General features: G+C 41.6%; 2 protein-coding genes and 5 non-coding genes across 17 annotated transcripts; 6 read left to right on the top strand and 1 right to left on the bottom strand.

Annotated features, from left to right (window-relative positions):
* The first annotated feature begins 1,118 nt into the window (after positions 1 to 1,118).
* Positions 1,119 to 90,447, top strand: Tex14 (testis expressed 14, intercellular bridge forming factor). Of its 11 annotated transcripts, XM_074046185.1 has the most exons (32): positions 1,122 to 1,257; positions 25,382 to 25,496; positions 31,211 to 31,376; positions 32,300 to 32,436; positions 37,045 to 37,126; positions 38,486 to 38,616; positions 39,837 to 39,950; positions 41,005 to 41,128; positions 42,602 to 42,780; positions 51,490 to 51,641; positions 52,484 to 52,674; positions 53,079 to 53,238; positions 54,395 to 55,290; positions 59,550 to 59,653; positions 64,106 to 64,231; positions 64,428 to 64,516; positions 65,442 to 65,708; positions 66,863 to 66,963; positions 68,215 to 68,334; positions 70,015 to 70,081; positions 72,553 to 72,634; positions 74,509 to 74,571; positions 75,873 to 76,000; positions 77,267 to 77,469; positions 78,384 to 78,477; positions 79,993 to 80,067; positions 82,658 to 82,735; positions 83,711 to 83,813; positions 85,644 to 85,736; positions 88,269 to 88,375; positions 89,604 to 89,655; positions 90,141 to 90,447. In XM_074046185.1, exons 1-32 carry the CDS (start codon positions 1,122 to 1,124, stop codon positions 90,175 to 90,177), a joined length of 4,572 nt encoding a protein of 1,523 aa, XP_073902286.1. In that variant the 3' UTR covers positions 90,178 to 90,447. The 11 variants fall into 11 exon arrangements, 10 of the variants coding, with proteins under 10 accessions (XP_073902296.1, XP_073902286.1, XP_073902291.1 ...); XM_074046195.1 differs by lacking the exon at positions 25,382 to 25,496 and having other exon boundaries at positions 1,119 to 1,257; XM_074046190.1 differs by lacking the exon at positions 64,106 to 64,231.
* LOC141414226 (small nucleolar RNA U3) lies at positions 6,509 to 6,725 on the top strand. Its single transcript, XR_012439294.1, has one exon. It is a non-coding gene; the product is annotated as a small nucleolar RNA U3 (small nucleolar RNA).
* LOC141414229 (small nucleolar RNA U3) lies at positions 19,335 to 19,550 on the top strand. The gene has a single exon (XR_012439297.1). It is a non-coding gene; the product is annotated as a small nucleolar RNA U3 (small nucleolar RNA).
* On the top strand, positions 23,693 to 23,799 carry LOC141414262 (U6 spliceosomal RNA). The gene has a single exon (XR_012439324.1). It is a non-coding gene; the product is annotated as a U6 spliceosomal RNA (small nuclear RNA).
* On the top strand, positions 24,633 to 24,847 carry LOC141414225 (small nucleolar RNA U3). Its single transcript, XR_012439293.1, has one exon. It is a non-coding gene; the product is annotated as a small nucleolar RNA U3 (small nucleolar RNA).
* A 754-nt stretch (positions 90,448 to 91,201) lies between the features above and the next one.
* On the bottom strand, positions 91,202 to 91,360 carry LOC141414178 (U1 spliceosomal RNA). The gene has a single exon (XR_012439257.1). It is a non-coding gene; the product is annotated as a U1 spliceosomal RNA (small nuclear RNA).
* Positions 91,361 to 98,925: 7,565 nt separating this feature from the next.
* On the top strand, positions 98,926 to 104,578 carry LOC109696556 (uncharacterized). Its single transcript, XM_074044749.1, has 5 exons — positions 98,926 to 100,411; positions 100,960 to 101,060; positions 101,365 to 101,421; positions 103,635 to 103,722; positions 104,394 to 104,578. Exons 1-5 carry the CDS (start codon positions 98,926 to 98,928, stop codon positions 104,576 to 104,578), a joined length of 1,917 nt encoding a protein of 638 aa, XP_073900850.1.
* The last annotated feature ends 503 nt before the right edge of the window (positions 104,579 to 105,081 follow it).

The raw sequence follows: 105,081 nt of genomic DNA, 5'->3' as shown, positions 1-105,081 counted from the left end.
CTAACAGCTACAGAGAACTTGTTTGGTGCCAGACACAGTTCTAAGCACTTAACACCCTTTATTAGCTCATTTAAACCTCAGCAACCCTCTGGTTATTGTTATCTCGTTTATGGATGAAGAAATTGAGATCATCAGTGATGAATCACACAAGGAGGTGACAGAGCCAGGATGAGAAATCAGAGTCTGAACTGTAAACCTGACCCACTACTAAACCTGTCCCTTTATATTTGCAAAGCAGGTGCTCTACTGCCTGAGCCACACCTCCAGTCTATTTTGCTCTGGTTATTTTGGAGATGGGATCTCACAGACTATTTGTCCAGGCTGGTCTCAAACTTCACTCCTCTCCATCTCAGCCTCCCAAGTAGCTGGGATTACAGATGTGAGCCACAAGTGCCCTGCTAATTATCACAATGATAAAATAATGTTATATATTCCTAATTTTATTTTTTTAGTCCTTGGAATCAATTATAAATATACTGTTTTTCAATTTTAACAATAACATTGAGGTTAATCTTATAGTTTTTATAATTGTTCCCCTAAAATCCTCTTCATTTAAGTTGGCCCTCTGGAGTTCAACCCCCAGTACCACAAAACATGCAATTACCTTGCTCTTTTTTACTGGGATTTGAACTCAGAGCCTCACACTTGCTAGGCAGGCACTCTACCACTTGAGCCACTTTGCCAGTCCCATTTTCCCTCTTTATTCATTGGTTTGACATACTCATATTCAACCAACCTTGTACAAAAATTTTTTTTTCAATTTCATTGGTACTGAACATGTATAGACTTTTTTCTTGTCCTTATTCCCTAAACAATAAGGTATAACAACCATTTACGTGGCATTTACATTGTATTAGATACTTATGTAACTAGATATGACTTAAAGTTTATAGGGAGGTTATGAATAGGTTGTATGCAAATTCTATTCCATGTTATATAAGGGATTTGAGCATCTGTGGATTTTGGTATCTAAAGGGGTCCTAGAGCCAGTCTCCATTCAGATACTTAGGGACAACTCTATTCATGAAGATGGATGGTTTTCCAAAAGTGAAAGAATCTAAATTTCTTGTTTGCATTTCTGGTTCAGTTAGAATAATTATGTTGCTCTCTTTTGAAACAGGATGTCCCGGGCTGTTCATCTTCCATTCCCTTGTCCTGTTCAGCTTGGTACCTTAAGAAATGACTCCTTGGAAGCTCAGCTTCATGAGTATGTCAAACAAGGGAACTACGTGAAAGTAAAGAAAATTCTTAAGAAAGGTAAGTACTATGTTGAGATGGCAGATGTAACACAGCTCACATTTCTGAATAGCATTCAGAAAAAAGCCAAGACCACCACAAAATTTTAAGTAAGTTCTTGGAAAAGTCTGAAAATGAAGGGGCTAGAGGCATGGCTCAGGTGGTAGAGCACCTGCCTAGCAAGAGTGAGGCTGAGTTTAAACCCCAGTGCTGCCAAAAAAAAGAAGTAAGATACTCTCTACCAGTGCAGTTATATTGTTAAATAGTGGTCTTAAATCCCTGTTTAGAGACTGTTTTGTTTTATGCTTAGGACCACAAGGTCTTCTAACTGCTAGGCTTCTAAAATTTCACCCATGATTCTGCTTGTTTTATCTTCTTCAAATCAACTCCATCAAGTCTCTTGAGTCCTGTGGTTGACTGAAGAGACCAACTTTCATAGTTTTCTCTGTCCTTGCTCTTCACCTCCACTTGGTGCTTTTTTTTTTTTTTTTTTTTTTTTTTTTTTTTTTTTTGGTGGTACTGAGGCTTGCACTTAGGGCCTTCATCTTAAGCCACTCCACCAGCCCTTTTTGTAATAGGTGTTTTTGAGATAGGGTCTCTCAAACTTTTTGCTGTCTGGCTTTGAGCATCAATCCTGATCTCTGCTCCTAACTATCTAGAATTACAGGCATGGGCCACAGCTGACCAGCTAATACCAGTCTTTCTAGAATCTACCTATTCCACAGAAGAGTGCCCTCAAGAAGTTTTCAAATTTTTCCACTTACCACCATTAGGGTGTGTAGATAAAGTAGGTCACAGTGAACTCAATAATTTACTCGCAATATCCTGGGGATTTTTCCCTCAAAATTTTGCATTATACTTCACAACATGGCCATGTATATATTAATATAAAATTGATTTTCAAGATAGTGTGTTAGGATTTCTAGTGTCTGTCTAGCAACATCGTCCAGCGTGAGAAGCAGAGTTTTATGGTATTTACTATATCTAAGGCATCTCCTAAACCTAAACATTCTGCATCTTTAAATTCTTTTTTTTTTTCTTCAGTTCTGGTCTTTGAACTCAGAGCCTCCACCTTGAGCCACTCTACCAGCCCTATTTTTGTGATGGGCTTTTTTTTTTTCTTTTTTTTTTCGAGATAGGGTCTCTCAAACTATTTGCTCAACTGGCTTCAAAGTTCTTGATCTCTGCCTCCTGAGTAGCTAGGATTACAGGCATGAGCCACCGATGCCCATCTTAAATCCTTCTTGTTTTTTTTCAATACTAAAGATTAAACTCAGGGCCTTAAGCTTGCTAGGCACAGGTCCACCACTTGAACCATATCCCCAGTCCTGCATCTTTAAATTCTTGATTTTCAGATATAGTATGAGATAGATTAACAGGTGTAACTGGTTATCAAAAAAGACTTTCCCCATGTCTGGGAATTTCATCTAAAGAACAGGGTGATACGTTTCTTCACAGTCTAATTGTAGATCTTCTTACTCAGAGGTGAAAATGTCTTTCAACAGCTTCACCCACCTCCAGCCTGTAAGAGAAAACAGTGGGGTAGGGATGTGAATAATACTGGATTCTTTCAAGGTTGGCATTCAGTAGATTTTCCCCTCCTTTCATCCTCAAGCCAAGTACAAGGCCCTTCAGGCAAACTTCCTAGAGAGGAATTATGGTGCTTGCAAATCAGGGACATAGGAGCTTGTTTTCCAGCCTGCTGAATAGCTGAAATATGACAGCCTTCCCCAGCTCCTCCATGGTGACATACAGAGAACCTGGAATGTTACTTGAAGTTTGGGGGTCAGGGAGACTGCTATCTACTTGGAGCAGTCCTTGATGGCTGGGTGAGCATGGGTGACAAACACTTCTACCACTTACTGGGGCAAGTAGACAACACTGTGAAGCTGAGCCTGTGAAGGAAGAATCTCAACAGAGAGGATGAAGGTGTAGCCCTGGAGAATAGGAGCTTGAGGGTAACAAGAAGTCCACAGGAAAGGAAACTGGCCTACATGAGCGCACTGTGAAGAGTAGTCGAAGTATCAGAAAGACCCACTAACCATTTGCACAGAAGAGTAGACATTGGAATGAAGGCAAAAGCTATAAAGAGTATCAGCTAAGTCGGAAGGCCATGGCCCTCCTCCCCCACCCCCACGTTTGCAGTTCTGGGGATCAAAGTCAAGGCTTTGCACAAGCTAGGGCCACTGAGCTCCATCCGCAATTGCACCTTTTTGTGTCATTGATTGGCCTCTACTTCAGCTCTGGAACTATCAAAAACAGCCTTGAGATCAGAGGAACAGTCAGGCAGCAAGAAAAAGGAAAGCTAGCCAAGCATTCCTGAATATGGCAATATGAAGGACAGGAGAAATTAAAATTTCATGAAAGAGCTGGGTATAGCCAGGCATGGTGTTTCACATGTGTAATCCCAGCATTTGGGAGCCTGAGGCAGTTGGATTTCAAATTCAAGGTCAGCCTGGCCTGAGGCCAGTGGTTCATGCCTGTAAATCCTAGCTACTCAGAAGGCAGAGATCAGGAGGATTGTAGTTCAAAGCCAGCCCAGGGAAATAGTTCAGAAGACCCTATCTCAAAAATACCTAACACAAAAAGGGCTGGTGGAGTGGCTCAAGGTGTAGGCCCTGAGTTAAAGCCCCAGTACTGAAAAAAAAAGGCCAGCCTGGGTTACATAGCAAGACCCTGTCTTAAATTAAAAAGGGTTTGGAAGGAAGTGTTAGGGTAGAACACTTGCCTAACAAGCCAGGAGGATTTTGAGTTCAAGGCTAGCCTGGGCCACCCTGTCTTAAAAAAAAGTAATTGAACAAAAGATTTAAGTGATTTGTTAGTTTGTTGTGGTGCTGGGGATTGAACATATGGCACAATGCATGTTAGGTAAATGCTCTACCAGTGAGCTACATCCTCAGTCCCCTCTCTGTGTCCTTTACTTGGGATTATTTCTGTTGACTATCAACTTTAGGAATCTCCTTCCAGTTTATGTTGTTGGAGGCTTCTAATGCTGGCATTGGAGAGGCTAAGGCAGAAAGACCTCAAGTTTGAGGCTAGCTTGGGCTATATGTGAGACCCTGTTTCAAAAAACCAAAGAGAAAAAAAATCTTCTGTAATTAATCTTCTGTTAAATTTATGCAGTGAAATTTTTATTTCTGATATAGCTTTCAATTCTAGAATGTTTCTTTTTTATAGTTTTATTCCTCTACTGAGATTTATCTTTTTTGAGGGGGGAGGCAGTATTGGTGTTTGAACTTAGGGCCTCAAACTTGCTAGGCAGGCTCTCCATCACTTGAGCTACTCTGCCAGACCTTTTTTATGTTGGGTATTTTTGAGATAGGATCTCATCAGAACTATTTGCCTGGGCTGGTCTCGAACCTTGATCTTCTTGATCTCTGCCTCCTGAGTAGCTAGGGTTATAGGCGTGAATCAGCAGGGCCCGACTCTAGTGAGATATCTTTTCATTGGAGCATATTTTCCTTTATATCCTTGAACATAGGATATAGTTGAAATACAGCTACTTTATTTCCAAGGTTTAGGTCATCTTGCAGTTGGTCTTCCTTGATTGTTTTCTTTTGAATATGGGTTACATATTTTTCCTGTTTATTCTAAAGTTGAGTAATTTTGGATTATATCCTGAACATTATCAGTGCTCAGGGGGCTCTAGATTCTATAGTCTTCTTCTGAAGAGGGTGAGTCTGTTTGTGTTTTAATTAATTACTGAGCAGGCAGCTAACAGGTGAATTCGTATTCCCCTGCAGGGACCGGCAGTTCAATTGCCAGTACAATTCTTTAGGTTTTGGTTGTGCTTCTTTGAACTAACCCTGTGCATATGTGAAGGGCTACTCAGAGATTTGTGTAGAATTTATATGCATCATTAGGAGCGTCTCCTTTGTGGTTCTCTCCTTTCTGTGATTTTCCTCCTTCACTTTTCAGTTGCTAAGTTTGCCTGAACTCTAACCTCTGGTTAGCTGATAGAACTTTCTGCCCTAGTTTTAGCCACACTCTAGAGCTAAAAGCCATAAAAAGTCCAAACTTAACCTCGGCTATTTCTTCCTTCCAAGTCTCCCATATGAACCTGTTTTTTTTGTTGCTCTCCAGATGAATCATAGTTTGTTTTTTTTTTTCAGTACTGGAGCTTGAACTCAGGGCCTACTCCACCAGTCCTTTTTTGTGAAGAGTTTTTTCACCATACGGTCTCAGGACTAGTGGAGTGGCTCAAGTATTAAAGTGACTGCTTAGCAAGCATGAGGCCTTTAGTTCAAACCCCAGTACTGCCAAAAAAAGAGAATTGGAAATAGGATCTCCTGAACTATTTGGCTTCGAACCAGTATCCTCCTGATCTCTGCCTCCTAATAGCTAGAATTACAACTGTGAGCTGGGCAGGGCTTCCTAGTTGGTAGGCAAGCACTCTTATCACTTGAGCCACACCTCTAGTCCTTAAAAAAACTTTTTTTTTCAAACTTTAAAAAAGGTGAGGAAAATTTCCAAAATGTAGTAGAATATACCTACCATTTGCTACCAAATTTTTATGCACCCCAAAACAAAATCTGATTGGAAAAAAAAAAAACAACTCACAATCCAGTTGCAATGATGCATGCCTATTGCCCCTAGTTACTTGGGAAGCTGAGGTGGGAGGATCGTTGGAGCTCAGGAGTTTGAGACTAGCCTGAACACACACACACACACAAAACCAAAGAACTCCCATAAATAAAGAGCTCATAGTTTAGTAGTGGAAAGTAAATGTGAGCACACAAAAATAATTAGGGCCACAAAACAAGTGATAGTCACTATTACCTGGAGAGGTGAGGAAAGGCTTCCAAAAGAGATGACATGAATTAAGTCTTGAAATACTTTAGATTGATGGTCAGATGATCTGTCTCTCTCCTTCCCTCCCACTTCTTTCTATGCAGAGGAAATCAGCTCGGTCTGAACTAAGCTCAAACTAAGCTCATTTGTGTGATATTGAAGAGGTTGCCACTCTGAGGCAAGAAAGAGAGAGGGAGGAAGGGAGGGAGGGAGGGAAAGACAGAACAGGCTACAGAGTGAAGTGTGTGATTGGTTGCTATGAGCTGTATGTTAATGAATTCATTGTGGAAGATTTACAAGGGAAATAGTGTTCTAAACTTTGCCATTTGGCCAGTCTTATGAAATATATTATATAGGAGAGATACCCATGATCAGATGATCGATCTCCTTCCCCCAAACAAACAAATAAAAAAACAAAACGGACCATCAGTTTAAAATGTAGGGCTGTGACAGACCAAGCAGAGGCCGGAGGCAGGAAGCTAAGACTATACTTTCAGGGATCATTTCTATAGTTCGTTACTAGAGAAGTTTCTCTGATCGTGTAGAGTACCGGAAACCACGAGGAGGAGACACAACGTTCTCACCTGAGCGTGAAGTTGGCTTTGGGTGCTGTTGTGTGGCAGCTGCCATTTGCCATTGATGATCGTTCTTCCTCCTCCTGTGAGAGAGGAAGAGGGTGGGGGCGTCGTCTGAGTGGTTTCCTTTGTAAGTTGTGTTCTTAATAAGAGATCTTTGGTGAAGGAAAATAAGTTTTCTTGTTTGCTCTTGAAGCACAGCGTTAAAGTCTATGTTGTGTGAGTTTCTTACCATGATCTTTGAGGTTGGGGTACAAGTTCTTACTACTTCTCTCATTAAGCATTTAAAAATACTTGGGGTTTTTAAAACCTGGATTTGGGTTTGTTTGTTTTCTTTTTTGCGGTACTGGGGCTCGAACTCAGGGCCTTCCTGTTGAGTCACTCCACCAGCTCTATTTTTGTGAAAGGTTTTTCGAGATAGGGTTTCTTTATGTGGATTTTTTCTTTTTCTTTTTTTTTTTTTGTTAGTCTGGTTCTGTATTTGCCATTGATGATTGTTCTCCTTCTCCTTTAGAGGAGCAAGAGGGTGAGCGGTCTTCTTTATAACCTGGGTTCTCAAGAAGAGGTTTTTTTTTCATTTTCAGGACCGAATTGCTGCTTCCTAAGCTCCTCAACTGCACATGAGCTCGGATGGAGTGATGCCACAAGTTCTTAGTACTTTCTTTTCTTCTCTTTCCCCTCCTACTTTTGGTACTTTCCTGATTAAGCGTTTTGGAAATATCTTTTTTTTCCCTTCATTATGTGGAGACTTTGTTGAGTGTGGTTCAAGTTGATCCCAAGAGCAGATTTGAAAGTGTGCACAAGCACGGTTTTTTGGTGGGACTGGGGTTTGAACTCAGGGCCTCAAGCTCGCAAAGCAGGCTTTTGATCCACAGCTCCAGTCCGTTTTGCTCTGGTCATTTGGAGATGGGAGGGGGTCTTGAACTGTTTGCCAGGGCTGGCTTGGAACCAGAATCCTCCCAAGCAGCTAGGCTTACAGGCTACAGGGGTAAGTCACCCCCGCCCCACCCTTTTTTAAAAAGCGTTTATTAATTGGTCAGAACAACGGTTTGGGACTTAGGTAATTGTCAAAATCGGAGGGTTTTGCCTGTGACAAAGAACAAGTTTGCTATTCCCTACATTACAGTATTAGTTTTACTCAGTTTTGCATTTAAGCCCCAGTTCCTAGTTGGGCAACTCAAGTTTAGGAGACCTGAATTATTGCTTTCTTTTTTTATCTTACACACATGCTAGGCCAGGTCCTCAGCTTCAGCCCCAGCCCCCACTCTCATTTGTTTTTTTTTTTTTAATTTTTGAGGCCCAGCCTAGCCAATCCTCTTGGTTTTTCATTATTTTTTTTTTTTCAGCAACTTATTGAACCTTTACTGTAGATAAGGTGTCAGGAAAGGGAGGGGGCTGAAGTAAGCCACTTCAGAATTTTTTTTTTTTTTTTTTTTTTGCAGTACTAGGGTTTGAACTCAGGCTCTACCACTCCAGCCATACCACCATCCTTCTTTTTGTGCTGGGTATTTTTGAGGTAGGGTCTCACTTTTTTTGCCTGGGCTGACTTCAAACTGTGACCCTCTTGATCTGTGCCTCCAAGTAGCTAGGATTCCAGGCTTGAGCCCCCTGCACCCAGCCCACTTCACATTTCCAAGTTTCATTTCCTCCACATTTTTATTTTTTAATTTTTTTGGCAGTACTGGGAATTGAACTCAGGATTTCCCACTTGCAAAGCAGGTACTCTATTACTTGAGCCACACCTCTAGTCCATCTTGCTCTGGTTAGTTTTTGAAGATGGAGGTCTCTAGAGCTATTTGCCTGGGCTGGCCTCCAACCATGATTCTCCCCAACTCATCCTCCCAGGTAGTTAGAATTACAGGTGTGCCACCAGCATCCAGTTCCTTGACCAAAATTAAATGAAATAAGCCATATAAAGGGGTCGTTAGTAAGGGCTGGAAGTGTATTAAAGTACTAAAATATGTTAGCTATGTTTCCTTCTCCTCCTTCTCTTACTGTTTAAGTGAACAAGAAAAATAGCATTTGAACTAGTTTTTGTTTGCAGGTGGGTGGGAGAGAGGAGGGACTGGGCAGTCTTTCAGATTCATGTGGCAAGTTGTTTTTAAATGATGTAACACTTAGGTTGGATTTTTTTTTTTTCTTTTAAATATTGAGAGACCTCTTTAGTCCCAGCACTCAGGAGACCAACCTGAGCAAATATGAGACCTAATGACACTGGATTGTTGATCTCCAGTTTGTGTCCTGGCATAGTTGATGATTGAAGATGCTGGACCAGGAGTTAAGAGTAAAGCAAGTGCAAAGTTTATTAAAAAGACATCAATGGACGGGAGGGGATTTGGAAAGCTGAAGCCATAGTATAGCTGAAGTCTAAGGTGCTACCTAGCTTAGGTCCAACTAGTCTACCTTGAAAGTATATTTGCAGTTGGCTGGTGCCAAGTCAGTTCTCGCTGAACTCGGCCATCTCTCCATCCTTTTCCTTATGCAACGGAACATTCTGAGAAAGTCTGGTCATTTCATCCTGGCCTTGAAAGTCTGCCCAACTCATCCTCGCCTTGGAGCCCACTACCCACATTGAGCAGCTGCATTTTGTTATTTTGATAAGGGGTTTCTTATCTTTCTGAGAAGCCTGTTGTTTCCCACACCTCTTTAAATGTCTGCTTTTAAAGTGCCTCTCTCAGCACACAAGGGAGGGGTGAGGATAGGTAAGACACCTAAAAAACTAGCCAGCATTTGTTGCCCTCAATGCAGAGAAACTAAAGCAGATACCTTAAAAGCAACTGAGGCCAATAGGAAAAGGGGAACAGGTACTAGAGAAAAGGTTAGTTCAAGAAGAATTAACCTAGAAGGTAACACCCACGCACAGGAAATCAATGTGAGTCAATGCCCTGTATAGCTATCCTTATCTCAACCAGCAAAAACCCTTGTTCCTTCCTATTATTGCTTATACTCTCTCTACAACAAAATTAGAAATAAGGGCAAAATAGTTTCTGCTGGGTATTGAGGGGGGGGGAGAGGGAGGGGGCGGAGTGGGTGGAAAGGGAGGGGGTGGGGGCAGGGGGGAGAAATGAACCAAGCCTTGTATGCACATATGAATAATAAAAGAAAAAGGAAAAAAAATAAAATAAAAAATAAAAAATTGAAAAAAAAAATAAAGTGCCTCTCTCATCCAAAATGGAGTCCCCTTTGTCATTGCTCCTAAGCAACGACACTAAGACCCCATTACAGAAAACAAACAAATGGACTGGGGAATAGCTCAGTGAGAGAGCATTTGCCTGGCATGTTCAAGGCCCTGGGTTTAATCCTCAGCAGTACAAAAATGGAACAAAAGGCAGGAGGATGACCAGTTCAAGGCCAGTCTGGGCTACATGGTTAAAAGTCTGTCTCAAAAACAACCAAAACATACTGAAGCACAAATAAGAAACAAAATGAGCTGTGCTCTCTGTTCATATAGAACAAATGTGATCTTGTCTAAGGTTAAAAATTTCAAACTCAGTCCTCATGTTTATTAGGGAGGCATTGTACCACTTCTGCCAGCCTAGAAACAGCAAGTCTTTACATACATTTTCTTCATGGGGAACAGGAAATGTTTTCCTTTTTCCCCCCATTTCTCCCCACTTTTATGTTGTTATACTAAATTCTTTTTCTAATAAACTTTATTATTACTTTTGAAACTAGAGTTCAGGACCCCAGGCCCAACCTCCTGGGCTTCCACATGCGTTCTAGCCACTTGCTTCTATATGCCAAATAAAGAGACACAGTGAAGGGCAGAGAAAGATTTACTACGTGGTCTGGGACATGCCATGGGGAGAGGCAAAGTAAGACTCAGCCCCCCATTTTCAGCCATCTTTGGGGTGCAGACATGAGCTTTGACTGAGATACACAAATAATAAAGAGCAGGACATAAAGGTATGCATAGGTAAACAGTCCCAGTCACAGGTGTTTCTGTGGTTGAGGGGGGCTTAGTTGACCATTATCTCAGTCCTTGTTCTCTAAGGATTCCGAACTGTCATCACTTGAGGGGGACAATCTGGTGTCCAAGAGATGATCACTCCTGCTCCAGGGTATAGCCTGATCATCATAGTTGTCCTCAACTATTAACTATTTGGGGGGTGGTCTGTCCTGCAAGGCTCTGCTATTCCTGGGGTAACTGTAAAGATGTTATCCATCATTCCTGTCCTTTCTTGATTCCAAGGTGACTGCAGGAGAGAATGGTTCAGAGCAAAGGACAACAGGAACAAAATGGAGACAGGATACCAAGCTTTTCTCCTGATTTTAGTTAATTCATGGACCCAAGTAAGGAGGTGCTTTTCAGCAAAGGCAGTTGAAGCACCTGGTTTTTTTTTTAGTAATGGGGTTTAAACTCAGGACCTCACACTTGCTAAGTTTGCAAGGTAGGCAGGCACTCGACCACTTTACCCACTCCACCAACTTTTTTTTTAACATATAACAGTTGTAAGAGGGGATTGGTGGTGGTGGTGGTGATACATTTTAAGCACCTCTTACACTTTCACAACAACAAAAAATTTAAACATCACAAAACAACCAATAAAAGCAGACCCTTCTGCCAAAGTAACCTTACCTTAAAGTTTTTATTTTGTAGTTGTTATTGTTTAATTTTTTTCAGTTCTTTATATATTCTACATGTTAATACCTTAGATGAATGTCTGACAAAGATTTTCTCGAATTCTATAGGCTTTCTCTTCACCCTTTTGATTGTTTCTTTTATTATGCAGAACTTTTTTTTTTAACATTAAAAAAAAGTATCCCTGCTGGGTACCAGTGGCTCAAGCCTAAAATCCTAGTTACTCAGGAGGCAGAGATCAGAAGGATCCTGGTTCCAAGTCAGCCAGGGCAAACAGTTCCTGAAACCCTATCTTGAAAACACCCAACACAAAAAGGTGATGGGTGGAGTGGCTCTGATGCACGGATGACACGCGCAGGAATTTCAGATGCTCAGGATTCTTGAGCATGCTCTGAGAATGAAAGCACAGGCAGACTCCAACAGCAGAGGTCGGAAAGATTTTATTTGCAGAGAATTTAGTTGGAGAAAAGAGAAGAGAAAGACTGCATATTGGAGAATGCAGGGGGACCTGGAAACCAGTGATCCCCTGGGTCAGGTTGGGGAGTGGGGTTTTATAGCCTATTTGTGACTATTGCCTGATGGCCGAGATGCCTTTCAGATGCAAACAGGCATTTCCTAGGGAGGAGAAGTGTGTCCTTGACCACTTTTCGCCTTTTGGGACCTCCAGCAGTCCGTCCTTCAGTCCTTCATTCCCCCTCAATGGTTGCCCTAACTGCTGTTAGGGATAGGGACGACGAAGTCTGTTCAGTAACTGCCTCCTGCTGACAGGGGGCAATGAAGGGGCCCGCAGCGTCAGGACTGACCACAAGAGGAGTTGTCGTTTTCATCACCACCAGAGGCATTTGTAGTTTGATGGATTCTAAGCGAGAGAAAGAGAAAACAAACTTGACAAGTTTAAAATGCAAGGCCCAAACACAAGCAAGAGAATAGGGCAACTATAGGCCCCAGAAAGGGTAGGAACCAAGTCCTGGAGGGGAGCCAGGATTTTATTTGTTCCCATACCTGAGTAGAAACCTGAGTTTCAAGAGATTGCTCCCGGAGCCACTTAGCCTGTTGGAGAATGTCATCTGCACGTTCCTCTACAATACCTGAAGTGTTTATATATGTGCAACAGGAAGTATTGGCAATGGCACATACCCCCCTCTTGCTTGGGCAAAAGAAAATCTAGGGCCAGGCGGTGGACTGTTACCATACAGGCAAGGAACGACAAAGACCTTTTCATGTCCTTAATGGCAAGGCCTACCTGGTCTGAGGTGGCTTCTACCACTTTGGTTAGGTTTTTTGCAGTTACATGATTGGCAATCACCCCATAGCTGATTCCAGCAAGGGCTGCAACTAATGCTGTTATCCCTAAAACTATTAAAGTAACCTCCCTTTTATCCCTATGGGAAGCTGTTCCTGTTGTAGTTAGCATTTCTCTTTCCTTCCAGATGGCTGCATGAGCATGCAGGATCAGGAAGGCATACTTAGAATCTGTATAGATGTTGACTTTCTGTTCTTTTGACAGTCTTAGGGCTTCTGCCAGTTGAGCACTTGAATTAGGAGGAAGAGGACCTAATGTGAGGGTGCCAAATTCTGTCACAACTGCAAACCCTGAATGTCTGACACCATTCTTGACAAAGGAACTGCCATCAGTGTATAATTTTAGATCTGGGTTTTTTAAGGGCTGATCAGTTAAGTCAGGTCGGGCAGCATAATTTTCCATAAGTACCTCCTCCTCACAGGAGTGCTCAGGATTTCTCTCTGCCTCTGGTAGAAGGGATGCAGAATTTAGACTCTGACAGGTCCTTAAAGTTATTTCTGTCCCTCCCAGAAGCTGGGCCTGATATTTAAGTAGACAGCTGTCAGATAGCCAAAGTTCTCCTTTTGAGTTTAAAATTCCCCCTAGGTCGTGTGGGGTATAAACCGTTAGGGGGCAGTTTAGGATAAGTTTCTGAGCTTCAAGCACTAGAAGGCTTACTGTAGCATTGCTCTGAGGCATCCTGGCCATCCCTTGGCTACCTGATCTAACTCTTTTTTAAGTAACCTACTGGCTGGGGAGTGATGCCCCAGAGCTGAGTCACCACGCCCAAGGCCAGTCCTCCCTTTTCATAGACATATAATTGAAACTTGTCTTGTATTGGGAGACCCAGGGCAGGAGCTGTCATAAGAGCCTTTTTTAACCTGTGGAATGGATTTTCTGACTTGTCATCACACTCAATAAAGGGCTGGGTAGTATAAAGGCCTGGCTAGGTCTGCATATCCCAGGATCCAAATTCTGCAGTATCCTGTGACCCCCAAAAAGGCCCTCAATTGTTTTAGAGTTTTAGGTAGAGGAAACGTCAGGATTGGATGGATTCTGTCTTCTCCTAGAGATCTCATTTCTTTCTTCAGGACAAGACCTAAATATGTAACCCTAGACTGACACAATTGGGCTTTTTCCTTAGAGATCTTATAACCTCTATCTGCTAAGAAGTTTAGTAAGGATTCAGTGGCTCATGAAATGACAAGCTCATTTGGTCCACAGAGCAGGAGGTCATCTACATATTGTAGCAGAGTAGCTTGTGGGTATTGCCATTCTGCCAAGTCTTGGGTTAGAGCTAACCCCAAGAGGTGGGGGCTGTCTCTGAATCCCTGGGGGAGGACAGTCCCCAAGTGACCTGCCCAGACTTTCTTGTGGGGTCCTCAAAGGCAAAGATAGGTTGACTTTTAGGGTGTAAGGGAATGCAAAAGAAGGCATCTTTTAAATCTAGGACAGAGTAGTAAGTAGTACCCTGAGGTATTTGGGCTAAAAGCATATAGGGATTTGGAACTACAGGAGAGGCACTACTGCTTTGTTGATCAGGCTGAGATCCTGGACTAGCCTCCATTTGTTAGGTCCCTTCCTGACACCAAGAATAGGAGTATTATATGGGCTGGAGCATTCTATTAGCAGTCCCTGTCTCTTTAAGTCTTTGATTATGGGAATTAGCCCCTCCTTAACTTCTGGCTTTAAAGGATATTGTTTTTGATGGGAAAACCAGGAGGGGTCCTCGAGATGAATTAGGACTGGGGCAGCTGTTTGTGCCCATCCCACAGTGTGTCCATCCGTCCACACCGTGGGGTCTACTTGTTCCTCTATTGGGGCACGCAAAAGTACTCTCCTAGGGGTAAAAGAAGCTGTACCTCCAATTTGGATAGAAAGTCTCCCCTAGCAGAGGAGTAGGGGTTTCTGGGACAATTAAAAAGGGGTGACAGAAATGGAAATCTCCCCAGGAGCAGGCTAAAGGCTGAGTGAAATAACGCTTTAGAGGCTGGCCTGATATACCTTGAACAGTAATTTTCTTGGAGGACCTGGGTCTGGGAGAGAAAGGAATAGCTGAGATGCTGGCTTCAGTATTGATAAGGAGGCTGACCTTGTGCTTAATTTGGGGCTCTTCTGCTTTTACAGTGGTTACAGAAGCCTGTATGGGAGGCCCCCCCCCCCCCCCGGGACCCGTCATTGGGTGAGAGGCTCTGACCTCGGTTCCCCTGGGAACCGGGGACAGTATGCCTTCCAATGTTTTCCCCGACAAATGGGGCAGGGTCCCGGAGGTAGCTTTCTCCAGGGGCACTCCCTCCTAAAATGGCCTGCCTGTCCACATTGAAAGCATGTCCTTGGGTTTGGACTTCACCCCAGGGGAGCCTCTGAGCGCTGTGATCAGAGCCTTCTGCCGCTTATCCTTTCTCTTTTCCCTTTCCAGATCCTTCCTTTCTTTTTCTAAGTCCCTGTTATAGTATACAGATGTGGCTACACGGACCAATTGGTCCAGATCTCTGCTCCCTTCAGCCACCAATTTCTGAAGCTTTTTACGGATATCTGGTGCTGTGTTAGAAATTTAGGTCGATTTCCTCTTCATGTGACTCTGGTATAATGTTGGTATGCTTTTGTAAAGCATCCTTAAGTCTCTGTAGGAAAGCTACTGGACTTTCTAAGGGTCCTTGCTGTACAGCTGTGACTTGGGAGTAATGAAGAGGTTTTACCTTGGCTCTTCTTAGTCCTTTAAGAATGCAGTGGATGAAATGGTTATGACTCCATTCATCCTTGTCATTTTCAGGGTCCCACTTAGGATCATACCTAGGCACTGCCTGATCTCCTGTTGGAATTGGGAATCGAGGCTCCCTTCTAGGTATCCAATGTCTTTGTCTTTCTTCTCCCTCCCCCTCCTTCTCCTGTGAGAGCCCAGTGTGAGACAGGCCTGTAGGGCCTGCTTTTATCTAAGTGATAATTGTCTCCAGCTGTGACTGCCTGATCTAGAACCCGCTGTTTCTCCAGAGAAGTGAGGGTCTGAGATAGCAATAGCATTATCTCTTTCCAGCTCAGTTCAAAGTTTTGGCTGACTTCTCTAAATGCCTGGATGTACTGATCTGGGTTTTCTGTGTAATTTTCTAAATCCTTTTTTATTTCTTTACGTTCACTCACTCTAAAAGGAACATGAGCTCTGTCCCCTCTAGGAATTAACTGGAGGGGTAGAGTCCTGTGGGACAGCGTCTAGTGTGTGAGGTGGCTGGGTAAGGGGGAAGAGGGGATGCTGATGGAGCATTAGATGGGTTTTTTTTTGCTCAAGGGAGTTTGGGGGCTTTTTGCAAAGGGTTACCATGGTCTGGGTATCTAGCCTGCATTTGTTTAGCCATTCTGAGTGGTCTCTTAGGAAAAAAAACAATTAAACGTATGGAACTTCGGTCCACTTTCCCTCCTCTTTATAGAACATATCTAATTGAAGAATGGTATTATAATTAATGCTGCCTCCTTCTGGCCATCTTTCCTTATCTCCCAGAGGATACTGTGGCCAAGCCTGGGTGCAGTAAAACTTGAGTTAATAAGTAGGCAAGGGGGATCCTTCCTGGATCCTTGAGGCTTGATTTTCCATCTAAAAAGGGAAACAAGGGAAAATTGGTCACCTTATCAGAGGTTTCTCCTTTTATCTAAGCATCCCCAGATGAGGAGAAACTCTAGTGGGAGAGGGCTCTCCCTTGCTCCTTCCACTGCCACTCGTGGGTAGAGTCGTGGAGGATTTACAGATAGATATCTCAGTTGCACCCACCCCCCTGAGATGATCTTCGACCAATCTCTCATCTATTTGACTCGCCTGTTTGCCCTGCGACCCAGGTAGGCCTAGTTCTCCTCTATCAGCTGAACGCTTGTAATTAAAAAAAACTCTATCAAAGTAACCAAGAGGGCTTGCATGGCCAGAAGGAGGACCCCTTTAGAGGCATGGATGGGGACTCTTGATGAAGTAGACTTTTGTTCCCCTATATATCCTGTGAGGCATATATGCTTTCTATGAAAGGAGAGAGAGCATCTATCTGGAGGCTTTTGCTCTGGTAAGGGGCAAAAACGGAGACCTGAGGTTTTTGCCTTTTAACTATTTTTTTTTCTTTTCCTGAGGGCAGTCTGCAGAACCTGTTTAACTAATCTGATGCTTGACAAAGACAGTTAAGCCTAAATTGGAGACTAGCACTTTCTGATGCCTGTAGGGATTTTTCCCAAACTCCCTGAAGAAAGAAGCTCACTGCTGTTTACAGCAAAGGCAGGGAGGGGGACACTCATCCTGAACTGCCTGGGAAAGGGGAAGGAGAGACTGAGGGTTGAGGAAAAAGAGAGCTTCCAGGCTCAACGCATGAGGGATTATTGATCATCCCTGCTGTCCAGGTCGATCCTGCCAAAGGCAGTACTGGAGTACTGGAAGCAAGAGGTGACCTCCACTCTCGGGCCACGGAAACCATGAAGAAAGCATGAGAGATCTGATTGTCTGTTTGCCGAGGACATAGCTGGAGCGGTCCAAGACTTAACCACCTTTGGGGCCTCAGGGCGGGTCAGGAAGTTTCGTCTCCAGCCTTTGGGTGACACCGGGGAGTGCCCTGGCCAGAACACCTTTTGTGGCTTAAAGACAAACTTTCCTTTCCACTGGCTGTTCTTGGACCTCCCCTTAAGCTGGTCAGATCTTGAAAGAGAGTGTTAGCGTTTAAGGAGAGGAAAAAAGAAAAAGCCTTGGTGCACTGAAGTCGAGTTCCGCCCACGTAGCATTGGCAGTGCAGTACAAACCCCTGCCCGGCCTCTGAGTTTCCTCAGATTGCCTGCTGTACAGCTGTAGTGGGCTCGGACCTTTTCCTCAGTTTCCCAAGGAAGAAATCCTCCTTAACAAGTTAGACAGAGAGAGAGGGAGAAAAGGTCAACCTGAGAGTTCCATCGTAGCTCTCTTGGAAAACAGACTCCACCGGAGTGCCAGACGCTCATGGTCACATTCCTAGGCAGTCTTTCCCAGTTTGGCACAACCTATACCGACCTCAGGTGAAGGCTGGTCCCTTTGTGTGTCGCCAAATATGATGCATGGATGACACGTGCAGGAATTTCAGATGCTCAGGGTTCTTGAGCCTGCTCTGAGAATGAAAGCACAGGCAAACTCCAACAGCAGAGGTCGGAAAGATTTTATTTGCAAAGAATTTAGTTGGAGAAAAGAGAAGAGAAAGACTGCATATTGGAGAATGCAGGGGGACCTGGAAACCAGTGATCCCCTGGGTCAGGTTTGGGAGTGGGGTTTTATAGCCTATTTGTGACTATTGCCTGATGGCAGAGATGCCTTTCAGATGCAAACAGGCGTTTCTTAGGGAGGAGAAGTGTGTCCTTGACCACTTACCGCCTTTTGGGACTTCCAGCAGTCCGTCCTTCAGTCCTTGAGCTCAAGTGGTAAAGTGCCTGCTAGCAAGCATGAGGCCCTCACTTCAAGCCACCTCAGTACTGTCCTTTTTTGAACCCTGAGTTCAAAGCCCAGTCCCATCAAAAAAAAAAGGAGTGATTTATTAGGAAAGTATAAGTACACCTTGAGGCCTGAAAGTCAACTACTAAACAGGGACAGTACACCTCAGAGGGGTGAGGGACAGGTGGTTGCATAAGGGCCAAAACATGCCTACTTTTTTCTTAATTAAAAAAAATAATAATTCAAGACAAGTGTTCTTTCAAAATAAACCTCTTTGGCCCAGCATGGTTATCCCAGCTACTCGGGAGACAGAGGCAGGAAGACAGACTTCCAGGCCAGCTGAGACAAAGGTAATAATGAGATCCTGTCTCAACAAAAAGTATGTGTGTGTGTGGAGGGGAGGTTTGGGGATGTAGCTCAAGTGACAGAGCACCTGCCTAGCATGCACAGGGCTCTGGGTTCAATCCAGCACCACAAAAGAAAACAAAAATAATCCTCTTTGTTCCCTAGTGAACAGTGACCATTGGCCCAGACACTATAGTTTGAAAAGCTGTGCAGAGGAACCAGATGAAGCACTCCGAGGTCCACATGAGTAGGTAACAGGAAATAGAAAATTTAACTTATCAAAAACAGCTTCCAAAATTCAGAATCTTTGTTTGTTTATTGACAGTACTGAAATTTGAGCTCAGGGCCTTGTGCTTGTTAGGCAGGCACTTGTTAGGCAGGCAATTCTACCACTTGACCCTGCCCCCAACCCCCAAAATTCAGAATCTTAAAAGAAATAATAATAATTGTAATAACAATCACAGACACACTGTATACCCTATTTAAAATTAAAAAAGCAATTTGAAACCTGGGTGAAGTGATGCTCATCTATAATCCCAGAACTGGGGAGGCAAATGTAGGAGGATGGAGTTCTACATGGCAACAACCCTGTCTCAAAAAAAACAAAAACAAAAACAAAACTATTTGAAGCATACTACACTTTTTTTTTTTTTTTGATACTGGAGTTTGAACTCAGAGCCTCATGGTTGCTAGGGAGGTACTTAGCACTTGAGCTACACATACCTCCACACCACTTTTTGTGATGGGATTTTTTAGCGTTTTTTTTTGAACTTTTTGCCTGGGGCTGGCTTTGAATGGTGGTGACCCTCCTAATCTCTGCTTCCTGAGTAGCTAGGATTATAGTCAGCTCAGCAGAAAGTGTTTCTAAATAGAAAACATAGCTTCTGATTGGTTATCATCTGTAGTAGGTTAATTAAGAACCTAAATTTAGTTTCTTTAAAACACCCAAAAGCATTCTGAATAGACTGCTTTTTTGAAAGTTCAGTTATATAAAACACTGTGAAAATGCATTTATGTATACTTTTTAAGAAAGAGTAAGGTTGAAAATGTCACCATCAGTTGAAAGTGTAGGGCTGTGACAGACCAACCAGAGGCTGCAGGGGGAAAGTTAAGGTTATACTTCCAGGGGTCATTTCTATAGTTCTTTACTAGAGGGGTTTCTCTGATCTTGTAGGGTGCTGGAAACCACGAGGAGGAGATGCAACGTCCTCACCTGAGCGTGAAGCCGGCTTTGGGGGTTGTCATGTGGCAGCTGCTACTTGCCATTGATGATTGCTTTTCCCCTCTCTGGGACGGGAAAGAGGGTGAGGGTGTCATCTGAGTGGTTTCCTTTGTAAGTCGTGTTCCCAATAAAAGAGTTTCAGTAATCTTCATTTTTTTTTCTAATTTGCTTTTTGGTGTGTGATTTTGACGACAAGTAATCTCTATAGAGGTCAGTAGAGGTTCTTAATGTTAAGTTCTAGTGTCGAAGTGTTGCAGGACAGTGTCTAGGGTCCTTGCCTTCACAGGCCAGGGAAATGGCAAGTGAGGCAGCTGAGTGATGAGCCAAAGCCAGTATATAAAGTAGGGTTTATTAGAGAGAAAGGAAAGGCTACAGCTAGAGAAGTGCAGCAGAGCCCGAAGTCACTAATTCGCTGCTCAGGTGAAGGCTGGGGCTTTTTAAGGATGCTTTAACTCTGGGTTAGGGTATCAGGTGGGTTTCTCCTATTGGCCATGTATTTGCATGGGGGCCCCCTTAGATGAGCTGGTCTGTTTGCCCCTTACTAGGGGTCGGGGAACAACATTGAATTTTGTTTATCAGTCCTGTGGCAGATTTGTGGGACCCTGTATCTCTTCCTCAGGGAACAGGAATGCAGGTTTATAACTCCCTCTTAAGGATGCAGGAATGCGGATTTATAACTCCTCAGGGTGCAGGCCTCATGGGGCTCTCCATGGGGGATGGGCTACTTACTTGTCTGCCTTAGGTATCCAGACCCAACATTACTGTTTTCTTGATTAAGCATTTTGAAGATATTTCTTTATGTGGAGGTTTTTTGTTTGTTTAAGTCTTGTTCCGTATTTCATGCTGCCATTTGCAATTGTTGATCCTTCGTTTACTTTGCAGGAGTAGCAGGGTGAGGATGTTGTCTTGGGTGGTTTCTCTATAAATTTTTTCCTCAAGAAGTTTGTTCACCCTGCTTTTTAGTCTTAAGCAGGGTTGTTTCTTTCTTTTGTGTGTGTGTAAGTTTCTTTTTTTTTCTTTTTTTTGCAGAGGTCGGAAAGATTTTATTTGTAGAGAATTTAGTTGGAGAAAAGAGAAAGAAAGACTGCATATTGGAGAATGCAGGGGGACCCGGAAACCGGTGATCCCCGTGTGTAAGTTTCTTAATTAGTTATATGTAGTTATATGAGAGTTCTCTTGTAATCCTTGATATCCAGGAGGCAGATAACAGGATCGCAATTGAGGCCAGCTAGGGCAAATCGTTTGCAAGAGTCTACCTGGATAACACCCAACGCAAAACAGGGCTGGTGGAGTGGCTCCAGTGGTAGTGAAACCGGAGTTTCAACCTAAGGGCTCAAACTCCTGAGATTCCATATGTGAGGTCTGGCCATCCGCCCCTAAAGGCCAAATAAAGAGGCATGGTGAAGGCAGAGAAAGGAAGTTTATTACATGGCTTGGGACATGCTGTGGGAAAAGACAGAGTAAGCACTCAGCTCATCTTTAGCCATCTTCCAGGGTACAGAGAAGATGTTATCGAAGTTATCACTTCAGGGGAGCAGTCTGGTTACTATGAGATGATTACTCCTGCTCCAGGGTGCAGCCTCATCATTATAAGTAATTGTCCTCATTTGGAGAGGTGGTCTGTCCTTTTAAGTCTCCACTATTCCTTGTGGGAAGTTTCAGTCCCTTGTCATAAAGATGTTATCAGTTCTGTCCTTTCTGGAATCCAAAGTGATTGCAAAGTGACTGCAAAGAGAATGGCTTAGTGCAAAGACAGATACAAAATAGAGACAGGGGGATGCCAGGCTTCTCCTGTTTTAGTTAATTTATGGGCCCAAGTAAGGAGCCAGTGATTTTTAGCAAAAACAACTTGAGTGCCTCCTACAGTAGGGTGCCTGCGTAGGAAGTCTGAGGTCCTGAGTTCAAAGCCTATCTGCCTCTTCCACCTCCCCCCGCCAAAAAAAGTTCTCTCAACCTAGTGTTGCTTTATTGCAACTGCCATTTGCCATTGATGATCATTCTTCTTTTCCTTTGAGGAGTAAGAGGGTGAGGATGTTATGAGTTTCTGTTATAGGCTTGTTTGTTTTTTTTTTAAAGGAAGATTGTTTAGTTTTGTTTTTAAGCAGTATTACTTCTTTTAAGACTGGCGCTCAGGTGGATGGTTTTTTCTTTGTGGGCTTCCTTATATAAGAAGAATTTGGACAGCTTTTGTTGAAAAGTACTGACTCCCTACTTGGGCCCACAGATTAACCAAACACAGAAGAGCTTGACATCTCTGTATCTGTCTGTCTCTCTTCTCCCTGTCTCTCCACATAGATGATTGATAGATAGATAGATAGATAGATAGATAGCTCTTATTATCAAGGAAAGCCAGGAATGATAACATCCTTAGGACAAGGGATGGAAACTACCCCTAAGGAACAGCAGAGCCTTACAGGACAGACCCCCCCAACCACCAAATTAGGACAAAGGATAAAACTGCATCAATGAAACAAGAGTAATCATCTCTTGGAAACCAGATTACTCCCCTCAAGTGATGACAACAAACAACTTCTCTGGAAACCTTCAAAGAACAAGGACAAGAGGCAGAAGTCATTGCTCATGTTGGAAATATAATTCTCAAGTAGCAAGTATTATACACAGTTGTTATGCTGGTGTAGTGGAGTGGTAGAGTGTGTGCCTAGCAACTATGAGGCTCTGAGTTCAAAACCCCAGTACCACTAAAAGTAAAACAAATAAACAGTGTAGAACAAGGACTGAGATAATGCTTAATCAGGCCCCACCTGACCAATCTGACCATTCCATATTTCCACTTTACTATTTGCCTGGGTTGGCTTCGAACCTCGATCTTCCTGATCTCTGCCTCTTGAATAGCTAGGATTACAGGCATAAGCCACTGGTGCCCAGCTCCACTTAAAACATTATAGTATATTGTTAAGTGGTAATATTAGAAAGGACTGTATTTCATACCCTGTTTTACTGTTTAATACTTATTTTCCAGTGAAACCAGAAATGGGGAAGCTATCTCACCATCAGTTAAAAATACATAGCTTTGATAGACCCCAGCAGAAGCTACAAATGCAAGTTTAAGACTATTTTCAGGGATCCCTTTTTTTTTTTTTTTCTGTGTGGTACTGGAGTTTGAACTCAGGACTTCATGCTTGCAAGGCAGTCACTCTACCACTTGAGCCACTCCACCATCCCTGTTTTGTGTTGGGAATTTTCGAGATGGGGTCTTGTGAACTATTTGCCCAGGCTGGCTTCAAACCTCCATCATCTTGATCTGTGTCTCCTGAGTAGATAGGATTATAGGCGTGAGCCGCCCTAGTTTGTTATTAGAGAAGTCCTTGGGAGTGTTTAGAGTGCCACAAGAAGGAGTGAAGTGCTCTCCCTGAGGATGTAGCTGGGTCTTGCAACTGTTATTTGTCATTGCATTGATGATCTTATTTTGGGGAAAGCAAGAAGGAAAGGCTGTCATCTAGTTGTTTTTTTTTTAAGCTTGGTTTCTGAAGATAGTATGCCTGTCTATAGTTCTGTTTTTGTTCTTTATATGTAATTTTTTTGGTATTGTTAACTTATACAAAGTGGTTGTTACTTGTGTTTTTGGTGGCTGGCTGTAAATTGGGTGTTTCAATGACCCCCTTTATGGGTAGCTGCTTTCGGAACCCAGGAAAGTAAACACTTATATTTGCCTATTTGTTTTGAAAGGATGTCACAAAAGATGAGGAAAAAATTTAATTATGTATAACCGTTTGTTATAAAGGATGTTACAACAGGTATGATGAACACCAGATGGAAGAGATTTATAGGGCAGCAAGGAGTGTGAGAAGTAGCACGTATTTACCTGTCTGGAATCTCTCCAAACCCTATCCTTTGGGGTTTTTAATGGAAGCTTCACACATGATTGGTTAAATCATTGGCCTTTGGTGATCAGCTTAACTTTCCATCTTTTCCCCTTAAAAGTTGAGGAGTTTGGCTGAAATTCCAACCTAGTCAGGCTTGGTCTTTGCAATGATCAGTAATTATGCTGAAGGTATCTAGTTGTCCCCAGTTACCAGTCAATGCATTAGTTTACAAAAGATATTCTTATCATTTCTAAAGGGTTTGGAAACAGGGTTGAAAACCAAATATAAATTTAACAGTATCACAGAGATAGTACAATACAGTATATAGGCTTTGAGAATAGATTGTTTTGTGACCTGGCAAATTGTTTAAGGTCTGTACACCTCTGTCTCTATACAAAAAAGCAGAAATAAGAGTGCCTTCTGTGCTCCCTTTGGCAGCACATGTACTAAAATTGGAACGATACAGAGAAGATTAGCATGGCCTCTGCGCAAGGATGACACGAAAATTCGTGAAGTGTTCCATTTAAAAAAAAAAAGAGTGCCTTCCTCCTGTCAAGGAGTTGTGAGGATTGAATTAATACAATGGCACCAGAACACATTGTTGTTAATGATAGCTTTTGCCTCACAGGAGGCCCAGAGGTTAGTTAGGTAACTGACCCATCTGGAGGCCCCAGACCAACGAAGGTGGTCATTAGGACTTTAGTATTTGAATCTAAGTCTTTGATCCTTTGGTAGGTTTTAATTTGTACAATAGTAGCCTTTGGTTACTTTATGGGGGACTTTTAAATTCACCCTTTTTGTTTGTTTTTTGTTTTGGTGGGACTGGGATTTGAACTAAGGGCATACCAATTGTAAAGCAGGCACTCTACCGCTTGAACCACGCCTCCTGCCCAAAATTCACCTTTATATCAACCACTACATGGGTACAATGCTGGCCTAAAATAAACAGTTGTTGAATTTTTTAAAAATTTTATTTTTTTCCAATTCAGCGCTGGGAAGCGGACCGGGAGCTATAAGCGTGCTAAATAGGCGTTTCAATCTTTCAGCGCCATTCCCAGCCCTCGGGCGCACCTTGTAGACGTCAGTATTACTTTAAACCCAATGCGCGACGGAAGTGAGGCGGGGTTGGACAAGACGGGCTAGTGATTGGCTGTTTAGTAGATATATGTTAATTAACGTAACAGCTTGAAGCGTCTTCAAAAGAACGTTGAATACTTTATAAATTCTAGTAATGAAAGATGTTTATTAGAAACCGTATACCAATATACACTTAGCGGAAGCGGTATTGGTTTAAAAGAAACTCACCATCAGCAAAATATGTGTGAGTTTCGTCCACTTGGGAAGAGCGCGTGTTTGTCTACTAAGACTATACTTTCAGGGATCATTTCTATAGTTTGTTACTAGAGAAGTTTCTCTGATCGTGTAGAGTACCGGAAACCACGAGGAGGAGTTACAGTGTTTTCTCCTGAGCGTGAAACCGACATTTGGTGTTGTTTTGTTACAACTGCCTTTTGTCATTGATGATCGTTCTTATTCTCTATTAGAGATTAAGAGGGAGAGAACACAGTCTGAGTGGCTTTCCTTTTTCTTTTTTTCTTACTGTTAAATAGTAGGTATTAGTATGTTTTTTAATATGGTGGCGGGTATACTGTTCCTGATTTTTTTTTTTAATGTAGTATTACTCATTTCAGTTAGATTTTTCTGTAAAATTTTTGTTGGGTAGATAGTGGAGTTTGAATTTAGGGCTGTGGGCTTGCTAGGCAAGATCTCTATCACGCTTCAGCCCTTTTTCTTTAGGCTATTTTCTCAGGTAGGGACTCTTGGTTTTTTTTGCCCAGGCACTTTCTTTCCTATGCCTCTCCTAACCTATTCCTCCCCCGCTAGCTGGGATTGTATGTGTGAGTACGCAGGCTGTAAATAACATTTTTGATGAACAAACACATATTGCCTTCTGGTTGATCCTGTGGTCTTTTTTATGATTTAAAATTTTTGTCAGTTGCTTTGGTGCAGCCTCTCCTTTAAAATAAGTAATTTACCCCTAATATAAATTTCCTTAGTTCCATATTAGGAAGATTCTTAACATTTGCATTGATTCTATAATTGCTTTGCAGGAATTTATGCTGATGCAATTAATTCCCTGGGCCAGACAGCACTCTTTGTTGCAGCATTATTGGGCCTTAAGAAATTAGTTGATGTTCTGGTGGACTATGGATCAGATCCAAATCAGTAAGTACAATAACATCAATATCTAGAAAATTAGGAGTGTGCTGTTAGGTAGGGGCATTTTGGAACTATTCTGACAAGTTTTTATTTATATATGTTACATATGAACATATATAAGTATAATATATGAAATAAAGTTTTGACATTACTGGAGATTGAACTCAAGGCCTTGCATCTTCTATTTATTCTTACTGATTTATTTATGGTGGTACTGGGATTTGAACTCAGGGCTTCATGTTTGCAAGGCAGGCATTCTACCACTTGAGCCACTCCACCAGCCCTGTTTTTATGTTGGGTATTTTTGAGAGTCTCTTGAACTATTTGCTGGGGCTGTCTTTGAAACACAATCTTCCTGATCTTAGCCTCCCAAGTAGCTAGGATTACAGGTATGAGCCATTGGCACCTGGCTTATATAGTTTTTATTTATATTTTTATTCTGGGATTTGAACCTAGGGGTCTAACCCTGAGCTATACTCCATTAGCCCTTATATGACAATATAGTAAAAGAAACTTTGCTAATGTATATCAGTAACATACAGTTGTATATATATGTTGAAACACAACTTTAATAAAGTTAAACGATTATACTGATTCCTGTAAAGTGATTGAGAATAATTAATTAGTTATTTTTTATTTTATTTTTTGCAGTGCTGGGGTTTGAACTCAGTGCTTACACCTTGAGCCACTCCACCACTCCTATTTTTGTGATTTTTTTTTTTGAGATAGGGTCTCACGAACTATTTGCCAGGCTTGCTTTGAACTGTGATCCTCCTGATCTCTGCCTCTTGAGTAGCTAGGATTACAGGTCCCATCTGAGAATAATTAGTTCTTTATAAATTAATTACTCATTACTGGGCATAGTAGTACATGCTTGTAATTCTAGCACTCTGTAAGCTGAGACAGAAGGATCATGAGTTTGAGGCCAGCTTGGAATACATAGTGAAATCTTTTCTTAAAAAAAAGAAATTACTCATTAATAACACTGCATATTTTCACTCTGGGGTAATAATTTTTATTATATACATGCATGTATATATGCTTAAGCAGTTCAACATTCCCACAACCAAGTCCCTCATCGGTTGCTATACATGGCATTACTTTGTAAGAAAGGATGACTTTTGCCTTACTTAAGTGACTTAAAAGAATCGGAGTTTAATAGTTGGTTCATATTTTAATATGGAGGACCAATACAATGTAATGAATCATCCATATGTGAACATCTTTTTATGAAGCACTTTGGTTCTTCTCAGATACTAGCTCACTTGATCTTTATAACACCTCCTTGGCAGGAAGGAGGGCAGGAATAGAATTTAAAACTACGGTTTTTTTTGTTTTGTTTTTGTTTTTTGGTGGTACTGGGGCTTCATGCTTGCTTCGTAGGCGTTCACCACTTGATCTGCCAACCCCAAACAAAGATGTTTTTGAGCACTTATGATTCCAGCTGATTTTCATTAGAATGCCAATATATGAACAACCATAAAAGTTTTTCTCATCTTACATAAGTAAGCCTGGTTTTATGTACTTAAAAAAATGTTTGGATGGTAGAAGGTTTTGTATTGGAGGGTAGGGACTTGGTTATAAGATTGCTTTGTGAGAGAAAATTTAGAAGCTTGGAAAAGTGTAAAGAAGAAAGCCAGTCCCAGCAATTGGGAGTCTGAGGCAGGAGGCTTGAAAGTTTGAGGCCTGCCTGGGTTGCATAGCAAGACCCTGCCTTAACACAAAAACAAAAAAACAGCCAGATTGCCTGTGGCTCATGCCTGTAATCTTCGCCACTCAGGAGGCAGAGATCAGGAAGATAGAGGTTAAAGCTAGCCCAGGCAAACAGTTCACAAGACTAATCTCAAAACAAAACAAAACCATCAGAAAAACAGGGCTGGTGGAGTGGCTCAAGTAAGGCCCTGAGTTCAAGCCTCATTACCACCAAAGAAACAAAAACCAGGTGCTGGTGCCTCATGCCTGTAATCCTAGTTAGTTGGGAGACTGAGATCAGGAGCATCATGGTTTGAGGCCAGCCTGGGCAAATAGTTTGCAAAACCCCACCGCCAAAATAACTGGATCAGGTAGAGTCCCTGCTTTACAAACCCGAAGCCCTGAATTCTACAAAAAAAAGAAAAGAAGAAAAGAGCCGGCACAGTCTGTAATCCTAGCTGCACAGGAAGCAGAGATCAGGAGTATTGCGGTTCAGAGCCAGCCTGGGTAAATAGTTCGTGAGACCCTCCCTGTCTTGAAATAAAGGGCTGGTAGAGTGGCTCAAGGTATAGGCCCTGAATTCAAACCCGAGTACCGCAAAAAAAGGAAAAAAGTAAGGAAAGAAGGAGAAAAGAAAGCCAATCAGTATAAGAAATCTGTATCCAGAGGCAGCAATGTAATAAACATTTGTTGTGTTTCCCTCCAGAGCTTTTGTAGACTCACATACATTCTACTGCACTAATACTAATTAATATTAGTATTTATTTTCAAATGGCTCACCTGATACCAGCTTTATAAGGAGGCCATATTGGGGGTTGTGAAGTTTCTGGGCAAAAGGTCAACATTTTCAAGTCATCTGCATTTAAATCTGTTTTGTCCAGGTTTCGAGCTGGGTTGTTTAAAGATTAAATCATTCAAACTTTTAATTTTCCAAATTAGGGGCCTGGGGGGTGTGGCTGAAGTGAGACCACTGGCTTAGCAATATGAAGCCCTCCAGTACCACCAAAAAAAGATTAATTTTCAAGATTGGAAACTGAGACCCAAAAAGTTTAAGTGACTAGACCATAATGGTGCATTGTGTTAATGATAGAGCTGAACTCCTTATGTGGTGTCAGGTACCCCAGTCCCTGGAGAACTCAAGAGTTTAAGAAGTTCCCTTTTGGAAAGGAGGAGGTAGAAAAGATCAAAAACAAAAGGAGGAAGGCAAACCTCCATGACTGTATTCTGTGATTAGAAATATTTTCATGTGACTTTAAAAGTATCTTCTAATAAAGGTGAAGGAAAATTTCTAGGAGGAAGCTTTGTTCCTAAACAGAAATGCATAATAACCTGAGCCTATCAAAGCCACAAAGCCAGATACCTGCTGGACAAAGTTACAGAATCAATCACTGGGCACAGGCTCTTTTTTTTTTTTTAATTAATTTTTTTTTATTAGGATATGGTACAGTCTCTTATCTAAGGAAGTTTGGGCATCTATTACTGCTGGGCAGGAAAGGGAGCTGGAAAGCCAGCCAGATGTTCCAAATTTCTAAGACCTAGAAATCCCAATTTGTTTTTATGTATTTTATTTTATTTATTTATTTTTGGTAGTACTGTAGTTTGAATTCAGAGCCTCGCACTTGCTAGGCAGGTGCTCTTCCACTTGAGCCATACCTGCAGCCCTTTTTAAAAAGTTTCAGCTATTTTTCTGAATAGGATCTCCTGTTTCTGGCCTGGCTACCTGGACTGCAATCCTATTTATGTTTCCTACATAGCCAGGATAAAAAGTAGGCACTACCATGTCCAGATTTTATTGGTTGAGATGGGGGTCCTGGAACAATGATCCTCCAGATCTCTGCCTCCTAAGTAGCTAGGATTACAGCATGAGTCATTTTTTCATCCAGCACTATATTTTATTTTATTATTTTATTGTAGGTACTGGGGATTGAACCCAGGGCCTCCTGCTTGCTGTGCAAGCACTCTACACTTGAGCTACACCCCAGCCCTAGAAATCCCATTTTAAAATATGAAACCTTCCAAATGTTAAATATTATCCATTACTTCAAATTATTTTTATTTTTGTGGTTCTGGGGAATCAAACCCAGGGCTTCACACATATTAGGCAAGTGTGTACCACTGATCTACTGATTTACACTGATTTACAATTTAAATCAAATAAAACAAACTTCTGGGTTGCCCAAATCAGCCCTACAGGCTCTGTTTTTCAACTTCTAATAAACAGTATGTATTTGATCCCACTTGGATCTAGAGTCCCTTGTAAGGTTTAGTTGGGTATAAGTAGTATTCCTTTCTTCTGTAGTATTCATGAGAAATGAAAAATAATATCCTTTCCCCCAGCCTCAGCTTTCTTACTGTTTGTGTGAAGAATTAGATCAGGAATAGATTCGATTAGGAATAATGAAAATGTTACATGAAGTTGTTTTTGCACAGGAGGATATTTTGATTCTTACAATGCAGTGAACTGGACAACTTGTTTGACCCAGCAATGAGAAAAAACCCAGCATGAGAACCATTAATACCACTCAGATTTCTGGGTGCAGGCCAGCCTCACTAGCATCACCTAATGAGGCATAAAATATGCATTCCTGGGCCTCATACTTGTATGCTAGGCAAGCACTCTACCACTGAGCTATTCCCACAGCCCTGAGACTATGTTTTGTTTGTGGTTCAGGGGATTGAACCTAGAGCCTCATGCTTGCTAGGCAAGCCCTCTACCACTTAAGCTACATTTCCAGCCCTTATTTTGTTTTATTGAGATAGAATCTCATGATATTGCCTAGACTGACCTTAAACTTGAGATCCTCTTAGCATGGATCTGCTATGCCAAGCTCCTGAGATACTGTTTTTGACAGATAACCCCAATATCCCATAAACTAAATTATTGTCAATCCATATGTTGGAATACTATGTAGCTGTTGAAAAGAAGTATGTAGTGATTTGTATTTTCTCATATGGAAATCTCTAAGATACATATGAAATGAAAATTTTAGAGACATAACATTTATTATATAGCATGTTCTAATTCATATTTATGTGTGTGTGTGTGTATATATATATATATATATATATATATATATGTAAAAACTTCTGTAATAGTAGTTGCCTTTAGGTAAGAAAACTGGGTGTCTGGAGTTTGAAATTATTTTGGCAGCATTGGGGTTTGATCTCAGTGCCTCACACTTGCTAGCCAAGCACTCTACTGCTTGAGCCACTTTGACCAGATGAATTTTTCTTTTTTTCTTTCTGTTCTCTTCCTTTTCTTTCTCCTCTTCTGCTCTTCCCATCTGTGTTTCTTTTCTAATTAAAAGGAGAAAATTCACCAGGTGACTCTGATATGTAACCAGGTTGAAAAACCATGGCTACACATCACACCCTCATGGTGTCCTGGACACAATAAAGTCTCTCTTCATGCCTCAATTAGTTTACTGGCATTGGTGAAAGTTTTGAAGTTTAGACTTTTTTTTTTTTTGAGTGTAAGACAGGAAATTTATTGCAGCAAAAGAAATAAGAGCTCCAGCAAGACAGGAGGGGACCTGAAGAAGGGTTGCTCTGAGGTATACATCCTTGACTAGATTGGTGGTGCCAAGGTTTTGTGGGCCTCTCTTACAAGATTTGGTATGGGGATCAGAACAGTGGTCGCATAAGCGAAATAAACTCTTATTAGGCTGTACTTGACCAACTGATTCCAAAAAACTGTAGACTTGCATAAAGTGTTTCTGGGCATCCAGTATCATCAAGTGATAGGGAAAGGTTGCTGGGGTTTGGGATCAGACTCATACCTGAGTATGAGCTTCAGCTTTGCCCTTTTGTTTCCTCATTTTTTGGAAATGGGAAATGATACTGCCTTGAAGCGTTAAGGTAAGAATGGAAAAAAAAGATGTGTGTTGGCACAGACCGAGAGACTCATGAATGATATTGCATGATCATCGCTAAAGGTTGCTGTTGATGGCTGGAAGCCCTCTCTCTGTAGAAGGAAACAGTGTTGTCATGGACACTCACTGGACCCATTCTCCCTTCCCTGCCCACAGCCGCTGCTATGATGGAAGCACCCCTGTCCATGCAGCAGCATTTTCAGGCAATCAGTGGATCCTCAGTAAACTGCTAGATGCAGGGGGTGACCTGCGACTCCATGATGAAAAGGGTCGAAACCCGCAGACCTGGGCCCTGGCAGCTGGAAAGGATCGCAGCACCCCGGTAAGGGCAGACCCCATTCCTCAGCTGTGCCTGGAAGAGCACTGGCTGACAGGATCCCCTGGGTCAGCACAGAGCTTGCAGCAGTCTTTTCTTTGGCATTGGACTCATAGGCCTGGGTCGAAGCAAATTAACCAGCTGTAAAAACTTGGGCAGGTCTAGTGGACCTTTTTAGTTATCTGTTCATTTTGTCTGACCCATTTAAATAGCTTTTACCACAAATCAGATGTTCTAAATGTTTGTTTTTGTTTTCTTTTGTTTTTCATTTATTTGAGACAGGGTCTTGCTATATAGCCAAGACCAGCTTTGAGCTCCGTATGTAGCCCAGGCTAGTCTCAAACTCCTGCTGCTTCAGCCTCCTGGGATTACAGTCATACACCACCACTCCTGGGGCTGGCTTTGAACTGCGATCCTCCTGATCTCTGTCTCCTGAGTAGCTAGGATTACAGAGTTAGCCACTGGCTCCTGTCTGGCTCATGTTTTTTATGTATCTATTTTATGTTCATAACAACCTCTCAGGTTGTTACTATTATTGTCTTCATTTTAAAGATGGGGAAACCAAGGATTATTGACATTAAGTAACTTGCCTGAGGCCACAGACTGACAGGTGTGATATGTTTTAATGAGGACTAAATAATGTGACAAATTTAAAACAAAAGAGCATGCACAGTGCCACACCTCCACATAAAGAGTCTCCTTCCCTGCCTCTGGTTTTCCTGTTTATTAGCTGTTGGGCCTTGGGCAAGTAATTTCACTTTCTTCTGCTTCAGCTTCTTCATCTGTTGAAGGAAAATCACCTGGTCCCTTCCGTTTCCAGAGATTTCCTTGCTGTGAGCTCTTAGCAACTCAGACCGTTCATCCTCACACATACCATTCCAGCTGAAGGCTGGTGTGGCCAGCATTGACATCTTTGCTGTATGTTGCAGATGGTGGAGTTCATGCAGCGCTGCACTTCACACATGCAGGCCATCATCCAGGGCTTCTCTTCCGACCTCCTGAAGAAGATAGACTCCCCTCAGCGGCTCATCTGCAACCCACCCTGGTTTGGGGGCCTCATGCAAGGGTGAGTATAGCCTTGAACAGAGTGGGCCACCCCAACCTTCATGAGATCCCTGTGGAGAGGGCTGCCTTGGTCTCCTCCATATTGGTACCCTCTGGCATCTGGCCCACCCAAGGAGGTAAGCTTGGAAAAAGAAGACGTGGCCCCTGATAGGACAGTCAGAGGAGCACTGTTGGCCTTCTCCCACTCCACCCAGAAGGTCTAGGGGAAATGAGGCTCTAGGAAGAACCACCCATGGTTAGCAGAGGAGAAACTTCTTAGGTCTGAGTTACTCAGCAGAAAACTCTTACCTAGCAGGGCAGCTGACTCTTTTTTTTTTTTTTTGTCATCTTCTGAGCCACAAAAGACCACAAATGCCTAATTTATGGTTTCTCGGGCTATTTTTTTTTTCTGTGGGACTGGGGTTCTCGGCTTGTAGCGTGCAAAGCAGGCGCTTTACCACTTGAGCCATACCTCTAGTCCTCAGACTGTTTTAAGCTGGTGTAAGAGACTTGATGCTAACTCTGTGGGCAGCCCCTCTTAACCCCGTCACATCATGTGCAAGAGCTGGATCCCAGGCTTCTTGCCATGCTCAGGGAGTAATTTTAAGTTCTCTGACCACATGTCTTCTATAATCTGGTAGCAGGACTTTTCACACTGTGGCAGGCTCCCCCATCCTGTCCTTCATGCACATTGAGTCCTGGTTTTCCTCCAATGACTTGGATGCTGCACACTTTTCAGGCTAGATGAATTAATGGTCCCCTGAGGATAAGTTATTCCTAACTGCTCTGTTTCACTCTCACCAGTCTTGGTTCTTTACTACATATCAGAATGACCTTCTTAAAATGGAAATTACAAGCTTGATTTTTTCAAAAAAGTCAACAAACTGCAAGCATCTGTTAATTAAGGTCTTAAATAATAATAAAAAAATAAAATAAAATGGAAATTGTAGTGTGCCTACTCTGCTAAAAACTCTTTAGAATAAACTCCCAGACCTCTCACCTGGCCTTGGTTGCCCTGTCTGGTCCAACTTTTCCCATTTTATCTCTTGTTTCTGTCCTTCACCCATGAACAGAGTTCTCCCATTCAGAATTTAGGGAGACTTACCAGAGTTTGTAATTATCTTACTTGTGTGTGGTCTTCTCTGTTTTTCCAAATAGACTGTGAACTCTAAGGGGATAGGAGCTCTGTCTCATTCATCACCACTAACCCTCATTCCTGGTGTTTGGTAGGTGCTCAATACAAGGAGAGTAGGTGCATAGCCAGCCAGTAGCATAGCAGGGAAGAGAAAATTTGGTACTGTTGAGTTGCTGAAAGTAGAACTTGCAGTACAGCAGAAGTACAGCATTCACATTTGTTTCTGAATAGTGGCACAACAGACCTCACAGATCTGGTACAGGTGGGACAGGGTATGTACTGTCCCTCTAACTCCTTTGCCATTGGCCACAAAGGGGAACTGGCTTCTGCAGCAGAATTTTTTCTTTCAATCTGAGCTGAAACTACTTAATCAACAAGCAGAACTGAGCACCTGCTGCATGCCTGGTACAGTGTCAGGCTCTCGGAACCAAAGAAATATAAGGCATTATCACTCCTTCCAAGGTACCATCAGTTAATGGGGCCTGGTGTGCAGGTGGGGGTGGGGTGGTATGTGAGAAAAGCAGTAGCTGGGTGAACAGCATGTAGGTCTGGTTCTTGCTGCTGTTGTTTAACCTCAGTCAAGCAAGTTTCCCTTCCTTGGGCTCCATTTTTCCTATCTGTAAAATGAAAAAGTTGTAGGATATAATGTTTTATCATTCTTTTCAACTTTATCGGTTATCTATTGCCACATAATGAATCACCCCTCAAATTTAGCAACTTCAGACACTAAGTGTTTTTATCTTAACAAAATTTCTATGGGTTAGAAATCAGAGAATGGCTCTTAGGTAGGTTGCAGTCAAGATATCATTTGGGGCTGCATCATATGAAGGCTTGACTGAGGATCCAGTTCCAAGATGGTACACTCACATGGCTGGCAAATTGGTGCTGGAGATTGGGCCTCTTCATAGGGGTCCTTGAATGACTTCACAATTACCCTATAGCTAGTAATCAAAGAAAGATCAGAGAAGAAGCTGTGATTGATCTTGCCTTGAAAGTGACTCCGTCATTTCTATAATATCTACGGAGTTAACAGGTCGGCCCTATCTGACCTGTGAGGGGCATGAATACCAGATAAGAATCACAGGCACCTTCTTAGAGGCTGGCTATTATACAATCTGTAGTCCCATCATAAAAAGTCAAGTAAAGACTTGGGATGTAGCCCAGTAGTTGAGTGTTTGCCTAGCATGCACAAAGCCCTGGGTTTGACCCCAGTATAACACACACACACAAAGATTATTTTAAAAAGTCAAGTGATCCTGCTCATTTGGATGCACATGTACTAAGGTTGGAATTGGCCCCTGTATAATGATAAATTCGGGGGGAGAAGGAGGAGGCAGAAGGGTAAGGAAGGGGGTGGAAGAAGGGGGGAGAAATGACCCAAACATTGTATGCACATATGAATAAAAAAAAAAAAAGGATAAATTCATGAATGTTCTATATTTTTCAGCATGGCTGCTAGTGAGGAGATATAAGAGACCTGAAGGAGGGACTGTTCCCTACCTTCAACCCCCACTGTCACCGGGTAGATGCCCAGTTTCTTTAGTGTATCCCCTCTGGAATAAAAAAGATTAGACTCTTTAAAAAAATCAGACATGAAGACCAGTGGAACAGAATAGAGGACCCAGATATGAAGCCACACAACTATAACCAATTTGTCTTTTACAAAGGAGCTAAAAATATACGATGGAGAAATAGCAGCCTCTTCAACAAAAACTGCTGGGAAAACTGGTTAGCAGTCTGCAAAAAACTGAAACTAGATCCATGTATATCACCCTATACCAAGATTAACTCAAAATGGATCAAGGATCTTAATATCAGACCCCAAACTCTAAAGTTGATACAGGAAAGAGTAGGAAATACTCTGGAGTTAGTAGTTATAGGTAAGAACTTTCTCAACACAACCCCAGCAGCACAGCAACTAAGAGATAGCATAGATAAATGGGACCTCATAAAGCTAAAAAGCTTCCATTCATCAAAAGAAATGGTCTCTAAACTGAAGAGAACACCCACAGAGTGGGAGAAAATATTTGCCAACTATACATCAGACAAAGGACTGATAACCAGAATATATAGGGAACTTAAAAAACTAAATTCTCCCAAAACTAATGAACCAATAAAGAAATGTTTGAACTAAACAGAACTTTCTCAAAAGAAGAAATTCAAATGGCCAAAAAACACATGAAAAAATGTTCACCATCCCTAGCAATAAAGGAAATGCAAATTAAAACCACACTAAGATTCTACCTCACCCCTGTTAGAATAGCCATCATCAGCAACACCACCACCAACAGGTGTTGGCGAGGATGCGGGGAAAAAGGAACCCTCTTACACTGTTGGTGGGAATGTAAACTAGTACAACCACTCTGGAAAAAAATTTGGAGGCTACTTAAAAAGCTAGACATTGATCTACCATTTGATCCAGCAATACCACTCTTGGGGATATACCCAAAAGACTGTGACACAGGTTACTCCAGAGGCACCTGCACACCCATGTTTATTGCGGCACTATTCACATAGCCAAGTTATGGAAACAGCCAAGATGCCCCACCACTGACGAATGGATTAAGAAAATGTGGTATCTATACACAAGGAATTTTATGCAGCCATGAAGAAGAACGAAATGTTATCATTCGCTGGTAAATGGATGGAATTGGAGAACATCATTCTGAGTGAGGTTAGCCTGGCCTAAAAGACCAAAAATCGTATGTTCTCCCTCATATGTGGACATTAGATCAAGGGCAAACACAACAATGGGATTGGACTTTGAGCACATGATAAAAGCGAGAGCACACAAGGGAGGGGTGAGGATAGGTAAGACACCTAAAAAATTAGCTAGCATTTGTTGCCCTTAATGCAGAGAAACTAAAGCAGATACCTTAAAGCAACTGAGGCCAACAGGAAAAGGGGACCAGGAACTAGAGAAAAGGTTAGATCAAAAAGAATTAACATAGAAGGTAACACACGCACAGGAAATCAATGTGAGTCAATGCCCTGTATAGCTATCCTTATCTCAACCAGCAAAAACCCTTGTTCATTCCTATTATTGCTTATATTCTCTCTACAACAAAATTAGAAATAAGGGCAAAATAGTTTCTGCTGGGTATTGAGGGGGTGGGGAGGACAGGGAGGGGGCGGAGTGGGTGGTAAGGGAGGGGGTGGGGGCAGGGGGTAGGAATGACCCAAGCCTTGTATGCACATATGAATAATAAAAGAAAAAAAAATAAATAAAAATAAATAAATCAGCCAGGCATAGTGTCATGCACCTGTAATCCCAGGGAGACTGAGGCAGGAGATAGGCTGAAGGCAAGTCTGGGCTAGTGAGTTCCAGGCCAGCTTGGACTACGTAGAGAGACCCTGTCTCAAAAAAATAGGTCAAGTAATAAAGACAAAACCAACTACACATTCTGAAAACTTAGTTTATAGTATTGTTTGTCTGGATATGAGTAATTAATTCTTGTTTTGGTTTTTTTTTTTTTTCCTTTTAAATGTTACTAGAAGTCCTAATGGTTCCCCTAATCGACTGCTTAAAGCTGGAGTCATTTCTGCCCAAAATATCTACAGTTTTGGCTTTGGGAAGGTAAGAGATTTGCCACTGATAACCACCAACGTTTGCAGAATTAACTGGAGAGTCTAATGACCCCATCTCTCACCTTTGCTCAACTCCTTTTTTTTTTTTTTTTTTGGTAGTACTGGGATTTAACTCAGGGTCTCACACTTGCTAGGCAGGTGCTGTACCACTTGAGCCATTTCTCCAGCCCTTCCTTGCCTTTTTTTTTTCAGTACCCGGTTTTAAACTCAGGGCCTATAGCCCTGAGCCACTCTAGCAGCCCCTTTTTGTGTTGGGTTTTTTTGAGATAGGGAACTATTTGCCTAGGCTGGCTTCAGACTGTTATCCTCCTGATCTCTGCCTCCTGAGTAGCTAGGATTTTAGGCTGGAGCCACTGGAGGCCAGCTTCCTTGCCCTTTTGAGGGAAAGGTATTTCTTACTGTTCCTGTCCTTACCGAAAGATGGTTAAAAAAAAAAAAAAGTTGGAGAACTACCTTGAATGACCATGGGCTAGATTTAAGGAGTTTAGAAAGTTACACTTTAGTTCTCCTTAGAAGTCACAGACACATTCTCCACTAACAGAGAAGCAGAGTGCTGCACTAATCCCATGGATTTACTTCCTGAAGACCGTGCCCTCCCATGGGTTATGAGCATGGTTGGAATGCTTTTAAGGAATGTTTTGAGGACAAAAAATACCTTTTGGGTCCTTAGTTCTACCTGTCAGAGACTGTTGTAAAATGGTGCTGGGTAGATAGATGAGTGATGTTTGCTAACAGCTCAAGATTCTGTCCCTTGTGCCAAGGCAGCCTGGGATGGGGGAGGAAGAAGGAATATTGGATTTTTGTTTTGTTTTGTTTTGCTTTGTTTTGTTTTGTTTTTCTGGTGCTAGGGATCAATTCAGGGACTAGCTTATGCTAGGCAAGTGCTCTTCCACTGATTCACATCTCCAGCTCTAGAATTTTGGCTTTGCCTGTACACAGGCCTGGGTTCTATAGAGGTAACAACAGACCCCTCAGTCCTATCCATAGCACTTCAGAGAGGTGTCCTTTCTTTTTCTGTTTTGATTTTTTCTTTATCTTTAATTTCCCACTTCTTTCTGTGAGCTTCAGTTACTTCATTAGTAAAAAGGAAAGAATATTACTCAACCTTGATTTAGGTATGGTGGTCATCTGGGGAGGCTGAGACAGAAGGATAGGAAGTTCAAGTACAGCCTGGGCTACATAGTGAGACTCAGCTCCCAAAAAAACCCCCAATAATATACAGTGCATATAGAGGTATCCAGCAAGTTAGGAAGTACCACCTGCTATGATTTTTAGTTAGCTGACATTCTGGAGGTATTTTGTTTTTCCTCTTTTTGCCTCACAATTTGAGGCTATGCTTTGGTTTCAGTTTTATCTCACAGGGGGGACACAGCTTGCCTATCTAGGATCTCTTCCAGTAATTGGAGAAAAGGAAGTGATTCAAGCTGATGACGAACCCACCTTCTCTTTCTTCAGTGGCCCCTACATGGTCATGACCAAGTAAGTGGGAGTTGGCCGGTGGGAGGTTGGGCTCCCATGGGACAAGTGGGCTACACATATCTTTCTTATGTTTGTTTCCTCTCAAACACAAGAGAACACTTAGAACATGTCTAAATCAGAGTTTCTTACTGTGGACAGTTTTGGCTGGATGACTTTTTGTTTTGGGGGCAGTTCTGTGCATTGTAGAATGTTTAGTCATGTCCCTGGTCTCTGCCCACTAAGTGCTAGTAACAGTGCCTTATGGCCCTCTCAGTTGTGACAACCAGACTGTCTATAGATATTGCCAAATATCATCTGGGGAGAGAACTATTGTTCTGAAAGATTACTCCTTATAGTATTTTAACCTCTCTGCTGTCTGAAGAATTAGAGGCAGCTTAGTGGTGATTGTCTTGCCTCTGATATAGGTCAACGAGTACAAGGGCCCCTGTAGAAGGTGGCCCTGGCATCAGCTGGGGCTTTCATCAGCCAAATCCAGGAGAGGGTGCAGTAGTAGGATTTGAATATGACAAATCCTGGGGTGTGCTCAGTCCTCAGAGACCTAGCCCCTACAGGGTTACAAGGGTTGTCCTGGAGTTTCTTGACTCCTAGAACCTTGATGCTTCTTTCCTGCTTAGAAGAAACACCCTTCTAAAAAGTCCTTTGCCAGATTCCCAAAGCCGTCTCTCCCCCTTCTCTACCTATGCCATGAATTTTTTTGTCATCTCTCTTCTCTGTCCTGTTTGCTGCTGCCTCTGCCCAAGTAATCACTGTTTTTCATCTAGTCTAGTCTCCTAACTGGTCTCTAATTCTCTGGACCGCCATTGCCCTACCCATTCTCCACACTGATGGCATTATTATCTTTCTAAAATACAAATCTCGTCAAGTCACTCTGTCCCTTGAATCCTCTTGTGACTTCCTACACCCCACCTAACTCCCTAAAGTGCTTTAGAAACTGGAGGTGTGCTGGGTATTGGGGGGGGGAGAGGGAGGAGGCAGAGTGGGTGGTAAGGGAGGGGGTGGGGGCAGTAGGGAGAAATGAACCAATCCTTGTATGCACATATAAATAATAAAAGAAAAATGAAAAAAAAAAAAAAAAAAGAAAAGAAACTGGAGGTGGTGGGAGGGAGGACCCAGCCATTCCAAGAGAGTTAGAGATTCTGTGTGAACTCCATTCCTTTGCTCTGGGCTGGGAAGACTGGTTCATCAAGCCCCTCTCCTTTCATTCTTTCCTGTTCTAATAGCCTTGTGTGGAATGGGAGCAGAGTCACAGTGAAGGAGCTGAATCTTCTCACTCATCCTAACTGTAGCAGGCTAAGGCTGGCGGACTTGTTAATTGCTGAGCAAGAGCACAACAGGTAAGGAGGCCCAAGTGCAAGGCCTGTCACAAAGTCAGTACTGTACAGACTCAGTTCCCAGGATGTGTAGCATTGTCTTTTAGGTATGGAGCACCAGCCCCGCTCAGCCTCAGTATTTCCTGACTGTTGGAATTTGTTGACTTGACTTCCAAAGGTTGCCAAGAAAGAGAAATTAATCAATAGTCCAAGGTGGTAGGGATTGTGATAATGAAGGGCTCAATTCTATCAACTGTTCCGTAACCCATATCTCTGGACGTCCAGTCTCCAGGCCCATCTGTTTTTCCTGCTACAGTACCTGAGGCCTGTCCCATTTGGGGCCCTGTGTTCATTTAGAGACCATGTTTTCATAGATCATAGCAGTATATGAGATCCAGATGTCTGAGAACCACATTTTTACCATTGAGGACATGCCCACAGGTCTCAGTTTCTTTGGGCTCCAGGGTTAGCTCCTTCTGGGTCAGGCTCTGGATTCATGGTTTCACATCAGAGCCACCAAGGCATTGGAACGGACCCAGGCTCATTGAGCCGTCTCCTAAATAGACCACTCAGCTGGTGCAGGAGGCATCTTGAGAGAGGCCAAATCCATCCTTTTGAAGAAGTCAACCTGAATGACCCAAGGGAGCTGGAAGGATGTGTAGGCATAATGTAGGCTTTGACATGAGACTGAGTGGTGTGTGTGACTTCAAGCAAGTTCCTGACATTTCCTTGACATTGGTCACATCAATTCTAGGCAAGTGCTCTACCACTGAGCTACATCCCCAGCCCCTGGTTAGTTACCACACTTCTAAACTGAGTTATAAAGATGCATTTCTTGCAGGTGCTTGCTTAGATCTGAGATGATGTATGCAACATAGGTAGCTCTTAGCAACATTGTCATTGTTATCACTGATGACTCTAAGCCCTCAGGATCCCTCCCAAATCCATCCTGTTTTCCTAGAAAATTGTTGTGTTCAAATGGTATTTATTTAAAATGTGTTCAAAGGGCCTAGAAGAACAAAACCCATGTTTCATCATGTTCTCCTATGTCCCTTCTGAAGCTTCTTTTCTTTTGTAGCAAGCTGCGACACCCCCACCTGCTGCAGCTTATGGCCGTATGCTTGTCCCAGGACCTGGAGAAGATCCGCCTTGTATATGAGCGTGTCACGATCGGCACACTGTTTAGTGTCCTCCATGAACGAGTAAATAGCTGTTCAACAGATTTCCCCCTAGCCGCCCTCCCCATTTTTTCTCTCCCCCGTTCTGATGCAGAGTCTGCATTTGTGCATGGAAGATAAATCTCTAAATCCCTTTACTTTTGGGGGCTATATAATGTGCCACTTTAGGCTGATAAGCAAATGGTTGGAAATAATGTGATTTTGTTGTTAATCCTGTTTTTGTTGTTGTTATTGTTTTGGTTTTTTGAGGCAAGAGTTTCTCTGTAGAGCTGAGGCTGGCCTCTATGTAGCTCAATCTGACTGTGAATTCACAATCCTCCTACCTCAGCCTTCCAAGTGCTGGGATTACAGGTGTGCATCACTGTATCTGGCTATTTTTTTGGTAGTACTAGAGTTTGAACTCAGGGCCTCATGCTTACTAGGCAGGTGCTCTACCACTTGAGCCATTTCTCCAGCCTTTCCTTGCCCTCCCCCCTCCTTTTCTGAGACAGGATCTCACTGTGTAGCCCAGGTTGGCCTTGAATTCTTTTCTTTTTTTTCATCTTTGGCCTTGAATTCTTGATCCATCTGCCTCTGCCTCCTGAGTTCTGAGATTACAAGTATGTTCCACCACACCCAGCTCTCAGTTCTGCCACTGAAGAACTTTTCTAGCCAAGCCATTGGTCACTGGATTTATTTTCTATATTTTGTATTCTATTCTTATTTGCTTATGTAGAGATCCTTATTACTTCCTTTCACCTTTCAAATTTCTTTGGGATGGGGGAATATCCTCTATCGCCAACAGATTCCCTGGCAAGTGTGCTTTGGGCTGGCATGTGGCCTCAGAGAACCCCTGAAGGATTTTCTTTCTCCCTGACTTGTTCTTTACTCCCACACGGGGTGGGAGTGAAGAGAGACCCTCAAGGAAGGGCCCTCCTCCCAGATGCCATTACTCTTGCCCAAAGACCTCCTATTAGAATTCTGTATTAGTATTTCCTTTTGTTTCCCTGGCTAAGGGCATTGCCTTAAAATGCCATTTGTGGGGAGTAGACACATGAGCAGCTACATTGGTGTGAGGGAATTTCTCTCCTTTTAAGATTATCTTCTAGTTCATATGACTGGGATAGGGATGGATTGATTCTCTGCATCCTTCAGGGTGCTTTGAAATTCTAGTTTCTCACAGCAGCATGGATTTGGATAGGGAGGGGCTAAGGAACATCTACTGGTGGTAGTAGGCAGACCTCCACTGACAATTAAAGCTGAGCCTGGATGCATATACCAGGCTTTGAGAATGTTCTCCTTTGCCCTTCAGCACAGTTAAAGGAAAGGAGCCCAGGTTAGGATCAATGGGACTGTAGGTCAATGACTTACATTCACTGAGCTTTAGGTTCCCTATCTTAAAATGGGGATCCCAGGTGGCTGTGAGAATTAGGTGAAAATACTTTGGAAATGACAGGTGATCCTATAGCATCAGGAGGCTTTTGCCTTCTGCTCCTGTGCTTTCTCTCTCACTTGCAGAGGTCGCAGTTCCCAGTGCTGCACATGGAAGTGATTGTGCACTTACTGCTCCAGGTCGCTGATGCCCTGAGATACCTGCACTCCTGGGGGTTTGTCCACCGCTCCCTCAGCTCCTATGCCGTCCACATAGTTTCCACGGGGGAAGCTAGGCTGACCAATCTGGAGTACATGATGGAAAGGTGGGTACAACCTCTAGTGTGGCTTCCTCCTGAAGAGGGTCTCCCTTGAGGACCTTTGCTGTAGAGACAGAACTTTTTTTTTTTTTTTTTTTAAATTTAATTCAGTTTATTTAAATGTTTTATAAATCACTATCAGTAATTTTAAATCCAGATGAACTTAATCCATTTTACATAAAAAAACCCACTTCCATTATTTAATAAGAAATTCTTTTAACTCACACTGTTGACATTAAAGTTCATGTTCAAACGCTTAACAAAGCTCTTATTTTTATATAATTTTATAAAATTTTAATATGAAAGTGACCTGGAGGAGAAGTAACAGACCATGCACCTGGTAGTGAGACACAAGTGACCTCAACCAACTAACCATACCCAGAGACAGAGAAAAAAGCTAGAAAAGGAGGTTAGCAAAGCCCAAGTCTTCTCTACAAGAGGGAAAAAACAACGCAGCCTTTTTATATATATCAGCACAGCCTCTGATTTTAACAAGGCGGCTTAGCTACCTGATTAGCCTCAGAAGGTCAGTTTTTAGCAGGGTAAGATTACACAGTGTAATAAAGATTATAGTGTATAATAAAAGCCAAAGTCTAGAGCAGCCCTACTAATAATTGAGAAACTAAGACATAACTATAGATAACAAAGGAACAAACAATAGGAACACCACTTATATAAATGCACATAATGAGGAAAAGACTGGCATGAAATCAAGTAGTCCTACCAGCATGCTCGCTGTGTGGTCTTAGCATGCAAATGCTTGTTGTATACAAGCATTCAATGCTGGAACTAGAGACAGAACTTAATGTGGACAGGAGTCCTTCTTATTGATGGAAATTCCACTACTGTTTATCAGTGGTGGAAGAGATTTTTCAGATGCTTTACCTATCTGCCAAGGCTTTGAGAAAGTTGCTTCTGCTCAGGACATTCTTACTTTAATAAACAACTAACATATAAGGGCCCACGTTAGCCAACGTGTGAAAGGCTCTAACTAACCACTCTAAAATTTTCAGTGACTTAGCACAACTGAGGTATATTTCTTATCTTGCAATCTAATGTGTGTGTCAAAGGTGGCACTGTTACATGTTTTCCATATCAGTGGCTCTGTCTCCCCAAGGTTTCAGTCCTTCATTCCATTCTTTGTATTGCTGGCCAGGAAGCAAGAGAAAGTATGGAGGGGTGCACAGTAGGGTTTGAGGCCACCCTGAAGTGGCCTCACCTTATTTCAGGAAGGCCCCTGCTTTGCAGTGACTGGGCCTCATCTTATTGCAGGAAGGCCAGGGAAACTTGCCATAGCTATAGGAGGGAGAACGTGATGGATTTCTTATACCTTCCATGGAGTTCTAAAGGTGTTCCCTGATCTCAAGGGGCTCAGCACAGTGAGAAAGGAACTCAAACAATTCCCTCATTCAAGGGCTGGTGATGGGCTTAGTTTCCTGTTGGGCTGGAGTCTAAGACCTCCTGAGAGTTGGGGGCTGACCCCGTGACTCAGGAGGTAGGATCTCTCCTGCATATCTTTGATGCCATCCACAGCTCTGAGTCTTTGGCTCAGTGTTGCTTCTGCTCTGTGAGAGGCCCCTGCCACTGGGCAGATGCCTTGCTTAGCCCTATCTACGTTTGTTTTTCCTTGTCTCTCCCCAACTATCCCTGGCACTGGCAGGCGGCAGGTCTTTGCTGCTCAAGTATTCTGTATGTTTACTTCTCTCACTAGATGCAAAGCTCCGTGAGGACAGTTTTGTTTTATTCACTGCTGTATCCCAGATGCCTAGAACAGGCCTTCACACAATGGGCACTCTGCATGCTTTTCAAGTGAATGAAAGTGAAAGATTCTCACCTCCTCAGACTTGAGTGCTTCTTGTCTCTTTGCCTGGAAAGGAGGACAGGGGAAAGATTGTGCTTGGTCTTGTGGGCCTTGGTGAGGAGTCTGAATTTTATTCTAAGCCACTGGGATGCTGTGGAAGTTTTTTTTTTTTTCTTTTTCTTTTATTCTTTCATAAAAATGTCAGAGACAACTTTTATTGCCCCCAAATGTTATTCTAGATGTAGGGTTTTTTTGTTGTTTGTTTTGTTTTGGTGGTACTGGGGCTTGAACTCAGGGCTTTGCGATTGTTAGGTGGGTGCTCTACCACCTGAGCCATGCCTCCAGACTGCAAATGTCATTCTGAAGAAAGACGGAGGAAGATTAATGTTCCATCAATGGGGGAGGGTTATGCCTCATGGAGGATAAAATAATGAGACGTTGTCTATCCTCAGTTCACAAGGAATGCTGCTTCCCCACTCAACTTTTCTCACATTGCTTCAAAGTGAGTATTTTCAAGTCCTATTTGTGATTGAAAAGGTCAACTGATGTTGTATGGTTCTTAACCTTTTGTGGAGCACAAACCACTTTGAGAATATTGATGAAAGTTCTCCATAGACAAAAGTAGTAAAGGATCCATGCATATCAGAAGAGTCCATGCCTTCAGTTAGAGCACGTGACAGAACTGTGAATCCTAAGAAACCACTTAAGTCCAAACCCCCAGGAATTTGAGGCCCTGGAATAGTAAAATGGCTTATCCATAAGTGAACGTGAAGTGGAATCAGGTAAGAAATAAGTAATTCAAACAAGTTTTGAACAAAGTCATAATTTTCTTATATAAAGAAAAGTTCCAAGTTCCATTGACTTAGAAATTAGTAACAAAAGACAGGACTGTAAAACTGGTACATTGTATGTGGTGGGGAGGGTGAACGAAGGGATATTGTGATAAAGGAACATGATATATTTCATATATCTATATGAAATAAAGCAATGGAATCTCTTGCAATTGCTTAAAGTGGGGTGGGGAGGGGTTGAGGGGGAGAGATGGTGGGGACAGTGTAACCAATGTACAATATAAGCCTATTTGGAATTGTCACAATGAATCCCCCCTGTACAATGAATATATCCTAATAATAATAATAATAAAAGTTAAGTTCCACCAGGTCTGGGTGCCGGTGGTTCACACCTATAATCCTAGCTACTCAGGAGGTAGAGATCAGGAACATTGTGGTTCAAAGCCATCCCAGACACATAGTTTGTAAGACCCTATCTCGAAAAATCCCATCATAAAAAAGGGCATTGTGGCTCAAGGTGTAGGCCCTGAATTCAAACTCCAGTACTGCAAAAACAAAAAACAACAAAAAAAAAAACCCACAATTACATCAGAATCTAAGGTATAACTACAGTAACAAAAATGCTAAATAGAACTGGAAGGAACTGGCACAAGTACTGTTCCAGAAAGTTCCTTGATGGACCAGGCTAAATGTATAAGGAAAACCCATGGTGGGATCGGGTTTGAACTCAGGGCTTCACACTGGCAAAGCAGATGCTTTACCACTTAAGCCACACCTCCAGTCCATTTTGATCTGGTTATTTTGGAGATGGGGGTCTCTCTTTTTTTTGTGGTACTGGGGTTTGAACATAGGACCCACACCTTGAGCCACTCTGCCAGCCATTTTTTGTGATGGGTCTCGTGAACTATTTTGCCCAGGCTGGCTTTGTTCCTCTTGATCTCTGCCTCCTGAGTAGCTGTGGTTACCAGCATGAGTCACCATCACCCAGCTAAGGGGTCTTTTGAATTATTTGCCTGGGCTGGCCTCAAACCTCAATCTTCTCAATTTAAGTCTCCCAAGTAGCTAGGATTACAGGTGTGAATCACCAGTACTCAGGGACCAGTAATCTTGAAAGGCACTCACCTCACCATGTTCCACAAAAACATTGCAGTATGGACCCCTATACCTCCATGATTCCTTCTTCCCTGCTTTCTCTCTCTCTCTTTTTTTTTTTTTTTTTTTTTTGTACTGCGGCTTTAACTCAGTACCTACACCTTGAGCTATTACATCACCCCTTTTTGTGATGGGTTTTTTCGAGATAGGGTCTCGTGAACTATTTTACCCGGGCTGGCTTCAAACTTTGATCCTCCTGATCTCTGCCTCCTGAGTAGCTAGGATTACAGGTGTGGGCCACCGGTGCCTGGCTACTTCCCTGCTCTTTTGATAAAGTGCATAGTAGGCAAAGTTGCCCTTCTTTGGTCACCAAGAACTTATCCAGGCTACTGCCCCATAAAGCAATGATAGGCATGGTTCTTGTCCAGCCTAGGCAAATAGTTTGCAAGACCCCATCACCAAAATAACCAGAGCAATTGGACTGGAGGTGTGGCTTAAGCGGTAGAGTGCTTTGCAAGTGTGAAGCCCTAAGTTCAAGCCTCAGTCCCACAAAAACAAATAAGCAAAAAAACACCTTTCAGGGAAGGAGCTTGCCTGGCATATGTGGGACCCTGGGTTCACTCCCCAGCGCTGTACCAAAAGAAACCCCAAAACCAAAAACAACCTTTCAAGGTCTCCTCATTTCCTGCAAGATTAATTCCAGGCACTTTTTGCAGGTGTGAAAGTCTTTCCAGATGGGCACGCTTCCCATGTGGGGCTCTATTCACAGTGTCAACTTCATCCCTTCCCACAACATCCTGGTCATTTGCAGCCACTTCAGTGCTGCTCCCCACATCTGGAATACCTGCTCGTGCCTAGTTCTCCTTTTAAACTCACTTCAGACCAATTCAGCACATTCATGAAGCCTGCTCTGGTGCCCTCATCCTGAGGCACTGTGCATCTTCTTCCCCTTACCCTTAATACTGAAGTGTACTATAGCTGTTGCTATACAAGTGTGTCAGCTCTGGCTAGGAGGCCACCTCCCAGAGGGCAGGAGCCCAGTCTTGTTCAGCACTATCTTCAGCAGTCCATCTTAAGGCCTGCTACATAGTAAGTCTTCAGCCAGTGTTGGATGAATCTTTATGAAGAAAAAAACTCAAAATGGTCCAGAGCAGGGTTGACTGCTTTGGCTATGTGTTCCAGAGCAGTGGAAGCTAAGGGATTTGGACTTAGCTATATCAATAGCCAATACCACCAAAGACTTCCGGAAGGCTGACAAAATTGAAGCTATTGGTCAGTGATAGAATGCTGTCTGTTGTTGAGAAGAAGAAAGAAGGCCTGTCGGTTCCTCTGCTTTTGCTGTCATGGAAATGTGACCCTTGGAGGAAAATAGAGCTTTGGAGATGACCTGGCCCAACTGTATCCTTTCTTTTCTTTCCTTCCTTCCTTCCTTCTTTTCTTCCCTCCTTCCCTCCCTCCTTCCTTCCTTCCTTCCTTTTTTTTTAAATTCTGGAAATTTTGGAGATAGGATCTTGCTTTTTGCCCAGACCAGACTGGACCTTGATCCTTCTATTTTACCCTTCCTGTTATAACTGTAACTGGGATGACAAGTGTGAGCTACAACATGTAGCTTTTTTTCTGTCAAGGTGGAGTCTTGAAAACTTTTTTTGCCCGGGCTGGCCCAAGATGCTGGGATTCCAGGCATGAGCCACGGGTCCCCAGCCCTTTTCTTCTTTTTAAATTATTTATTTACTTACTTATTTACACACACACACACATGCAGTTTGCAGTACTGGGGTTTGAACTCAGGGCTTCAGGCTTGCTAAGCAGGTGCTCTACCACTTGAACCACTCTGCCAGCTCTTTTTTTGTGTTGGGTATTTTTGAGACGGAATCCCAAGAATTTGCCCTGGCTGGCTTTGTACCTTGATCCTCCTGATCTCTGCCTCCTAGTAGCTAGGATTACAGGTGTAAGCCACCGACAATGGATGCTTCTTTTTTTAAATGATGGTGCTGGGGATCAATACCAGGACTTCACGAATGCTAAGCAAGTACTCTTACCACTGAGCTATATTTCCTCCTTTTATAGATGAGGAAACCGAGACCCAGAGGGATGAAGGGATGATAACTGACCCAGTTGGTTGGTTAGGGGCACAGCTGGGGTCAGTCAGACAGAAGAAAATGCCTCCAGACCACAGAGGCTGGAGGGATTGGAGGTTGAGTGTGTGAAGATCAGCTTAAGAGGGTATTTAATGAACCAGGGAGCCAAAATGGAAAGAAAAGAAGTGAAATGCACTGAGAAACTGGGGTCAACAGCCAGCCAAGTGAAGGAAAGGAGGTAATTATGGCCACTGAAAGCCCCTCTGGCATGGTAGAAAGATGTGAATTCTCTTGGCCTCAGAATGGAGCGTCAGGCAGAAATGTCAGTGAACAAGTTGTTTTAGCCATACAGCTTGCCTGCCTTTCTCTTTTTTTTTTTTATTTTATTTTTTATTTATCATACATGAATAATATGAGGGAATTTCATTGTGATAATTCTATACATGCATAAAGCATATACCTTGAAAAGTTCACCCCCTTCATTATATTCCCATTACTCCTCTACCTTTTCCCCCTCTCTTTCAAACAGTGTTTAATGGGTTTCATTATGCTCTCTTCATATGTATAATGTAGAGGGTACTTCCATCCCTTTCATCTTGTTTTTTGCATCATTACTGGGATTTGAACTTAGCGTTGTGCTTGCTAGACAGGCACTCTGCCACTTGACCTATACCCCCAGCATTTTTTGTTTTAGTTATTTCTCAGTAGGATCTCTTGTTTTTGCTGGGGCTGTGATCCTCCTGTTAATACCCCTGCAAAGCTGGAATGATAGGTGCGTACCACCACACCCAGCCTTATTGGTTGAGGTGGGGGGGGGTCTCACTAGCTTTTTGTCCCCGATGGCCTTGAACTGTGATCCTACTGTCTCCACCTCCTGTGTAGCTGGAATTACAGACATGAGGCACTATACCTGGCCTTTTTCTTTTCCTTCTTTTTTTTTTTTTTTTTGGAGATAGGCTCTCATTATGTAGTCCAGATTGACCTCAAACCCATGATCCTCCTGTCTCTGCCTCCCAAGTGCTGGGATTATAGGTATGTAACACCATGCCCAGCTAATATACCTTTCTTTTTAACCTGATAACATGAGTTGATGATCCAAAAATTCAAAATGGCTTTTAATTCTACACTTATTTTTGATAACATTCTATTGGACACATTAGTTTGTTTAATGTCAGCATCAAGGGTAGCACTCCATTTCTTAGTGTAGAAATGGTACAGCAGATTTTCCTATTTTTCAGCTCTTCCTTAATGTAATTTTTAGAGATGGAATTGATCTTACAAGTGGTGTCACATAGCTGCAGCCAAATGTAATTTTAATGATGTAAATGTTGACACCAGAAAACATCTGTCCTTCAGTGACAGCCAGAAAAGAAGACCTCTACTCCCGGCTAAGTTTTTTTTTTTTTTTAAGTGCTGTGCTGTGTTGGGGATTGAACAAAGGGCCTCTCATATGCTAGGTGAATGTTTTACTACTGAACTACTTTCTCCCACCATTTCCCAGCTAGCTTTAACAGAGAAAGAAGAAAGGACTGTAAGAGAAGAAGGTAAGAGGAAATCAAAGAAAGGATTTGAATTCTGGTTATAAGTGACTTGTTCCTTACCAGAGCTTTAGACAAGCCTGAGAGGCCTGAGGGGGTGTTTCATTGGAGAATTGTCCTCCACCTTGAAGAGCTGCATATTAGCGTCTCAGAATCTATCTCTGACAATAAAATACTACACTGCTTTTTCTGGGGTCTAAGGATGTAGAAATAATAGAGCACTTGCCTAGCATGCATAAGGCCCTGGGTTTGATCACCAGCACCACACACACACACACACACACACACACACACACACACATACACACATCAACTATTGCTTTTTCTATAACACTAATATAATTTGTATTAACCTAAAATTATATAATGAATACACCAAATTCATATATTAAATGTATATATCTGCATATTAAATTTGCATGCATATCCATGCTGTTCATACTATACCAACCCACACCTAACTGTCCAGTAGTAGATTTTATAACTTCACTAATGCCTATCACTGATTTGCCTGAATACTTCATCTTCCCTACCAAACCCCCTAAGAGCTAGGTCAGAGCATCCTAAATGTCGCCTAGACCAACAAGAAGCCTCAGGGTGAAGTTAGTTCTAACTTTTGCCCACAGCTATTATGTTAATCAGATGAGTTGATAATTAAGAATTAAGTTTTTGAAAGCAAGAGACAATAAGTTCTTTGCTGGTCTGACATAAGGATAGGCTTCTCAGACTTTGAGAAAACTTTCCTAAGTAATGTTTTTTTTCCAGCAGAACCTCTTTTTTTTGGTACTGGGTTTTGAACTCCAGGCTTTGCACTTATTAGGTAGGCACTCTACCACTTGAGCCACACCTCCAGCCCTGGATGGAAGTGGGGGGATTGTCTTGAAAGAGTATTTAACAGCAAGCATCAAGTGTACACTTGAGGATATAGTGATTTAGAACACTGGAAATATAATAGAATAAAATGAACAAAGTATTTCAGATAGTAAGTATTCTGTAGACAATAGTTCCCTGAGGAGGCTTCAACCTGATACCTCAGTCACTGGAAGCAGCCACTCACTCTAGGATCTGTGGGCAGAGCATCCCAGACAGAAGGAGTAGCTGATACAAAGACTGGTAGTGGTAATGTGCTTAGCATGCCAGAGTAGCTGAAAAAAGGCCCCTGGGACTTGGGTGGGTAAGTGGGAGAAAGTAGTCAGATGAGGTGTAGGGGTAGAAAGGGCCAGAGTAGATCGAGATGGTAAGGAATTGTAGGTATCAGAACAAAATCTGCAGGTATTGGGTTAGCTCAGTTTCTAGTTACATTTCCAGAAGCTTAAGGAAACTGCCAGTCTTCACAGACAAACATTTGGATATTCTGTGTGGTGATCCGTTGACCCCTTAAGACATGAGCCCTGCCTGTGTGTTTCCTTCCTTAGCCAGGACAGCGGTGTACATAGGGATCTGACTCGAGTACCCCTTCCCACCCAGCTGTACAACTGGGCTGCACCAGAAGTGATCTTACAGAAGGCAGCCACGGTGAAGTCGGACATCTACAGCTATTCAATGATCATGCAAGAGATTTTGACAGGTGATCAAGGAGCACATTCACATTTGAGCAAAGCCCAGGAATTAGTTTTATGAAAAATGTGGGAATTAGAAAAAGATCTCTTCAAGAAGCCTCTGTGTATAAGATATAAGGTAGTCTCCCAGCTATCTTTCTCTTTAAGACTCAGCAAAACCTATATATCTGATTGTTAATGATACTGCATTTAACCCAAGCAAAGTTATGTTGTTGTTGTTTTTTCCTTCAGTACTGGGGATCAAACCCAGGGCCTTACAAATACCAGGCGAGAACCTCCACCACTTAGCTACACCCTTAACCTATGAAGCAAAGTAGTTTTTTGTGGGGGGCAGTACTGGAGTTTGAACTCAAGGCCTCACACTTACTAGACAAGCACTCTACCACATGAGCCACTCCAGGCCTGCAGCAAAGTTTTTAAACTGAATATTGGTGTCAATACTTAAGGAGCTCTGTGATGTGCCCCTCGCTTTCTGTGTTACTAGGGGTTGAACTCCAGGCCTTGCACTTTTTAAGCATGTGGTGTACCACTTGAGCCACTCTGCCAGCCTGGTGATGTGTTCTTTAAAGAGAAGACTGGCCTCTGAGAATATCAAGTTAAATACACTCAGGGCCAGAAGATGTTTAAACAGTGTCACCTGAAAGAAATGAAAGCTCTTTCAAACCTATAGGACTAATGTGAAGTAGTAACATAACTGAAGACAGAAGGATTCCTTCAAAACACACACACACACACACACACACACACACACACACACACACACACACGTACACAGAGTACCACTTCAATCACTCCACCAGCCCATCTGATTTTTTTAATGTTACTCCTTCCTGTGACTTTTTCCTTATAGACAACATACCCTGGAATGGCTTAGATGGCTCAGTTGTTAAAGAAGCCATAGTCTTGGGAAATTATTTAGAAGCGGATGTCAGGCTTCCGAAACCTTACTACGACATTGTTAAGTCGGGCATCCAAGTCAAGCAGAGAGACCGAACTATGAACCTTCAAGATATCCGGTATATTCTGAAGAATGATCTAAAGGCAAGTCTGGAAGTTGTTGGGAGTTTATTTCTGCTTACCTCTCTCAGGGAAGTAGGGAGTTAGAGACCTAGAAGAAGCCAGAGATTCAGTTTTAAGACGTTTTAGAAATCCTCATTTTATTATACAATATTTCTGAAAAAAGCCTAACTGCTTAACTTGATGAGGGCAGCAGGGAATTGAAGAGAGGACCTGGGGAGGTTCACATAGTGAAGATTCAATGAATGATGGTTATTACTGCTTTCAAAGGAATGAAATGAAAACAAATTAGCTAGTTAGGACTATAAGTCAGTTTATCCAATAAGATTTAAGAGGGGATTTATCTGATTTATAGCTGAGCTTTTAAAATAACCAGTGACATTCAGATGACTGTGAATATGACCTTGACAATATTTCCTGTGTTACAGGAGTTTATTGGATCCCAGAGAACTCAGCCAGCTGAGAGCCCCAAGGTGCAGGGATATGAACCCTATGAACCCCAAAACGATGTCAATATCTATCTGGGACTAACCTCAGACCATCAAAAAGAAGTCCCAGACTTGGAAATCAAAGAGCTAAAGGAAATGGGTATGCCCATAACTCGAGTTAAGCATCATATTGACAGTAGTTTTGAGAGTCACATGAGCTGCAACTAATCACTTACTCCAAATTGTACATGTGACTTATGCTAGGGAAAATCAAGATTCTTGCAGTTATGAATTTGTTTCTAGAATGATTACTCTTAAGAATTTGTCTAATTATTTAACTAACAAAAATTATTTAAAAATATTTAGAACAACTATCTACTAACTAGCTAGACATATTGGCATGCTCTTGTAATCCCAGCTATTCTGGAGACTGAAGCCTGAGAATTGCTTGAGCCCAGGAGTTAAAGGCCAACTTGGGCAACATAAGACCATGTTTCAAAAACAAAACAACAAATCCCTACAGTATGCTCACTATAGAAAATTTGCAACAGTACAGAGAAAATTCCTTACCAATTTAATTTTGTCACCTAGAAACAATTTGTTTACATTCAGTATTTCCTTACAACTTTTATTGCTTGTTAGTTCACTTGAAAACCTTAGCATTTGGAGCTGGAAAAGTTCTTACAGTCATGAAGCTTGATGTTATCCCATTACAGATGAGAACACAAGGTTTAGGGAGCTTTCAGAGTGGTCCTCCAAGCTCTGATTATTTGTCTCCTTCATCCCATTTTCTGCAAGCTATTCACCAGTAACCAAGAATGGTGTATAGATCAGCTTTGGCATTGTTTTTTGTTATTTATTCCTCCCATGATGCAATTGCTTCTTGGGCTATGTCTTGACTACTGTTATCAGATGCTCACTAAGAGCATAACTCTAACTGACACAAATAGTTACACTCTTTTGTATGTGAAGAAAGTTACTGGTGTAGTCCTTGAGATCTAGGTATCTGTAATTTGCATATTCTGATAGTTAAATATGTTTTGAACACACTGTAAATGAAACTTAGAATGTTTCTCTTAGGATTTAACAGCTGTCCCCCTCCCCTGCCCCCAGGTTTCTGTCTCACCCCATGAACTGTCACCTATGTTAGAAATATCTTTTCACCCTCTATAGAGTATATCCAGTGGTTTTCCACTAGGATCTCACGTCCCTAGGAAGGGAATTGGAAAATAAAAGCTTTTTTTCCAAAAACAAGGCTGCTTACCTACTGAGTGTCAGCATTTTAACGAGTTGCATGTTGCTGTTCTTTTCAACAGACAGTCAGCTCCATTCACCAAGGGACTGCTCTTCTCCCACTGAGGAAACACTAGCTCCTCAGTCCCTGGATCCAAGTCTGGCCCAGGAGTTTCCTTCTCTTTCTCCATTTGAGGCAGAAGAGGTGAAGAGTCATAATGCAAGTCAGGAAAGCCTCTGTAGCTTTGAAATCAATGAAATTTACTCAGGCTGTGTGAACATGGGAGCTTATAAAGATGATGAGTGCCCAGAAACTACTTCATCTCTTGAGGAAGAGAAACCAAACCAGGTAGATGAGCTGCAATCCCTGGAAGAAGAGTTGGATAAGATGGAAAGAGAGGTGCACTGTTTTTGCAATGAAGAGGAGAGCTTTTCAGAAGTTGACAAAGAGTTGTCTTTTGGGGACTGGGATTGGCAAAATGATTCATTTGGTTCACTCAGAATATCTCAGCCAACCAGAAAAGAGAAGAGAAAAGTGAGCAGCAGGTCCATGACTGAGGAGTACATCAGTAAGTGTGTGCTGAACCTAAAGATTTCACAGACGTTAATGCACCACAATGCTGATTTGCTGAGGAGTATCGAGCAGAAACTAGATGAAGTTGAATTGTTACAGAAGGAGCAGGAGGAGCGCAGGACTTTGTGGGAAACTTCAAGAGTGTTTGCAAATGTCCATGACTTACCTTCAGCTATAGGTCCTCCATCTTTGAACTACATTCCTCCTGTCATGCAGCTATCACAGGGCCAGCAGCCGGGTGCCAGTGGCAATTGCCCAACCCTATCCAGGTCTCCAAGAACAGTGAGAGACTTTGAAGGGGGACATTTTGGCAAAAGGCCTAAGAAACAAAGTGGGCATAGTTGGAAACCTTTAACCCAAGTCTCTGAAGAAAGCACTGAGGACCAGTCAGGGACAAGCCATCAGGTAAATGAAAGAGGGAGGAGGGAGCAGCCTAAGTGGAACCCAACATTGTCTCTGACCTATGTGCAAGTACAGACACATAAATGCAATTAGCTCAAAGAAAGGTCCTTTTGGCTTTGGAAATAAGGCCTCAAGGAGGGACTCCAAGGTAGAGATTTTTTTTTTCTTTTTTTGCAGTACTAGGGATTAAACTCAGGACCTTGAGCTTGCTTAGCAAGCTCTCTACCACATGAGCCATGTCCCCAGTTCCCAAGGTAGGTAGTTTTGGGGTTTTTTTTAAGTGCATGAATGCTGCTGGTAAGGGGCATTGGTGGAAGTAAAGGAAGCAGATTTTTTTTTTTTCTTTTGTGGTACTGGGTTTGAACTTAGGACCTCATGCTTGCTGGGCAGGCACTCTACAATTTGAGCTAAGTCCCAGCCCTCTTTTACTTTTTTTTTTTTGTAACTTTTATTTGCATATAATAGTTGTACAGGAGCTACATTGTAACATTTACATGTGTGCTTATGATATATCTAATTAGATTCACCTCCTCCATTGTTTTCCCTCATTACCCTTCTCCCCTTCTTAGAACAATTTCAACAAGTTTCATTGTTCCATTTTCATACACGAATACAAAATACATCCACCATGTTTATCCTTCACCCTCTCCATTTACCTTCCCCCTTCCCACTGGTACCCATCCCTGGACAGGACCTGTTTTACCTTCCTATCCTTCATTTTTTTAAAGTGTATATTGATTGTTCAAGAGGGTTTCACCTGGGTATTTCAGACATGCATATATAATGCTTTAATCAGATTATCCCCCTCTATTACAAGGTAGATCTTTAGTCCCTATTCCAGACTCAGTGCACAGCCCATATCCTTCTCTGCAAATTCATGTGTTAGACTGAACCATATGAAGTTTGTTTTATAGGCTAAAATAATCAAGTATTAGCTATTTCACATGGTTCAACTTACTGTATTAGCTATTTTGGACAGATATTAATCCCCATTCTAAATAGCTTATTCATTCATTTTTTTATTCATTCATTTATTCAAAAACATTTATAAAGACAGAGACTATATTAGACCCTGGAATATAATAATGAATAAGCCCCCAGCTAAGCCCATAAGTGGCTCCAACACTAGTGGGGGTCTGAGGACCTGTTCTTCAAAGAGGGCACTTCAGTGGAGGTGAGCAGACACATTAGAAGCTGGCCTGGCAGGCCTGCTTAAAGCTGGTGATGTTGCAGAGTGGTTCCTCTGTGAGCTATTTAAGGATAGGGTTGAGGTCTAACTCATTCTGTGCCCCTGCACCTAGCATGGTACCTGGCACATACAAAATACTTAAATGATCACTGAAGGACTGAGGGAATGAATGATGAATTTAAACAAGTTCACAGAGAGCTGGCTGCCTCTTGAGCTAGAAGACCTCTTAAGACATGGATCAACTCCATCATGTTACACAGCATGAAGCTCAAACTCAGTGACTTACACTTCCTGAGATCCAGTGGTGTTACCAAGTGGGAGTGTGGTAGGAGAGGTCCACCCCACTGGAAGGGGGATTATATTATTGAAATTGCTTAAAATTGATGGCCCATGGTGCTAAAAAGTAGGACAGCTTGCACCGGGTTTTATTACTCTTAAAAATCTTCACAGGCCAGGTGCCTATAATCCTAGCTACTGAGGAGGCAGAGATCAGGAGGATGAGTGTTCAAAGCTAGCCTCGGGCAAATAGTTCACCAGACCCTATCTTGAAAATACCCATCACAAGAAAATCACTGGTGGTGTGGTTCAAGTGGTAAGAGCACCTGCATTGCAAGTGTGAGGCCCTGAGTTCAAATTCCCAGTGCTGAAAAAAAAATTGCCATAGTACAGATGACTCTAGCTCTATTTTGTAGTGCTACTGTTAAGGTCTAACCTAGTTGGGACCCTCCTAACTCCTAGTTAGGGCCAGCCTTCCTCCCTCCCTCCCTTCCCTTCTTTTCTCCCTTCCCTTCTCCCCTTTCTTTCCTCTGTCCTCTCCCCTCTTCCCTTTTCTCTCCCTTTCCCTCCCCCTTTGCTTTCACCTTCCCTTTTCTTCTCTTCCCTTCCCTTCCTTTCCTTGTTCTTTTCCTCTTTCCTTTCCTTTTTCCTTTTCTCTCCTTCCTTCTCTCCTTTCTTTGTGTACAGCTTAGGCTGGCCTAGCACTCACTATGGGTCTTTAACTTGCAATCCTTCTGCCTCAGTCTTCTGAGTAATAAGATTACAGGCATGTACCTCCATGCCCAGCTATCATTGTTTTTATATAAAGAAAGCACAAAGACTTTATTTAGACTTGATATCTGTTTCCACTGAAAATTTGGATTTACTAGAAAACCATTAGAAATAATCTCTCTCTCTGATGGTAATGGGTTTTGATCTCAGGGCTTTGTGCTTGCTTGCTAGGCAGGTGCTCTACCACTTGAGCCATGCCTCAGCCTTTTTTTGGCTTTAGTTATTTTTTGAATAGCATCCTGCATTTTTGCCCAAGGCCTGCCTCAGATCTTATCCTTTTGCCTGTGGCCTCCCACATCACTGGTATCACAGGTGTGTACTACCACACCTGGCTTATTGGTTGAGATGGGGGTCTTGCTATCTTTTTGCCCTGACAGTATTTGAATTGCCATCCTCCTAATCTCTGCCTCCCAAGTAGCTGGGATTTCAGGTGTGAGCCACTTTTTTAAAATATGTTTTGATTATCTACTGCATTGTAAAACAATAGCCCCCACCCAAAAAAAGGTCATTTAATATAACAGGATTTAATTATTTCTCATAATTCTCTGGGTCAGGAATTTGACAGAGTTCACTTAGATGATTCTGTTCCATGTGGCATTACCTGCAGTCACTCACTCTGTTCGAGGTTGAGCTGGGCAAGGAGGCCCAAGAAGCCTCCACTTAACATGTCTGGAGCCTCCACATAGCTCCTTTCTCTGCATTGGCATCTCATCATTCAATAATCTCATCCAAGTTTCTCTACACTATGGTGACTGGCTTTCCAAGTGAAACTTGAAACTGCCAGACCTCTTAAAAGGTAGTCTTGGCCTAGTGTCACTTCCACTGCTTTCTGTTAGTCAAAGAAAGTCATGAGGCCTTTGAGAGGCTGACACAGGAGGATCACAAGTTTGATACCAGCCTGGACTATAGAGTGAGACCGTGTCCTCCCCCAAACTAAGGGAGAGAGAAAGAGAGAGAGAAGTTAGTCACAATGCCAGTCTAGATTCAAAAGGAGGGAAATAGACTCTAAGTCTTTCTGGGAGGAGTAACAGAGAAGACAGGGAGGGAGGGAATTGATGGCAACCATCCTTAGAAAGCATCTTCTAGTATATGTGACTATGAATAAAACAATTATGCCATTTTTATTTTTTCTTTAAAAAGTTTGCCCTCTTTCTAGCACCATCAGGAGATAAGGCATTTCTACCAAGTGAATTTTCAATTAAAATTCATTTCTTTTATTTTTATTTTCATTTAAAATTTTCTGTGGTGCTGGGAATTGAATTCAGGGCCTGGAGCTTGCTAGTTAAGTGCCCTATCATTAGCCTATCTTCAGCCCTCCTGATGAGTACTTGCCCTTACTCAAAGGCCTCTGGAGCTCACACTTCATTTTTTATGCCTTCTCTCACTCTCCTATATCTTGATGCCATCCCCAAACCCTACATTCATTGCTAATTTGCTGCAAGTAACTAGGAAATGTAAATGCTTATTGCTAAAATTATGTTAAAACTTGCATGAGCATGTTCCAAATTGTCTCTTTTTCATAAAGGACGTAGACTTTCATTTATTTTTCTTCTGCTGTTTTCAAAGTATTACCAAGTTTATTTTATCATATTTTATTTTTATAGCATGCCCACTGATAAGTATTATTGTCCCCATTTTATGGATGAGGAAACTGAAGTACAAGCCTCTCTTAGAGTGGTATGAGTAAGGCTTAGCCTAGAACCCAAGGCCCCCAGGTCTTCTGCCATACATCTGCTGCCTTCATATTAGTGCTGGGGAAAAATGCTCAGTAAACTGTTTGGATCTTTGATTTCTATTTTGTCTGCTCATTTTCCACTTATACTCTGTCTGGACTGGGTTCTTGGGGCCAACATTTCTGGGCAAAGGCCTCCAGGTAAGAGATGGGTTTTTAGAAACAAGTAAAGGGAAATTACCAGAGTAGGTCTGATTATTTCTACACATTTAGCAAAAATGGCTTTCCAAATAGATTGTGAGAGTGAAGAGAACTCCCTCATCAAGTACTAAAACATGTTTATTGTTTTTTAAGCTGCCAACTCTTTGTGGTTCTGGAAAACAGAACACAAATGAACAATTTCAGGCCACTCATGGAGCCAAGGACACTTTAGAAGGAAGCAGGATCCAAAATAGTAGGTGGGTAACATTTTACTGCTCTTTGTGTCACTGTGCCTTTAGACTCTTATGTTGCCCCGAGGCCACTTAATGATCTTCATGTGTCTAGTGACAAAGGGTCTGTGAATAATCAAGAAAAGCAACACAGAAATGGGTCATGGCAGGTTCTCTCTGCCAAGCCAGTGGAGAGAGCAATGTAATGGAAACTTAACAGGAGATATCACAGGCAAAATGGCAAGCAGGTTAATCAGACAAAATTTGTGAAAAGCAAAAATCTTGCCTATCCAAAACTGTGTAATTTTTCTTATAAAAAGAAATGCCAGGCTGGGTGTTGGTGGCTCATGCCTGTAATCCTAGCTACTCAGGAGGCAGAGATCAGAAGGATCATGGTTTAAAGCCAGCCAGGCAAATAGTTTGTGAGACCCTATCTCAAAAATACCCAACACAAAAACAGGGCTGGCAGAGTGGCTTAAGTGGTACAGCACCTGCCTACCAAGTGTGAGACCCTGAATTCAAACCCCAGTACTGCAAGAATAAACAAACTAAGTAAATAACCCTGTCTTCCAATTAATTTAATTTCTGGTACACAGGAACATAGAATACCTGGCTTTTTTTTCTTTTTGAGACAGGGTCTTACTGTGTAGCCCATTGTGGCCTCAATTTCATGATCCTCCTGCCTCCACCTCCCGAGTGCTAGAATTATAGGTATGCACATCACACCTAACTTATGGTGTAGTGTTTTGTTTTTTGCAGCCCCTGGTAACTACCACTCTATTACCTCTATGAAGTCAACCTTTTTTTTTTTTTTTTTTTTTTTTTTTTTAGTAATTTTTTTTTTGAGACAAGGTCTTGCTATGTGACCCAGACTGGTCTTGAACTTGTGATTCTGCTGCCTTAGCCCCTGGAGTGCTAGAATCACAGGCATGTGCCACTATCCCCTGCCAAGAACATTTTTAGATTCCACATATGAGTGAGATCATATAGTATTTGTCTATGACTGGTTTATTTCACTAAATCTATCCCCTCAAGTTCATCCACGTTACAAATTGCAGGATTTAATTTTTCTTAATAACTGAATGTATTCCACTGTGTATATGTACATCTATACACTATATATACACGTACACCTCACATTTTCTAGACTTTCTTTTTTGTGGTACTAGGGTTTGAACTCAGGGCTTCACACTTGCAAGATAAGTGCTCTATCTCTTGAGCCAGCCCAGATAACACATTTTCTTTCTTTCATTTTTTTTTTTTTGTTTTTTGTTTTGTTTTGTTTTTGCAGTACTGGAGTTTGAACTCAGGGCCTACACCTTGAGCAACTCCACCAGCCTTTTTTTGTAAAGAGTTTTTCGAGATAGGGTCTCATGAACTATTTGCCCAAGCTGGCTTCAAACTTCGATCCTCCTGATCTCTGCCTCCTGAGTAGCTAGGATTATAGGTGTGGCCACCATTTTCTTTATCCGTTCACCTGTTGATGGACAGCTAGGCTGATTTCATATCGTGGCTATGCGAATAGTGGGATAAATATGGACTCCCATATTTATCTCATTGTAATATCTCATATGTAAATATCTCATTGACAAACTCATTTCAGTTCCTTTGCATATGTACCAGTAATGGGATTGCTGGATCATTGGTAGTTTTCTTTTTAATTTTTTTTTCTGAACCTGGGATTTGAACTCAGGGCCTTGTATTTGTTAAGCAGGTGCTTTATCACTTGAGTCATACCCCAACCCTTTTTACTTTAGTTATTTTTAGATAGGGTTTTGTGTTTATGCCCAGGCTGGCCTAGATTATGTTTCTCCTATTTACACTTCCCATGTAGCTGGGATCACAGGTGCAAGCCACCATACCCACCTTTTATTGGTTGAGATGGGGTCTAAGTTTTTGTCCAGGTTGGCCTCAAACCATGATCCTTCCTATCTCCACATCTCAAGTAGCTACAATTGTAGGCATGAGCAATTGTGCCTTTTTTTTTTTTCTGGTACAGCATCTTACTATGTTGCCCAAGCTGATCTCAAACTCCTGGGCTCAAGTGTTTCTCTAGTCTTAGTTTCCTGAGTAGCTGGGACTACAGGTGTGAAGTACCAAGCTCACTTTTAATTTTTAGAGGTGCTTCTGTACTGTTTCTCTAATGCCTATCCTAATTTATATTCCAACCAAGAAAATGATCCCTTTTCTCCTATCCTTGCTGATACTTGTTATCTCTTATAAATGTTTTTCAAGATAGATTACTGTACCAGTGTTGATTTTTCTTTTGTATGAGTAAATGGCAGCACTAATCCATAGCTTTGAAGTCAGTTCTAGAAAAAATAACTTTTTGCCCTCCACCTCCAATGGTGACTGAGACTAATAACTAGGGCATGGTGGTACATGACTATAATCCCAGCATCTGGAAGGTAAATCTCAACTTTGAGGCCAGCCTGGGCTACATAAAATGTTCTAGGCAACCTGGGATGCATAAGGAGACCCTATCTCAAAATAGTTTCCTGTTCCTTTTATGTTGGTAAATATGTATGTATATTAGGGAGAAAGAAGGAAAATGCTAGGATGTTTTAGATCTATGTGTTTTACATTGATGAAAAGAATTATAAAGAATCACCTAACTGGCATAAACAGGTTTGATACTCATGTCATTTATAGAAACAGATGGGGTATAGAGTTACTACGTGACAAAGAACAATATACACTTACATCCTTGGCCAGCTTCACCCTCTTCCTCCAAAAGAACAACAACAAAAAATAAACAGATGAAAGAAAAGTAACGTTTTGCTATCTATTAACCTAGGCTTTCTGTATGGTTTAAAAAATAAAACTTCATGGGCTGTAGGTATGGCTCAAGTGGTAGACTGCCTGCCTAGCAAGCTCAAGGCCCTGAGTTCAAAGCTCAGTACTGAAAAAAAAAAAAAAACCCTCCAAATACAAAATAAAACTCTAGCTGGGCACCAGTGACTCACTCCTATAATCCTAGCTACTCAGGCTGAGATCGGAAGGACAGCAATTTAAGGTCGGTCTGGGCAAATCATTTGCAAGTCTCTCATCTCAATCAATAGCTTAGCACAGTGGTACACACCTGTTACTGTTATCTCAAGCTACTTGGGAGGCTGAGATTGGGGGGATTATGGTTCTAGGCCAGCCCAAGCAAAAAAGTTTGCAAGACGACCTCTCAGTGAAAAAAAGCTGGGTGTGGTGCTCCATGGCCAGGCTGGCTTGGACAAAAGTAAGATCCTATCTCCAAAACAACCACAGCAAAAAAGAAAGGACTGTAGGCACATATCAAGCAGTACAGTGCAAAACCCTGAGTTCAAACCCCAGTACTGCAAAAAAAAAAAAAAAAAAAACTACAACTATTATAGGTGTATTTATTTTTATAACTATTCACTTATTTGTTTTTTTTGAGACAGCATCTTGCTATGTAGTCTAGGATGGCCTCAAACTCAAGAACCTCCTGCCTCAACCTCTTGAGTGCTAGGATTCTGCACCATACCTGGCTTGTGTAGGCCATTTTATATCCTGATTTTTCACTTTACATTAGAACATGAATATTGTTCCATGCTATTTTTATTAAATTTTTTTTTTGTGTGTGTGTGTGGTACTGAGGTTTGAACTCAGGCCCCCCCTTGCTATTTTTAAAGACTGTAAACTTATTTTGAAATTGTTGGATTTCCCCCATAATTGAATTTTAGTTTGTTTCATTCTTTATTTTGTTAGGAACAAGGCCACAGTGATTTATAAACAAAGTGGGTTTTTTGGGTTTTTTTTTTCTTGGATTATATCCTCAGATGGATTCCCAGAAGCAGAATTGCTAGGTCAAAGGCTTTGAACATTTTAAAGATTCTTGATAGTAGTTGCCAAAAAGTTCTTTAGAAGCTGATCAGAGCTGCTGACTTCTCTGCTTTTTATTGTAGCTAGGGAATAGTGTATTCTGGACAATGGGGAATTCATATCTGTGTCTCAGATTACATATTTTTGAAGAATTTGTTTAATAGATGACAATATATATATAATCATGGGATATTTGAGGGAAAAAGACTTCTTTATTTTCCAAATGAGGAAGCCTGGTCCAGAGAGATTACCATGTGCCAAGTCTAATAAGTCAGTGTCCAGAAAGTCTCAGAATGCTCTGCAGGATTCCAGCATCTTTAAAAGAGCATCTTTAAAAGTGTTAGTTATTGTGCTGTCACTGATGGTACAGTGGGCCTGGTACCAGAGAGTTCTGATGGAAGAACAGGAACAGGACCTTCATGTGAACCATCACCTGTGATTTATGGTATTGTGGGGAGGACAGACTCTGTAACAGTCCAGGGACAGGTTTCTGTCTGATAAAACTGCATTTCATTTGTGGCTAGCTTCTAACTTCTAAAAATTTCCCAAGAGCATTTTTAGAAATCTGAACTTGGAAACTGGAAAAGAAAAGAAAAAAAAAAACCCTTTTAAGAGCGCTTCTAGCTCAGTCCTTTCATTTCTCAGCCAGGGAAGGTCTAGGGAGTCCAGTGCCCCAGCCAAAGTCATACAGCCAAGTAGTGCACTTTTCCTGATGTCAAGTCATGCACAGGGACCGCCTGGGTCACCCAGCCCTGGCCAGGGCTCCACCAGGTAAGGGACTTTTCAGTCTGAATGATGAGGAGGTTGGTGCTCTCTGGTGGTGGGTAGGAGTGCAACTCCATTACTAGCTCAGGGATTTGGGGATGGTTCTGGGTGGGTTGGTGAGCTTTGAGTTCTGTCAGGAACTTGAATAAACTGATGTATTTGTATCCACTTCATTCTCATCCCCCAACAAAAAAAAATTTAGGATCAGTGTGGGATCAGTGTCTTCCAAAATCTATAGTACAAAGTCAAGAAATAATGAAGATGGTGGAGAAGTACACTTAAAATGGGAAAGTGAGTATGAAGTCATGGGTTTTGTAAGAGAAAATGAAATTCAAAGTGTATTTCTTATCTGATATACATATGTTCTGTTCTATTTTGATTTGTGGTTCAGGGGATTGAACCCAGGGACTTGTGTAAACTAGTCTACCACTGAGCTACACCCTCAGCCCCTAACTGGTATTTCACTGTTTGGAAACATGACAGTGTCCTCCCACATTTTTCTTCTATGAGATCATTCTGTTTTTTAAAAACAAAGCCCTTCCGACAACAGACTGTAGAAGGGAAATGCTTTTTTTATTTTTAGACTTTGTAAGAAATACTTCTATTTTAATATAAATATGTATTATATAACAAGTATATTAAAACAATGCACAATATAAATATTTAGTAAATCTTAAAAGTGGAGAGCATGCAGTGCCGCCCCCACATAGTCTGTGGACATTATACTTTTGTATCAGTTTTATCTTATAATCTTAAAAGGATCCTATGTTTTTTAATACTAGTAATATTAGTAGAAGTATAGAATGTTTTAAACACAAGCATATTTGTACATACCCACAAAATATGAGCTCAATGTAGTCTAGCAAGGCTCTGCAAACTTATGTTGAATTTTTTCTATTAACTACTCCAGTCTGGAAATTTCAGTGTTATTTTCTCATTTATTCAGCAAGAGGGTCCATCTGTAAGTTTTCTGCTTCCTTCTACTCAAATTCAGCATCAAAGGCTATTGTTTGGATTACTAAATTTCCTTACTCTGTCATCAATTCTCTCCTCTCCTTCCCTTCAAGACAAACAGGGCCAGTAAAGGATGATGCAGCTGTACAAGGCAACTATTGTTATAATAAGAGCTATAATAGTAGTACAGATCGCTTTAGGATGAAGACTTGTTACCAGTGTTTACTATGATGTTTTAAATGCTACTTTCTCTTATATCCAGCGGAGGTGAAAGAAATGGCAGAGAAGGCAGCTACAGGGCAGCTCACAGTACCTCCTTGGCATCCTCAGAGTAGTTTGATTTTGGAGAGTAAGACTGAAAATGAACCTGCTTCCCCAGTTATTGGCCCAGAAAATGTGGATTGGCAGCAAGTTATAGAGTATCACAGGGAAGATGAGCCAGGAGGAAATGTCAAGTTTGGCAAAATGGACAACAGTGACTGTGACAGAGACAAGCATGGCAGACAGTCTGGACCTCGAAGCTTCACTAGTAAGTTCATGTGAGAACACTGAGTTAAGTCAATTCTATCACGATCTATCAGCTCTCAAAAAATATGTAAACTCCTGGAATATTTCCTTTGCTTGATCCTCTCTCTTTTCCTACTTTTCTGGGAACCTTGAATTCAAAGGGAAAGCAACATACCCCTTATGCCCAACTGTGTTTTCCCCACAGGCAAAGATACTCAGGGATTCATGAGTTTTTCTGTTACTGAAGCGATCCCTTTGTCCAAAGGAAGTAAAAGAATCTCCACACACTAATACTGGTCCTGGGTGTTACCTAGCAAGGAATTGAACCTTTTTTACCTGAAAGGGGCAGTGGGCCATCGTTCTCTACTTTCTGTTTCTTTACATTGCATTCCAAACTAGAAGTAAATCCGTTGAGTCTATGCCAGAGGAACCTAGAGACAGATGACATTTATACTCATCAGTTTATATATTTGCAGGTTAAAATGGTTTAAGACTTTACTTCCATCTGGTAATTTGCTTACAATCAAGTCAGGATATTTTTTTTTTTTGGTAGTATTGGGGTTTGAACTCAGGGCCTCATGTGTGCTAGGCAAGCAGTCTACCTCTTGAGCCACATCCTAGTCTGGATATTATTTCACAGTTGTTTATGAGTCAAAGAAAAGGATATCTAAAATTATAATTTGTCTTAAGCTGAAAATCTGTTGGCTTGAGCTGGGCACAGGTGGTTCACGCCTATAATCCTAGCTACTCAGGAGGCAGAGATCAGGAGGAACGTGATTCAAAGCCAGCCTGGGAAAATAGTTCTTCAAGACCCTATCTTGATTAACCCCATAACAAAAAAGGGCTGGTGGAGTGGCTCATGGTGTAGGCCCTGAGTTCAAGCCCCAGTACCACAAAAAAAAATTAAAATTCTATTGGCTTGGGTTTTTTGGTACTTAGAATCTCTTCTTCATCGAATATGATTTTTGAATGGGTGAGCAAAAGTGTGGATGATCTGGGATGCATTTTGGGTCCAGGCAAAACTAATAGTTTCTACTCTTTCTACTGAATTGACCATACGGGTTATGGCTACCCTTTGCAGAATATTCACACATCTCTCTTCTCACATTGCCCTTTGCTTATTTCATTCTGAGTATCAGTGAATGACTTTGTCCCTGGCTGTGTTATAATCACTAGATATCAGGCACCCATCCTCCAGAAAACATGAGCAGCCAGAGCATAGCGAAGCCTTTCCAGCAAGTTGCGATACATCTGGGGTCACTGAGAAATCTTACAGCGTAAGTAATATGACTTGGAGAGCCAAGGTGGGCCCAAGGATCTTACAACTGTGTTGTTGTTATGTACTATGACACCAAAATAATATCTATAGTAATTAGATATACTAACTGTACAGTTACATACATTGAGTCTATATTCATTTAAAGAATATAGACAGCAGTTGAGAATTACACAGTGAATAAATACAACAGTGATAAAATGTAAGGTCTTTTGAAGAACACAGTGCAGAATTTAATCATATCATACAAACTACTCACATAGGACAGTTTATTCTTTCATGTGAGGACTGGAAGGACATGCTACAATGAGCACACTGACTTAGATTAGACTGAGAAGCTGGTGTAGTTGGGAAAGTGAGGAAGGTATGAGGGGAGGCCAGACTTGTCTGAGAAATTTCAGTGTGGTAGGAGAGGCAAAGGAGAGCAGCTCTGAAGTACTCAGGGAGGGGAGAGTGTGGCAAAAGCAGTGTCCAAGGACATAAGCCACAAAATCTCTGGAAAGGGATTCCTGAAGGTAGGGGAAAGAACCAATGGTCTCACCATGTAGTAATTAGGGCCTAAGTGGAGCAAAATAAGCAGAAAAAGAAGAGTGGAGAGTCGGGTGTGGTCGTGCACATCTGTGATACAAGCGCTGAGGAGACCGAGGCTCAACGACTGTGGGTTCAAGGCCAGCCTGGGCTATATAGTGAGACCCTGTCTCAAAAAAAAAGATATGAAAAGGGAGTGCTGATGTTTTTAATATTTTAATTTAATTTTTATTATTGAGATTGCATTATTTTAAAAATCATGTTCCTCCAGATGCCTTTCAATTGTAGTGTCAGGACTTGCAAGTTCTGAATAGTCTTCACCCTCATCGTGTACAGTTTGATGCCTGGATGTGGACTTTGTGCCCTTGAAGGATTAGATGTTTAAATTTGGTCCTCAGCTTACCTAGGTCCTCTCTTTTCACTTAGAATTTTAGAGTAGAAAGGTTGCTTAATTTCCATTCCCCTCCTCCCCAATTCTGCAAAGGAGATGCTGAGACTGAGGTCTGTCATTCCTCCACATTTATTCCAGTCAGTTCACAGCTGCCTCTCCCCACCAGCAGGGCAGGCAAAGGCACAGGTGCAAACAGACAAGAAGAGCCAGCGCAGTGTGTCGGCGAACTCTTTTAGACAACCCCGTTATTAACACTATCTCCAACTATAAAGGGATTTTTTTTTTTTTTACAATGAACAGCAACTTAAAAGTAATTTCTTTCATTATTAACAGGATCAGTCTGTGCAGTCAACTTGTTCAGCAGAGTCTTCTGAGGACATAACAGATGAAGTTTTAACTCCAGACCATGAATATTTTTACTCCTCAGCTGCTCAAGAAAATTTAGCTCTTGAGGTAAAAGGCACATTCAGGGTAAAGTACACTTTCTGGTTTCTCCATTATAAAAATTATTCTTTTAAAATAATTTTTATTCAGAAAAGTAGCTTTTACATAAAAGCTTTCAATGTGTTAGTGTTTTCATACATGTTTTTTAAAAATAAGGTTTTTGAGAATGGAAGGTCATTCATAGGATTTATCTCAAAATTGTGGGTCCTACGTTTGTACAGCACTTTGTACTTTTTTCCCAAAATGCTTTTGTTCATGCTGTTTGAGTCACACATCCTTTCTGTGGAGAACACTGTCATTCCTCTCTGTGAAGAGCTGGTGACCTGCAGATGTAGGGAATTGAGCCCAGTCGGCTCAAGCTTTATTTAGTGCTGAGAGAGCCACAAGGTTTTCTTGGGAGACTGCTAGCTTTTGCAAGAACCTGTTTGTACATTGGATTCTCTTACCTATATAATTTCTACCACACCTTCCTCCTAACCCACCACCTTTTGGGAATCTTTTATCAGTAGGAAAGGTGGGGTTGAGAAAAGGGAGGATTGTACACATTAATCACGGCATTTGACTGACAAGAAGGATCCCAGGATGCATCAAAACTAGAATTTCCACTTGTCTCTCTTCAGAAAACTCAGCAGTTTTCCATTTTTAGTAATCCTTTCAAAAATCCTTTAAATATTTTTTTTTTATTTCACTGTGTGCAAACTGGAACATTAAGAAATCCTTAATAAAGAGATAAAAAAAATATTGAGCCAGGCATGGTTGAACCATGTAGCCAGATGTGGTAGTACATGCCTATAATCCCAGGGAGGCTGAGGCAGGAGGATCATAAATTCCAGGCCAACCTGGGCTACAAATCGAACCATTTTTTTAAAAAACATTCTCTGACTCTCTTAATAAAGCTCCCAGTAACCAAAACATCTTTAGAAGATTGGGGTAAGCAGGGAATAGTGATGTAAAGAAAAGCCACAGAGCCAGCCACAGGTGGCTCACACCTCTAACCCTAACTACTCATGAGGCAGAGATCAGGATGATCATGGCTCAAAGCCAGCCTGAGCAAGTACCCAACACAAAAAAGAGACTAGTGGAGTGGCTCAAGTGGTAGAGTGCCTGCCTAGAAAGCATGAGACCCTCAGTTAAAACCCCAGTACTGCCACACACAAAAAAAGCCACAGAATTCCTCCTCACAATGGCAGGTAAAGGGAGGGCTTATTGTTGAAGGGAACATACAGCACTTAAGCACAAGTAAGTACTTAGTGTCTGTGAAGCTAGTATTCTTTTTCCTGTAAGAGATTCGGGAGGCCAGGGGCATTGCTCAAGTAGTAGAACACTTGCCTAGTATGTGGTATGTGGAGGCTCTGGGTTTATTCCCCAGTAGTGAAAAAGAGAGAGCAGGGACCTTATGAAGATTTTTAATAAGGTTTGAGAACTTCAAGAGGACTGGAGGTATAGCTCAATGGAGAGCACTTATCTAGCATGTGTGAGGTCCTAGTTTTGATCCCCAGCACTGCAAAAAGCACTGTTTAAAAAAGAACATCAAGAAATTCTCAACTTTTGTTTTTCACAATACTGGGGCTCAAACTCAGGGCCTTAAGTTTGCTAGACAACTGTGCTATCACTTCAGCCACATCTCAAGTTCTCTTGACCTTTTGATGTTATGTCTCCTCCAGTGAATCTTCTTTCATTATTTTGTAGACTTCAAGTCCCATAGAAGAGGACTTTGAAGGAATACAAGGTGCATTTGCTCAACCTCAAGGCTGTGGTAAGCCCTAGATTCCTTTGAGAATCTATTGCCTTCACTTTGTTGGATCACAGATGTTTCAAGCTGGAAGGGTCCTTAGAGATAACCTTATCCAGGCCTTTCATTTCACAGATGAGAAAGTGGAAGGTCAGAAATCTCCCCTCATTAGAACAAATCCTCTGCTTCTCATCAGCCTTTGATATTCATACCTCGTGTTATTTATACATCCTCTTTTATTATAGCATACGTTGTAGTAATTGCTGCTTCTCCCTACCCCTTAGTTTCTCACTAGATTTTAGTCTCTTTGGTGGCATACAGCAGGTGCACAGTTCTCTTTGTTTTGAGCAACCTGAAGGATTTGCCCATTGAACTAGTTGTTGATATAACAAAAACTAGAACTTACCCACAAGCCAGAGCTTCACGATCATTTTCTTTTGCTTGCTTAGCAACTTAGCTTAGAGATAACAGCATTGAACACCTACTCCTTGGGAGTCCTTGGTTTCTATGTAATAACTTACCAGGAGCTTTTCATTACATGAGAAGTTAACATTAGACCAGCAGCCAGGGGTATGCCACAAAGCAAGATGTAAATGAGCTGTTGGTTCTGTTATAGATGTGTTAAAAATTGTGTGCTTTTGCCCTTTTAAGGTTTACAACCATGTATTTTTAAACCAGAGTTAAAGCTGAGCGAGCTGGTATACATCTGTAATCCCAGCTCTCAGAAGGCTGAGGTAACCTGAGGCAGGAAGATTTTGAGTTACATATGCACATATGAATAATAAAAAAACAAAAATAAAAAGATTTTGAGTTACAGATTGAGCTACATAGCAATATCCTGTCTCAAAACAGAACAAAGAAACCTCAAAAAGTTGACCTAACTATGAATGTAGCTGATCACAGTCACATCTCAATTCTCTGAATGTAGACAGATAGAATACGAGAGTGTAATCCCTCGCACCCACTGCACACTCCAAGTTCCAACTGTAACTTGCTTCAGGTCCCTGCCAGGAGCATTTTAAGAATCTATAAGCCAGCTGAGCATGATGGTTCATGCTTGTAATCCCAGCTGTTTGAGATGCTGAGGCAGGAGGATCACAAGCTTGAGACTAGTCGGGGTAAATTGAGACCCTATCTCAAAATAAAATAAAAAGGATCTAGGAATGTAGTCTATCTGCAGAGCACTTGCCTAGCATGGATACAGCTCAATACCCAACATGGCAAATAATAATAATAATTATAGAGCGGTAAGCCTTTAGACATATTAGAAGTCTCCACAGTATTGGGCCACCCACCTTCTCTTACAGAGGCTCTACCCGTGATCAGTTTCTGTGGATCTGAGCATGGCCCCTATATTTGCATTTGGAGGAAGGTTGAATGGGATAGAGAAGTAGTAGGGCAGATAGGTCAGAAAACCAGGGTAAGTTCTATACAAACATCTGAAGCACGTGATAAAGCCTTGTATTTCTACTTTATTCCCTTTTGGTTTTTCTCTCCCAAATATTCCACCTTGAGCTATGATATATATATATCCCCCTTCCTACCAGAGGACATGACAGAGTACAGTAGGATGCATACTGGGTTCTAAATTCTGTTTTGCCACTTTTTCTGTACAACCTTAGGCAAGCCCCTTCATCCCAGGACCCCACTCCTCCCTTGTGTAAAGTAAAGGAGAGGTCAGACTTTAAAATCTCTACATTTCCCCCCAGCTCTAAATTGTGTTTTTAGAGATTAGTTTATGCTTTCTAAATGTTCATCATCTTTAAAGAGGGTCACAGGAAGAGGAATCCCAACATCTGTCCACTGATTGGGTTTCTGCTACAAGCAGCATTGTTCTAGTGGGTCTTCTAGTGCCCACTTGGACCTTAGGAATACGGAATCATGAGCATTTGGAATCAGGGCAGTCTGCTTTGTCTGCCCTAAACTCTGTAAACTTGATGGGAAAGGAAAATAAATACTGCCCGTTTGCCCAGATATCTGAAAAGCCTTGATGCCAAGGAAAACAGAAGACAGTTGAACTAGCTTCTTAGCACTCAAGATCTCATTTCCTGCCCCGTCTTTAGATGATATGGATAGCCAAGTGGCACAGTTAGCACTCTGGGAATGTGCAGCTAATGGTCTTTTCTATTTGGAATCTTTAGTGAACAAACAGTTCTTGGTTTCAACGCCCCCTGGTGTCTGTTGACAGGAACCGAGTCAGTTTGCCTTCTTGAAAAGACAAAACGACATTTGTCTCTAGAAATAACTGTTTGATTCTAACTGAAAGGCTAGTAAATGACTCAATTGTATTCTGAGTGTCAGAATATAGTTCTCCCCTCTGAGGAAGGAAAATAAACTTTCAGAGCAAAACCTCCTCTACAGCACTTGATCCAAACCCAATTAGGGAAGTACTTTTTTTCTAGATCATTTCTCATTCTAGACTAGAACAAGAGAAATTCCTGGGAATGAAAACAATAATCTGGATTAGTAAAAATTCATTTTCTTTATTGTTTCAGGTGAGGAAAACCTCCAAATGAGAAAAATCCTTGGAAAGAACTCTGAGATTTTGACTGGGTCTCAGTTCCAACCTATACAAAGGTATAAGCTGTTACTGCCTTATTCAGTTTCAGACTTTAGAAGCAATGTTAAATGGTGACATTTCCCCATATTTATGCATTGTTTAGTGTATTAGCCACTATCTTATAAAAGTTAGCTTTGGGCAACTTAACTTTCTAGGACTTGGTTAGCAGAATTAGAGGGGTAATGAAAAGGATATTTTATCTGTATTCAGATCCTAATATTCTAGCCATGTGGCCCTGGTCACAGGTTTCTATCCCTCCATTCTATCCCTATGTAAAATAGGGGTAAGAATCCTTCCCTAGAAAGTTAATACAGAATTTAAAAGTAATAATGTAATTTCTGAGTATTTATCCCAGAGAAAATAAAGGCTTATATCCACACAAAACACATACGTGAATATTTACAGCAAATTTATTAGTAATAGTTCCAGACTAGAAACCCATATGTCCTCACCATGTAAAAGATTATGCAGACTATGCTGCATCCATATATTAAGTACCACTCAGCAGTAAAAAGGAATGAACTATTGGTGCACACAGCAACCTGATAAATCTCCAGAGAATTATGCTTTGTGGAAAAAGCAATCCTAACAAGTTATTAACTGAATGATCCATTTATATAAAATTCTTGAAAATGATAGAATTATAAAGAATAGATGTATGTAGGTATGACTATACACAAGCAATATGAAGGACCTTGTAGGAGGAATGTTCTGTATCTTACTGTATCACTGTCAATATCCTGTTTGTGATGGTGTTCTATAGATTTCCAAGATGTTACTATTGGGGGAAATTGGGTAAAGTGGGGGAGGGGGGTTGTTTGTTTTTTACAACTACCTGTGAATCTACAATTATCTCAAAAGTTTAATTTTAAAAAATCAATAATAGATGTAAACTGCTTGGCACAATAACCTTCAATTCACCTTTCATTCATTGGGCCTCAGTTTCCTTAAATATAATGACTATAGCTAGTATTCCTAAGTATCAAGTATATGCCACACACTTTATTGTCTAATTCACATAACAACCTTCTGAGGTATGTATAGTTATTCTAGTTAGCCAAGGTAAAAAAAGCAAAGTTCAGAGAGTTCAAATACTTTTCTAAGGTCACACAGCTAGTCATTCAGGATAATCTATACTACAAAACAAAAAAAATGAAACCTCCACATTTTCATGGCTTAAAACAAAAAGTTTCTTTCTTGCTCATGTGTACTTCATGTCCTTGGCTAATGGGTTAGCCAGAGATGTTCTGTACTAAATTCCCTTCTAACAGGGATACAGGCTGAGGGAGGTTCCATTTTTGTGCTTACTTGGTTGCTGAGGCTGAATAAAATGGAACCTGGTTTTTAAAATTTCTGCTCAGAAGTGATTCATCACTTTCACTCATTTCATTCCACTAAAAAAAATTATTTTGGAGAGCAGTATTGATAAAGTCACATGTCAACCCTAAATGTACATTCTCTCCCTTACACCATTGATCTCACAGAATTGTTACAAGGATGAAAACTGTGAAGACATATGGAAGGATTTAATATGGAATCTGTTAGTTGCTATACCTCATGGCTGTGCCCCTCACTCCAACATCCACCTCCTAGCAAAGTTCCCATGCTTCACTGATTTTCTTAGTAACTTGCTCACTGTCATATAGAGTCATTGGCTGATTTCAGAACTAGGCTGACCCTTCAAGAGTATTTATTCAGTTTCTGAAAAGGAATTGAGGCTGAGACATGCCAGAGAATTTATGGCTAGTTAGCAGCAGAGGCCTAACCAGAACCCACAGTTCTCCTAAGCTGAGTGCCCTTTCCACTGCTTCTCACGCTGGGATCTTGTAGCAAGTTAATACACTTCATTGACAGAGGCAATTCATTAATTTTCTTACTTTCTCTCTCACAGTACTAAAAGTGAACAAGAGGAGATATTAAAGGAAGCACCAAAGGAACTGAAGGAGAAAGACATGTATGGCCACCCACCAGAGTAGCTTAAGGATGTTTATGTAAAGTCTTGGTTTTATAGAACAGTATTTCCTTGTTTGTAAGAATCTGCATTCTTTCCATCTTTACATATAACACACTTAACTTGTGTTTCTTCTTTCACCAAAAGCTGTTATTAAATTGATGATGTGGTTTATAATTAACAGCATCTTATAATCAAGGAACTACAGTGATGATGATGATGATGATAAATTTTATTATGTGAGAATTAAATTTATTTTCCATGAAATAGCCTTTCATCTATAGAAATAGTTTATTTTTAGCTGCAGAGATATGTTGCAAATTAGTATCTTTTTTTGTATGTTTATTTATTTATTTTTGTTTTACAATGCTGGGGACAGAACCCAGGGCCTTGCACATGCCAAGCAAGCACTTTATCACTAAGCTACATCCCAAGCCCAATATCTGTTTTTTCAGTACTGGGGTTTGAACTCAGGGCCTCACACTTGCTAGGTAGATGCTCTACCACTTGAGCCACGTGAGAATCTTTTTAAGATACTCTCTAATACTCTCTTTAATCTTAAAGAGATATCCTTGAATCTGACATATTGCCAGTAAAGATTTTAAGAGTATATGTTATTTTTTAAATGTACATATGTGTCTATCTATCTACATATCTTTTTCTTTTTTTTCTTTCTCAGCACTGGGGTTTGAACGTAGGACCTTGTATTTACTAGGCAGGTGCTTTACCACCTGAGCCACTTCTCCAGCCCAAGAGTATAATTTAAAAGTTCTTGTAAGAGCGAGCAAGACTAGGATGGCATACTCTTGTAATCCCAGCACTCAGGAGGCTGAAACAGGAGGATCATAGTTTGAGGCTACATAGTGAGACTCTGTCTCAAAAGCAAAAACCAAGCTGATGGAGTGACTCAAGTGGTAAGAGCACCTGCATAGCAAGCATGAGTTCAAAGTCCAGTACCACCAAAAACAGTAACAACAAAAAAACCCATTGCTTGGTGCCCGTGTCCCACACCTAGAATCCTAGCTACTTGGGAGGCTGAGATCAGGAGGATCATGATTTGAGGCCAGCCTGGGCAAATAGTTTGGGAGACCCCAATCTCTTAAATAGCCACAGTAAAATGGGTTGGAGGGGTGGCCCAAGCAGTAGAGCACCTTCTTTGCAAGCGCAAAGCCCTGAGTTCAAATCCCAGTCTCACCTCACCCCCCCAAAAAAAAAATACCAAAAAAAATTTCTGTCAGGAATATGTTGTTCTCGTTTTCTAAACATCATCTCACAATTACTGTGTTCTTACCCTAATTCTTTAGATCACTGGTAGACATTCAAGACCTGTCCAGTATCTCCTGTGAACAAGATGGCTCTTTTAAGGCAGTCACATGCAAAACACCCAAATTAAACCATGCACCTACTAGTGTCAGCACTCCACTCAGCCCAGGTAATCACACCCAAGGAGAAGTGTTTTGGGAGAGGAACTCAGTCCCTGCTGTGAAGCTCTGAGAAGGCATATCAAGCCGGGCTCCAGTGACTCCTGCCTATAATCCTAGCCACTCAGGAGGCAGAGATCAGGAGGATTGCAGTTCGAAGCCAGCCCCAGCAAATAGTTAATAAGAACCTATCTCGAAAAACCCCTCACAAAAATAGGGCTGACAGAATGGCTCCAGGTGAAGGTCCTGAGTTCAAGCCCCAGTATAGCAAAAAAGAAGGCATATCAGGTATCAGACCTGATAGCTGTTTTCTTCCTGAACTAATGTGTTTCCTTAGGGCCAAAGCTAAAGAATAATCCCATGGTCGGGGTAGTGGTGATAGTGATTTAGTAGCTGTTAGGAAATACATAGCCCTTTCTGTACTCTAAGCAATATTAAATTTACTACAGAAACATGGGATTCTCTAGAATTTGTAACTTAAAACAGTACCTCATACTTATATATATTTCTTAATTCCTACTGTAATATGCAATCAGCATCAAATATCTTTTCTTTAGTATCCTTATTTCTAGTATATTTGTAGTTTAATCTCCCTTTATTATTTTTTTCCATGACCAAGTTTAGTTTTTTTAATTAGATAGCTTCTTGGTCTTCTAAGATCAAGTGTAGTAACATTTTGGAAAATCCCTGGCATAGTTGCATAGTTTTGTGGTGTTTTGTTTGTAATATAAAGAATCCAAAGCCAGTTGTCAGTGATTCACACCTATAATCCTAGCTACTTGAAAGACTTGAAATCAGGAGGATCGAGGTTGAAGGCTAGCCCACGCAAAAAAAGTTTGCCAGACCCCATCTCTGGAAAAAAGCTGTGCATGATGGCATGATAGTGGGAACCTTAAAGTAGGAGGATAGTAGTCCAGGCTAGCCAGGGCAAAAAACAAGATCCAGAGCAAAAAGGGCTGGAGGTGTGATGATTCAAGCATTTGGGTGCCTGGCTCACAAGTGTGAAGTCCTGTGTTCACACCCAGTACCACCAAAATAAAAAGAATTCAGAGCCGTGGGCGCTGGTAGCTCATGCCTGTAATTCTGGCTACTCAGGAGGCAGAGATCAGGAGGATTGTGGTTTGAGCTGGCCCAGGCAAATAGTTTTGAGAGACCCTATCTTGAAAAAAACTCATCACAGAAAAGGGCTGGTGGAGAGGTTCAAGGTATAGGGTTCAAAGTCCAGTACAACAAAAAAAGAATGAATTCAGACACTACAGCTCACTTTTCTCCAACAGGGTCAATTTCTTCAGCTGCCAGTCGATATAAAGACTGCCTTGAAGGTATCACATGTCAGGTTAAAACAGGGTCTACATCATGCTGTAGTCAAGACTCTGTTGGAACTTTGTTTGATAAATTTACAACTGTCCGAGAGAAAGCAAAGAACCTGGATTCTCTCTTTACTTCTTCTGAAACTCTCCCTGCAAGACCGATTGATCTGGTAAGTTTACCAATTCTGTGTTACACACTCATGGGATCAGCCCAACGGGCTCAATGAGGCAAAGAGCCAAGATTTCTCCAAAACCATTAAGAAGCAAGAAATAAGCCTGATCCTCTCACTGCTTCCCTGGGGCTCCTCTCCTGAATCTGTGTTGAAAGGCCTAAATTTTACTTCCTCCTTGAAGCCTCTCATGGTTACTCCCGAGTTTTAATTGATAGCTATCTTTTCAGAATTCCTAAACCAATAGCCTGCAGGAAAAACACTTAATTGTGCATTACCTTTTCCTCCTCCTCCCCTTCAATCTCTTCTTTTTTTCTTTTCTCCCTAGTATTTCATATGTATAGCCTCTTTAAGAAAACCATAAATTCCTTACTTCATACTGCTTATTATAAAATACTTTTTGGCTGGGCTGGGGTGTAGCTCAAGTGGTAGAGCACCTGACCAGCAAGCATAAGGCCCTGAGTTCAAACCCCAGTATTGGAAAAAGAAACAAATAAAAAAACTTTTGGCTGACCTTCTATGGACAGATTATTTTCTTTGGCTCTCAATGGAAAATTGTTAACTTCTTTGGACGTTTGGTTCACAAAAGTTCTCAGAAGTGAGGAAAGGACAAAGAACTTTATGCTTTCACTTAACAAACTATTGAGTGCCAGACACCATGTCAAATGTGCATCCAAATGTGAGTAAGAAAATCATAGACCCTGCCTCAAAATTGCTCATTGCTTAGTGAGAAAGGCCTGATACAACACAGAGGTAGGTTCTGAGTGTTGAGGAGGCAGAGAGGGTTGAAAAGGCTTCCCAGAGAAGGTGACATGTTGAATGAGTTTGACTTACGAAAATAAGAGGAAATGCTTGAGCTGCATGCACCTTTTATTCACCATGTGTCAGTTACCATGTCTATGTCTTACTTATAGAAAAGATTGTCTGCATGTGCTGGGGCTGGTTCCTCTAGCATGACCACAGCATCGGACACAACCCATGCCACCCAGAGAAGGAGCCTGCCCAGAGGTATCTTGTGTTTAATATCAAAGAAGTAGTAAAACTTAAGGAAACTTAAATTGATAACCCATCAATCTTTAATGCTACAGTTGGTTCAAACAAAAATGCTATTTCCCCCTAATTATAAAAGTAAAACATACTCATTATAGAAAACTTAGAGAATAAAGAAGAGCTTAAAAAGAAAAAAATGATTGTTTTAACCTTACCTTAATTTTTTAATGTTAGGTGCTATTTTGCCACATACCTTTCCTATAGTTTTGAAAATATATACAAGTTTTTAGCATTGTTGAGATCATGTATTTCAGTTGTGGACTGCTTTTTCTCCTTGATGACATATATTCGATCTTTTTTTTTTTAAGTCCCCCCCAATATTCAATCTTCTTATCTGTAGATTCTACATCTATGGATTCAACCAATGTTATGTCAAAAATACTTGAAAAAAGATTGCTTTTGTACTGAACATGTACAGGCTTTTATTTTCTTGTCCTTATTCCCTAAAAAGTATAGTATAATAGCTATTTACATAGCATTTACCATGTATTAGGTATTATAAACAATCTGGGGATGATTTAATGTGTACAGGATTTAAAGTATACAGGTTATATGCAACAACTGTGCCATTTTATATATAATGAATTTGATTATTCATGGATTTTCTTATCCACAAGGAAAGGGATTCTGGAACCAATCCCTTGCAGATAACAAGGGATAACTATGTTTTGAAGATTTTCTCTTATTATTAAAAATTATTCATAAATACATAAAAGTTGTGTAATAGTTCATTCTATATATATGTTGCTTAACCATTCCCTTATGTTGAAGATCTATATTATTTTCCAAATTTTGCTCTTTGTACAAAAATCTTACCTGCACCTCTGAGACTTCCCTTAGGGAAGTTCTTAGAAGACAGCTTCTAAATCAAAGGTTGTGATGGTGCTAACAACTCTCGGGGCATATTGCTTTTGTTATATTAATTTTAATATCTTATGTCTTTGATACAACTCTTGAACTTTCTTTCATGGGAACAGGAATTTTTTGAGTTATGTTGAGGGGTTTTATTTATATTATAATTGAGCACTTGGGGGCGAGACCTGGCCTGATAATCTATAGAGAACGGTCTCCCACTTTGTGTTTTTGTTCATTGGCTGGTCTGAAATCTTTGTATCCCTCCAACAACCCTGGTGCAGATTGGGCCCCAGTCTCTTAGTAAGAATTTGTACCTTATCTAATTAAAACATTCTTAGGAAGGGAAGGGCACAAACAAAGTGTGCTGAGATGAAAGGGGGAAGTAAAGGCCATTCACATATTAGGAATTCTCTGCTAGGGCTATTATGTAAAAGACTTCCTTCCCCCTTAGTTTATTTTATCAGTGAGAAATCTTCAGTAAAGTCCATAGGGAGCCTAGAAAAATGCAGCTCAGGTTCAGGAGGGTGTTAAGTCTTTGGTTTCTCTTTTTAAGTTAGTGTATACTGATTGTACAAAGGGGTTTCCTTGTGATATTTCCATCCCTTTGTCTTTTTAAAGAGCTAGTGGATGCCATCTCACAGCATCACATTGATGAGTTGCCACCACCATCTCAGGAGCTGCTTGATGAAATTGGTGAGAGACATTCAATACAAAATATACTTCTTGGCTCTGTTGGTGACAGTTACTGACCAACATACGATTTCTTTTTCTCAGGTATGAACACTAATACAAAAGGCCCTATGAAGGTCTAGTTGAATGTACAAAACTCAGAAGGGCAGTTTTTCAATGAAATGGGCCACAGCCTGGCTGGAATAATTGGCCTGTGTCTCTCATCATTGTGTTACTTAAAGGGTTTGAGGCAATGGCTCCTGGGGAACAGCATTTAAATTGTTTATGATGACGAACTTCTTTGATTAAAGGAGTTCTTATCTTCTTTTCAAACCAAGCCAGCTATTGCTTGGAGGCCTGAGGTCTGGTTGTCCAGGCCAGGACACCTGTAACTTTTGTTTTTTGCAAATAGCACAAAGTATTAAAGGTATTGGTATTAGGATGGATAAATTCCTTCCTAAGAGCAGGGAAATCTGTGGGACAAAAACCTAATGACCAGAATTTTCCATTTCAGGTGGAGACTAAGCAGTACCCACTCAATTTTGTTTGCAGTTGGGTGAAGCTAAAAGTAATAATTGTGCATGGTTATACACACATTTTGGGGCAGGCAATCTACTTCCTTAGCAGCTGACTGACCAGCCCCTCACCTTTAAGGGATGCCTCTCATTGGACCTACCATGGTCCAATTCTTGATATGGGGCATACAGAGAATTGCCTGAGGGGTACCAGTTGGTTTTCAGGGTCTCTCAGGTTTTATGTCTCATAAAAAATGAGAACTTACTGGTCTGACACAAGGGGCAGCCACAGCCACCCTCTAGGCTCCTCAGCACCTGTCCTCTGGCCTAATGAACTTGGATATAGGCAGTCACAACTGCCAGAACCTCCTTTGCTTTTAGCCTCCACCTTTTCTCCTTTCTGTGGCATTGAATCCAGGCCCTGTGCATGCACCACTTACCTATCCCCCCAGCCTTATAGGCCTTTTCTTGCCTCTCTTAAATCCTTCCCCGGTGCTATAGGGTTGTTGGATTGGGCTCTTAGGGCCAGCACCTACTCTTTCCATCTCTTTTCTTAAAATAACAGAACTGTTAAGAGGTTACCCAACATATATAGATCTGCTCCAGTTGATTCTTAGTACCATTTGTTCCTTGGCCATGATGTAAGACACGGACTTAAAAGCTTTTTTGCAGTTTGACCATAGCTGATACTTTGCCTCTGGATCCTGCTGCCTCTCCTTGCAGTCACAATGTGAAGCCTCTATCCACCTCCCCCATTTTAGCAGCCTTGTTCCCAGGCTTCCTCCTGGACTCTGGCCTCATGACACTGTTGTACCACAGTGCAGTCTGAAGAAGCCTTCCCTCATTTGGGCCAGGCTTCTAGGTGATATCTGCATTTTGAAAGGGTCAGTAATTTTAAAGAAAGAGTAGAGGGCACTTGAGTAGTTTTTCCTGATAATGGGACTACTCACTCAATTGTATATCATCATCATGTCTTCCCCTAAAGAGACCTCTTGAGAGTGATCTGGAGCTGTCACCTGCTCTTTTGGAGGATCCACATCCAAAACTCTAGGCTCCTGAGAGGAACCTAAAGGGGGTGGTCCTTTAGAACCGTAGGATATAGGTAATCACTTAAGAGCAACAGGGATTATATATTCTATATTCTATGAGGATAAAAATGGATTTTTTGTTTCAAATTATATTAAATAATCTTTTAGGGCCTCTTGATGCCTAAGAGCTCTTTCGTATACTGCAGGAAGGGAACAGACCTGCATCTGCCCAGAACACAACCATGCCAGTGAGCTTAGGGAGACTGCTGTGCTCCTCTCAGCCTTTTCTCTACTCTGCTCTGAGGAGCACTTTGAAGACACTAAGCACTTAACAAATGAAAAGCAACCTCTGATTTTAGCAGATACTTGTCTTGGTGTATTGAGCATTTCTTTAGGAACTGGAAATGATGGCTATTCTTTACCTTCTGTCTTTCTGTAGGCCAGCAAAACAATATGACATAAAGACAAGTAGAGATGATGAAACACTTGGATTGCTTTACTGTTGAGAGAGCATAAAATAGAGGTCAAGAGTATAGGCTTTAGAGCTAGACTGCCTGGATTGAAATCTCAGTTCTCCCACTTATTCTCTAAGATTTTAGGCAAGTTCCTTAATCTTGATTTCCTCATCTGTTAAACAGGAATGACAATAATGCAGTCAATCTCACAGGGCTGTTGTGAAGATTGTAAACATTAATGATGAATTAGTGTATATAAGTGCTCAGAAACGGTACCTGCCACATAGGGCTCTGCAACTCTTAGCTATCTTCTTCATTTATCATCATTTTTTTAAATCTTGTGTTGTTCGGGATTTTGTCTTACTTGAAGAATTCCTTTCAAACTTGGAATGCTCTAAAGCAGTAGTTCACAAATTTTATCAGTTATCACCTAAAGAACTTTTAAAACACACTGCTAGAGTTCCAGATTCAGTAGGTCTGAGATAAAACTTGAGAATTTGCATTTCTGACAAATTCCTGCATTATACCAATGCTGCGCCCTTTGAGAATCACTGCTCTAGAGGATGGCATGACATGGAAAGGAGGAATGAGTTGCCTTCCACTTTTGTACTGACAGAGCACCTGAAGCAGCAGCAGACCTCATCCTCAGTGTTGCCTGAGAACACAGCATACGATCTGAGTTTTACTGCAAATGGTGAGCTAATATCCAGATCTTTTCCATCAGATTCTTGCTGCCAGGCTGCCTTTGGCAGCATAGTGGTACATGAAGGAATATGAGCTGATGTCAAGCTACAACTCCACCTCAATTCTCACTCCACCAGTTAACTTTTGTATGGTAAATGGTCCATTGTCTCTAAGCCTCAGTCTTCCTTATCTGTAAAATGGGAGTAATAATTCTTATTACTTATCATGTACAGTGCCTGGGTACACTGTAAAATATTTAGCAAATATTAGTCACCTTTCTGTTATAGGATTGCTGACCAGATGAAATAAGATAGAATGTTTAAAATGCTTGGCATATGTTAGAAGATATATCCCTTCCTCATCAAAATTATTTTCCTTGGGACTCTATCTGAATATATCTAAGAAGTGATGATGGTCCCCCAAAGTAAATTTATACAGTTTGTTTTCAGGATCACTTGCCTCCTCTTTTTTTAAGCTTTAAAAATTATAATTAATATTATTTGTGGTACTGGGAGTTGAACTCAGGACCTTACACTTGCTAGGCAAGTGCTCTACCATTTGAGTCACCTTCCAGTTCAAACTTTATTATTTATTTATTTATTTATTGTCAGTATCGAGGATTGAATTCAGGGCCTTGAATTTGGTAGGCAAGCATCTACCACTTGAGCCACGCCCCAGTCCTTGCCTCTTCTTTTGTGTGCCCTTTCTTTCCTCTGCGTCCTCTGTCTCTCTGAACCTTGGCATACGATAGGTTTCCTGTAGCTTCATGTGACACCAAAGAGCTCCCAAGACCCCAGAAGCAGCTGCTGTGAATTATGCTTGCCCTGAAGACTGCCACCTGGCCCCCTGATCCCATGGGAAGAGGAAAGCTGAAGCATTGCATACTTCAGGGACCACTGATAGCCTTAATTTTTGTACTCCATTTCAAGGCAGGCTTTTTCAGTTTTTTTGTTCTAATGAAATTAATTCTTTCAACTGTTTTTAGGTCAAAAGCCTTTGGAAGAAAAAGAAACTGACAGTAATAAAGAAGATAGCAGTTTGCTTTGGATGATCAAAGAAACTCGGGATCTAGAAGAGGACACAGACAGGTAACAGAAAAAGCTATACTTTTGAAAGGATTTTTAAAAATTGCATTAGTTTTCTATTCTAATATTGATAAATAAGAAGGGGAAAGCAGTCTTTTTCCATACTGCCTTAGAGTTCCTATTCCTAAAGGGCTTTTGGTTTTTAAAAATGTTAGTTGTAAAATACATTTAAAATATGCCACCTTACCCATTTTTAAATTGATAGTTCAATTGTGTTAAGTATATAGATGGTCCCTGACTTATGATGGTCAACTTAGGATATTTTGACTTTATGATGCAGTTGCATCATAAAGCAATATAAATTCAGTTGGAACCATACTTAGAATTTTGATCTTTTCCTAGGTTAGCAATATATGGTATGATACTCTAAATGCTGGCCAGTGGCGGTGAGCCATAGCTCCTGGTCAGCATACAATCATGAGGAGAAATGACTGATACTCTACAGTGCATTATATTGCTAAACTACGCTGTTGGGTAGGTTAGATGTATTGAATATTAAATGCATTTTCAACTTACATTACTTACAATGACTTTATTGGGATATAACCTCATCATATATTGAGGAGCACTTAACAATTGTGCAGCTGATCTACAGAAAGTTTTTCATCTTGCAAGCCTGATCTTTTTTTTTTTTTTTGGCAGTACTGGGGCTTGAACTCAGGGTCTACACCCTGAGCCACTCCACCAGCCCTTTTTTGTGATGGGGTTTTTTGAGATAGGATCTTGGAAACTATTTGCCTGGGCTGGTTTCGAACCACGATCCTCCTGATCTTTGCCTCTTGAGTAGCTAGGATTACAGGTGTGAGCCACTGGTGCCTGGCTGAAATTATTATTTATTTAGAATATCACTGTGTGGGCCAGGCTGGTCTTAAATCTGTGATCTTTCTGCCTCAGCCTTCCAAGTGCTGGGATTCTAGGTGTGTACCATCTTGCCCAGCTGCAAAATTAAAACTTTATACCCATTAAACTGTTCCTCTTTTCCTCTTTTTCCCCAGACAGTGGCAGCCATTATTCTGCTTTCTGTTTCCATGAGTTTGACTGCTCTGATACTTCACATATAAGTGAAATCATATAGTATTTTTCTTTTTGTTACTGGCTTATTTAACTTAGCCTCACATCCATAAGGGCCATCCATATTGTAGTATGTGTCAGAATTTCCTAACCCCCTTACCTCTACACCCACCTCCAGTGCTGGGCATTCAATCTGCAGCCTCATACATGCTAGACAAGCGCTCTGCAGCTGACCTCCATCCCCAGCTCAGCTGTACCTTCCTTTTAGCGATTGAATGATAATCTGTGTTATGTACATACTACATTGTCCTGATCCAGTCATCTTTCGATAGACATTTATGCTGCTTCCATCTTTTGACTATTATAAATAGTGCTGTAATGAACATGGATGTACAGAAATCTCTTTGAGGCCCTACTTTTAGTTCTTTTGGATATATACCCAGAAATGGTATTTTTGGATCATATGGAAGGAAAGGGAGAGACCTGGAAAAGAAGAGGGTACGAGAAGTAGGAGACTAGAGTCCTAGAACTTGAGAAGTGCATATAGACATGATCTCACCAAGCTCTCATTTTCTCAGCTGTATAGTGAAAGTACTGGGGTTTCTTCTTGTCGTTTGTGTTTTGTTTTGTTTTTTTGGCAGTACTGGGGTTTGAACTCAGGGTCTCACACTTGCTAGGCAGGTCCTCTTACTGCTTGAGCTACTCTGCTAGCCTGGATCTACTGGTTTTAAGGTCCCTTTTCACTCTGAAGTGTTATGCTTTCTTATCAAAGGAGAGAGAAAATGATTGTTGTCACCATTCTCTTCACTTGCCCTTGGACAGAGCTCACTCTACTCTTGATGAGGATTTGGAACGATGGCTGCAGCCACCCGAGGAGAACATGGAGCTACAGCACCCAGCGAAGGGCTCTATAAGGTTAATGATTCCCATTAGGGAATCATTTTTTCTTTTTTTATAGGGAAGAGAACACACAAAATTTATTATATGCCTAATGCATGGGAGTATTAGACTCTCATTTTCTTTTTTTCAGGAAATGGGTTTTACTCTTTGGAAAATTAATGTCTGGTGATGGCGTTATCCCATGGTAGATAAGCCAGCCCTGACTCCATCTGTCTGTACTCTTACACTTGCCCACTTCAACCACCCATCCTGCAAGATACTGATTAGCAGATTGGTATCAATATAGAGAGAAACCTCTACAATTGATGTATTTTGGCCCTGCCACTTTCAACATTTTCATCAGTTATTTGAATTAAATCAGAAAAGGCATTCTTATCAAATTTTAGATAACATAAGTCTGGGAATGAATGATAGATGATAGACTGAGGATCCAAAATGGTCTTGACAGGTGGAAATGTTAGATACTATAAAACATAGAGGTAAAGCCAGGTGTGGTAGTACACACCTATAGTCTCAGCTACTTAGAAGGCTCAAGTTAGAGGACTGCTTGAGCCCAGGAGTTTGAGTTCAGCCTGGGCAATATAGGAGCGATCTCATGTCAAAAAAATATGAATAAATACAGGTAAAATATTGGAAAATTTTAGATCCAAAAGCATAGAATGTGGGACACCCAGCCTGACTGGAGAATTTTTTACTGCAAGCCCCTATTTACCGTAATTCATTGAAGACAGGAAATTGTATTTTCATATGCCCAGTACTTAGCATGCATCTTGAGACATAGTAAGAATTCAAGAAATTCTTGAAGAAAGCATGGGCACAATTCTATGAGGCCTCAGATTGATATAGTTGCTGATAAGATCAATGCAACATTAATGCTGGATAGACAGAAAGGTACTGCCCAGATCAAGGGTTGTATAACACAGGTAATGTGCTGTTTAGAGGACTCCTAGGACACAATGTGGGGCTTCTTCTAGACGTCACAGTTTTAAATGGATATGGCTTAATTCAATCCCTAGAACTACAAAAAGCAAACAAACATTTTAAAATAGACATTAGCAAACAGGAGAGTTGGCACAGAACAGTCACAAGTCTAGAAACCCAGTCATGTGAGAACAGCTGAGGAGCCAGAGAAGCTCACCCTGAGAAGAGCAGACAGACTGGAGAATTTGATAGCTGTCCTCAAATATCTGAAACACTGAAAGTGAAGAGAGTCAACATACACTCTTCTCCCGAGGACAGACCTAGTGACTAGAAATTGCAGAGTAACAGATTTTTGTTCAGTAAAGCACAAACTTTCTAATGGTTATGAGTATCACATAGGGGAAACAACTGTCTTTCCACTTATTTCTGCTCAGGTAGAGGCTGATTGACTCGCTGGTCCTGGGCATTTGGACAGAGATAAAAGATAACCCAAAGGCCTCCTCTCACTCTTTCGCATGTGGATTGTATTAATGGAAGTTAAGAGGAAAGGAATTCCTTTTCACCCTAATTCTCTCTCTCTCTCTCTCTCTCTCTCTCTCTCTCTCTCTCTCTCTCCCCTCTTCCTCTCCCTCTCCCTCTCCCTCTTCCCCCCTTTCCTCCTCTTTTTCTCCCTTCTCTCCTCCTTCCTCTTTGTGCTGCTGGGGTTTGAACCCAGGGCCTTGTCATGCTATACAATGCCACTCACCTATAGCTCCAGCCCCTCTCATTTTACAATTTTTTTTTTTTTTTGTGGTACTGGGGTTTGAATTCAGGGCCTATACCTTGAGCCACTCTACCAGCCCTGTTTTTGTGATGGGTTCTTTCAAGATAGGATCTCAAGAAAGAGTTGCCCAGGCTGGCTTCAAACCATGATCCTTCTGATTCTCTGCCTCCTAGGATTATAGGTGTTAGCTACCGGCATCCAGCTACACATTTTGCTTTGTCCATCTGACCAAATGAAAATAAGAATTCCTAAACAGTGTTATTTTGGTTCAGACAGAACTCTTGAGCACTGACAGTGAGCACTGTGCTGGGGCTGGAGGTGCACAAGGGGGATAGACATCTCTGTTGTTAAGGAGCTTAAATGGAGGAGATGGCTTCTGCTTAGTAGTTTAGTAAATGTGGTAAACTGAGATACTTTAACTACTTAGACATTTCATATCAGAAGGAGTCTAAGGAAATGAAGGTAAAAAGGTGATTTTGAAAATAATACCAAATTACAACTTAAGTAAAATGCATTTTTTGGTTTTTAATTTTTTTTTTACTTGAGACTAGTTGCTATTTGAGGCTGGCTATATAGCAGAGTCTGATTAGGTAGGCTATCTGGGTCCGATACTAACTCTATAACTTACTAAGTGTATAACTTCTCTGATGTGTTAGTTTTCTCATCCCCTAGTAGGGATGGCAGGGGTAATTACTTCATATAGTTGTAAGGAGTTAGCATCCATCACAGCACTTAAACCAACAGCCAGCCCATAGAGACCTCCCTAATAGTGGTAATAACTACTGTATTTTTCCTTTGGAACACAGTCCTGGTCTCTATTATGAGGAAAGTGGTGTTAATGCCCCAAATCATTGTTATTAAAGGGAGACAACCAAAGATCAAGAAGTTAATGAAAAGAAGGGAATAATGAAAGAAAGCATCAAAACAGAAAGAAGAAAATCAGAGAGCTTTTTAGGGACTTCGGAAGAAGGTATGTATGAATGATTGTTATAATGTAGTCTGCAGTCCTAGGGCTTTGCTGAGCATCAAAATGATTAATAAATGTTTCCCACATGCTATACATAATCTTCCTACCTTTGGTAATTTCTTTTTCCCTGCAGTTCAGCCCAGATTTTCTGTTAATTGCCAATTATATCTCAATCACAAAACAATAACATTCTCTTTCTAAAATAAGCCATCAGCCAGTCTTACCATCATTATCTGGTACATTGTCTGGAGAGATGTTTTCCTTCTAACAGTCTGACATCTTCAAAAGAGTTTTAAATTTAGCTCACATGGATGCTGCAGAATCCAATAAGAAATCACACATTATGGAATTGAAATGGTGCTTACAAAGAATGTGAAAGTTACAAATTAACCTTAATTTCAAAGCTATTTTGGTAGAGCTTTAGACTTCTGATACGCCATTTACAAATGATGCCCTCCTATGTTTAAGCTCATTCTACTCATTCCCCTCCTTTCTTTGCCCAGATTTGTGCCCCAAATGCTGACCCTAGTGGACTGCTGCCCTGGCTTTCTATGGGCTAACAGGAGGCTCTGGCAGATCAGAGGGCAGGAGAATGGTTAGGGTATTCTTTCCCCTCCCTGCCTGCTTGAGCACCTTTGTGCCTGTAGAAATGGTGTTCCTCCAGAGCACAGCTTTTATGAGGCAACCTGTCCTTGCCAGTCCTTGCTGTCTCCTCTAGGTTTCAATAACAGTCCTCCCATCCCTACCCCTCGGTGCCTTAAGACTTAGTCTTCTCAGTGATGTTTAGTCATGGGATGCCTTGCCACTCCTTGTTTGTTCCCTTTAACTGAACCTCTGTATATAGTCACTTCATTGAATAATCTTCATATTTACTAGCCGTGAGTACATTTTGGTTCTTCCAGAACACTGACTGGCACGGGGCCCAGAGTTTATGGGCATTTAGCTAGGACTGAATTCACTGTGAAGATAATTCAAGGACTTTGTGAAGGTATAATGCAGGAACTGTATGAATTAATGGCATTAGTGTCCAATGCTGTGGCAGGGGACTGTAGAATTTTAGGGGAGGAACCCATTACTGTGTTTCTAGGAAAATTCTCTTCAGAATAGAAAAACTGTTGACATTAAAAAGAGTACACTAAATAGAGAACACTAATGTGAATTCTGAATTCTGACACTCTTTGACCTAAAAAGTAATCAAGTTGTTTTCTTCTTCCTGTTATATTTCATCAAGATGAACTAAAACCCTGTTTTTGGAAGCGACTAGGTTGGTCTGAACCATCCAGGTAATGAGATATGTTCGTAGGTCAATTCAGTGTTTAGATAACATTTACCATGTCTAAATAAAAATTAATTCAGAACAAGTTGCTCAACTTATAGTTATATGTTCATAGTTAATTAAAACATAAGGTGAAATTAATGCCAACTTTCACAAAATAAGTGGTGAGTCAGCACAAGAATGGTTTTTATACAGAGGGAGTACAGAAGATGCTGCTGTCAATTGCTTTGCAGTCATTTTGCATTTCTATGATGTACAATACAGAAATTATAAACACCAATATCCCTTTCCCCTTGAATTCAGTTGAACAGAAAGAGGATAGTTGTGTCTTTTAAAAGAAATACATTTTGGTTTGGGGGCATAACTCATTGGTGGAACACTTGCTTATGTGTGTAAAACCCTGGGTTCAATCACCAGCACTGCATAAAAATCTTAAAAAGCACCTATCAACTCACAACTCCCTTTTTTGTTCTTTAAAACACATGCACACAGGATAATCGTTCTGGATCAGAGTGACTTAATGGACTGAATGGACCTGGATCATAGATGGATTCCAACCTAAGTTTGAGCATCCTGGTTGTGACCTCCTTTCTTCTCTCATCTGCTTCAGTTGCTCAAGGCAGTGGTTCCAGTTCTGTAACTCACACTTTGTTCAGCTGCTACTGTAGACATAATGATTCGGCTCTTTCTATGGGTGGCACCATTTGTTTTCAATCAGATTTCTGAAAAGGACACGGTAGCTGTAATTGTAAAAGTTTCTCATTGTGCTCAGAGTGGCTTTTGGTTTTGTTGATGTAAATTTTTAGAAACTTTTAACTCTTGTTACATAATAAAATGTTTAATTTTAATACATTAGGTCCCAGCTGTGTAAGATTTATTTCTGTGTGTGAGTTTGGAAGTCGGGAGAGAGAAACTGCTACCCAAAGGCACTTCAATTTTTGTTACAAGGTTGATATATCGACAGCTTCTGCTACCACCCATCATACAAACTGCACCAGTCATCTTTGTTTTATAACAGAAATACCTCCCAACCTCTTTGTGGTATTGCCATATTTCTTTTGGAGGTAGAATCAGCCTAGTAGGAGACAGCAATAAAATCCCAAGGTGTTTTGAACTCTTTAAGTGAAACAACATTGTTTCCATGTATTTTGGAGATAATGGATTTGTACATCTCACATTATTAATGATTTAAAAGAATGAAATTTTGGTGAGACTAAGATCACAACATTTTCTAATTTAGCCTCTTGTGACTACTGACCAGATACATATATGTATCTAGCTGGGTTTTTAGAGCATTGATGTCCTAAATTACTTCCAGTTTATAATCTTCACATATGAATAGAAATTTTTTCTTGGAAGCTATGTGCAGCTATGCAGTACTAGCTAGCTAGCATTTTATTTTATCTTGGTGAGTAAGTGGGTCTTCTGTTTGTGAAAACTGAGTAATTCCTGATGTGGATGGTCATATGCATACTTTTTAGTCCCCAGAATATGACCTTGCACAGATAAAATGGAAGGTACAAATTTGTTTGGCTATCTTTTTTTTTTTTTTTAAGGGGAGAGCGTGAACGCAGTCCCCCACTACCACAAACTATGCAGTCGAGTTTCCCACATTTGGGGAAATTGCAGGGGTCAGAACATCCAGAGTGCAATGGTGTTTGGCTGTCTTAAAGCAAACAATTGTAATCAGAGGAAAACCACCAGAAAACAAATTAGTTTATAGACAATACTATGTGTAAGGAATTTTGAGGGATAAAGACACATTCTTTCTGTCAAAAAAGTTATTCTACTTGTGAGCCAAAACTAACATACATAAAAATGTAAGGACTTAATAGCAGATGCATCATGATAAATTGTGCATTATCTATTAGTATGCATTAAGGCTACAGGACCTATACCAACTCCTCCTGATAAGGGTTGTAAACTATCTACAGAATAGACTCTTCTATCTGGTCAGTGACTAAAGTGCAACTTTAGTCAGCATTAAATGTTGGTAGATACTGTTTTATTAGTTATAGAGCAACTATTATGTGCCATGTACTTTATATACATTAATCCTTTTCTTGCACACAGCAGCCCCACTTTCATTAGGGTTTTTCTTTCTGCTGATCTCATAAGCTATTTCAAACATCCCTCATTTCCCATTAACACTCAACATATGACTTTACCTCTAACTTTACAGCAAAAATAGAAGGCATCAGTGGTAATTAACTCAGCTTCCTACCACCAGCACTCCTAACATGACCACATTTATCTCTGTAGAACAGAAGGACACTTGTAGATGAAGTATACCCTGAACTAGAGGTGGACCTATTCTGCTCCTCTTCTCTCCACTTTCCTTCTTCTTATACTAAAGGAGGTATCCCTCTTCCTGTCTTAGGCCTATATCATCTCTTCACTCAGGGTTTTCCTTCTCAAGTTAGCATCTCTCTTTTCAGTAGCTTCAACTCCTCTCCTTTTTTTTCTTCTTAACTCTTGTTTACTAGCTCCTTTTCATAAGAATGAACGCACTTGGATTTTTCTATCTTTAAAATCATCCCCTGAGCTTAGCACTGATGGCTCATGCCTATAATCATAGCTACACCAAAGGCAGAGATCAGGAGGATTGTGGTTCAAGGCCAGCTCAGGAAAATAGTTTGTGAGACACTATTTTGAAAATAGGGCAGGTGGAGTGGCTCAAGTGGTAGACCACCTGCCTAGCAAGTGTGAGGCCCTGAGTTCAAGCTCCAATACTGCCAAAAAAAAAAAAGTATCCCCTGAGCTGGACATTGGTGGTGCATATCTGTGATCCTGGCTCTTGGGAGGCTAAGGTAGGAGGATTGTGAAATGAAGGTCAGCCAGCTGGGACTGCCTGGCTGGTAGTATTTCCTGGTAGCATACCACCTGTCTTTCTAGCCACTCCAGCCTTCTCCCACGGTAGTTCTTGAAACATTTGTCTATATCTGTCTTTAGTACCTCACCTCCTACTCTCTCCTTCAGACACTAGAATCTGAATTCTGCTCTCTCTGGGGTTGGGATGTAGCTCGGTGGTACAGTGCTTGCCTAGCATGCGCGAGGCCCTGGGTTTGATCTCAGCACCAAAAGAAAAAGACAAAATGAATTCTGCTCTCTCCATTCTCTAGCAGTTACTCAGGTCACAGTGACTTCTTAAATCTCATGGTCACTTTGGCCCCATTGTTAATTGTTCTTTCAGCCTATTCCCTGGCTTCCTTGATGTTATAATCTCGTTTACCTTCTATCTCTAGTTACTCCACCTCAGCCTCCTTTAGAGGCTCCACCTGTATATTTTCTCACTGCAAGTTTTCTCCTAAGTAAACTAGTTCATTTCCATGGCTTCAGGTATCATCTATGCACTAACTATCCCAGATTTGTATTGTGAGTCTATGACCTGGCCTGTGCTCTGTGTTCATATATCTACCCAAAGGATAGAAAGTAATCCACTTGGATTCCTTTCGGGTATCTTACTGACCTACCCAATACTGAACTCATAGTCTTAACTTCATCCACTTCCACCTCTCCCTTCCAGTCAATGTGTTACTGTCCAGTTAGCCACACACCAGAAACCATCCTTGTCTTTCCCATTCCTTTACTCCTCATTATAAAAAAATTAATCATTAAGACTAATTTGTTTCAACCTCCAAAATATATATCCCTTATTCCCATTTCTCTCCATTTCTTTTGCTACTGTTTTCATCCAGGCCACCAGTAACTCTTAACCTGGACCACTGCAACAACTTCCTCAAGTGGTCTCTTCAATGCAGTCCCACATGTCAAACATTTTTGAATGACTGCTATATGCCAGGCACTGCCGTAGGTGCTGGGGCAAAACAGAGGCCCAAAAATAGTGAACAAAGCAGAGGCCCTGTTGTCCTGGAGTTTACCTAGTTATTAAATAAACAAATGGTAGTAGTGGTAAATGCTGTGAAGACAATAAATAGGCTTAAGTGATAATAATTGCTTGTGGGGGGCTGGTGGAGTGGCTCAAGTGGTAGAGTGCCCAGCAAGTGTAATGCTCTGAGCTCAATCCCACTACCAACAAAAAAAAAATTGTATGTGGGGGAGGCAACTTAATATCAGATAGAGTATTCAAGGGAAGCTGCTCTGAAAAAGTAACCTTTGAGCAGATTTGGTTGGTGTGATGGGAAGGAGCCAGTTTTGTGACTGGAGATGAGCATCTAAGCAAGGGCAGTAGCAGCCAAGTACAAAGGCCCTGTGATGGGGAAACGTCAAATTGCAGCAACAAAAGTTCAGTGTGGTGTAACTATGGGGAAGCTGCAGGAGGTAAGTGAGGCTGGAGACTGAGCAAGGGGATTATAGACCATGGCAAAAATTGGGAATCCAGTGGACGGTTCTAAGAAAGGGAGTAGAAAGTGGAGTAAACTAATTACATTTTTAAAAAGATTTCTTAGTACTCTTAAATTTTTTTTCTCCACAATGATCTTTTTACCATGCAAAAAAATCATTTCATCTTACTCAGATCTTTGCCCATTGCACTTATAAATACTGGATTTCAGCCAAATGATGGTGGCTCATGTTTAATGCTCACTATTCAGGAGGCAGAAATCAGGAATGTTAAGGTTTGAGGCCAGCAAGACAACAAAAGTAAGGCCATATCAAAAATATCCAACATCCCCCCCCAAAAAAAAAGTCCTAATGGAGTGGTTCAAGTGGTAAAGCACCTGCCTAGCAAGCCTGAGGCCCTGAGTTCAGACCCCAGTACTGCCAAAAAAGAAAACTATTTCTCTCAGTTGTGGCACATACATTGTGGCACACACTATTCTTGCCCAAAATGCTTTTCTTCAACTATCCACCTCATTATTTGGTTCTCAGCTTAAACTTCCTCAGTGAGTCTTCTAAAATCCCTGAACCTTAGACTATTAGGACTCTCTGTAAGACTCTCTCATAGAATTCTACTTGCCTTCCACACATCTTGTTTGGGTTGTTCACTGAGGTATTCCCATATCCTTCAACCTGCATTTACAGGAAGGTGCTCAGCAAATATTTGTTAACTGAGCAATTATTTTTAATGTTCACATCTCTTAAAGTTAGCTATTATTATCCTGCTTACAAAAGAGAAGGCTGCTTAAAGAGGGTTCCATGACCCTCCCAGGATCATACAACAGCAAACATATTTGCATACTTATAGAAGACACAGTAGCTGCCCCAAGTCTGTAGTTTAAGAGTGTTCTGAGCAAAGTTTGAGGATTATGAAAAGGCAACAAGAGCGAACTTCAGGTTAAAACCCCATAACTGACTCCACATCTATTCTGTGGGCTTGGCACCAAGTTTTTGGAACATACTGATTCTTTCAGTTTTCCTCATAATGGGCCATCACACAGAATGTGTAACTTGTTCCAGACACAAGGTAGATGATTAATAAATATTGCCTTGCTATTTGATGAAATTAGTAAAGATCCTTTGGAAAATTTGTATTATTAGGGATTTCCAGATGAAATTTTGGTTGTTTTTCCCCAAGTATATTACTTTTGGCCCTCTTATGAATACTAATAGTAATGTTATTTGCTTATATGCTTGGGGTTAGAAAAGGGTGAGGTGCCCCACAAGAGCTTACAAATAAGGTGGTCCTCTGGAAACTAAATAACTTAAGTCAACTTTCTCTCGTGCTCTCTCTGCTGAATAATATTAGTTGTATAGTTGCTATGCTTTGGATATGGTTTGTCCCCCAAAGGGTTCATGTACTGGAGGGTTAGTCCTTAATGTAATGGTATTGGATTTGCCTGGTTATTTATTTATTTGCCATTTATCTGGCAGTACTGGGGAGTGAACTCAGGACCTCACACTTGCTAAGCAGGTACTCTACCTTCTGAGCCACATCCTCGGCGCTCTCATGTAATGGTATTGAGAAGTGGTAGGACCTTTAAGATGTGGGGCCTACTGGGACGTGACTAGGTCATTAGGGGCACCGTCTTTAGAAAAGATCCATCTCCTGGAGTGGAGTAGGTCTTGAGAGCCTGGATTGGTTATGCCAGAGCAGATTGTTACAAAGCTTTCTTGGCAATCTCTCTTTCTCTTGCTCACTCCTGCATGTGCCCCTGTGTGATGCTACCCACATGGCCTAAGAAGCTGATGCCAGTCCCATGCTTAGACCTCCAAAACTGTAAGATAAAATAAACCTCTTTTCTTCAAACAGTACCTGGCTTCAGATATTTTATTATGGTAACACTAAAGAGATTAAGACAATAGTAGAGTAAAATTAAAGAACCCTATGACTGAAACAATACTGAAAAAGAAGCACAAAGAAGAGGGATTTAAGTTGGAAATGATGCCACATGCCTGTAATCCTAGCACTAGGGATGCTGAGGCAGGAGGATCAAGACCAACCTGAGGCCAGGTACCAGTAGCTCACGCCTATAATCCTAGCTACTTGGAAGATTGAGATCAGGAGGATTGCAGTTAGAGGCCAGCCCAGGCAAACAGTTCACAAGACCCCATCTCCAAAAATAACCAGAACAAACATGTGGCTCAAGCAGTAGATAGAGCACATGCTTTGTAAGCACGAAGCCCTAAGTTCAAACCCCAGTCCCACCAAAAAAAAAAAAAAAAAGACCAGTCCATGCTAGAGAGACCCTGTCTCAACAACAAAAACAAGCAAACAAAAACCAGAATATTATTTTTCACCAAACTAAAGAGGAAAAGTATCTCTACAAACATCTTCATTCACTGTGCTGAGGGTGTAAATTAGTACCGCTTATCTACAAGGATATTTATCGGTATGTATGTTAAATAAGAGTATTTTTGACCTAGAGATTCCATTCAGACCAGTGCTTCACAAATTTTGTAATACCCGAGAATTACCTAAAATACATGTTCTGATTGGTAAGCGTGAGGTAGCATCCAAATCCTCTAACAAGGTAGGGCTTGTCCTGCTGACCCATTACCACACTTTGAATCGAGAGGATTTAGAGGGCTTTATCTTAAAGCAGTGGGCCTTAGCCCCTGATTGAACATTCAAACAATCTGAGGAGTTTTTAACAAATCCTGATGCGTAGGCCTTACTCCCAAATTATCTAATTTATTTCATTTGAGGTACAGCATGGGATTTGAAAAGCTCTCCTGTGCAACCAGAATTAAGAACTATTGCCCTAAAGAGAAAATTAGATTGTACACAAAGATGTAATTACATAAAAGTGATTATTCCAACATTGCTTATAATATTAAAAAATTGGAAACAACTCAAGTGTCTAGCAAAGAAGGATTGGTTTAAAAATTATGGAAGAACCATAAGTGGATTAATTAGAAATTATAGGTATGGATTTATTGACACAGAAAAGTGTGTCATATAAAATAATGCTAGTAGTTATATTCAGCAGATGTAATAGGAACCTATTTACTTTAAATTTATAAGTAAATGTCTACATATGGTAAAAGATACATGAAGGGCTGGTGGGGTGGCTCAAGTGGTAAAGCACCTGCCTAGCAAGCATGAGACAAGATCTTGTTCTGTAGCCCAGGCTAGCCTTGAACTCCTGATCCTCCTTACCTCTGCCTCCTGAGCCACTTTACTTTTTTTTTTTTTTTGGCAGTACTGGGGTTTGAACTCAGGGCCTTGTGCTTGCTAGGAAGGCACTCTAGCACTCCAGCTCCCTTTTGCTTTAGTTATTTTTCTCAAGTTTTTACTTGGGGCCAGCCTCAAGCTGTGATCCTTCTATCTACACCTCCCACATTACAGGTGTGTATCATTATACCTGACTGATTGAGAGGATCCCGCCAACTTTTTGCCCAGGTTGGTCTCCAACCATGATCCTCTTGATCTTTGCCCCCTAGTAGCTGAGATTACAGATATGAGCCACCTCATTTGGCTCTCGACTTTTTATAATTCTTTAGAAAGTTTTTTTAATTTGGAGGAATAAAAGGGTTTAAAAATACTTAAAACTTAAAACTAGAATAAAACTCCTGGCAGAACTAGAACGTCATTATAATTAGGCACAAACCTAATCAACTTCATAATAACTCATTTGAAGAAAAACTGTTTAACAGAAGAGAATGATCAGTATAGCACACAGGAAAGTGAGACTGAAGTTGGGCATGGCGGTGCACGCCAGGACTGGGGAGGCTGACGCAGTGAGGCGGAAGCATTGGGAGAGTTAGAGGTTAGCCTGGGTTACATAGTAAGATCGTCTCAACAACAACAACAAAAGAAAGAAAAATGAGGTTGACCACCTCTAACTTCAATGACCCTTAAGAGTTAGTGATAAAATATTGGCTATGGTAAGGTCTATGACTGAAAGAAAAAGTAGTAAAATGGAGAGAAAAGTAACAGAGTCTGTTTCTTATCCAAATTGGAAAGTCACTCTTCAAGAGAAAATCAGATGACCAGTGTGGTGGTGTATACCTGTAATCTTAGCACTTGGGAGACTGAGGCAGGAGAATCATGAAACCATGAGTTTGAGGCAACCTAGACTACTTACCAAGACCCTGTATCAAAAAACAGAGCAAGAGTCCTATTTGCTGATTGCTGACAGAAGAGATCATGAGAAAAGGACACTACGCTTATTGTGTGATACCTGTGTACTAGGCAGTGGTTTCCAGATTGAAGCTAAAACTCAGGTAAGTCAGGTAACTTGTCAGAGGTGTACAACTAGCCATTTATGACCAAAACCAATACTAACTATTTCTCTCCTATGGGATTACATCCTCCTGGACCAAGAATATGAGAATTTATAATTTGAGTTACCTAGATTTTCACCCCAAAGCCAACCACACCACCCATGAATCACACCTGGAAAAGGCTGGAGCTTATCTTTTGACTTGTGTATAATATAGTTTCAAACAAAATCAAGGCAACTTTATACAGTACAAGGTACCTCATTAAATCTGAGGCTTTCACGGTATGATTGGCTTTGAGTAGCTTACCCTCCTAGAATCTTCTGGCTGATTTCTTCTCTTAACGAGTCTGAGAATTCCTAGAACCTAGAGAAGGTATGGAAGGGTCTGGAGCCTTCCCTACATAAAAGGAAATCCTGAGTGTGTTAAGAACTAGGCCAAAGACTTGGTAGTGTCAAGTCCAAAGATAAATTCAATTTTCTTTTGCATACTGCTTAGGTTTCTTTGAAGAATTGTGGCTGTGCAACAGGATGTTTAATAGGAAGCTCCTTCCTTTATGACATCATCAGGTAGAGCCGTAGCTAAGGGAACTGTTGGAGACACTCTTAGAACAACAGTCACTTTTGTGGGAGCCCAAGAACAGCAGCTTTAAAAAATGAGGATAAATATTCTGGCTTCATTAGGATCCCGAAGACAAGACAGCTGATCAAATATGGCATCTACCCAGAAGCCTGTAGTCTTTCAGGTGGCCAAGACAAATAAAACTGGGGCCAAAGTAGCAGTTGCAGCACATAGAGGAACTGATGTTCCTAGCTCCACTCAACGGGGACATGGGTACGTTGTTGCTTCAAGCCAGCAAACTACTGCTGTCTCCATGAGTCCTTCTCTCCAGCGAAGAACAGAAGCTGCATTTCCCACCACTTCCCATTCATCATCATACTATCCTCGATCTCTGTCACTAGGATCAGGGCCTGGCCTCTCTACAGCATCTGCCGCAAAGGGGACTGAGACCCAATCAAGAACAGAGGCACCTCGCCAATCCTCTCCTCATCGAAAGAGCCAGCCATCTCAGATGTCAGCTTTCCATGCCATTAACACACATCGGAATGTTAGTCCAGTCAGAGAGGAAGCAACGCGAAAAAGTAGTGAGAACAAGCCAGGGCGTGAGGTTAGCCATCGGGTCTCATTTCCAGATGCCAAATCTTCCCGTCGCTTGAGTTTTATAGATGAAAAGGATAGCTTGCATTTACAAAACTTACAAGAAGAAGACCCACCCTCCAAGATCCAGAACCCCCAGGGGGTCAGAGTTCCTCGTAGGGTTTCAGTTCACCCAAAGGATGAAGCAGTACAAACAGATCCCATCCCAAGAACTTCAACTACTAGTGAGGTCAAATCTTCAAGGAATCCCTCTAACTCAGAGTACAATAGCAACAGAGTCTCTGCAGACCATCGGACAGTCCATAGACGGATCCCTGGCCAAGAGTCAGAAGCAGGTCCTCATAGTTCAGTTCCTTCAGAACCCAAGCCCTGGACTAGAAATATGAAATTGGCCACAGCTCTCAAACTCTCTGTCCTTAAAGATTTAGATACTGGGCACCAAGTTCCTGCGTGTTCAGAGCCTGAGTCTCTCCACAAACATTCTGTCTATAGTGAGACCAAGCCCTTCTCAAAGGTCTTAATGTCAGAGACGGAGTCTAACATGAAGTCCCAAGTACGAGACAGCGAGGGTGGCCGCAGAGTCACTATCTCCACAGCAGGACAGTCAGCTCAGCGTGTGACAACTAGAACAGTGCCTGAGGGCCCCAACAAATCACTCACAAACTTAGAACCCTCCCAAAAACCCTCCATCCATGCAGAACTAGAACTGACCCCTCGGCCTTTACCCCCTCGGTCCTTACCTAGGTATGGGCCTGACTGCTCATGGTGGGCTTTACTGAATCCTGAAGTTGAAATGCCCCAAAGCCGGCCAACAACACCTGATTTTGAGCTTAAGTCTCCTCCTCCCCTCGACCCTGTACTGTCCTTTTATGAAGTAGACACAAACCCTTTCTATGAGGACCTGATTTTCCAGAGAGAGAAGGCAAGCACACCACCATCACCAAAGGAGTCTCCATGCCAGGAAGCATTGAAAGAAGTGCCACAGGATGCCAAGCATATCAACAAACAACTCATTCAAGGGTTTAATGCTTTCTTCCTGGGTATGTGAAGAAGCAGACTGTCCAGGTGCATGCTGCCTTGATTTAGTGAGATGGGATATTGGGGTGGGCAAGAAGGGACCCATCTTTTTTCTGGGCCTCAGGGCTACCCTCCTACCAGTTCTATGCTTGAGCCCAGTGCTCCCTGCCTTTCCTACCAGCTTCTCTGAGTTCTAAAAAATGATGTCAATGACTGATTTCTGAGCTCTATACAAATGAAGGACTGAGCTAGTTTGAGGAGCAGTAAGGGCTATTAAAAAGAATAAGGACCTTGGGTAAAATATTCTAGCAGCAAAGTATAATAGGTGGAGCACAGATGAACTGGGACTTGGGACTCCAGGAGAAGGAAGGCATTAATAGTGTCACAGAGGGTGGAAAAAAGGGCGAAGGAGAGTGGGAATGTGGCTGGAAGAGCTTTGAGAAAGGCTCAAGGGCTGAGGGCTCCTTTCGGTGGAGGCATATGGAGCTAGCTACAAAGGGAGATGTAAGTGGCAGGAGGAGGGGTGTCATCCCGCAGATGGAAAAAAGCAACATCTCTCTGTTGATTTCAGATGTCTCTGAGGAAATGCAAAATCGAATCATCTGGTGGCTAAAAGGTCTGTGTTTTTCCCTCCTGTGTGTCCATTGTAGAGAGTTAGGGTTGGGAGGACAGGTGAGAGGGTGGTCTTTTAGGAGAGTACATGAAGGAGTAGAGGCACTTGTCTCTTGCCTAAAATTCCACAATTAGAATCATTTTGGAAACTGGAACTTTTTTCAAGAGTCTCCTTTTAAGGAGAAGTCACTTCTAGAAAAGAGAGCAATTTAAGCCCCATAGCCTTTCAACTTAGCTGGTATTACTTATCATTTGGTATAAAAAAAAATTCACCAAAGAAAGCTACCTGCTTCACAATCTTGCCAAGGGCCAACTCCACACTAATTCAGGTTCATGGCTCCTCTCGTGTCTCTCTGGCTCCTAGAACCTTCTCAAGTCCCTACCCTTTGACCTTGGGACATATTTAATGGCTGCTGCCCAGGTAAGATCTCCAGGGATGTACAGGCTTCTCCCTTGAGGCCACTAATGGTCTTGCTGTCAACTCTGGAATCCTTAAGTGTCCTTAGGACCTCATGACCCCTCTTCTCCCTTTATATCCTTGACCACTACAGTGGTAGGGGAGGGTGGGACCATACCTCATACAGTGAATCTTGACAGCAGGGAGTTGCTATGAGCATTGTGGCCCCAAATAAGTTCTAGTTCAATGAACATGACAGAAGACAGGGCTCTGGATGAAGTTCCAGGTGAGAAGAGAGCCCTGCGAATGCAATCCCAAATCCTCCCATTCATAGGTCCAACCAGCATGAGCCCTCCAAGTGATGGATAGCAAAGACAGAGAAGGGCAGCCCTGCTCCTCAGAGGGAGCAAAGCTCTGTAAAGTAGGAGTGTAAGTGGATTCTGGAATTGTCTTGCTGCTGGGTCCACTATTGCCTATGACCTTGGGTAAATTACTTTACCTCCCCGAGTCTCAGTTTCCCCATCTGTTTTATGGGAATAATGGCTTCCTCTTATATTACTGGGAGAATTAACCAAACTATTACATGTGAAGCATTTAGCATGGTACTTGGTAACACTGAGTACTCAGTAAATGCCGTTCTTTCGGCCACTTGTATTAGGAAGGTATATGGGCCAGGTTATGCCCATATCTGCTGGGCATCTTTAGTAACATTCTCTTTTTCCCCTCCTGTTGGCACTCTCTGAATTCCATTTGCTGCCCCCTGGGAATGCCTGGCTTCTACTCCTTTGTTATGACAGATGAGGAGGTAAGAATACTCCTGGGAGGTGCTGTCAGTCTTCCTTTGCCTTATCATCTTATCCAAGTCTCGCTCCTGTCCTCTGATGGAAGAGGGTGTGGAGGGAGACAGAGATGTTCCCTGTGGTTGGGCAGGTTGTTCGCTGCATAAGGGTGCCTGTGTTTCATTTGTCTAGCTGTACCTATAACAGCACATTTCCTCAGAAGATTTGCACAAAGTGCAATAGGAGCTAGTTGCAGCCCTGCAGAGAAAGAATAGTGATCTTTTGGTAGATGATGAATCTTGCCAAGTGCTGTGTGGGAAGACTGGGTTGGATTAGTCCCTACCTGGTTCTCCCTCTCCTGCCTGAGGGACTCTAGAAAGGGGTCGCTTTTCTGGGTTACACACTATTTGGGTTCTCAACTTGAGAAAGTATAAGGTAGATACTGCTCTTAGCAGCCCTGTGTCCTAAATTTAGTTAGTGTCCTGATTTCACAGTGCATATAAGTATTTTGACTCTTCTTGGCCCATGTTTTGATAAGATGGTCAGAACTCTTCCTGCTTCCATTCTTTCTTTTACCTTATTCCTTTCTTACCCAAGGACTATCTATAGCTTCTAATGGGTCCCCTCCATGCTGTCTGACCCAGGATGAACAGTTGATTACAGATGGAAAACAAGTGAGTAGAGGACAGCCTGAGCTCAGATAACAGAACAGCTGAAGGGGAGGTGTCCAGGAATGTAGCTGCCACCCCCTCAGCCATGAGTTCTTATCCAGCGCCAGGTCCTAAACTCAGCTGTAGGTGGGAGCAGCCACAGATTTTAGAGATTATGTCCATGCAAAACAGTAAATCCCTCCTCTTCCCTCTTCCTCCCTCCCTCCCTCCCTCCCTCCCTCCCTCCCTCCCTTCCTTCCTTCCTTCCTTCCTTCCTTCCTTCCTTCCTTCCTTCTTCTGTAGACAGTTTTTATTCAGATGTGTAGCCCTCTGCTAGGCACTATTTCAGGAAGCCTCACAACACACATTCTTTGGCCTTGAGAAACTGACCATCTGAATAGGGAGATAAGACATGGGCAAGAAACACTTAAACAATATGCAATAGCCTGTGCTTAAATGTCACAATAAACAGAACAAATTGAATGAGTGCTCTTGGAGGGTCTTAGGAAAGCGGGAGTCAGCAGGAGGTGGGTAGGGGGTTCAGTTATACCTCCTTCCCAAAGCCAGGGGGAGATGTCTTAATATCTAGCCTCTTGCTCACCAATTAATACAAATCTATACCATTGGGAAGAGGTGCTATTTCCCTTTGTATAAGATTTGATGTTTGTGACTGAGCAGGCTCCTCCCTGTCCTCCCCCAACCTCACCCCCTTTTTCTGTGCATCTTGTTTTAGTTTAGGAAGTCAAAAGCCTTGGCAGCAGAAAGGCTTCTTCCCAAAATAGCTCTTATCCTGTCTGGATAATTACAGCTCTCCAGCCCTGTTTCGCGGCAGAGCTGCTCCCCAGAAGCTGGGATTTTAAAGAAGGAGGCAGCTGGGCCGTTGGCCTTCTCTGGAGGTAGAGTGACATGGAGGTGGGCCAGGCAGTTGCACTGAAAAACTTGAAAGAGCTAGGCTTTCTCTAGCCCATCCCCAGGTTGCACGACCTCCAGGCAGTCCAAAAATGAAGACCCTGAGGTGCTGGTACCCAAGGTCTTTAGTTCCTCTGGTCTGGGAATGGTTGACCATACACCCCGTCCCAGATTCCATTCCCAGCAGGAATTCTCTGGTGGCCCAGCCCCAGTGCCTGGCTGGTGGAAGGCAGAGTTTGTTTTTGAGCTTCACAAGCATCTCTGGCTCCACAGCTGAGAATGGTGCCTGATTTAACCCATTTCTGTCAATCTTCCCAATGGCTCTTCAAGATCCTTTTGTCTAAAGAGTGAGGTGGACAGATGCTTCTCATCCTTGGATTGGGAAACTAGGATGTAGAACTCTCCTTAGAGGAAATTGTGCTGGACTGAGGGAAGCATTTGTGTGTGTGTTTGTGTGCAGATGCTCAACAGGAAGATCTTGAAGGTGCTCTGGTGAGCTGGTTGTCTTCTCACACAGCCCTGGAGAGTTTCTGGAAATAAAGCAGCTCTTTATGGGAGGAAGGGGACACAACACCTCTAATGGACAGGGCTGCTGCAACCCCAAGATCTTGTGTCTTCAAGGCACCTGATCTACTCACTCTTGGATGTGACTTCTTAGGCTGCCAGGAAACAAGATGGTTCTTCCTTGCTGCATCTATCAATTATGCAAGAAATCAGCTCTGGAAAATAGACCAGGAATCAGATGAGACCATCTCGGTGGTACCTGAAGCAGACCTCAATGTCTTTAGGGTAACGTGTTATTTGACCAAGGGACAGGATGGTCAGCCTCCTGTTGGCTCCTGAACCCCAGGGAAGTTTTGTTTACTTTGTTTACAAAAGAAAACCCAAAGCCTCTGAAGAGTCTGGGGAGTCTCTGCATTTATGAGGATGGTAACAGATTCCTAGGTTGTGGGCTGTCTCAAAGGAATTCTAGATACTGTTTTTGCCTCTTCTCCCATTTCCCTTGCTTTGTAAAGAGGCTCATAGCTGAAAGGAAAAGGAATTGTTTGAAGAACAGTGGTTGAAAATGGGGCAAGGCACCTCGGGAGACTTTTCATGGTAGCTTGGCCCACCACTACACAGCTTCTTAAGAAGTAGGCATCTTACCCTATCAAATGGCATGGCACCTTGCTCATCTCCAGCTACAACAGGCAGCCAATTTCAGACCAGGATGGAAAGCTGGTGACCTCTGGCCATGACTTACTAATTTGGAGGCAAATGTGGCTAAGTTGACCACAGTGAGACCTAGGCAGATTATTCTTTCTGCCTATGAAATAAGGGCAGAAAATATTATTCCTTTGTCTGGG

Source organism: Castor canadensis, chromosome 11 (assembly GCF_047511655.1).
Source record: "Castor canadensis chromosome 11, mCasCan1.hap1v2, whole genome shotgun sequence".
Lineage (NCBI taxonomy): Eukaryota > Metazoa > Chordata > Mammalia > Rodentia > Castoridae > Castor > Castor canadensis.
This window is presented reverse-complemented; position numbering and strand designations above follow the sequence as displayed.

Bases quoted from the DNA above. Each gene is read 5' to 3' on its own strand.
- Tex14 (XM_074046185.1), top strand. From the start codon at position 1,122: ATGTCCCGGGCTGTTCATCTTCCATTCCCTTGTCCTGTTCAGCTTGGT. The intron at 25,497-31,210 runs GTAAGTACAATA...CCCTGCCCACAG, and splicing joins TATGGATCAGATCCAAATCA to CCGCTGCTATGATGGAAGCA. The intron at 88,376-89,603 runs GTATGTATGAAT...TATTTCATCAAG, and splicing joins TTTAGGGACTTCGGAAGAAG to ATGAACTAAAACCCTGTTTT.
- LOC109696556 (XM_074044749.1), top strand. From the start codon at position 98,926: ATGGCATCTACCCAGAAGCCTGTAGTCTTTCAGGTGGCCAAGACAAAT. The intron at 100,412-100,959 runs GTATGTGAAGAA...TGTTGATTTCAG, and splicing joins GTTTAATGCTTTCTTCCTGG to ATGTCTCTGAGGAAATGCAA. The intron at 101,422-103,634 runs GTAAGATCTCCA...GGATAATTACAG, and splicing joins ATTTAATGGCTGCTGCCCAG to CTCTCCAGCCCTGTTTCGCG.